At 38.2% G+C, this 110,505-nt stretch overlaps 6 protein-coding genes and 2 pseudogenes across 7 annotated transcripts; 1 reads left to right on the top strand and 7 right to left on the bottom strand.

The window, feature by feature from the left end:
* Nucleotides 1-5,721: 5,721 nt before the first annotated feature.
* On the bottom strand, nt 5,722-15,700 carry LOC100399474 (olfactory receptor 8B3-like; annotated as a pseudogene).
* A 602-nt stretch (nt 15,701-16,302) lies between these two features.
* LOC100399839 (olfactory receptor 8B3-like) lies at nt 16,303-17,468 on the bottom strand. The gene has a single exon (XM_009007139.5). It carries the CDS (start codon nt 17,380-17,382, stop codon nt 16,549-16,551), a length of 834 nt encoding a protein of 277 aa, XP_009005387.2. The 5' UTR covers nt 17,383-17,468; the 3' UTR covers nt 16,303-16,548.
* A 4,994-nt stretch (nt 17,469-22,462) lies between these two features.
* LOC100395716 (olfactory receptor 8B3-like) lies at nt 22,463-23,554 on the bottom strand. The gene has a single exon (XM_002754539.5). It carries the CDS (start codon nt 23,539-23,541, stop codon nt 22,609-22,611), a length of 933 nt encoding a protein of 310 aa, XP_002754585.1. The 5' UTR covers nt 23,542-23,554; the 3' UTR covers nt 22,463-22,608.
* An 8,123-nt stretch (nt 23,555-31,677) lies between these two features.
* Nucleotides 31,678-32,730, bottom strand: LOC100400204 (olfactory receptor 8C8-like). Its single transcript, XM_009007026.4, is given in 2 exon segments — nt 31,678-32,469; nt 32,472-32,730. Coding segments are annotated over 2 exon segments (930 nt in total). The 5' UTR covers nt 32,707-32,730; the 3' UTR covers nt 31,678-31,774.
* A 5,102-nt stretch (nt 32,731-37,832) lies between these two features.
* On the bottom strand, nt 37,833-39,636 carry LOC100396075 (olfactory receptor 8B3). Its single transcript, XM_009007027.6, has one exon. The coding sequence runs from the start codon at nt 39,613-39,615 to the stop codon at nt 38,674-38,676; it is 942 nt and encodes a 313-aa protein (XP_009005275.3). The 5' UTR covers nt 39,616-39,636; the 3' UTR covers nt 37,833-38,673.
* Nucleotides 39,637-54,554: 14,918 nt separating this feature from the next.
* Nucleotides 54,555-60,891, bottom strand: LOC100400561 (olfactory receptor 8B4). 2 transcript variants are annotated; one of them, XM_054241685.2, is made up of 2 exons: nt 59,988-60,888; nt 54,555-56,833 (listed from the first exon to the last, which is right to left on the bottom strand). In XM_054241685.2, the coding sequence occupies exons 1-2, from the start codon at nt 60,886-60,888 to the stop codon at nt 56,790-56,792; spliced, it is 945 nt and encodes a 314-aa protein (XP_054097660.1). In that variant the 3' UTR covers nt 54,555-56,789. The 2 variants fall into 2 exon arrangements, with proteins under 2 accessions (XP_054097660.1, XP_002754658.2); XM_002754612.5 differs by lacking the exon at nt 54,555-56,833 and having other exon boundaries at nt 59,936-60,891.
* Nucleotides 60,892-76,502: 15,611 nt separating this feature from the next.
* Nucleotides 76,503-83,740, bottom strand: OR8B8 (olfactory receptor, family 8, subfamily B, member 8). Its single transcript, XM_035264949.3, has 3 exons — nt 83,499-83,740; nt 79,353-79,563; nt 76,503-79,048 (listed from the first exon to the last, which is right to left on the bottom strand). Exon 3 carries the CDS (start codon nt 79,036-79,038, stop codon nt 78,100-78,102), a length of 939 nt encoding a protein of 312 aa, XP_035120840.2. The 5' UTR covers nt 79,039-79,048; nt 79,353-79,563; nt 83,499-83,740; the 3' UTR covers nt 76,503-78,099.
* A 16,260-nt stretch (nt 83,741-100,000) lies between these two features.
* On the top strand, nt 100,001-101,411 carry LOC100391827 (olfactory receptor 8A1-like; annotated as a pseudogene).
* Nucleotides 101,412-110,505: the final 9,094 nt, after the last annotated feature.

Raw genomic sequence — 110,505 nt, forward strand, 5'->3', positions numbered from 1 at the left:
CGGAAGTTCTGCTAGGGGTAAAATTTTATCAAATAACATTACATGCTACAGAGAATTCTTTCATGAAAGAAATAGTCAATTCATGAGGCAAACCTTATTGTTATCTTATTTTAAAAATTGTCACAGCACTATATGCTGTCTACAAGAAACTCACTTCACCTGCAAAGACAAACATAGATGGAGAGGAAGACACAGAAAAAGATATTTCACACAAATGGAAAAAATAAGCATGCAGGGGTAACTATACTTATATCAACAAAATATTCTTTAAGTCAAAAAACAAAAAGAAGCAAAGAAGGCATTATAAAGCAATCAATTCAGCCAGAGGATGTAACAATGATAAATATATATGCGTTCAACACAGAGCATACAGATATATAAAGCAAATTTAGACCTAAAGAGATAGACCCCAATGACATACTAGGTGGGGACTTCACTACCCCTCTTTCAGCATTGGACACATTGTCTAGAGAAATAATCATCAAAAAACTATTAGACTCAGACTGAACTATAGATCAAATAGACCTAACAGACATTTATAGAACGTTTTGTCTAACAGCTGAAGAATATACACCCAATGATAAGACAATTAAATAGCCTTATTGCTGATATGGAGAAAATTTCTGTCATTTGGGTAGAAGATAAAACCAGCCACAACACTCTCTTAAGCAAAAACTTCATCAAGAGCAAGGCCCTAACTGTCTTCAATTTTATAAAGGCCAAGAGAGGTGAGGAAGCTGCAGAAGAGAAATTGAAAACTAGCAGAGCCTGCTGCATGACGTTTTAGGAAAGAAACCATCTTCATAATGTAAAATGCAGGTGAAGCAGCACGTGTGGACATAGCAGCTGAAGCAAGTCATCCAGAAGATCTAGCTAAGATTATGGATGAACAACAGACTTTCAGATTCTCCTCAGCACACACAAAAACATTCTCCAGAATAGACCATGTGTTGGACCACACAAAACAAATCCCAACAAATACTTATAAACCAAAACCATATTAATTATATTTTCAGGAAAAAGTGGAATAAAACTTGAAATTAGTATCAAAAGGAACTTTGGAAACTGTACAAATGCATGATAATTAAATACCATGTCCCAAAACAACCATTGATCAATGAAAAAATGGATTTCTTAAAACAAATAAAAATTGAATCAAGTTATACCAAAACCTCTGAGATACCATCAAAATAGCACTAAGAGGGAGGATTATTGCAATAAGTCCCTAGAGCAACAAAGGAGAGTAAATTTTTAAAATGATCTAAGTATGCATCTCAAGGAACTAGAAAACCAAGGGAAAAAAGAACCTAAAATTATCAGGAGAAAAGAAATAATATAAACCAGAGCAAAACTAAGCAAAATAGAGACTAAAAAACAATACAAAAGATCAAATAAGTGAAAAGTTGATTTTTAAAAAGAGAAACAAAATTGACACACCATTATCTAGCCTAAGAAAAAAAGAGAAGACCCAAATAAATAAAATCAGAAATGACAAAAAGGTATTACAACTGATACCACATAAATACAAAGGATGATTAGAGTCTATTATAAAAAAATGATATGCAAAAAAACTAGGAAGCCTAAAAGAAATAGATAAATTTTTGAATCCATATAAGCTATTGAGATTGAACCAAGAAGAAATAGAAAACATGAACAGACCAATAACAAGTAATGAGATTGAATCAGTAATAAAGTCTGTCAACAAGGAAAAGCTCGGAACCAGATAACTTTACTGCTGAATTTTACCAAACACATAAATAAGTGCTAATACCAGTTCTCAATTTTTTTCAAAAAATTCAATACAAAAAAATTTTTCCTGACTCCTTCTACAAATCCAGCATTACCTTGATACCAAAATTAGACAAGCCCGTGCGCACGCACACACACACACACACACACACAAATATAGGCCAACATTGGTGATGAACACAGATTCAAAAATCCTCAACAAAATACTAGAAAGGTGAATCCATCCAAAAGTTAATACATTATGATCAAGTGGGGTTTATCCCAGGAATGCACATTTTCTTCAATATAATCAAATCATAAATGTAATACATCAACAGAATGAAGGACAAAAATCATAATTTTTTTCAAGATGCAGAAAAAGCATTTGATAAAAATCAACATTTCTTCATGAAAAACACTCTCAACAAATTAGATATAAAAGGAACATACCTCATCATAATAAAGGACATATATTTAAACAGTTAACATCATACTAAATGGGAAATAACTTGAAGTGTTTCCTCTAAGAAATAGAACAAGACAAGGATGCCTACTTTCAGCACTGCTATTCAACATAGTACAGGAAGAGCTAGCCAGAGCAATTAGCTAAGAGAAAAAAAAAAAGGCATCCAAATTGGAAAAGAGAAAATCTAATTGTCCCTCTATAATCTTACATATAGAAAAACCTAGACCCCACCAAAAAACTCTCCGAATTGATCAATGAATTCAGTAACGTTTCAGGATATGAAATCAACATACAGAACTCAGTGATGTTTCTACACACCAATAATAAACCGATGAAAAAAAACTCGAGAAAGTAATGACATTTATAATAGCTACAAATAAATAAGAAAATACTTAGAAATTAATTTAATCAAGGAGGTAAAATTTCTTTGTAATGAAAACTATAAAATGGTAATGGAAGATACTGAAGAGACCACAGAACAATGGACAGATATCTCATGTTCCTGGATTATAAGAATTAATATTGTTAAGATAGTCATATTACTCAAAGCAATATACAAATTCAATGCAACCCCTGTCAAAATACCAAACACTTTCTTCACAGAAATGGAAAAAATAATTCTAAAATTCACTTGGAATCACAAAAGATCCTAAATAGCCAAAGACATACTGATAATAACCAGCTGAAGGCATTATACTACCTGACTTCAAGATATACTAAAAAGTGATAGGAACCAAAAAAGCATGATAGTGACATAAAAACACATGTTCAGTGGAACAGACTAGATCTCCTAGGAATAAATCCATATATTTACAACCAACTGGTTTTGGTAAAGATGCCATGAATGTACACATTGGGGAAAGGACACCCTCTTCAATAAATAGTCCTGAGAAAACTAAATATCCATAAGCAAAAGAATGAATCTAGATCCCTATCTCACATATATATAAAACTCAACTCAAAATGGATTAAAGTCTTATATATGAAAACCACAAATTATAACATTACTGGAAGAAAACATATGGGAAACCCTGCAAGGCATTGGTCAAGGCAAAAATTTTGCAGGTAAGACTTCAAAAGCACGGGTAATAAAACAAAAACAAGTAGAACTCTCTGACATAAAAACCTTAGGTAAAACAAAGAAAACAACAGAGTGAAGAAGAGACAACCGATAGAAAGGTAGAAAATATCTTCAAACTATTCATCCAACAGGGAATTCAAACAACTTGACAGCCAAAAAATATATATATATATATATTTTAAAATGAGCGAAGGATCTGAATAAACATTTCTCAAAAGAAGACATGTAAATGGCCAAGAAGTAAACAAAAAAGGCTCAAAATCAGTAATCCTCAGGGAAATGCAAATAAAAACCACCATAAGCTATCATCTCACCCCAGTTAAATTGGCTATCATCAAAAAAAAAAAAAAAAAAAAAATATATATATATATATATATATATATATATATAACAAATGCCACAAGGAGCTCTTACACACTGTTGGTAAGAATGTACATTTGTAGGGCCATTGGAAAAACAATATTGAGGTTTTTTTAAAACACTAAAAGTAGAACTACCATAGAATCCAAGTCATATAGAGGCAGTAAGAGTGCCATCTCGGGAGGCTTAATATTCTATTCAGAACTTTACATCACAAATAGCACATTCCTCCAGACATAAAAGATTGGGATCTTTCTTCTCCCCTTTTTTTCTAACAGTGATTGTTTGACTTTTAGATACAGTTATTATCACACAGTTAGTGACCCCTGAAATGCCTGTCAAAAAATATGTTACATTCACACACACAGTCTGCATAGTTATATAATTTTAACACTATGACATACATGGTCATATAACACATAATAACTCTCAAATTTTTTAGGAGAAATCACTTTTTTTTTTTTACTCAGCACTACCTTCCTCTTAGCTCACTCCAATTCATTGCCCTTATTTATTTCATGTTAATAACCTAGTACATACCCTTTCATACGTTATTATGGGTTTATATAATCTCACAACTGCAATATGAGGTTCTAATACCTTAAAATCCATATGAAAATAACTAATCAAAGCCACAAAACTATGAGTGATTTAGTTGTCTGAGGAGGGTTCCTCCAAGACTCAGGTTTAACCTTTCTTTAATATCACATAGCTTATGTCTTCATCCTACTCAGAAAAATTCTGTGATCACCATATTTGTAAGGCCTTCCCATTTAGAGAAAAAGGAGTTATAGGTAGAAGTTTCAATGGTTCTACTTTCTAGGTTTCTCCTTCCTAACTTGAGATCCTGTTACCACTCATTATTTTTCTGGTTGAAGTTTCCTTTCTTTCTCTTCCTGGTTCTCCACAAATGTGACCACAGACTTTTCACATTCACTCCTTGAAACATTATTTAGTGTATAGTCATTGTGGATTACGAATTTTATTAAAACTTTATGTTAGTAAAAGATAGTTGCAGTAATTTACAGAACAGATACAAATTAAGATTGAGAATTTAAATTGATTGAGAATTTCAGATGGTTTCTAAATCCTCATTGATAATTCCCACACAGAGACCTCTAGTATATTGGCTATGTGTCTCTTTGGATTCTTGTTTAAATGACACATTGCTAGGTCCTGTCTCTCCTATACCTCTATTCTCTGAATTATAAATGCCAGAAAATGTTTCAATATGCTTTTTGATTTTGTAAAATACATCAGCTCCCTCCTTGAACTAATCAATTTGCAACTATCTCAGCTTAATAGATCTCCACTTTCACAGAGTCCCAAAAACACAGATTGTTTCCCAGAACCAAAAACTAAAGCAACAACCATCCCGAGATTAACTTATATATCATCTAGAAGCAAAGTGCACTTAACTGTCCAAAAGAAATGCTTTCTCATATAGTATTTCATGTTTAATGAAGTAAAATAATAAAGTCTTTACCAGAAAGAGTAGTAGACTTGAAACCAAGAGTCTATTAACTTATTCTGGGCTTTTTAAATAAAGAAATTGTGTGGCTTTAAGTGAATCATTAGCGTCTGTTTCAGCATCTCATAGATGCAATCAATGTGCATTAATGATCTATATAAGCTATTTGGGATATACAAAGGTTAAATGTAAAATTAACACCAAAAGAAATCTCATGTGTAGTATTTTAAACTGCAAAGGTGTTGTTGAACTTTGTCTGGAAAACACTGGCATTTAAAGGATGCGTGATGCTGCCCAGCGGAGGATGGAAAGACAAGAGTAGAGACAGGTTGTCAGATTCTCATATGCAGTGGAACATTGTCATCCTGTTTCACTTTACATGGTCATTTGAGAAACCAATCATCTTTTCAAAAAGAAAAAAGGAAGTCCATAATGACAATGAAAAAAAAGAAAAACTTTTTTAACTTTATTATTAAGCAGTAAAAATGAGGAAAAAAAGGAGAGATGTGCCAAGGGTAAGGGAAAAAAATCTACTATAAAAAATTGGAGACAGATTAACAGGATGATATTCAACTAATCATCATCACTGTAACAAATAGGAAAAACTGTTTCCTCCTAAATTATTATAATAAAGTACAGATCATCTCCATCCTGTAAGTTACATGCACAGAGAAATGTGTTTATGACAACATTTCTTCTACTCAGAGCTTTTCCCACAGCTAATTTAACATCTTTGCTTCATAAGCTGTAGATTAAGGAGCTCATCATGGGAAGCACATTCATATAAAAAACAGAAAAGAATTTTCCCTCATCCATAGACCAAGCAGAAGATGATTTGAGATACATAAATGCACTAAATACAAAGAACAGAGAAACAGCAATTATGTGGGAACTACAAGTGCCAAAGGCTTTGGATCTTCTCTCGTTGAAACTGATGTGGTGGATGCTGGAAAGGATGCCACCATAAGCGATAAATAAGGTGGCAGGGGGCACATTGATGTTGATGGCTGCCACAATGAAAACCATCAGGTCATTGATGTAGGTGCTGGTGCAGGAGAGCTGGAACACAGGGAGGATGTCACAGAAGTTGTGACTGATGATGTTTGCATCGCAGAAGGTCAGCTTCAGCGTGCATCTGGTGTAGGCCATGGCACCAGAAAAGGACAGGAAGTAGGAACCAAGCATAAGGCTGAAACACACTTGAGGGGACATGGCAATGTTATAAAGAAGTGGGTAACAGATGGTCACACAGCAATCATAGGCCATTGACGTCAGCATGTAACATTCAAAAATATAAAAAAAAACGGAAAAAGAAAAGCTACATCATGCAAACCATGTAGGAGATAACATTCTTCTCTGAAACACAGTTCCTTAGCATTCTGAATATAAACACAGAAGAATAGCAGAGGTCTGTGAAGAACAATTTGGAAAGGAAAAAGTACATTGGGGTGTGAAAATGTGAATTCCACGTAGAGTTACCAAGACAAAGTTTCTTATCACAGTGAAAACATACACTACAAGAAACAGAAAGAACAGGGGGAGTTGGAGATCTGGCTGGTCTGTTAACCCCACCAGAATGAATTCAGTCACCAAAGAGTCATTTCCAGGAGCAATTCTACTCCAGTGGAATCTTTGGACACAGGATAAAAGGGTTGCATAAGAAGACAACCCAGAACTTCCCAGGGTATTTTCTCCCACAACTTGGAATATGGTTGAGATGGTCTGAAACTAGACTAATGAGAACCCACAGAATCTGCCTTTACCGCTACCATGTTACTGAGTGACATTGACTTACCCATGATAGACTCTTACTAAGCCAAATATAGCACAAACTTAGCCTATGGAGTGAAGGCTGGTTCTGACATATGCAAACATAACTCTTAAGAAGAGATAGCATAAGGGAGAAGAAGGATGAACTGGGACAGAATCATCCTTCCCTCATCTCAACATTTCTCCATTCACTTGAATCCTCCCTCACCATTAAAATTGGAAGCAGAGACCTTTGCAATCTGGTGCCCACCTTTAGTGCAGATTGGACTCTGGTGTGGTGGGGACAAAGAATCTTGTTTCTAATACACAAGTAAAGGACCCAAATCTAGAAAAGATTACATTACTACTTCAAGTCACAGGAAAAAAGAAAGCTATAAATCTAGAGGAGGGAGATTTTCCTTCGTGGAGAGGGAAATACTGACTGAAATACCACATCCACTCCTTTTGCTGTTTTCTCTGAACATTCCCAGCTCCCACTTTGAATCGATTCTTAAACCAGTTGTACTTGAATATCAAGGCTGACGAGGTATAAAATAAAGAGCAATATCTTATATCCCTGTAATTCCATTTCAAAGCAAGACAGTAATATAAATAGAATTCAGAAATACACCCTCTTATGCCACAATCTCAGTGTTTTCTATTGTTTACTTATCTTGTGGTACTAAAAGGGCAATTTCAGCATCTGAGGCTTTTGCTTCTAAGAAGATGTAGCCCAAACTCTATTCCAGTATGTTCTGAATTTTTTTCTGAGCTACAGACCATCTAATTTATGATTATTACTTTGAATCCTCTCAAGCATCAGGAAAAATAAAGTCTTTATTGTTACCATATATGCCATTTGATAAGACACCAGAAGATTTAATATGAGTTTAAGGATAATAATACATGTGGTTATAATCAGAATAGAAGCTTGCTCAAGTCTCTTCCCCAGGAAACAGATTTTAGGAGTAACAAGAAAACATGGGAATTGTCTTTACACCCTGGACCATAATCTGCCTTTGGTTCCTTAGAGACTCAATATTTTATTCAAGTTTTCTTTTCACTCAGAGGATTGTACATCAGCCCTGTAGCGCCAGAAATAAACTTTCATTTCTCAGTCAGCAAGATGGTGCAACAGGAAGCCCTAGATCCTCCTTCCCCCATGAACAAAGTAATTCCATAACAATTCATGGACAGATTCTATTTGTGACACTTCTCAACCTAGTTACAATGTTCTTACACCCCAGTCTAGCATAAAACAAGCCACATGGAATCTGGTAGGAACATTTGCCTTATCTTTGTGCCATAATCTCTATTTCTGGCAGAGCATCATGCAATTGGAATAAAAGCTTCTCCTTGGGAAGGACATTGAGGTACACCACACATCCAATGCCCCACCTTTTCCACAGGTTATGCAGAGGACTTGCTTCTATGTAGCCTGTCTCCTAGCACTGACATGGACATAAGTCATGGTATGCTCTGATTACTAAAGGCCAGTGGGAACAGAGTAGGCAGTGTAGACAAAATAGCTTAGTACAGAGATAGAAGAGAGAAAGAAAAAGAAAGAAAGAGAGAGAGGAAGGAAGAGAGAGAGAAAGGAAGAGAGAAAGAAAGGAAGAGAGAAAGAGAAAGGGGGAGAGAAAGAAAGAGAAAGGGAGAGAGAAAGGAAAAGAGAAGAGAGAAAGAGAAAGGAGAGGGAGGGAGGAGAGGAGAGGAGGAACAGAGGGAAGGAGAGATGGAGGGACTGAGGGAGGCAGGGAAAAAGAAAGGAAATAAGGGAGGAAGGGAGGGAGGCAGGGAGGGGCCCTCCTAGCTTCTCCCTGGAGAGGGAAAGAGATATACTTCACTCTTCCAATGCCTTAATGCTTAATGTCTCTGGGGACTATACAGAAGACTGGCTCCTGTCTAGGCAATCTCACAGCGCTGGCAGGACACAGGTTGCAACATACTCCAGCTTCCAGAGTCCAATGAGAACAGGGTCCAAATTTGTTATTTGAATTGGTAATTAGTGCAGCCTCTTCCCAAGGTCCATCACAGACGCTAGCAGTTAATCCGAACTCTAGCTCTCAGCATTTCCCTAAGGAGGGAAAGAGGTGTATCAGAAGTCCAGTGATCCAACAATTTGAGGGGCTACCTGAGCAAATGGCTTCTGCCTCACTTGTTTCAGGGTGCTGACTGGACCTTGCACCCTCTGGACAACTGGCAGCTTCTGAGAACAAAGATGTCTGGCATATTCTACCAAACATTTAAAGAATTAATGCCAATTCTTCTCAAACTCTTCCAATGCATTGAAGACAGGGAACACTTTCAAATTTAATTTATGAGACCGGCGTTAACTTGATACCCAAGCCAGAAAAAAAATCAGAGGAAAAGCCTTCTCTCTATTTTTCTTAGTTAATATAACTAAGGATTTCTCAGTTTTGTTTTTTGTTTTTGTTTTTGTTTTCACAAAACAAACTCTTATTTATGTTGATTTTTTATCGTTTCCATTCTTTAATTTATTTATAGTCAAATTTTTATTACTTTCTTCCTGTTTCTAATTTGCAATTTAATGCACCAACATATTGGGTTTTCTTCCTAGCTCCTTAAGGTATAAAGTTATTTGAGATAGATGTAATTGTTTAACATAGGTGTTTATAGCTTTAAACTTCCTTCTTAGCACTGCTTTTACTGCAACTTGTAAGTTTTGTCACGTTGTATTTTTGTTTGTGTGTTTTGATACATTGTTTAAAATTTCTTTTTTTTTTTTTTTGAGACGGAGTTTCGCTCTTGTTACCCAGGCTGGAGTGCAATGGCGAAATCTCGGCTCACCACAACCTCTGCCTCCTGGGTTCAGGCAATTCTCCTGCCTCAGCCTCCTGAGTAGCTGGGATTACAGGCACGCGCCACCACGCCCGGCTAATTTTTTTGTATTTTTAGTAGAGACGGGGTTTCACCATGTTGACCAGGATGGTCTCAATCTCTTGACCTCGTGATCCACCGGTCTCGGCCTCCCAAAGTGCTGGTATTACAGGTGTGAGACACCGGGCCTGGCCCAATTTTTAATTAACCTTGAATTATTTACCAAGGAACAATAGGGAGAGTTGGTGACTGCACACACCAGACCTTGTTCTGCCAAGAGGTAATCAAGAGGCAGTTATCAAGTATAATAATAGCTTTGAGGTGGGTGCCGTAGGGTACACTCTCTTTGATGCCGTGTGTTTTCCAGAGGCATGAGCTCTAAACTCTGAAAGCACAGATGAGACTACCTGTAAACAAGGCAAGTCCTGGCAGAAAGAACATGTAGGTCCAAGGTTACCTATCCAGTTGGGATTTCTTGTCTGTCCTTTTGAACAGGAATCTTAGATCTGAGAGTGGTTCAGCTTGGTAAATGGGACTTTCTTCCTTGGGTTCTGTGGCTGCTTTTATCTGGGTGTGGTGGTGTCAATCCTTGTAACTTTAAGACAGAGTTAGTTAGGCCCTTTGGACCTATAGAAACTGAGAATTGCCTCCACCTCCAATTGCCTAACCCCCGATTGAGAATTACCTGACCTCCAGTCCTTTCCAATTTACCATTTAAAATATTTTAAGCATACAATTCAGTGGTATTAAATACACTTATAATGTGCTACCATCATCATCCATCTCAAAGATTCTATTTCTCCTGTAAAACTGAAATTGCTTATCCATTGAACAATAACTCCACATTCTCTCCTTCTCCCAGCTCTTGACACTCATAATTCTACTTTCTATGTTATGATTTTGACTACTCCATGTCAAATGAGTGGAATCATACAACATTTGTCTTTTCGTGACTGACATTTCATGTAGCATAGCATAGTATCCCCCAGGTTCAAGCCTGTTGTAACATACATCAGAATTTCCTTTCTTTGTAGGGCTGAACAATACTTTATTGTATGTATATACCGCATTTTGATTTTCTATTTATCAGTCAAAAGACATTTGAGTTCTTCACATGTTTTATGTATTGTAAATAATGCTGCTTTCTGTTTCTCAGACTCAATAATTTTTATTGACCTATCTTCAAGTTCACGAATTCTCTCTTCTGCCTTTTGATGCCGTTAGTAGTTTTTTAATTTCATTTATTGTACTTTTAAACTTCAGATTTTTTGTTTCTTTTTGGTTTTCTCTTTATTTCTGTTTCATTCATACATCACTTTATTGACTTTCTTTAATTTTCCTTACATTCTTCGAACATCTTTAAGACAGTTGTCGGGAAGACTTGTCTAGTAGATCTCCCATGGGATCTTTCTCAATGACGGTTTCTGTTTGTTTATTCCATTTAATGGGCCTTATATTCCTGTTTCTTTGTATACTTTGTATTTTTTTTTTTTGAAAAATGGACATTTTGAAAAATTTAATAATGTGGCAAATCTAGAAGCCAGATTCTTTCACTTACCAGGGTTTGCTATTTTTTTGCTTTTGTTTATTTTTTGTTTTTAGTTTCTTGAATTGTTGTAGGCTTCCTGTATCAAACATCAGTCTGAGGAGTAAACTAAATGTCCTCTCAGTTCTTTTCTAAGCCTGCAATTTTTTCTGGCATGCACAATGACTTTCAGATTTCCCCTTTAAATACAGTTGCTTTTGCATGTCCTCGTTTTTTATATCTGTCTCATAAAAGGTGAAAAGAGAAAAATGAAAAAGGGAAAAGACCACTAATCTTTAAATTCCCTGGAAGTCACCTAAGCCAGTGAGGGAGGGGCTTGCAACAGGGTAAGAGGTGCAACAAAAATGGCCAAAGTCTTGTTTGCACATCTATAGTTAGAGCAGCAATCAGAGCAGAGTGCAGCATCCTTTTCCCCTACCCTGGCTCTCTCAAGCTGTATGCAAGCTGCTCCTGGGACATTAGCATGACTGGCTGCCAGGGGGCTGGATGGTGGAGTATGTGTAGCTGCTACTGTGCTAAGAGCTGAAATTGGCTGCAACTTACTGCACAATCCTTCAATAGACTCCAGAATTTCCCATTTTCAGTGGTACTATTATCTCACTTTTTATTTAATTATAAACCATACTGGAAATTAATCTTATATCTATTACCTATATTTATTTATTTATTTTACCTTTTTTAAATTATACTTTAAATTCTGGGATACATGTGCAGAACATGCAGATTTGTTACATAGGTATACATGTGCCATGGTGGTTTACTGCACCCACCAACTGTCATCTCTTTTAAGTATTTCTCCTGATGTTATCCCTCCCCTAGCCCCCCACCCCTGACAGGCCCCGGTGTGTGATGTTCCCCTCCCTGTGTCCATGTGTTCTCATTGTTCAGCTTCCACTTATGAGTGAGAACATGTGGTGTTTGGTTTTCTGTTCCTGTATCACGTGCATTTAAAATATTTTATAATGATTGTATTATGAGTATATATATGCAAAGGCCAATCTCCACTTTTCTTAAATCAACCTGCTTTCCACCTTCAAATTCATGGATATCCTACTCCAGGAGCAACGCTTCTCTAGGGAGGAGAAATAGAAAACTGCTCTAACTCAATATTCTGGGACTCAACACAAAGTTACTGCTGCATAATCTCCGAACCTGAATTATAATTTGTGATACCCGGTTCTGATTCAGTCACTGTGTTTTGTAACAAGTCCAGCTTTCAAAGCGCAGTATTTGCCATAGGCCTAAATACTTCTATACTTCTATATCCCTTTATTATTTTCATCACAAAGTTGTCAAAAATAGTGCATGCATAAGTCTATTAAGAAAAATCTTTATCAAGAATTCAGAAAAGGTGAAGAAAATGAAATTATATAATAGGGAATAAGAATTCTACTGTTGTTAATATGCCATTAACTTAAACATAATGACATCTAACATACTGCAAATCTATACAAGGGATTGTACTCTGACTTTCTTCTTCCCACAGACACTAGTGGAAATTCTTCATTGGGTTAGTAAAGGGAATAGTCTCTGCCCTGTTTGGGCCTGGATTACTCTGCTGTGTTATGCTACTTCTATTCGTCTTCTTCTATGCAATGTGTTCTGTACTAAGGCTGTTCGTGTATATTGGGCATTAATTTCAGTGTTTGCTTATGGATTAGCTTAATGTCAGTTTAAGTAGAGTGCTAGCAAAGATTTGCAGCCTCAATTTATTGTTAAGTTTAGCATAAATACCTGCATAAGGTGCATAAAATATACATATTTACCAATTACATAAAATGAACAGCTTATAACCACCATGCAGGTATACATATAGAACATTAGCAGTGTCTCAAACCCTTCAATGTACTCCTACTTGACTTCACTACCAACTGTTCTCTCACTCTTTCTCTGTACTTGATTGCAGTCACTTCCTGATTTTCTTTATAGCTTTGTCACCTAACTAGGGCCTTATCCTTTGCATCCGGCCTACAGAAGGACAAAAAGATTATGAAAAGGGCACATTCTTACCTGGAATGGTGTTCATGACTCACATACTATAATGCACTGCAGAAAAAACTGGGAAATGTATGTTCTGAAAGTAGAGTGAATAGCAGCAATTTCTGCCAGATGGGACTAATCATAACGGTGCCTAACAATTATCACTGAGATGAGATTAAATTTAAGATCTTGAACATAGGAACTTGCAGCTGACCCTGGGAGTTTGTAAGCAACTAAAACAACAATCATTACTTTAGGCCACCCTTATGTATTTCTATTTATTGTATAGGCTGATATAAAACAAGTATAGAATAATACATTCTAAATTATCCAATAGAGCTATATAATATAAAATGTAAAACATTTTCCTTATTTGAGTATTTTACTGTTATTTATATTCCAATGCACTTTTTATTTAATGCAGTTATTGTCTATTTTTCACCAATTTTTAAAAGTAGAGAAATTTTGTATAATTGAAAAATAAACCCTGTTGAATTTAGAGTCAAATACTCAAGTGCTAGTCTCAGCTCTACATCTTATAAGTTGTGGTTTGGAACAAGCCATGAACATCTTTGAGCACCAGCCCATCATATGAAATGAGATCTAAGATTTCATCCCTTGTTTACCTTTCAGTTCTTCATTGGGGAGCATAGAGACTGACAATGGGGCAGTACAGAGGAGACTGCACAACTCTCCTCCAGAGCGGCTGTAATACCTGCACATGTCTCTATACTGATGTTTTCAGTGAGTTAATTGAACTCTATGTCAAAGAGTCTTTAAACAGTGTAAGTGATTCCAACAGCATCCCCCTCAGTGAGGAAGATGTAGGCTCTGTCTCAGATGTAAAATCTCCTTATACTGAGCAAGATTTTAATGTTTCAATGTGCATATTTTCTATAACATGGCCTTAACTATAAACTACTTCATCTAGTACAGAGCTGAATTAACAGTGAAATGTCCTAAATTCTAGAGGGAAGACTGTACTAGAGTTATGGGAAAATACCATGCAAGTCTGATTATCATCATGATGCCAAAACAATTCATTTTCAGGAATAATTTCTACTATATAAGACTACTTTAGAATCTACCTACATGTAGGATCTAACTCTATGTTGTTTTATGAAAATCGACCTTTATATCTTCCTCCTTAGAGTGCTTTATTTATGTTGATCACATACAGCACACTGCAACAAGTTTCTAGACATTAGTGAGTACAAAATTCTTACTGTATATGTGTGCCTGTGTGCAGTGTAAATAGTCTCTGTAAAGGGGAATACAGGGTGGGCTTCAACTGATACTGCAACTTGAGGAAGTATAGGGATGTAGAACTCAAAACTCCCATTAATTTTTGTCAGCTCTTAACCACCATAGTGCACCCAATCACACTCATTCTAAACCTAATCCTGAGCATCAATGGCATCTTTCTACTCTCCATATCCATGAGTTCAATTGTTGTGATTTTCAGATCCCACAAGTAGGTGAGAGCACATGAAGTTTGTCTTTTTGGGCCTGGCTTATTTCACATAACATAATAACCTCCAGTCCATCCATGTTGTTGCAAATGACAGGATTTTAAGAGCAGTCATCTCTTGCCTGTTTTTCCAGAGGGAAACTAATGCAACATCCTATTCTAGAAAAGAAAGTGTAATGATTTAGTTTATTCATCAAACATTTCCTCCAAAATGTCATTGTTCTTGCAACTGTAATATAAGGTTTTAGCACCTTAAAATCCATGTGAAAACAGCAAATGAAAACAAAAAAAAAAAAAAAATGAGTGATTTAGTTGTTTTCCATCCTCCAGCCTTTAGGTTTAGCCTTTCTTTAATATCAGATAACTTAAGCCTTCCTGCATCATACTCAGAAAAGTTCTGTGATCACCAAAATATTTTTAGGGCCTTCAAATTTAGAGAACAGCATCATAGGGAGGAGCTTCCATTTTCTTTTCACTTTCTTAATTCCTTCTTCTTGTGTTTCAATCACCACTTGCAATTTTTTCCTGAAGTTTCTGTTCTTTCTTCTCCTGACTCCCTACAAATGTAGCCATGTGTTCACATTCACTCCCAAACCAGTATTAACATATGCTCATTGTGGATTATACCTTTATCACATTGTATGACAGTGAAGGATGATCACAGTAGTCTATACAACAGACACCAGTTCAGATTGAAATGTGGTTTCTAAATCCTCATTTACAGTCCTCTATAGAGGCACCTCCTATTTCGTGGCAGTGTGTCTCTTTGAATCCTGGCTTAATGACATGTTGTAGGGCTTCTGTCTCTTCCATGCCCCTATTCTCTGAATTATATGAATGTCAAAAATATTTCAAGTTATTCTTTCTTTAAATCTTGTAAAAAAAAAATTCAAGTTTCTACGTGAACCAATTATCTCTTACCTAACCTACCTCAACAGGCCTCCTCTTTTAAAGTAAAAAGAAAAATAAAGCTGTTTTCCAGAACAAACAGATAAAACAGCAGCCATCCCGAAAGGAATTTATATAAGTCTAGAAACAAAGCATACTCAACCACGCAAAAGAAATGTTTTCTCATATAATATTCAATGCTTAGTGAATAAATATAATAAAATAAAGTAAGCAAAAATATACCAGAAAAAATAGTAGAATTAAAATCAGGAGGCTACTAGTTTATTCTAGACTTTTTCATGAAGAGTCTGTATAATTTTAAGAAAATCATTAACCTTTCTGAGCTTCAACGTATTTTCCATACAAAAAATTTATGTTGATCGTGTACACCATGAGTTACCCTGGGTGTACAAAAGTGAGTGTAAAATGTATGCCAAAAGAAGTTTAATGCAAGTATTTACAACTGCAAACTGGGTTGCATTTGACAGGCCTTGTAGAACCTGTGTATCTTAGAAAGACTGGCATTTGAAGGATACATGATGCTGCCCAGTGAAGGATGAAGAAACAAGAGTGGGGACAGGTTTGATTCGTATTTGCAATGACACATTACCAGTAGCCATCAGTGGCACACTGTCATCCTAGTTTTACTTCACTTGTTTGTTGGTAAAACTATTCATCTTTTCCGGGAGAAAGCAAGAAAGTCCATATTATTAACGCAAAATAAAATAAAAACTTCCTTAACTTTACTATTAAGCAGGAAAAAATGATGAAAGAGGAGAAAAATGCACACATAATGAGGAGGAAGAAAACCTATTATTAAAAACACTGAAGGCAAATTGAGAGGATACACAACTAACCATCACCGTGATAAGAAGCAAAAGTAAAAAATATCCCTTCTTAAATTATTATAATAAAATACAGAGACTTCCTGCCCTGTAAGTAATACACAGAGAGATATGGCTTCAGATCAACATTTTCTCCTACTTATGGCTTTTCTGAGGGCAAAGTTAACATCTTTGTTCCTCAAGCTATAGATTAAGGGGTTCAGCATGGAAACAACATTGGTATAAAAGACAGAAGAGATTTTTCTCTCATCCATAGACCCAGCGGAAGATGGGTTGAGATACATAAATGCACCTGATCCAAAGAACACAGAAACAGCAATTATGTGGGAACTACAAGTGCTGAAGGCTTTGGACCTGCCCTCCTTGGAGCTGATATGAAGAATGCTGGAGAGGATGAAACCATAAGAGATAAAGATGGTGACAGTGGGCACAATGATGTTGATGCCCACCACAATGAAAACCACCAGCTCATTGATGTAGGTGCTGGTGCAGGAGAGCTGGAGCAGAGGGAGGATGTCACAGAAGTAGTGATTGATGGTGTTTGCCTCACAGAAGGTCAGTCTCAGCATGCATCCAGTGTGGGCCATGGCCCCAGAGAAGGCCATCAGATAGGAACCAAGCATAAGGCTGAAGCACACTGTAGGGGACATGGCAAGGTGATACAGAAGTGGGTTACAGATAGCCACATAGCGATCATAGGCCATTGAGGTCAGCACATAACATTCAGAAATGGCAAAGAAACAGAAAAAGAAAAACTGGATCATGCATCCCTTGTAGGAGATAATATTTTTCTGTGATATGAAGTTCATCAGCATTTTGGGTATAAACACAGAAGAATAACAGAGGTCTATGAAGGACAAGTTAAAGAGAAAAAAGTACATGGGGGTGTGAAGGTGTGAGGTCAGCCCAATTAGCATTACCAAGCCCAAATTTCCTATCAGAGTGATCACATACATTATTAGAAACAGTAGAAACAGGGAAATTTGGAGATCTGGCTGGTCTGTCAACCCCACCAAAATGAATTCAGTCACCAAAGAGCCATTTCCAGGATTGATTCTTCTCCAAGAAAATCTGTGGACACAAGAGAAAAGGGTTGCATTAGAGGACAACACAGTTCCTCTCACAATATTTTCTCCCCCAACATGGGATATTGCTAGGATTATTTGAAACTAGCCCAACCTGAACCCACAGAATCTGACTTTACCACTGCCATGAAATTGAGTGGCACTGACTTCCTCTTGTCAGAGTCTTACTAAGATAAGATCACAAAGAGCCAACCCTACGCAAAGAGGACCAGTGCTGCCGTATGCAAGTAAGACTGCTGGAAATAACAAGGGGGAAGAGAAAAGGGTGGATCCCAACAGAATTGTCCTTCCCTCATTTCATCATTTCTTAATTCACTTGATTTCTTCCCTCACCAATGAAATTAGAGGCAGGCACCTCAGCAACCTGGTACCAGTGTCTAATATGACTCCAGTCAGAGGGTGAACCAAGAACATTGTTTCTACTCCAAGAGAAAAGCAACGGAACCTAGAAATAGCTACGTTACTGCCCCCAAGTCACAGAAAAAGTCATGAATCGAAAAAAGGGAGAATCCGATTTATAGAAACTATTGACCAAAACTTGTCATTCTCTGAGTCCCTTATGTCCCTGAACATTCTCAGCTCCTACCTTGAACAGATTCTTCCACCAGTTGCATTTGAGTGTCAGGGTGGAAAATAAAGTAGAATGTCTTAGATCCCTGAAATTCCACAGCAAAGCAATTAAGACATTAATATAAAGGGAATTGAGAAACTCACCCTTCTTATGCCTGAAAAATTTTGCATTATCTTATTGTTTCCTTACCCTTGTGTTTCTGGAAGGGCAATTTCAAGCTCTAAGGTCTCGTTTTCTCTAAGATACAATCCAGACATTATTTCCAACAGGTCTTGAAAATACTCCTGATATAGACATCATAATTTATGATTTTAATTTTGGTTTCTCTCAAGCAGCAGGTAAAAAAATCTTTAATAAAGATGTGTGATAATAATGTTATCACAGTTGTCACACCAGAAGATTTATTGTCAGTTTAATGAAACAATGCACTTTGTTATAAGCAGGATAGAAGCTTGCTCAGTCTGCTCCCCAAGGAACAGATTCTAAGAGTAATAGGGAAATAAAGGGATTGTATTTACACTCTGGACCATAATCTATTTTTAGTTCTTTAGGGACTCAGCGTTTTGCTCAAATTTTTCCTTTACTCTAGGGATTTTACATCCACCAAGGCAGAGCCAGAAATAAACTCTCATTTCTCAGTCAGCAAGATGGTGTAATAGGAAGCTCTCAATTCTCCTTCCCCCATGAACAAAGTAATTCTGCACAATTCATGGGCAGATTTCATTTGTGAGACTTCTAAACCTAGTTATAATATTCCTACACCCCACTGTAGCATAAAACCAGTCATACTGATTTTGATGGAACATTTGCATTATCTTTCTGCCATAATCCCCATTCCTGGCAGAGAACCATGCAACCAGGCAAAAGCTTTTCCATGGGAAGGGCATTGAGACACACCATGCATCCAGTGCCCAAACTTTTCTGCAGGTTATCCAGAGGACTGGCTCTTGTTTTGCCTGTGTCACAGCACTGACAGGACACAGGACAGGGCCTGCTCTGACAGCAGAGATCAGTGAGAACAGAAGGCAATATAGACTAGCATACAGCATAGGCACCCCCTCAGCTCAGACCAGAAATAAGACTTAAAAAAGAAAACCCTCCCAACTTCTTCCTAGTGAGGAAAAGAGATGGACTGCTTTTCCAAAAGTCCCACCTTTTCTGGGGCTATCCAGACAACACGCTACTTTCCAGGAAATCTACCCAGATTTGGTGGTTTTGTCTAATAATCTCCACGGCCCCTCCCCAAGGATCATCACAAACACTAGCAGCTTAAAAACTTCAGCTCTCAGCATTTCCCTAAGAAAGAAGTGAATCTGAAGTCCAATAATCCAGCGTATCTGGGGGCTACCTGATCAACTGGCTTCTCCCTTGCTTCTTTCACAGCACTGGCCAGATCTGTCGCACTCTGGACATCTGACAGCTACTGTGAACAAAGATAACTGGTTAATTCTACCAAACATTCAAAGAATTCACGCCAATCCTTCCCAAATTCTTCCAAGAAAAATGGAAGAGGAAGAAGCACTCCCAAATTTAATTTATGAGGGCAGCATTACCCTCATACCAAAGGCAGACAAAAACATCACAAGAAGTCATCTCCCTTTTTTTCTGTTCTGCTATTTTCTCACTTAATTTCTGTCAGGATTATCCATTCGTTATGGAGCGTGAGGAATTGAAATTCTCTAATAGCATATTGCTGTCTGTTCCTCCCTTCAGATATGGTTATGTTTGCTTTCCAAGTTCAGGTGCTTTAATGTTGGGTCCATATATATTTATAGATGTTACATCTTCTTGTTGAATAGAGTTTTTTATTATATATAATGACTTCTTTGACTTTTGTGACACTTTTTGACTAAAGTCTAATTTGTCAGATACAAGTACAGGCACCCCTGCTCTCTAGTTACTATTTAAGCAAAGTATCTTTCTCTACCCCTAAACTTTCGGCCTTTGTGTCTTTAAATTTAAAGTGAGTCTCTTGAAGGTAGCAAATAATTAAGACTTGCTTTTTTAAAATCCATCTAGCCACACTGTATCTTTTGATTTGGAAATTTAGTAATATGTGCATTAATTATTGATAAAACTAAAGATAAACTCCTTTTATTCTTCTCTTGTGTTTCTTTGAGATTTGATAATTTTTTTGTAGTGATGTGCTTTGATTTTTTAAATTTTTTATAATCTACTGTATATTTTACAGGGTTCTCATCAAACACTTTATAGTTAATGTAGTCTGTTTTAAGCCAATAACAACTTGAATTGCATGCATACTTGATTCTTTGCTATCCCCCAGACACAAACACTATGTTATTGACATGCGATTTTATTTCTTTCAATATTGTGTTTGCATGAAGAAATGTATGATTCTATGGCTATTCTTACTAGTTGTGTTTTCTATTTTATATAGTAGTGTTAAAAGTGATTTACATGCCATCATTAACATTTTACAATACTTTTTTTATATTTGTATTTAGCAATAAGATTTTCACTTTATCATTTTCTTTCAACTTGAAGAACATTTTGCACTGTTTTTGGCAGGTGTAGTGGTGACAAGCTCCCTCAGTTTTTGTTTGTCTGGAAGGTATCTCCCATTCATCATTAAAGGATAACTTCCCTGAGCAAGTCATTTTTGGTTAATATTTTCTTTGAATATATCATCCAGCTCTCTCTTAGCCTGAAAGGTTTCTATGAAGAAAATTGCCAATCGTTTTGTGGAGTTCTCCTTAGATGTGACAAGTGACTTTCTCTTGCTTTTTTGCAAAATTCTTTGCCTTTGATTTTTTAAATTTTAATTTCCAGGATACATATGCAAGATGCACAAGTTTGTTACATAGGTAAACGTGTGCCACAGTGATTTGCTGCACCTATCACCCATCACCTAGCTATTAAGCATTGCATCCATTAGCTATTTATCTAGATGTTCTCCTTTCCCTCCACCCCCTGACAGACCCAGTGTGTTTTTATCCACTCCCTGTGTTCACATGTTCGTCTTGTTCAGATCCCACTTACAGATGTAAACATGTGATGTTTGGTTTTCTGTTCCTGTGTTAGCTTGCTGAGAATAATGGCTTCCAGCTCCATCCATGTCTCTGCAGAAAACATGATGTCATTCCTTTTTATGACTGCATAGTATTCCATGGTTTATACTGGTGATGGAAATGTAAATTAGTTCAACCATTGTGGATGGTTAATTTTATCAAAGATTTAATGAACAGTGTACAACAATTACAGTGCTATACAGGACAGATACAAATTCAGATTGCAATGTGGTATCTAAAGCATCATTGATAATTACTTCCAAAGGGAAATCTTCTTTAATTGTCATTTGTTTCTTTGGGTCTTGGCCTAAATGTCATTTTGCTGGGCTCCTTTCTCTTTCTGATCCTGTTCTTGGAATTACAAGACATTGAAAACATCTCAATTTTTTTTAATGTTGTAGAAAAATTCAGCTCCCTAGTTGAAGCAATCATCTTCCAACTATCCGAGCCTCAAAGGCCAGATCTGTCCCAACAACAAGAATCATCCAGTTGTTTTTCTCAACAAAAACAAACAGCAGCCACTTGAAGAAAGATTGATGTATCATACAGAGAGAAAGCACATTCAGATTTTAAAATAGAAATATTATTTATACTTATATTTACTGAAATAAAAAATAATAAAATGAAGTAAACCAAAACTATAATAGAGAGAGTAGACTTGAAATTAGGAATAAATAATGTATTCTAGGCTTTTTTTATTTTAAAACTCTGTAAATTTAAGTAAATTATTAACCTCTCTGAGCATCAGTATCTCTCCATACAATAAATACATATTAACAATTGACTTTGTGCCATTTGGGTATACTAAGGTAAATAAGAAATATCTGCCAGAAGAGAGTATATGCATAGTGTGCAGCTGCAAATCAGATTATATTTGGTGGTCATTATGAAGCCTTTTATATCTGTGCCACTGGCTTTTAAAGGGAACATATTCCTGCCCAGTAGACAGTGTACAAGCAGAAGTAGAATGAAATGATCTGATTCAAGCTTCCAATGGGATATTATGAGTAGAAAATAAGAAACCCCACACCAGTGAAGTAAATTCTCATTTGTACCCTGAAAATACATGTATCTATTATGTACCAATACAATAATAACATTTTTAAAAAGAAACCCTATACCCAATGAGTGGCACAATGTCACCCTACTTCTACTTTACCTGATTTTTTGCATAACAATTCATCTTTCACCAGAAAACAAAAAGAAGTCCATAATGAAAAATGAAAACACAGAAATAAATTTCTTCCCTACTGTTATCCCTAAACCAAAAACATGGTGAAAGATGGTAAAAAAGATTTAAGAAAAATAGTGAAAATCATAAATAAAATAAGAAATTGACTCCAAAAAAATTATGAACAATTTAAGTTGAAAGAAGACTCAAATTTTTTTACCATGGTAAAAAAGAATAGGACAAGAAGACTGCTAGTATAGTATTATAATTAAATAACAGAATATCCGTGTCTTGGAACTATATACACAGAGACATACTGGTACTTATCAAAGTTTCCTAGTATTCAGGGCTTTTCTCAGGGCAAATTTAACATCTTTGTTCCTCAGGCTATAGATTAAGGGGTTCAACATGGGAACCACATTGGTATAAAAAACGGAAGATAATTTTCTCTTATCCATGGACCCAGCAGAAGATGGGTTGAGATACATAAATGCACCTGATCCAAAGAACACAGAAACAGAAATTATGTGGGAACTACAAGTGCTGAAGGCTTTGGACCTGCCCTCCTTGGAGCTGATATGAAGAATGCTGGAAAGGATGAAACCATAAGAGATAAAGATGGTGACAGTGGGCACAATGATGTTGATGCCCACCACAATGAAAACCACCAGCTCATTGATGTAGGTGCTGGTGCAGGAGAGCTGGAGCAGAGGGAGGATGTCACAGAAGTAGTGATTGATGGTGTTTGCCTCACAGAAGGTCAGTCTCAGCATGCATCCAGTGTGAGCCATGGCCCCAGAGAAGGCCATCAGATAGGAACCAAACATAAGGCTGAAGCACACTGTAGGGGACATGGCAAGGTGATACAGAAGTGGGTTACAGATAGCCACATAGCGATCATAGGCCATTGACATCAGCATATAACATTCAGAAATGACAAAAAAGCAATAAAAGAAAAGTTGGGTCATGCATCCCTTGTAGGAGATAATATTCTTCTCCAAAATAAAGTTCATCAGCATTTTGGGTGTAAACACAAAAGAATAACAGAGGTCTATGAAGGACAAGTTAAAGAGGAAAAGGTACATGGGGGTGTGAAGATGTGAGTTCAACCCAATTAGAGTTACCAAACCCAAATTTCCCAACAGAGTGACCACATAGATTACCAGAAACAGGAAGAACAGAGGGAATTGGAGATCTAGCTGATGTGTTAGTCCTGCCAGAATGAATTCAGTCACGAAAGAGCCATTTCCAGATGCCATTCTTCTTTAAGGGAATCTCTGGAAACAGAAAAAAAAAAAAGCTGCATTAACCCAGCTCCTTGCCCAATGGGTCTGCCTGACACTAGCCTAACCTGTACCCACAGAATCTGCCTTTACAGAACACCAGCAATTAACCCTAGAGAGTGAAGGCCAGTGCTGCCATATACAGAAACATGACTGCTGGAAATAACAAGGGATAAGGGAGCTGGGTGGATCAGGACAGAATCATTTTTTTCCCATCTCATCATTTCTTCATTCACCTGAGCCCTCCCCTCCCAAGTCAATTGGAGGCAGAGGCCTTAGCAACCAACATCGGCCTCTAATGAAATTGGTCTGGTGCAATGAAAAGCAGAACATTGTTTCCAATTCACTAATAAGGGACCGGAGTCTAGGAGAGGTTACATTACTCTCCCAGGTCACAGTGAAAAGGTTACAAATCTAGGACAGAGAGGGCTCTGTTCATGGAAAGGGAACTAACTCAGTAAATACTGCAATCCTTGAGCCTACTAGTGTCGCTGAACATTCTCTGCTCCCCCCTCAAACACATTCTCCAGTTTCACCTGAGTTTAAGGACTGCTCAAAATGAGGGGAAATGGTGTTTCTTAGATCCCTGGACTTCCATCTCAATAAAAAAGACAATGTAAATAGAATTCAGAAACTCACCATTCTTAGTCTGAAATACTTTGGTGCTTCCCTCACTTGCTTATTTCCCTGTGATCCTGGAAAAGTTATTTCAGGTGTCCAGGTTTTTGTTCCTTTGATTCTAAGGACATGCATTCCAGACTTAATTTCTTGTATGTCTTTTTTGTGATTATGATTTTGATTCCTCTCAAGCAGCAGAGAAAAATGAAGTCTTTATTATTAACTGTTTAGTCAGTTGGTAAGATACAGAAGATTTAATATGAGTTGAATGATATAATGTGCTTGGTTATAAACAGGGCAGAAGCTTACTCAGCCTCCTCCCCAGGGAACAGACTCTGGGTGTAATAGGAAATAAGGGAACCGTATTTACACCCTGCACCATGATCTGTCTTTACTTCCTTAGGGATTCAGTATTTTTACTCAAGTTTTCCCTTCAGTCTAGGGCTCGTACATACTTCAAAGCAAGACCAAAATGAACTCCACATCCCCACCTTGACCTCTGAAGGGAAATCATTGTTTTAGTTTTTTCTCTCTTTCTTCCCTCATATTAAACAGAAATTTCCCACAAGGTCTACTTCAAGCCCTCATGTTTTTTGTGTAAAATTTTTGAAGAACTGCAGTAACTCACTTCAGGTATTGTCTCTCCTAGGACATTACTGAAATAACATTTAATGGCTTACTTCACTTCTAAAGAAGGTTTTTACTTTTTCAGGTTTATAATTTCTGAAATAGGGATACTAATAATAATATCTCTCATTCATAATGTACAATTAAATGAAATAAGTACAATGGTAAAACAGCCTCTAGCACATGATAGTCAGTAAATGTCAACTATCATTATTTGTGTTCTCATAACTTCTGGCAGAGTCTCCATCAGGACTTTTCCCCTTTAATTTTTGTTTTCCCCTAAAAACCGCAAGTTTTGTAAAGACAAAGATCACTTCAGATTTGTTTACTGCTTTGCTCCCAGTACTAAGTACAGAGAAGAGTACATAGCAGCACCTCCTTTAAAAATTATTAAAATTGTGTTATCTGGCTGAAAGTCTTCAGAACCAAATTTGCACAGTTCTCATATGCCTAGAATCTACAAACACAGTGACCTCCATACCTTTCTCTCAGCCACCTCACCAGTTTAGACACTCCTTAGGTTTTAACTGAACTGTACTACTGAGTTGTAGTAGCTTCTAACTGTTATTCTAGCATTTTCCCACATAATTCCTCCTATTTAGCCACCTACTCTGTTGCTAAAATAAGCTCTGGAAGTGCAGCTCTGCCCTCCCTAGTTTTAGAACTTCCAAAGGCTCTCCATTACCCACTGGACAATGAAGATATATAATAAAAATTTAGGTTTCAAAACCGTTATTCAGTCACAGTTAAAATCAGCAAATAAATTGAGTCAGACAGACTATAGCTGATGAGAAGCCACAAAAAAGCTATCCTGATTGATTGAAGTGTTTTGAGCACACTGGGTATCGTATAATTTCTCTTCTTTCTCAATAAATATGGGAAAAAGAATATTGGACGATGTTTATGTTTTAGAGTCTGTAAGAATGTACAATAAAAAACAAAAAACACTAGTCAGGTGAGATTATATTTAAAATTTAAGTTTAAATATAGGCTCTCCTTCTCATCATAATAAATTATAGTTTTTTCTTCCATGTTTACCTAAAACAATTAAGAATATAACCCCAGATCTTCATCTGTAAAAAGGGTATGTTTTATTTACTAAGAAATGTAACTTTCAACTCATGTTACCCATTAGAAAAAAATTAGCTTCAAATTACAAAATCTGTTTAAAATAGGAGCTTATTTTGTTCACACAACAATAAACCTAGAGGTAGAATGTCCCAGTCTTGATTCAGCAACTAAACCCTCTCATCAAAGACCCAGCCTTATCCATTCCTCTGTCCTCAGTCCACTGACATTCCTCAGGGTTTTCATTTTATGTTCACAAAACAGCTGTTATTGCTCCAAGAATCACCTGTATCCAAGAAGAAAGTAGGAAAACAATGCAAAATAACTCTCCTCACATTAAGTCTTCTCCAGAAGCCTAAAGATGACTTCCCTCTATGCCTTATCAGTCAGAAATATGCCACACAGCCAACCTCCTTGCAAGGAGAACTGCCAAATGATTATCTCTTATTTTCAGCCACTCTCATGAGAGAAATTTTCTGGCATTAGAGAGAAGGGAAGGAACAATGTCTACTATAGGGCAGGACACCAACACCTTCTACTTCAGTCAAAAAGCTTGTGAAAGATGTTTGTAATAGGAAATAGTGTTTATTCAATTTAACTATAGAGTTTACTTGTTATCCGTTAAGTGATTACTCTTTGAAGCTTTAAATCAAATCAGCTGCCCTAGCATATTCAAACAATTATAAAAACATATATATGTGAAACATATATATGCATTAAGTCCATATTTATACACACAGTCCTTATGTAATGTAATTAAAAAGAAAATGATGATATATTTATAGAGGGTTCTTTTATTAGCGAAAAGTCACAGACTTTCAATGCATATGATAAATTTGTTGATAAAATAAGGAAATACAGTGTTTTCAGTATTTACCATATTAATGTAAATTATTTAAAACCCAAAATACACTTATGATTAAATCAGAATTGTGATTATTTTATTTTTATTAGATAACATTTTCAAATAAAATATCTTCATAATTATCAATAAAAATTTGTGCATGCTTCTGGAAAGTAATGTTTTCTATCAGGTTTTGTGAATAAAACAGCCACTTGTAATTACTGTATGAGAATTCTTAATAATTATAACCAACAAATATTTACAATCACCACGAACAACAAATTTGAATGTAAAAGTAAGTGACAGAATTTAAAATTGTTTTGAAAAAAAAAATCAGCCAAATATTTAAAATTGAAATCCCGTTCAAATAATGCAAATGGTCTTTTCTTTCATTGACAAATTTTATTTTGAATCAGTTTGGAACAAACTTCACTTTTTTGCTTAATATATTTCCAAATAACAAAGATGCCCTAATTTGTAGAAAACTTGTGCATTTTTAGACTAGTCATGCTAGCTTAGATGGTACTAACAGAATAATCGGCTGGAAATGAGCAGAATTATCTGATCTGGGAACATAGAGATTAGACCATATACAGCAGCACTTAAGGTTGGGCACTACATTCCTTGGGCACCTGAAAACCCCCTCGGCAACCCCTGGGCCTCTTGTTCACAATGGGCTCTGTCCTCCTCTGCACGTGACAGCTGTAGCTGGTGTCCAGGGGGTGAAGCATCTCTTTGGTTGGGCTTTTAAAATGGAGCAATGGGTGCTATCTTGTCTCACTCTTCTTGCTTCTGCCAAAGTTGTGGTGTGAGGTCACATCAGACCTCTTTACTCTTGACCACCCAGGGGCCCTTCCCAGGATAAATCTGCCAGAGAAACCAGACTCAAACTCCCAAACTGAGTATCCTAGGCTCAGTACCTTAACCTCTAACCCCTTTGCCATTCTACCTGCTATGCAGTAGTTAGAAAGCTCTGTCCCAATCTATATTCACAAAGGAGAAAGAATGAGACCTTTGGAGAGAAGTACCTCAAAATCTTTTCATTAATAAGTCAGCCTTGGTGCTATGTCAAATCCAGGACCTGAAAACATTTCACTTCTTTTGGGTGATGAAGTGAATGTGGTTAGTAAATAGGCACCATTTCATGAGCCTCAAAATATAAAGTTTCTAACATTTCTAACTTAACGTTTTTCCTGTAGGTTAAACCTTGGGATATTGCCCTTTTAAGTTAATGAAACATAATCTGTGTTTAAAATATATATAATTAATATAATTAACCTTTTATATAAAATGAAAGATTGTATATGCCTTTAACATATGTTAGCATGTTTTTCCAGTTTGAATTACATGTATGGAGAAACTATGGTACAACAAATAAGAAAGAAGTATTTGACAATATCTGCATCTTTACCAATTCACACATACAAAACTTGTAAGCATTCAATAATTTTAAAATAAACTTATGCATTCTTAAGTTATTTTATATCTAATTTTCTTATTACATTAATTTTTAAAGATAATAGGCTTTAATTTAAACTCTAGTTTTACATATTATTAGATGTGGTTTTAATTAAAAAGTGAAATCACTTACATTTTGCCAAGTCAACACAAGAAATTCAAATATAAAATAAGCCTGTTGACTTCACAGAACTAACTCAAGCTATTTGCTGATTCATTTTCCAGAGAGAGTGCCGGTGACTGCAATAAGCACAGTACTCAAATCACAGTACTCATATCTATTCTGTGCCTTCAATTTGCATTTTACTTTTTTGTTAAGTAGTGGGTGATTGTAGACATGAATTTTATACACCTATTTCTATGTTATTATTAAAACGTGAACTTCTAAAATATGTGCTTTAGAGCAAAACAAAACAGTTTTAAGGTTTCTCTTTAACCAGGCACTGTAATTAATCTAGGCAAAAGAAAGATAGAAGCAAATACAAACATTCAGATTCTGCTTCATGAATAAAAGTTTTAAACAAAATTAAGAAAGTGAGATAAATATCATAATGAACATAAAAACTTGACCCTTCACTCTAACACCAATAATTTTAAGCATATTAAAGTAAAGTACTTAGCCAGCAATATCATATTCTAAGGCTATTCTCACAAAATGTTTTAGAATGTTTCAGAAATTATGGTATCTTTGTATAAACTTAAAAATTACAGTGATAATTAATCAAGTTTCTGCTTATGATATATCCGTTGAGGGGCATCTTCCCTTGAGTTCATTCAAAGTAGTAATGATACAGGATTTTTCTCAGCCACTTTGCCAACTGGGAACCTCCATGGCCTGCAACACTTGCAACCCCCCTCAAGGGCCTCCTCACTCAGCCCAAGGCCTGCTGCTGGAGGCACCCCACCCACTTGGCCTGCCTGTCTTATAGATTGTACTTGCATTAAGTATTTCCTGAGCTCTTGTCCCATGTCCAAGAAGAATAAGGTTACACTGACAATTCAAAGGGTAAAGATGAGCAGAGAAGAATTTTATTAAGTGACAGAACAGCTCTCAGCGGAGAGGGGATGGGAGGTGGTCCCTCATCCCTGCATTCTGGTGATTTCTCTTCCAGTGTGACTGGATCCAGGGCTTCTCATGGACACAGAATGGGGATTGCATGCTGATTGGTTTGTGAGTATGCAAAAATGATTAAAGCAAAGACATCACTCATAGGTGGGCAGAAGACAATGTAGAAAATCAATTGGGAAAGGGTAGGTAAATGTGAAATGGGTGAAGTGTGGGAATCAATCAGAGGAAAGTGCACCAAATAGAAAGACAGGTTCTCAATACAGTTTACGGATTTCACTTGTAGCTTGAGTTTCAAGCTTTAAACTGTCTTTGGCTTGAAGGTAGGGTTTCACCAGGGACCTGCCCCATCTGGCTAGGCACTTCTGCCTCCTGCTGCTATCAGTAATAGGCAATAGACAGTTTAACTTCTGTGTAGAGCCTGATTTTTTATTCTTTTTGTTATGAGTAACTATTTTTGTTTCTAAATGTAGGCATAATATCTAAGAGGCCTGTACAGTACATATACTGCTATGGAAATTGTGACATGCCTTATCAGAAAGGTTTGACCCAAACTCCTCAGCCTCACTATTCAGAAAATTATCACTATTAAAAGATATGAATGAAACGTATCTTTGGAGTTCACCCTGTTTACCCTACCTTAAAATAAAAGCAGAGGCAAGTACATTTTTCTAGTTGGGGATCAAAGCCTTGAAAAAAGTCTCTGAGCTACAGGCATTTTGGCCGAGAGCACCATCATTCCCATACAACCCCCACCTTCCAAGTCATACTGAAATAACTCCCCAGAAGTCCTCTTTCTTCCCAGAATTCTTCTTTCTTTCAATTTATTCCTGGGATGAATAACGGTTTTGAAAATCAGGCTCTGCATCATTAACTGTGTGACCTCCAGCCAGTCACGTATCATTTCCTCATCTAGAAAACAGGATAAGGAGACCTAAATGTAAAGGGATTTGTTAAAATGCAGCACACAGCATGGGCCTCAGATTTCATTTTTAATTCTTAGAGAAAAAAAGAAGTCAAATTTACATATTGAAAGAATAAATCTCAATCTCAATCAGGCAAATTCGTGCCATATAATTTTGTTTGATTTTTAAAAAGAAGTATTGAATCTCTTTTTCCAAATAAGAACCCCTGTTACACAGCCAGGTAGATAGAGAATCTTGACACTCATTATGCATGGCACTTTCTTCTTCTGGCAAGAATATCATTGTGAAACTTTTAATCACAATCCACAGACATTATGGACATGGACAAGGTGGTAACAATGTCAATCCTATTACAACAAAATATAAGTAGACCAATGTATTGTCATTATTGGTAGGACTTGAAAATTGTGGATAGAGTGGTAAGCCTAATCCATCTGTCAACATCTGTAAGAACAGAACCTTGGTCCAATAAGATATGCAGGTCCATTACAGATGTGAGGCTAGAAATCCAGAGTAAGAAGCACTCTTAAAAGAACCCTGAAAAATTCTGGAGATTTTTACAACTTTACCTTGTCCACAATTTTTATCACCCTTTCTCTCTTTTAATGTAGTTATAAATAATAAAACTAATGAAACAGGAAAGAGCTCTATGTAATCGTTTCAGAAAAGCAAGAAAGAAATGAACTTGTCAGACAGTATCCAACTCTCTGGCATACCTCCGATGAGGAAGACACATAAAAAACAGTAGGTAGTGTTATCCTTAGGAAGATATATCAGCTCAGCATCTCCACCTGGTATTGTTACTGACTAATGTTGTGAAGCCCCAGGTTCTTGGTGCCATGAACAAATTGGATATGACACACATGCAGATAGCAAAGCAGCAAAATGTTTATTAAGCATGGCCTGATTCACAATGGATCAGGCTGACCCACGAGTGGTATCAGCCCTGGTTCATTACATTTCATGGCCTTTTACATGTTTTCTTTCTCACTTCCTTAACCTCACTTCTCCTGTAAGTGAATTGCTCGTCCTTGCTTTCCCCTCATTGTGCCTCAACCTCATTTTATTTCTTGTAAGCTAATTGCTCTTCTTTGCTTAACCTTACTTTATCTCTTCTGACCAAATTGCTCATCTTTACTTTTACTTCTCATGACCAAATTGCTACTACAAGTCCTTCCAACTTATTTCTCTTACATTGCATGTTCCAATTCACTGCTTACTCCTTTATCTGCTTGATGCTTACACCCTTATTTCATATGTTCTACTTATGCTGTCTTGCATGTTTTGCTTCTCCTGCTGCTTAAGCTAACCTATGTCCAGTTAACCCCTGACTTCCTCTGCTATTTTCCTGCCTCAGTCTGTGAAATAAAGCTCAGGCTTGGGCCACCTTGGGACTGAGGACAACTCTTCTGTCCAAGGATAGACCCACACAGTTACATTGCATAGTGAGAGAAGAAAGGGAAAAATCTTGCCTACAAGATTTTACAAAAAAGATGGAGAGAAGGAAAAGAAGAACAAGATGAAGCAGATAAGGACGAGCAGGAGGAGGAGAGGAAGACTCAACAATTGGAGAAGGAGCTAAGGCAGCACCATTGGCTCTACTCAGTTTGTAATTCTGCTTAGGGTTTTCTTTAGAGCAAGTTTGACATCCTTGTTCCTGAGGCTATAAATGAGGGGGTTCAGCATGGGTACCACATTTGTGTAAAACACTGAGAGAAACTTCCCCTGACCCATAGCCCCATCAAATGATGACTTAACATGAGTAAGCAGCCCAAATCCATAGAATAGACCAACAGTTATTATGTGGGAGCCACAGGTACTGATGGCTTTGGACCAACCCTTAGCTGAGTACATGTGAAGGATATTGAAAAGAATCAAAGCATAAGAGAGTAAGATAATGATGCTTGATACGATAGCAACTGTGCCCACAGTAATAGACATCGCCAGCTCACTGGCATAGGTGCTACTGCAGGAGAGCTGAAGCAGTGGGAAGATGTCACACATGTAATGGTTGATGACATTGGAGTCGCAAAAGATGAGCCTCATCGTACACCCTGTGTGGATCATGGCCCCAGCAAACCCCATTACATATGAACCAAACATCATCAGAGAACAGATTTGAGGGGACATGGTGACCGTGTACAGAAGGGGTTTGCAGATGGCCATATAGCGATCATAGGCCATGGCTGTCAGCACGAAGCACTCGCAGTTGACAAAAAAGCAGAAGAAAAAGAGCTGAGTCATGCATCCTGGAAAGGAGATGATGTTTCTCTCTGAAATAAAGCTCAGCAGCATTTGGGGGTAAAGACAAATGAATAGCAGAGATCAATGAAGGACAGATTGAGAAGGAAAAAATACATGGGGGTGTGAAGGTGTGAATTCAGGCAAATTAGATTAATTAAACTCAAGTTGCCCACCATGGTGATCACATAGTTCACCAAAAACAGGAAAAAGAGGGGCAGTTGGAGCTCAGGTTGGTCTGTTAGTCCCATAAAAATAAACTCTGCCACTGAAGAGTCATTTTCCACAGCCATTCACTCGCTAGGTGTGATCTGCAGGAACAGGGGTAGAAAATATTAATAATGGACCCTCACTGTCTCCAGAAGGAGAGCTGAATCTACTGAATTACAACCCCAGGTATGTCTGAAGACACATAGCAAGGCATCCAAGGCTTAATACTTTCTTTTTTCTTTTTTTTTTTTTTTTTTTGAGACTGAGTTTTGCTCTTGTAACCCAGGCTGGAGTGCAATGGCCGATCTCGGCTCACCGCAATCTCCGCCTCCTGGGTTCAGGCAATTCTCCTGCCTCAGCCTCCTGAGTAGCTGGGATTACAGGCACGCGCCACCATGCCCAGCAAATTTTTTGTATTTTTAGTAGAGACAGGGTTTCACCATGTTGACCAGTTTTGTCTCGATCTCTTGACCTCATGATCCACCCGCCTCGGCCTCCCAAAGTTCTGGGATTACAGGCTTGAGCCACCGCGCCCAGCCAGCTTAATACTTTCTATGGCGATTCCTTAAAATTTCCTTTTCCTGCCTTTCTCCCCTGTCATGTTGTGTGTCTGACAGTGAGAATTCTGGTAGACCTCCCAATGTGTTTGTACGTAATTTCCTCCATTCTCCTCAAGCTTCTCTAAGAATTAGAGCTGGGAAAAGCAATGCATGGATATGTTCCCCTAGAACCTTTGATTTACATAGTTTTGAGTTTGAAAGGAAATTACCAGGGCAAAAGTGATTCAATGTTTACCTTTCTATCCTTGGAGGACTCACTGCTTCAGACCTTCAGGACCCTTCATCCTCACAGTCCTGAAAGGGTCAAAGTTTCTGTTGATGAAGGAGGTAATTGCCAACAGCACAGACCTCTGGCTTCGACATGCTAAAAGAGGTATTCTAGGGATTATGGCATAATTTCTGTTTGAGAATTTTCCCAGAAGCTTCTCTTCACTTGCATGCAGGAAAAGAACCACTTTATAGAAGCCTCCTAAAGTCAGATGACTGGAATGAAAATCTATTTCATGTCCCATTGTTCTGGGAAAGCTGATTCGAAGCACAAAAACTTATTCTCTGCTTTATGATTTCCTACCAACTTTAATGAGCCTCTTGAGGGTAAATATTACCAACCCTGTGTTTACAACCAATGTCACAAATCCAACATTGGCTCCTTTGGGACTCAGTGTTCCACTCAGTTTATAATTTGACATCGGGAAGTCCTAATCCCCAATGCAGAAGGGTGAGCGCCTCATTTTGTCATCTTCCCCTGGAGTCTGTGCAAAATTCTACAGGGGAAATATCCGGGGCAGAGTCAGTTGCCTTTTCTGCTACCTTCCCACAAGACCCTGAGAGTGCATTAGTAAAATATTAGATCATAGCTTTAACGCTATACATGCTTGTGGATTCCACCTCAATAGAGATGTAGCAAAATGGTTGAGGGAATGGTAGCAGGCCCTCAAGTCAGGCTGAGTTTAAATCCAGACTTGTTAACTTCCTCTGAGACCTCAGGCAAGTGATAGAACTTCTTTGCCCTTTGTATAGGTATTTGTATCTATATAACCTATGCATATCTATAAGCTAAGGCTATAAAAACCATCTCATAGCATTATTGTGGGAATTACATAAGTTAATTTACATAAAGTGTTAGAAATGTTCCTCACACATCAAAAGAACCTGATAGGTGTTGGCACCCCCGCCCCTGTTATTCATCCATATGTATATAAATCAGGATTTTTTGATCTTGGTACTTTTTACATTTGAGTAAATTTTGGTTGTGGGGCTGTGTGTAGCACAGAACAAACAGCATCCCTGATCGTACCCATTAGATGCCAATGATACTCCACCTCACCCCACAGACACACTAATCATTAAATCAGAATTTTTTGATTGTCAGACATCCCCTGGGGAGCAACACTGCCCATATTTGAGAATCACTGCTCTGTCCATATATCCTGGACTTCTGCCATAACTGTTTTTTTGGAAAGTTATACTTTATGTCTATTTATGTGTCTCAAGTTCAAAGTGCCCCAAATTGAATTCAGTGTTTTCTTGGAATTCCCAGGGCTGCTCCTTCGCAGGTCATCATTTTATAAATTATTTTTGCCACTATCTGAGCACAAAATCAACAAAACTAAATGTAAGCTCTTCCTTCTCCCTTACTATCTCTTCCAGTCTCCACGTCCCAGAGAATCCATTCCTTTGAATGATCTGGACATTCTCTCAATTCTACAGCTTTCACAGTCTCTCTCCATCTCAAATTTGGATTACTCTAACGGTTTTCAAACTTAGACTCATTAAAGGTGAGAATTTGGACCTTTTTGGGTCTATCACCAGCACTGCAAACACACACACACCTCCTCTTCCTGCTCCCCAATATCAATTCCTACCAATAGGGTATTAATCATAAATTTAGTTATAACAATATTCCTGTATTACATTGTTAAGCCTGTTTTTAAACACTATTTACAAAAATATTGTCAAATATAATTGTTTTTCTTTTTTCTTATAATTCCATATATCTTTCGTTATTCCTTTATAGCTTCATGTATATATATGTAAATCTTTTCTCAGTACATGCAGTCATGGAGACTCAATTTCATATTTGTTTCTTTTTGTTTGTTTGTTTTTTTGAGACAGAGTCTCACTCTGTCACCCAGGCTGGAGTGCAGTGGTGTGATCTCAGCTCACTGCAACCTCCACTTCCCAGCTTCAAGTGATCCTTCTGCCTCAGCTTTCCAAGTAGCTGGGATTACAGGTGTGGGCCACCACACCCAGCTAATTTTTGTATTTTTAGTAGAGATAGGGTTTCACCATGTTGGCCAGGCTGCTCTAGAACTCCTGACCTGAAGTGATCCACCCATTTCGGCCTCCCAAAGTGCTGGGATTACAGGTGTGAGCCACCACATGCAACCCAAAATTTCAGCTTTAATACGGATAAAGTTAACTGGAGGATATAGCTTACATCAGCAATACTGGGACAGAACAGCAGGTAAGGGAGTGCTATCCAGTTATTCACTGCACTTCAAAGAGGTCTCAGCAAATTAAGCACATCGGCAGGTGTTTATTGATTTGCATATCTTCCTTAAGGACAGGGCTTTCCAATCTTTTGGCTTCCACGGGTCACATGGAAGAATAATTATCGTAGGCCACACATAAAGGACACTAATACTAACACTTTTAAAAAGTCATAAAAATAATCTCATAATATTTTAAGAAAGTTTACAAATTTCTGTTGGGTCATATTCAAACCCACCTTGGACTGCATGGGGTCCATGGGCTGTGGGCTGGACAAGCTTCTTTAGGTTATGTCAGTCAAATCATTTGCTTGTTTATTAAATGTTCTTTTTAAATATATCTTTTAATCAATGAGTTGAGATATTTATCTTTAATTAATCAGTTGAGATATATATTATGTATGTGAACACAATATTTTTATCTAATATTTAGTTTAAAATATTTTTCCAGCCTGTACTCATAGAAAGTACTTGCCTATGAGTACTTTCCTGATAAATAGATAATCTCATTTTAATTAGGTTTCTTTGTTTTTTTTCCTTTGGGGTTTAGTACTATACAGAATATCTCTAAGAAATCTATGACTGTACCAACACAATTTCATATGTTTTCTTCTGGATGACCCATAATTTAAGCTTTTTTGTATATGGTTTTGGTTCATTTTTAGAATAGGTTTTGTGTAGTGTGAGGTAGAGGTCAAGGTTAAACGTTTTCCTTATGGATAGGCAGTACTTCCAGCAACAATTGCTTCAAAGCCTTTTCTTTCCCTAGGAGATTACTCTGTTGCTTGGTCTGCAATCAATTGACCATGTGAGTGAGGCTCTGTTTCTGAATCCTCTATTCTATCCCATGGACTTGTTCACCAGACTTTATAACAAAACCAATCTATGTTGATTATCACAGCCTTATACTAATTTGTAAAATCAGGTAATGTAAGTCTTCTTTGTCATTTAGGGTCCCCTATGAAGGAGATGTCAAGAAATGATTAGACTTGCAACACTTTTTTTTTTATAAATGTCTACTAAGGATGAAATTCGAGGAAGCAAGAGTGAGTGATGAAGGCCTCAGACCAGGATGAAAGTCACCTATGAAAGGGGAAAGAAATGGAAAGATCGAGTAGGAAAATCTCAGACTCTAGAGCAGTTCTTAAAAGTCTTGGTCAGGAGGTAGTGAGTCTCTAAGCAAAGAAGATTACCTATTGGAAAAGACCCGTGTTAGATGGAAATTGGCCAGCTCTCTATATGTTCCACCCACCCTGCTGAGTCACTGGCTGAGGGCATCTCAGAGTAAGGATGGACTCTGCCTAAACACCATGCTGGATCCAAAGAAGTGCAGCTATGAATTTTGAGGCAGCCGTGCACCCCACCTCTGGGTCTCTTGATGGGAAGCTGAGTGATCCTTCTCTAAGGCTACTACAGTCCACCTCCAAAAATATAAATTAAACTCTAAAGTTGTTCAGGTTTACAACTGTCATGTTTATGTATTATTAATTATTACTTAAAATAATACATTTATTATTGGTATTAACAAGCAAGATACTCCAATTCAGCCAGGCACAGTGACTCACACCTGTAATCCCAGCACTTTGGGAGGACAAAACAGGAAGATTGAGGCCAGGAATTAAATTTTTTCTCTAAATATTTAAAAATTAGGCAGGTGTGATGTGTGTGCAAGTAGTCCCAGGTATACAGGCAGCTGAAGAAGGCCTCTACCTCCTGCTATACACAAAAGTTAATCTAAAACCATACACACAAAAAAGCTTAAACTATAGGCTGAAGTAGAAGAATCACTTGAGCCCAGGAGTTGGAGGCGGCAGTAAGCAATGATTGAGCCACTGCACTCCCACCTGGATGATGGAGTGAGATCCTGACTCTAAATAATGAATAAATAAATAAAAATCATTCAATTCAACAAGTATTTCTTGATGTTACAACATATTTGACATTCTAAATATATAAACAGGAAAAGCATTAGAAAAAATCAAGGAATTATGAGAAATAACCTTTATATAAAATGTGTTTTATGTCTTATTGGCAAGATAGAGTTTAAGCAGGCTCACAAAATATTTGTAGAAATACAGTTTATTAACTTTAATATACATTTTTCCATAATAAACCATATCAAATAAGTAAATCATTGTGTAAATATTTTTACAAGCTTAATATGCAGTATTTATCTAAAAGGAGTAAAAAATGACATTTACAGTAGAAACTACATTTTTTTTTTCAAAAATTTCAATTCTGTTTTAGGTAGTAACGAATGAAAGTTTTATAATGTAAACTATGTTCCTCCTTACTGGAATCCTGAGGTGCACATGCATTATTTCTCTAATCATCCTCTGTTAACGCTGCCTTTGGTGATATAGGTGGAGTCACACATCTTCTCTGCTATTTCAAATGGGCTGGAATGATAGAGGTTCTCAGAAACAACGAGCATATGGTGCAAATTTTGCCATTCTCAAATGGGATAAGAAAAGTCAGAATAAGAAAAAGAAAAACGGTGAGAAAATAGAACAAAAGGATAAGATCAAGAAGATCTGATTCTGCTTTAAGCCCCCTATCATTTGTAATGCAGACATTTCATCAAATCCTGCTGCCTATGTCTGTAACAAAGTTGATAAAATAAGAATGCTTCTATTATACCTGGCACTTCCATGTTTAGGTGAAAAAGCTGTGACTTTAACATGTTTACAATTCATGAAATTTACCATATTTGTCCAATTAAAGATAGCCCAGGCGAGAGGAAGGGGATAAGATGATAATAAAAAATATCAGTGCATATACTCCTTTTATAAATATGCCATGACCTGTTTAGTAAAATTGTGAGAAGTGCCAGAGATACAAAAACAAACTAATAAGAGACAAGGTGACCTCATAAGAGAAATGAAGAGACAAGTTTCCTAAATCACACGTAACACCATCTGTAGAAGCAACAAAACTCTTCATGAAAAACTTAAAAATGTGGAGAACTTCAATTGTTTTACGTTATTACTGCTTCTGGTTAGAATATGTTTCTTTTCTGAATTTTAATTAGGGCTTTTCTGAATGCAACTTTGACGTCCTTGTTCCTCAAACTGTAAATGAGGGGATTCAGCATGGGCACCACATTAGTGTAGAAAACAGAAGAAACTTTTCCCTGCTCCGTAGATCCAGAAGAATATTTAAGATACATGAATGCTGCTGACCCAAAAAAGAGAGAAAGTGCAATGACATGAGAGCTACAAGTACTGAAGGCTTTTGATCTTCCTTGAGAGGATTTGATATGAAGAATGCTAGTGACAATAAAAACGTAAGAAATGAGGATGGTAAAACTGGGTACTGTGATATTAATACCCACAACAATGAGAACAACCATCTCGTTGACATAGGTGCTGGTGCAAGAAAGCTGAAGGAGGGGGAGTATGTCACACAAGTAATGGTTGATGATATTAGCACTGCAGAAGGTGAGTCTAAGCATGCACCCGGTGTGGGCCGTGGCTCCAGCTAATCCCATTATGTAAGCAGCAAAAGTTAGCATAGAACAGGCCTGATGGGACATGGTGACCTTATAGAGCAATGGACTACAGATGGCCACATAGCGATCATAGGCCATTAAGGTCAACATGTAGCATTCAGAGATGACAAAAAAGAGAAAGAAAAACAACTGAGTCATGCACCCAACATAGGAGATAATATTCTTTTTTGAAACAAAGTTCATTAGCATTTTGGGGGTGAAAACAGAGGAGTAACAGAGATTAATGAAGGAGAGATTGAAAAGGAAATAGTACATGGGGGTGTGGAGGTGAGAACTGAGACCAATAAGAGTGATCAAGCCAAGGTTGCCTACCATGGTGACCATGTAGACCACTAGAAACAGGAAAAAGAAGGGTTGTTGGAACTCCGGACGATCTGTTAATCCAGCAAGAATAAATTCAGTCACTAACGAGTTGTTTCTAGCCAGCATTTTCTGTCTTCAAAAATCTGGGAGGACAAAAGAAAACTCCATTAATAGAGAACACAGCTTTCTTCTTAAAAACCCTCATTCATGAGGATAGCACTCAGGCTGTAGTAATTAGGTTAAGTTCTTTGTTTCTTGGAGTCTGAATGTACTACCACACCCTGTCCTCAACATTTCAAGACTGTCTTTTCTCTGCACAGGCTGAATGTGACAAACAATTGCTCCTGTCCTTACTAGAAGACAGAGGGGTGGAGTAGCTAAGGCACAAGCTCAAACCTGCTGTTGAGCTTGGTTTGTGGGGATGTGTCTCATCTCCCTCACCTCCATCTGGCCCTGCACTTCCTGGTTTTTACTTATGTTTCCATTATTCTACTAGACACTTCAGTTTCCCTGTGATGACCACCACGTAAGGGAGGATTTCTTTACAGCAGATACCATACCGATGTTCTGTTTCCTAGACAGGGGTCTCCTACAGGGTTTCCAGATACCTTACTATAACAATCCGTGAAGTCACCAGCTGATAACAGGAGACCTTTGATAGTTGAAGCTTCATGATTCACCACATACAACTCACATGAGTGTTTCTACACATTCTCCTCTATCCCATCCTAGCCAGACAGAGGATGGAGAAAAAAATGTGAATGTGTTTTCACACGTCTTTGTAGGAGGGCATGAGAGAAACATAATTAATTTGGGTGCTAGTTATAGTAGTGGTTTAGTTTGCAAAATTTTACTGCACTGGTATTTTTATGACATTTAAACTCTTCTATATGAATAGCACATGTCAATATATTTTTAATAAAGAGACAAATCTCTCCTTTGCTGATATTGCTCTGTTCTGGATGTGTCACCTGGAACTGCTATCTCTATCTCATTAACAGGCTAAGAATAAGCCAACAGAAAGAACAACGTGAGAAATGCAGACCACAGAGTCAGAGTGCCATACCACTGCGTTTCTTGCTATTGAATAGAATACTTTTCCTCATTTTTTCAGCAACATCCAGGAAAGAAAAATTGAAACTTGAGTAACTCACCTCCCTTCCACTCAGAGAGCTTAGTGCTGACCCTTGATGTGTGTTTCACCTCCACTGCCCTGGAGGAAGAACTGGCAGTGAAGGTGTCTAAGTTGACCAGATATAGTCAGAGTCTTCTTCTCCCTTGACTGGCAAAAGCATTGAGTATAGCTCTCAGACTCTGAATGTTCTAGGAGTCATTCTGAGGTGTAGATCATACTATTATTTCTAAATTTGACAAGAGGGTTTGAAGGAAACCAGACTTCACATCAGAGCCACCATGTCATAAAGACATGGCATTTGCTCAAAGCTTATATTTCTTTTGTATCTGATTAGAAATCCAGTAGTAAGTTTCTCTCAGGGCCTCCCCTACCATGACAAACTCTTCAGGGAAGAAATTATATGCCTGTGTTTACAGTCCAACTTGTTGTAGTAGATGTAAACTTCTCATTAGGGACTGTACAGTCCACAGGGTGTAGGAGAGACAGCCTCTGCTGTCATGTGTAAAGATGTAAATATAATGATCGACAGAAGTTTTGCTAATTACAATTCTAGGTAGTATAGTAGCATTAACAAGAATGTTTGTATAACTTAGTAAAGTTTATCGTGATGTTCATTTTTAATATTGTGGGTTCTTTTAAATGATCCATTTTTACTTTTGTATACTTTATACACATAAAAAAGGATATTTTAATCGAATTCAAATTTGGTAAATAACAATTTTGTTTAACATCGAATTATCTTTTATTTCACAAAATTTATTTACTTTGGGTTGCTCTAACTCGACATGTCTTTGCTTTTAACAGGTTAAAATCAAATCCGTAGAAAATCAGTATGCATGAATCATTTCAAGACAGTATGATTTCAGAACTTTCCTGTACGTCGGAATTTGTGCTCATGAGAAGGTATCTATTTTTTCCCTTTTTATTTTAAAATTATTAGAATTACAAGAAGTGGCAAAAGTCATACGTAGAATCCCTTGAATTCTTCACCCTGTTTCCTCCCATAGAGACATCTTCCACGATTATAGGACAATAGGAAAATCAGGAAATTGACATAGGTTCAATAATGTTAACGAAACTATAGATCTTATTCAGCAGTTTAACGTGTGTGTGTGTGTGTGTGTGTGTGTGTGTAAATCTATGCAATTCAATCCCATGTACATTTTCTTTCTTTCTTTCTTTCTTTCTTTCTTTCTTTCTTTCTTTCTTTCTTCTTTCTTTCTCTTTCTTTCTTTCTTTCTTTCTTTCTTTCTTTCTTTCTTTCTTTTTCTTTCTTTCTTTCTTTGACAGGGTTTTACTCTGTTTTCCAGGCTGGAGTGCAGTGGTGCAATCACAGCTTACTGCAGCCTCAACCTCCCAGACTCAATAAATCTTCCCACCTCAGCCTACAGGCACAAGCTACGACCCTGGATAATTTTTGTATTTTTTGTAGAGACAGAATTTCATCTTGTTGCCTAAGCTGGTCTTGAACTCCTGGGATCAAGCAATCCATCTGCCTTGGCCGCCCAAAGTGCTGGGACTACAGGAGTGAGTCACCACACCCAGCCAAAAATATCCCTCTTAAAAGAATGTATAAATTTTTATTTATTTTTATTTTTTATTGATAATTATTTTATATATTTATGGGATACAATGTGTTTGACATATTTATACACTGTGGAACTATTAAATTAAGATCATTAATATACTATAAACTCAAATACTGATTTTTTGTAGTGCAAACACTTGAAATCTACTCCCGCTGCAATTTTGAAATATATATTGCATTATTATTAACTACAGTCTCCAGTCAGTGCAGTAGATTTCAAAAACTTACAGCTCCTTTCTAATTAAAACTTTGCACCCTTTGTCCAACATCTCCTCATTCCCCCCACCCCAGCCTCTGGTAACAACCATTTTATTTTATTTATTTTTATTATACTTATTTATTTAAAATATTTTGAGACCAGGTCTCACTCTTTCACCCTTGTTAGAGTACAGTGGCACAAGCTTGGCTTACTGAAGCCTTGACCTCCTGGAGCAATCCTCTCATCTCAGCCTCCTGACTAGCTGAGACTACAGGTGCATGCCACCATACCCAGCTAATCTTTTTAATTTTTATAGAGACAGGGTCTCATTGTTTTACAGGCTGGTCTAGAACTCCTGGGCTCAAAAAATACTCCCATCTTGACCTCCCAAAATGCTGAGATTACAGGTGTGAGCCGTCACACCAGCCTATTTTTTAAATTTTTATAATTTTTACGAGCTAATATTCCAAAAATATATGTTCATAATTATTAATGAAAATTTGTACTTTCATTTGGAATATAAATTCCTTATATCAGGCTTTGTGCTAGAAATATCTATTTCCAATGCTTTATCAAGAATTTTTAATGAGTGTATCTCTAATTTCTAAAGACTGGGTAATTTAAACAGAATTTTATTGGCTAATGATTCTGGAGGTTGGGAAGTCCAAGAATGAGGTGCCAGCATCTTGCAAGAGCCTTCTTGCTGTGTTACTACATAGAGGAAAGGCAGAGAGAGAGGGACTAAAGCTGAACTCATCCTTTTACAAGGAACCCCCTCTTGCTATATAGGCATTAATCCATTAATCCATGAGGGGAGAATCCTCATGGCCTAATTGCCTCTTACAGGTCTCATTTCTTAAAACTGCTACAGTGCCAATTAAATTTCAAGACACATTTGGGAAGGGACAAACAATCAAAACACAGCAATTATCATCAACAAGAAATTGTATATGAAAAGTGATAAGAATTTTCAATAATTTGTACCACCATTTAACACTTTGCAATTAAAATCAGATTTTAAAAATATAAGAGCTTTTTTTCGTTCATTGGCATATTTCATGTTGAATAAGTTTGGAATCAATTTCACTTTTTAAATTTCAAATACTACAAAATAACAAAGAAGCTCTAATTTGCAGAAAGTACGCATTGTTAGAGTAACCACATTGCAACCAGCTTAGATGCCACCAAAAGGCTGCATCAGCTGCTGTAAGAGAATATATGGACAGAAGTATCTGATCTAGGATACTTGTACAGACATATCTGGTCTAGGGCTTCACTGCCTCGAGCAGTGGCCATAAGATTTCTGGCCTGCTCTCCTATCACCACAGAAGGCAGCACCTAAGGCTGAGCTCTGTGCTTCTTGGACACCCAAAACATAAGCTCCACCAGCAGCTCCACAGGCCTCTTGTTCACAATGGTCTCTGTCCTTTCATCCATGTGACAGCTGTAACTGGTTTCCACATGGCGAAGTGCCTCTGTGGTTGCGCTGTGAAACAGAACAGTGAGTACCTGCCTTGGCCAACTGTTCTTGCAGCTGGGAAAACATACCATCAGATACTCTCCTCTCTTGCCTTCCTGAGAGCATCCTTTTAGGCTCTGTAGACTCTGTGCCTTTCACGTGTGTTCTTATAGGGCTTCTATATGAATAAAACTTTTTTACAATTAAAATTGTATTTATAAAGCCAGTACAATGGAAGGATAACAAAGATGTACGACACTTCCCATATCTTCAAGACATTCACCAATTTGCAGATACAATAGTTCCAAATATCCACAAGTTGGTTCTTAAAATGCTTCATTTCTGAAATAGTTTTTATTTCAAATATCCAATTATATTAGTTTTCAAATCTACATTTGAATGTTTAATCATTTTGGTTTTATGTAAATTATAGCTTTAATTTTAAAAATTGAACTTTTTTGCCAGGATGAACAAAAGAGTAGAGAGAGGACCTGTAAAATAAGTCTGTTGATTCACAGCAGAACCAGGCATTTGCTGACTTATCCTCCACCAGGGGGTGCTGGTGACTCGGATATCATATTTAGACTGCAAGGTGCATGCCACACCTTCGACTCATATTTTGCGTTTCTTAAGTACCAAGGATGTAGTAATGGATGCTGTGCATCTTTGTCTTGTGTAAAATCTGAAGTTTTTAAAAGATGTGCTCTTGAGCAAAACTTAGATCAAACAATTTTAAGCAATTTTCATTGTGCATCTTAATGGATGTAGGAGAGAAAATGGTAGGGGCAGACATGAGGCCTTCAGATTTCTGCATGGTAGAGTAAGGGTTTTAAACAATCCATTACACTAAGCTAAGTTTACCTAATAAATTTATATAGATGATGCTTCGTTCTTACAGTAATTTTTTTAGTCGGATGTAAGTAAAGATCTTAACTGGTATAAATACGTTCTAAAGTTATTCTTTTTTTTTTTTAATTATACTTTAGATTCTGGGGTGCCTGTGCAGATCATGCAAGATTGTTGCATAGGTACATTCATGGCAAGGTGGTTTTCTGCCTCCATCCCCCATCACCTATACCTGACCTTTCTCCCCACATTATCCCTCCACACCCTCCCTCCCACTGTCCCTCCCCTAGTCCCCAACAGACCCCAGTGCGTGATGCTTCCCTCTCTGTGTCCACGTGTTCTAATTGTTCAACACCCGCCTATGAGTGAGAACATGCAGTGTTTTATCTTCTGTTCTTGTGTCAGTTTGCTGAGAATGATGGTTTCCAGGTTCATCCATGTCCCTACAAGGACATGAACTCATTATTTTTTATGGCTGTATAGTATTCCATGGTGTATATGTGCCACATTTTCTTTGTCCAGTCTATCATCAATGGGCATTTGGGTTGGTTCCAGGTCTTTGCTATTGTAAACAGTGCCACTATGAACATACGTGCGCATGTGTCTTTATAATAGAATGATTTATAATCCTTTGGATATATACCCAGTAATGGGATTGCTGGGTCCAATGGAATTTCTATTTCTAGATCCTTGAGGAATCACCACACTATCTTCCATAATGGTTGAACTAATTTACAAAGCTATTCTTACAAAGCAGTGCTCTCAACTTTTTCAAAAGATAGTAGCATCTTTCGACAAATATAAAAATTGCACAGATAGGCAAGCTCATTCTCCAGAATCAGATATATCCTTCAAGGGGCATTTTTCCTTGAACCAATTGAGAAGTAGAAATGGACAGAGAAAGTTCTCTTGTGAATAATAACTCGCAAAACATGAAGATTTTGTAAAGATCCATTTTTTTATGAATTTAGGTTATAAATAACTTATTTTTTCTGTTTCTAAATATAAAAAGATATTACAACATGTGACAGACTTTTTAAAGTGCATGTGCAATTCTAGAGATTGTGTCTTGCTTCACTAAGGAGCTTTGTCCCAAATCTCCATAGCCTCACTATCTATGGAAGTAAATGTTCCTCTGTAGCAGACCCAGTTTATCCCATTATAACATCTAACCTTTCTAAGGGTATGTACATTTTTCTAGTTTAACATCAAAGACTAGTCCATTATTTTTCTACTACAAGCATCTTGGCTGAGAAGATTATTCCTACAATGAGCCCATTTTTAGGTTCTTTGACAAATATGCAAAAGAAATATAGCTGAGTTGGCCATCCCACAAAGGAGATGATGTTCCTCTCTGAGATAAAGCCCATCCGAATTTTTGTGGTACAGACAAATAAATAGCAGACATCAATGAAGGAGAGTGAAGAGGAAAAAATGTGTCGAGGTCTGAAAGAATTTAGAGACATAAGATGATGTTCAAATTCTTTCCACAGTGACCACATTAAGAATACAACACTGGGGCATCTGGAGTTTGTTAATCTCACAAGGATAAACTCAGTCACTGAAGTGCCATTCACTTCATGATATGATCTATAAGAACAGGGCAGGCAGCCTCTTCATCCCAGAGGGAAAGCTGGATGTCTGCTGATTCGTCAGCTCAGGGTTGTTTAAAGACTTATAGCAATGCATCCGAGGAGCAAGACTTCCTTAGGGGGTCACCAAGGCCTGATTGTTCTTCCCTCTTCTCTTTCTCTCCTCTGTCAGTTTGTAGGTCCCTAATCAGAAAAAAACTGATTTCTACAGTTTCAGCACTTTCTCCCTCCAACCAGAGCTGTCTCCCAAATATTCCCCTAGAATCCTTGATTTATGGGTTTGGAAGGAAATTGGCAAGACAGAGATGATTTAGACATTCGTCATCGTTTTTTTCCTAGAGACCCAACCAATGCTGGACCTCGAGGTCCCTTCTTTCCCATTGTCTTGAAGGGGGCAAATCTGATGATGCAGCAGACAATAGCCATCAGCACAGTCTTCAGTCTCTGACAAACTAAAAGAGTTATTTGGAGAATTTTCCATGACTTATTTTATTTGAAAACTTGCCCAGAAGGTCCTCTTCACAAGCAAGCAGTAGAACAACTTCTGAAGGCTAAATGGTTTGAATGGGAATTTGTTTCATGCCCTACAGCTCTGGAGGAAGTAATTCAAAGCCCAGAGAATGATTTTCTCCATTGCAATTTCCTCTAAAGTTGGAGGAGCCTCTTAAACGTGTATATTACTGAGCCTGTGTGTACATCCTGTGTCATAGACCTACCCTTGGATCTTTCCATACTCAACATTCTTACTATGTAATTTTATGTCAAGAAATCCAATCTCCAATACAGAAGAGCGAATGCTCCCTTTGTCACTTCCTTCATTTTCCACAGCTCTACGAAAGGAAAGTCCAGGAATACAGTCACTTGCCATTTCTACTACTTTCCTACCTCTGCTGCTGCCATACATTGCCACACAATAAAAGGTGCTGTCATTACCACTGGCTCATCTTGGAATTCTTTTCTGAGCGAAGGCACGAATTCTCCCAGGTTAAGCCCCAATGTGGGGGCTGGCCTGCTCTGCTTAACTTGGACTTTCCAATTAAATTAACTTTTTTGTTTAAACTGATATGGCTCGGGTTTTCTTAAATCTGAATTACTGTAAAGCAATCGCTTAGAATGAAAAGGCTCCTAATATATTGCACTATTGTAGCTTGGAAAAATTTCTGTGGCCGCACTTACTTCCATTTTTATATATAGCACTGTAAGAGAAATAAACTTTACATTAAGAAAGATCTGTGTTTGAATCCTGGCTCTGCCGTTAGTTTTTGTGACTTTGGCAAAAGCATTTAAGCTCAGCCTTGGTTTATTCCTGTGTAAAACAGAGATACTTTGGTAGAGATTTTAAAAGGTAAGTTAATACAAGAGCTTAGCACTGTGACTAAGGCCAGTTACCGATGAGTTGTGCAATTCTGCTTCTTTTGTGTCTTCTTCAATTAGACCAAAGGGCAGATCTGTGTCTTATCTCTTTTTGTGTTCAGAGAATCTTGACACTTAAATCCTCTACAGATGTTTATTAGATGAAATGAATGAGTAAAAGTTCAAAAATAATCAGATAACTTACTTGTGGAGTGTAGATTTCAAGGTTCCTTTGTCTAAGCAAAGGCATATCAGCTCAGGAGAGGGGTGTTTTTGCCAAGATATGTTTTTAATAGGACCACAAAAAAATGATAAATCATATGGAATTCTCGTCCCCAGTTTCATTTCTTATGCCCTGATCCTCTTCAGTATCTTCCGCATCTCATCAGCTGAAAGTTCTCAGCACCTGTAGTTTCCACATAATAATTTCTGCTGTCGTCTGTGATTCTACATTGTTCATACATCTCAAAACCTTTTCTGCTGGTTCTATGAGTCAGGGGAAATTTTTTACTCTAGTTTTTTAAATCTCTCGCTATCGTGAACATGTTTTCATATCAGGAGATATTTTTCATGAGGAAAGCACTGTTTAGGATGCCACACGTTCTCTCTTCCCTCTTTGACTTTTCACTGCTGTTTCTTCCTTGGATGCTGTTTCCTCTGAAGAGCTTTATTCCACATTCTCTTATCACCACTGCCTCTGCCTAAATTTAGCTCCATATATGTATATATGTATACACATATATGTATATACATATATACCATGTATGTATATACATACATATATACCATGTATGTATATACATACATATATACCATGTATGTATATACATACATATATGGAGCTAAAATATATATAAATATATATATTTAATATCATATTCCATAAGAAAAATACAGCTTCTGGCTGGGTGCGGTGGCTCAAGCCTGTAATCCCAGCACTTTGGGAGGCCTAGGCGGGTGGATCATGAGGTCAAGAAATCGAGACCATCCTGGTCAACTTGGTGAAACCCCGTCTCTACTAAAAATACAAAAAATTAGCTGGACATGGTGGCGTGTGACTGTAATCCCAGCTACTCAGGAGGCTGAGGCAGGAGGATTGCCTGAACCCAGGAGGTGGAGGTTGCGATGAGCCGAGATCGCGCCATTGCACTCCAGCCTGGGTAACAAGAGCGAAACTCCGTCTCAAAAAAAAAGAAAAATACAGCTTCTTAGAAATTGTGGGTGTGTTTTTTTTTTTTTAATGATTTAGCCCTTACCACAATGCAATGACATGGTTCAAAATTCAGAAGATTCAGAAAGGATATGCAGTGGGAAGTCTCCTTAATACCCCTGTCTCAGCCATCTAGTTGTCCTCCCTGGAGGCAGCCACTGCTACCAGTCACTATCGATGCTATCAGTGATGTTTTATTCACTACGTATTTTAATCACTGCAAATATGGGATTAAAGCGTTGTGCTATGTCTTTACCTTTTGATGACTATGACATTGCTAGGGGTTAGGGATTTTTTCAGCTCTATTTTAATTTTATGGGACTACCATCCTATGTGTGATCTGTCATCAACCAAAACATCATTGTGCAGTGCATAACTGTATAAGGAAATCCACATGCATTATCCCACAAATTGTACACAAATTGTAGTATACTGTACACAGTTTTACAACTTGTTTTTTATTTCCTATGTCTTCTTGAGAAGCAACTGAAGAATGAGTAAGACTTAGGACACAGGAAGAGTATATTCAGAAGAATAGTAAAGAGGAGTCCCAAATATCTGTGCAGCCACTGTACAGACTGACCAGGCTAGACTGGAACAGCAGTATAGGAGAGATTATCCCACTTACCAATACCTTTTGGAATTTATTTTATACATAAAGGTAGTCTTCATTTTGTATACACCTGCATAGCACTTTTTATACAGATATCTGAAAATCTATTTGATCTGTCTCTTTTTGATGAATAAGTGAGTTAATCTCAGTCCTTTGTTATTATTTTTTAATGTAATGAGTAAACCCATACATAAATTGTTAGGTATGTGTAGACAGTTTCCTATCTGTCCAAATCTATACAGCTATTGTTTTTCCTTTTCTTTATGGTTTGACTCTGAAAACATACTTTTCTTTATGATGCCGGACCTGCATCTCTGGAGATTAGATTTCTACTTTGCCAGCCAGCTGAGTATTCGTTCCACCAATACTCAATGCTTCTACCAGAAATAAAAAGCACCTTAGAAATATGAAAACAAATGAAATATCAGTTAGGTAGAAATGAACTGGATTCTTGATATGATTTAATCACATGCAATGAAAAACAGCAAGAGAAACACTCTGGAATGTTACAGTTGATATTATGTAAATAAACCATAAGTTATAACCAGAGTTAACAATGTCAGTCAAATGTATGAGCTTGTGTGCTTTGGGGGAAATCCTCCTTTCAGTGTCATGTTGGAGGAATTCAACGCCCATCTTCCCACTGCAGAAACCATGGAGAAGAGAAGGTCCCTCCCCATACCACCTGGCAGCCAGAAAACAGGCACCTTGACCTAGGTCAGCCAGTTGCATGCTCCCACCAGAGAAATTAATCTACAATGATAAAAACAAATGCAGTCATGGGGAACCTTTTGTATGGCTTCAGCAGGATCCAAGGATAATGTCAGATGTACAGAGCAGGGGTGTGGCATTTTGGCCAGACTGTTCTTCCTGAAATATGTCCTGGTCTTGGCCTCTCGGGTTGTCTTGGTTCTTACAATTCTGCAACTATGGTTTTACAACTTAACTCCAAATTACTTTGCATCCCCAGTATTCTTTCTGTCAACTCCTAGAGTTGCTTTCTGATACATGTCAGAATAAACATGGATGCTCTGTCAGAACTGGGAAGATATCTTCACTGTTCCGTGCTATATCTCCAGTGCCAAATGCAAGGCCTAGGACATTGTTGGGGCTCACTTCAACAATGCTTCTTACATGGATAAATGAAAGGAAAAAAAGGAATAAAATTGCCCGCCATCCAGGAAGCTGCAGATAAGCATGAGAGGTGGGAAATGAGGGGACAAGAAGGTGGAATTCTGTGTCAGAAGCTTGTAACAGAGGCTTGGAGAATATGTCTATATTCCTATGTACTGTTCTCTAAGCCCAGGAGAGAGAGGGCAGCAGGCTGAGCTGACAGAAATGCCAGTGAGCCAGTGAGCACTGAGCTCCTTTCTTCCCTCTCCACTCCAGAGCAGTCTGCATCCTCTGACTCTGAGGGAAGGAGGAGGCTGCCTGAAGTCAGTGGATGCCTGGAAGACTAGAGCACTGCCAGTGCGGTTCCGGAGCACAATCAGATGTATTTGGAGACTCTCAGAAAGTCTTAAAGGGACATCAGAGGAGTTGGATTCCTGTGTTAGTTAGCAGGAGCACAGGTAGATGAAAATTATCTATTTTAATGAATCATCTGTGGTTTTAATATCTTGGGATTAGAGTTTAAACACTCCTGCAGGCAATAGAGCAAACACTCCTGTTCCTGGTGAAATATATTTTAAAACATCTCTGTCAGATGATCATTTAGCTTTTGCCTGGATATTTCTAGTCATGATCACTTGAAGGAAGGGTCATTTCCAATCCTTAGATTATAAATATCATAGGTCGGACAAAGATTCCTTCCCTAGACTTTATTAACTGGGTATCAATCACTTGTAAAAACCCACTAAATCCTTCAAAATGTTGCAAATCAGTAAAACAATAATTGCTTTTAACTTACAAAATTATTATATTCCTACAGGAGGTAAGGATAATAATTTAAAAGAGCATGATAATCTTCTCGCCACCAAGAAATTAATTATTGTGGTGAGACAAATTTTCTAATCACATTGTTATTAGAAGAGCAGTGCATACAGTATGTTGAAAACACCTATATCTGATTTACAAAAAGTTGTATATTTTCATTATAATGCTTATAAAATTGTAATGTGTTTTAAAAATTTTTTATTTAATGCCTGATCAGTACAAAAATGAAAACACAACTAGGGGGAAAAAAATGGACACTGAACCAGGCAATTCACTTAAGTGGCCACTAGGTTGTGCTGGTGACTCAGTAACATTGTTTAAACAAAAAAAAAAAAAAAAAAAAAAAAAAAAAAAAGGATAATTTTGTTTGAGATTTCATTTTTCACATCTTTCTCAGGCCCCTAACATGTATAGCCATGGGTTTTACATAACTCCTTCCATGAAAATTTAAACTCCTTGTTTAAACATAAACTTTTTAAAAAAAGCTGTCCTTTGGAGCAAAATTTAAACAGGTTGAATTTATTTAATTTGCAAAATCCATTAAGCCCTTTCTGTATTGCACGAAGGAGAAGAATAGCTAAGATATGACAATTACAATACAAGTCATATGCACAAATACAGGCAAGTAATTCCAATATGATAGATCACTGTGACACTAGCTCTACGTATTTTTGTTGTTCTTTTGCTTACTGCTCTATTCCAACACCTAGAACATATTAGGAGCCCAATAAATATTTACTGTATGGTGAACAATTAGATGAATTCATTATTATACAATAGTTACAGTCTATGGTATAAATGTATTCCTATAAAACAGTGTGTATAACCATAATAAAATCATTTGATAAAAATACAAACTTTACAAATATCCAAGAATATATATTCCAAAGAAATAATAGCCTTACTTTCAATTCATTGGAATAAATGTTAAGAAGATAGTATCTATCGTTTCTGCATTCTTACCAGAACAATTTGTATTACTAAGTTGTATTACAAAATTGTTTGTACTTATTTCAATATATAAAATAACATGATAATGTCTTTTATTTTAACTGCACACAATGTCTCTAAAAAGTGACAGATTCCCAGAATTAGATCGGCTTCGTTGTGAGAGCTACTGTTGAAAACAAACCATGATTAACTGTTTCTTTGTAGCAAACCTTATTTATCCAACCCTGGGGACAAACCTTTTAAGAATACCTGCATGTGTCCACTTTTGCTTACAAATCGATACAGACTATATCTCACATATAGGGATTTTGAAGACCATTTTTGTGATCACTCTTTCATGTTGATTGCCAGTCATTTCTCCAAATAGTCATTCTCTACTTTTCGATTTCTCTGTTTCATACTATTGCTTTCTACTCCTTTCTGGAATGTCATGTGTCTTGGTGCAATAAAAAAAGCACAGCGGTTGAAGCCAGATAAAGAAATGTTTAAAAATGGAATCTGCCACCTTCTGGGGACCTTCAGCTGATTCCTTAATTCTGAATAGCAATTTACTCATAAGATGTCATAAGATGACAGCCAGCAGAATGCACGTTATTTCTGCCTTCTAAGAAGCACGACAGGTGGGAGCTACAGGGAAAGGTATTTAATCCACTCCATGCAGTTTCAGGATTAAAAGATCATTAGTGCTAAGAAACTATGTTTACAGTTAAGAAAACAACGGAACTTCATTCTGTAGATAGACCTCTGGTCCTTAGCTAAAGAGAGTATGCTGTCTTTTTTACTCTATCAACTATGGAGCACAGAATATTTATCCAAACTTTGGAAATAGCTAGAAGATAAAAGAAGCTATAAATTTACATGAACAAGGCGGTAATAATGCTATAATACAGCATGATTATATTAGCAATATAATAAAAAAAGAAAAGCCGTGAATTTTGCAGAGTACTTTGATGAACACCATAGATCCTTTGAAATAAAAGGAAAAAGAGCCAACAAAGTTTTTAGTTCTAGCTTAGAAAGGAAAAAAAAAAAAAAGACGTACAAACTTCAAATTAGTTCTATCAAGTACTATTTTATAAAGCAAATTTAATCAGTAATGGGTGATAAATTTGAATAAGCATCTTTTTAGCATGCATGAAATGCTCGCTAGATTTTTATCCTCAGTTGTATTTTTAAAATGTTATATTAGTAGATTTCCTAATGTTGAATCATCCATGAATCTATGGAATAAATCTCACTTGGATATGATTGATGAGTTACTCTTTTTTGCTGCTGCTGAATGTTTGCTAATATTTTATTTAGTACTTCGTATTGATATTCTAAGTAATGTTTGTCTGTAGTTTTCTTTTGCATATACAGTCTTTTCAAATTTTGGATCAACGTTGTGCTCACTTTGTAAAATGACTTGGGAGGGAGTTTTCTCCTGTTTTAAGTTCTGAATTAGCTATTCTGTAATTATCCATTCTGTGGTAGACTTCTCCTGTGAAACCATCTGGGACAAGTAATGTTTGTGATATAACTGGCAACTTTTTTCATTGTTCCTATGGAACTTACTCTTTAAATTTTCTATCTTATTCAGAATTCATTTTCTTTAATTATATTTTTCCAGAAAATAGTCCATTTCATTCAGGCCTTTTATTTCACTTGACTAATATTCAAAAATGTAGTTGTTTTAATGTCCTCTATTTCTGTGGTTTCCAGTCTTTTTAATTTTTTATTTGTTCTTTCTTTTTCTCTGAATTAGGATAGCCACTGATATATATTATTAATGTTGAAAGAACAAGCTGATGAATGTATTTTTATCTCTACTGTTATTGTTTTCTATTCAATATTTTCTGATTTTAACTTTATTAATTCCTACTCTGTTTTCTTTTAATTTTACTATGTCTTTTTCTGACCCATTGAGTTGTTTAATTTATTTATCTCTACTGCTTGTTTAATATAATATTTAAAATATTTGTCTGTTTTAGGTGTATACTATCTCATAAATTATAAAAGATTATATTTTCATAGCTTTGTTCTAGACATTCCGTAATTTTATATTTTTTTGACCTATGAGTAGTTTAAAAGAGAATGTTAAATATCAAAGTAATAAAGTGTTTTTGTTTTCTAATTTTATAACTAAGCTTTAGTTTTATTGCATAATGATCAAAGAACATTGATGGGACTATTTTTAATATATTAAATTTATTGAAGTTTGCTTTTGTGACCTAATATTTATTCTTTATGCAACTGTTTCTTTGACCTTTTGATTAAAAGGTATGTTTTTAGCATCTAGGACACCGAACTACACACAAAAAAAGAAATAAAAAAATTGAATGTTTATATAGAAAAACTAATTTATATACATACATAAATTAGATTTATCTCTCTATTATCTTCTTTATGTTTTCTATATCTTTTATCTTTCTATAAACCTGTTTTATCTGAGACTAAAAGTGGTAATTTAAAGTTCCCTTCCAATAATGTTTATTTCTCTTATAAGTCCTGATGTTTTACTATTTGGTGCATATAGAGTCATAACCATTACATATTTATTGTAAATTGATCCTATAACATTATAAAGTTTTGCGTTTAACATTTTTTGGCTGAATTTTCATCCTGACTGAAACTCAGCCTGTTTGTTTGCTTGTTTGTTTATATTTACCTGGTATATCTTTAACCACCATTTTATTTTCAATCTTTCTGAACCTCCTGGGTATAGATGGGTTTCTTGTATGCCACCTGGAATTGTATTCTGCTCTTTGATCCGATCTGACTCTTGTTCTTTTGACAGAGAAGTCAGAACATTCACCTTTTTTAAATTTACAGACAAAATTGTGTATATTTATCATGTACAGCATGATATTTTGAAGTATATTTACAATGTAGAATGGTTAAATCTAGCTAGTTAACACATACATTGCCTCACATGGGTGTCATTTAATATACAGTCTCCCTGATTCTCAGGAGACATATTCTAAGACTCCAGCAGATACCTGAAATCACAGATAGTACCAAACCCTATTTGCCATCAACTGCAACACCATTCTTTCTGCTCATGTCTTCCACGTTTTTCTGTGAAATTGTTAGTCCCCTAACATAAATTTTTTATGTTAGTTCACCATGAGCCTCTGTCCATGACCCTTGTATTTTAGTCACAGTTCTCCAGACTGAAAGAATCAATTGGATATAGATTCGATATAGATACAGATAAATAGATGAGAGGGGATTTATTAGGGAAAATGGCTCAAATGATTATGAAGACAGAATTTCTATGAGAGGCTGTCTGCAAGCTGGAGATTCTGAAATGCCAGCAGTGTAGACCAGTCTAAGTCTGAAAACCTCAGAACCAGGAAAGCCAATGGGGTCACTCTCAGTCCAAGCCCAAAGACCTGAGAATCCAGGAAGCACTCGTGTTAGTCCTGGAGTCCCAAAAAAGAACCTGGAGTTCTGATGTCCAAGGACTGGAGAACAGTTTCCTAGCTCCAAGAGAGAGGAAATTCTTTCCTCTGCGCTTTCTGTTCTACCTGGCCCCTAGCTGATTTGATGATGCCCGCTCACATTGAGGGCAGGCTTTCCCCACTCGGTCCACTGACTCACATGCTAACCTCCTCTAGAAACACCCTCACACTCACACACCTAGAATTTCTCTAAGTGTTCCTTAATTCAGTCATGCTGACACCTAAAATTAACAAGGATAGCCCTGTTTGAGGTGTACTTTGTGTCCTCTCAGACGCTCTGTTCTTCACATGGTTTCCAGTAACCCATTACCAGAGCAAGAGGGGTCATTTCAAATCAGAAGAAAATGAGAACATTACTTATTAGAAGTCCTTGTGCTAAAAGTGCAGAAACAGCTCTAATGTGGGAGATTTGGCAATATTAATCACTCACTCCCCCTTTCTGGTGGGGTCTAATTAGTGAGAATGAGTGGAGCCAAAAGAGGATGAAAATATCACTGCATCTTTATTCATAGCCATGCTGAAGAGGCAAATATGTCAGGACTCACACCTCCCTCTCAGAACCTGGACACTAATTTAACCCAGTAGAAGACAGGAGTAGAGGTCTGGAATGAAATAGCACAGATCTGGCTTATCCTCACACTAGCTTGCCTTACGTTAGTACAAATAGTTTCTTGATGAAGACACTGGGCACATTTCCATCAATGACCAACTTGTCAGTCTCTTCCAATCTTATCTGTGGACCAAATAAGAAAGCAAAACTATGGATAGAGAGTATTCACTTCTGAATTGCTCCCTACTGGCAGGTAGTATTCTACCCTTTGGTGGATACTGCTAGGTGTCTACACAGTAGCCATGTTAGCACCTTCTTCCTTAGCAACAAATTCTACTTTTTAAGGATGGTAATGTAATCAAGTGATATGCTAAGTTTCTCAGCCTCCTTTGCAGGTAGGGATGGCTAATAACTTGTCAGTAGCAGTCATACATTAAATAAGTAAAGTACCCATTTGCTTATGCTCACCCCTGTGTCTTGAAATATGGACAAAATCTTAAGTGCTCTGGTGGCCATCTGGAAATCATGATGCATTATTGAGAATGAAGTCACTAGCTAGACAGAAGAGAAAAGAGAGAGAGAGAGAGAGAGAGAGAGGAGAGAGAGAGAGAGACTGAGGGCTTGATGAGTCAGCACTGTCAAATCAGTCCTGGACTGTCCACCTCTGGATGTCTTTTATGTTGGAAAACAATAAGCACTTATATGTTTCAGTCACTGAAGTCAGACTTTTGTAACCAGCAGCTGAAGCAGTTTGTAAATGATACATTTCTGTTATGGAAGTGTGAGAGGAGAGAGGATACTATGCATCTAAGCTGAATGTTAACACTGAGACAGCCACGAACATCCTCTCATCTGCCTCATGAGCACAAGAAACCACCTTTTTTCCTTCCAAAGATTCGCCGGAAGTTGTCCTTGTACTCTAAGCCTTCTTATTTGGAGGGTCGCTTACCTGTCTTCTCCCACCTGGTTAGAAAAGTGAATGACAACAGTTTACTCTTTCTGATACTCCAAAACTATGCCATTGCTTAATCGTTACATAATCCTATTTGAACATCAACGATAATAATTCTTTCATGTTTCCAATTTACAACTGATTACAGATTCAGATTGTAGCTCAGGGTCAGAGTAATAGGTTTGAAAGTCACCGTAAAATGCATGGTTGTTGAAGGCACCTGAGTCAGAGAGATGCCTCAGGAAGAACCCAGAAGAGAAGGAGACCGAGAACTGAACCTAGAAAAGTCCCAACCTTAAGGATGCTTCCTAGAGAAAAAAAAAAAAAAAGTAGTCTTGCTAGAAATCAAAATATCATGATGTCATGAGATGACAGAATTGTGGTCTTGTGACAGACAGACTCACTTCAGGACACATCTGACGCTCAGTTTCAAATTACGTCTCTGTTACTGTAATGCAACAGCCCTCAACCCTGCTTCTATTTGTTTAACACTGAGAACAAACAACTCCTTAACATCAACCCACACAGTGTGCCAGATGACCTACCCTTGGTTGGAGACAGAAGTGCAGGCCTTCTGAATTTACTCAATGTATTTTCTGTGAGAACAATAAATGCTCTTATTTGGCTGTTATAAGAGCCATGAAAAGTCTCTCTGAGTTTTTGTCATGTCAGAGCCTCAGTAACAATGGAACTTCTTTCCAAAAGATTCAAGCCAGTGTCTCATTAAGTCAAACATACTTTCACGGCTACTCACCCCAGTGCCAATATGCAGTGAATGCAGGGAAATTTATTCTTGGACTTCAATGCATTTATTATGTAATTGTTCCTTTCCATTCATATCCTATGCCCTGACTTATTTCTTGTTCCTACTCATTTATACCAATGGAAATTGTTTTTTTTTCCTTTATCCATATCAAAGTAGATTGACTTTTGTCCTTCCTTATTCTTGATTCTTTTCTAATATCCCAAGACCCCCATGGACCTAGACACAGACAGTCCACTGGATGGTGGGTTTCAGCAAGGCCCAGAGGACTGACCAGCAGTGGTTGAGTAAGGATTAAATCAATTCCAATAAATGAAGTAATATATTTAAGGTACCTCAAACAGTGCACAAACACATAGTGCAAGTCACTAACTGAGTAACTGTTATGTGTCATTATTATCGTAATCAAGGAATAATCCAGGTATCAGAGTTTTTCTCCTTCTCCAAGGATCTTCTTTCTCTAGCAGATTTGGAGAAGATAGAGTTTGTCTCACTCGCCTGTCAGTCAGTCATGTGCTGTGGGTGCTTCTCTGCCTTGCTTTCAGCTCTCCCTCAGAATGTCTCCTGGCCACAAGCTGGAGCACTGAGCTTTTCAATTGAGAACAGCAGAATCCTTAGCAGAGTAATACAAAGTGGTCTTTGGCACTCTAAATCCCCATCCCTTCCAGACTCCCTGAGAGTGGGAAGTGTAATATGACTCCTCTTTCTGATTCTGTATTGATTAACTATAATACATACACACACACATTGCCAGAACTGTAAAACTGAAATCCACTTTAAAGAATAAGAAACCTTCCTAAAATTCAATAGTGTGTTCAGTATCTCCAGAGCAAGATAGAGGGCACATTTTACAGATCATGCAAATCTGCGCAAGTTCTTTGTTTTTTTCTTCCAGCCTGAGTCCCCAGAGCCTAAGAAGTTGGCCCAGTTACAGAGGATCACTTACCCCTGATTACCATTCCAAGGCCCAGATGTTTTAAAACTTTGAAATAAAAGATTTGGGTTTTGATTTATCCTTACACAACAGATCATAGAAAGTTCTTGGGTGAGGGTTTCTGTTGTGTACCTACATGTGTATAAAAGGGAGGGTTTATGACCTTCCTGACCAAGCAACTCCCTGAAGAGCTGGAAGATTGTTAGCATTGGCACTAAGGTATCTACCTTTGATCTTTGATAAGTCTGCTCATGTAACTAAAGAGAAAACACTCCTCAACCTTTATACCACCACCTACCCCTTGTTCTAACTAGAAGTGTTCTTGCTCAGAAAAACAGTTTTAGCCTATCAAGAAAAGAATGGAAGACATGGAGCCTTATCTTACTCATCTCTTGGTCCTAATGCAGAATTGAGTAAACAAAAGCACTTCATAGACACTAAGTTGCATGCAACGAGCCAGTTTAAGTGTTGCAAAATGATATAATCCTCAAAGAGAGTATAGGAAAGAGATTTCCAATTTTTTTTTTTTTTTTTTTTTTGAGACAGAGTCAGCTCTGCCAGGCTGGAGTGCAGTGGCACAATCTCAGCTCACTGCAACCTCTGCCTCCTGGGTTCAAGCAGTCTCCTTCCTCAGCCTCCCATGTAGCTGGGACTACACATGTGAGTCAGCACGCCCAGCTAATTTTTGTATTTTAGTAGAGATGAGGTTTCACTATGTTGGCCAGGATGGTCTTGATCTCTTGACCTTGTGATCTACCCGCCTCGGCCTCCCAAAGTGCTGGAATTACAGGTATGAGCCACTGCACCCAACTGAAATTTCCAATTTTTAAAAGTGGAGAGGAGACCCTCTTTGAGGAAAAGGATTAAAATTCCTCCATCTATAGATAGAAAGACACTTGAGTACCATGCTTAGCGAGGTCAGTTTCCAGTGATACAAAGAGACCCATTAGAAGAGCACTATCTTCAAGGTTTTGCCCAGGGCAAGTTTAACATCCTTATTCCTCAAACTGTAGATCAAAGGGTTAAGCATGGGAACCACATTGGTGTAAAAGACTGAGGCAAATCTTCCATGGTTCATAGAGCCTGGAAAAGATGTTGTTAAGTAGGTGAATGCCCCTGACCCAAAAAACAGAGCAACAGCAATTATGTGGGAGCCACATGTGCCAAAGGCTTTGGATCTGCCCTCTGCAGAAGGAATATGGAGGATGTTGGACAGTATCAAAGCGTAAGAGATGATGATGCTTAAGCTGGACAGCATGATGGTTATTCCAACAACAATGAAAAACACCAGCTCGTTGACATGGGTGCTGGTGCAGGAGAGCTGCAAGAGGGGGAGAACTTCACACAGATAATGGTAAATGACATTGGAATCACAGAAGGTCAGTCTCAGCATGCTTACAGTGTGGGCCATGGCCCCAGCAAACCCTACCACATATGAACCAAACATCAGCAGAAAGCAGACTCTCGGGGACATGGTGACCATGTACAGCAGGGGGTTGCAGATGGCCACATAGCGATCATAGGCCATCGATACCAACACAAAGCACTCAGAATTGACAAAGAAACAGAAGAAAAATAGCTGAGTCATGCATCCCACATAAGAGATAATACTTTTTGACACAAAGTTGTTCAGCATTTTGGGGACAAACACACAGGAATAACAGAGATCTATAAAGGACAAGTTGAAGAGGAAAAAGTACATTGGGGTGTGAAGGCTAGAATTTATCCCAATTAAGGAGATCAAGCCCAAGTTGCCTGCCACAGTGAACACATAGATCCCTAAGAACAGGAAAAAAAGAGGGAGCTGGAGCTCTGGCTGTTCTGATAATCCCACAAGGATAAACTCAGTCACTGAGGAGCTGTTTCTCAGAGTCATTCTCTTCTGGTGAGTTGTCTGAGGAAAGAGGGCAAAACACAGAGTCATGACAAGCACAAGCATGGCTACAGAAAGAAGGCTCTAGCAGACAAGCCAGTGTGTAGATGCCCTCTCTTCTTTCCTCCCTCATCTACACAGCTCCCCACCCTGAGGTATGGACCACGTGTCTTTGAGAGGATCTCAGCTCTGCTAGGCTGATCATGAATTTAAGCAGTGTTTGTTAGCATGGGCAGCAAGAATTCTGTCTCTGCTTGAGAGGTGAGGGAGGAGGGAGACAGCATACCTGAACTGACTGCTCATGGACTCTCAGAAAGATACCCTGAGAACCAAGAGTACAGCCTGAGCCCACTGCCTCAGGTTCTGAGAGACAAGAGCTCTCAAGGTCCCCAGGGTACTCTCCTATTCTCTGCCTCTGTCTCCCACCTAGATAATGGATTTTCATCTGGAGAGAAAGCCAAGAGTGTTCCCTACTGCCTCTGCACATCCTGCTCGCCTCCTCAAAGACCCTCCATTCCATCTCATCTCAGGGTCAGTGTTGAGAGTAGAGACAGGGTCAATACTTCCCAGAGCCCTTGGTTGTGGGTTTCAAAGAGACCATCAGGAAAGACAGGATTCAAACCTTCACCTTCCTTTTCCAGGGCCCCACTCAGTGCTGGACCTCACGCTGTCTTTTTCCATTAGCCAGAATGAGAAAATAGTGATGCTTGTGGAGAAAGCACACAGCCTTGCATATTACCTCTTTGACTCCCTTGCGGTGCTAAGAATAAGCGCTTTTACAGAACCCCGACTCCAAGATGCTCAAGGAATATGCCACGGGTTCTGTTTGTGGATTTTCTCATATGGTCTCAGCAGCTTTAGGAAAGAAAACTAGGAACTCTCATTCTGACCAAAATCCCAGCTGTCATATTGCAGAGGAATTTAAGCTGCTTGACAATCAAGCAGCTTAAACAAGGGACCTGATTAGACACAGTTTCCCCAGGGAATTTCTCCAAGCTCTGTCTCTGTAGGGAAGGAATTGCGCTGTCTTTGTTTACAGCTTGGATTATGGTGCTTACATAGCATCTTGGGAGTGGGTGTTCCACTCAAACTTCCCTTCACTTCAGGGATTTCATGTTATTCAGTACTGAGTTTGGGGACTCATTTTTTCCTTTGTCGTTAGCTCTCAGAACCTAAGCTTGAATTTAAGGGTGAATAGCCCCAACGTTAACCACCATCTCCAAATCTCTCAGGGAGCTATGAAAGTGGGACCTCTCACAAAAAGTCAGATCAGATCTATATAGAGCACCTCAGATAAAAGGCTTCTAGGACCATGCGCTGCTCAAAACAGAAACCACACCACCTCCACCACAAACACCACCTACTTGCAACTCTAATAAGGGCCACAGACAGGCCTTTACTATATATGAAGAGATCAAAATATCACAATGCAAGAAAGCACACACACACACACACACACACACACACACACACACACCCTACACAGAGTTACTCTCTAGGCGTTCAGGCTTAAGGTATAATGGGAGATGAATGTGAGGGTTTAATCCTGCTGTTATTCAGATGACAAAGCTTCTCTCCATATGATCTGCTAGATGAATATTTTAAGAAAAATTCAAAGACATGCGAGCATCTGCATTTGTAAGTTTCACTAAGGCTGCCTAAAATAATCCCAGTTCGCCTGGGACAGTCCTGACTTACACTCATTATCCCTGTATAATTATTAGTAGGAAATTTTCACCCTTTCATTCTCAGAGGTGTCTGGACTTGGACAACAAATTTCATGATCACTGGCTAAAAAGAGCAGAAGTAGCTTTTCAGATCCTTGGCCCCCAACATCTCCTAAATCCACTGACTTTCACCCCCTTTTGGACAGTCTCTGCCTCTCACCTTCCTTGCCCTCAAAGTCTTCCTTAACTGAGCCCACCCTTCTAGACAACCAATGCTATCTCTTAAAAAGAACTAGTCTTCAAAAGCGAGAAAGGCATGAACTGCAGGCTGCTTCTGATTTATATCTAGCCAAAAATCTTAGAGCAAAGAAGCACAATCCCTAGTTACCTGCCTAAAATCAGTGTAAAGGGAAAAAAAATAAAAATAAAGGGATAGGAATTACCTAGGTATAAGGAACCAGTATCAGTACATTGTTGTACATCACTGTATGTGGGTATAATAAATTGATTGGGAGTACTTAAAATTGGACATATACCTACATTTTGACCCAGTGTTCCACCACTGGGAGTATACTGAATAAAAATAAGTATGCGTGTTTACCTAAAGACCTGCCAAGAATGTGCATAGCAGCATTGTCCTTAATAGCTGCAAATTGAAAACACTCCATGTGTCAGCCAACTGTAGACTGGATAATAAATAATAGGATGTCAATAAAATGAAATTCCATCTAGTCATAAAAGATAATGACACAGATATATGTCACAAACCATTAGGGAGTGAAAGGAGCCAAGCACAGAAGAGGGCATACTTTATGATTTCATCTATGTACAGTTTAAAAACAGCGAAGCTAATCTATGGTGTTAGAAGTCACACAGCACTTCCTCTTGTCTGGGCAGGCAGGGGCTAGCAACTGGAAAGGGATTTGAAAGGTGCTTTAGGGTTGCTGGCAATGTCTGCTTCTGACAGGGTGCTGGTGACACAGATGTATGCAGTTAGCAAAAATTCATCGAGTTCTATCCTTATGTTACACTTAAACAAAAAGTTTATTTAAAATGTAAGTGGAGAACAAAAAATAAATCACCCTACCAAATTAGTTTAAGTCAAAAATTACTAAACAGCTTTGAGCTATAATTCCCCCATTTGTAAAATGGATATTTACTGCCCTGACAACTCAATATAGTAGAATGTGTAAGGGAAATAACACCATTTATATTTCTTTTCCATCTTAAGTCACTTAAAAAAAATTTTTTTAATATAAAAGGAGGAAATCAAAAGAAAAGACAAATAATGCATATGGAGTGACTGCAGAGTGCCTGGCCTTATGCTGGATGTTTTCTCATGGAATATGTTATTTATAACAACTATACAACATGCATGTGTGTGACAGATTGTATTTCCCAAGCATGGCTGTACCAATGCACACACAGATACACAGTCATACACATATACCTTGCATCCCACATACTCTTGGGACTGACACTCCTCCAATCAGAAGTTGAGGCCTATATGCCCTAACTTTGCCTCTAGGCAGAGACTTGGGATTTCTCCAATCAATAAAGTATGATGGAAGTGATGCTATGTGACTTTCAAGGTTAAGTCATAAAAGGGCAGAGCTTCCAACAGGTATGCCATGCCATATATGCATATATATATTTAGATAGATAGATACAGATATATGTGTGTGTGTGTGTACACATATATACACACGCATAAAATCTCCTCCCCCATCTCACATTTATCTCTCTTTTGGCATCCCTTAACCTTCAGGAAAGTCATGTTAAAACCCTCTAGCCTTGTCTCAAGATAAAATTGCATAATTATATGCCATAGGAACTTAATTCTTATTTATGTCACTTACCCTATAGGAAAATTGGTCTCATTACACAGTACATTATTTCACTTAAAGCTGTGGTTCCCAAGCACCTATCAAAAATGTTGAGTGCAGATTTACTGTGCACTATAAGGTAGCAAGTGTGTAGTCATTTGTCCAGCATTGAAGAGCAGGAGCCTTTTAGGGCCTACATGCCAATGAATGGAAACTGGGAAAAACACTCAAGGGAAACAGCTGGGGGCTCACCAGGACAGGTCTGGATCACTTGGTCCAATTCTCCCACATTACCCAGGAAGTCTCCTTTTGATTCCATATTTGAATGCTATTTATGAGGTTTGCTTTTATGAAGAAAACAAGCATTGCGTTTTAGTACACGTAATTCCTTACCCGCTGCATTTTCCCTTCCTGAAAGGCTTATTATGTATGCAGCAATGGTCTAACAATGGAAGAGAGAATCTTCTGTTCATTAAAGTAGACATCAATGTATTAATCATCCAACAAATATTTATTAAAGCTAGTTATTTCTAGCAGTATTGCAAATGCTCTTGTATTAGTGTTCTCCAGAGGGACAGAACTAATGGGATAGATACATGTATAAAAAGGAGCTTATTACATATTAATTCACATAATCACAAGGTCCCACAGTGTCTGCAGGTTGAGAAGCAAGGAAAGTCAGTCCGACCCAAAACTGAAGAACTTGGAATCCAGTAATCAAGGGCAGGAAGCATCCACCATGGGAGAAAGATGTAGGCTAGGAGGCTAAGCCAAGCTCTCTTCTACATTTTTCTGCCTGTGTATATTCTAGCCCTGAGGACAGCTGATTAAATTGTGCCCACCCAGATTAAGGGTGGGTCTGCCTTTTCTAGCTCACTAACTCAAAGGTTAATCTCCTTTGGCAACACCCTTACAGCCACACCAGGATCAATACTTTGTATCCTTCAATCTAATCAGATTGACACACATCATTAACCATCACAGTTATATTCAGAAAGAGTTCTCCTGATAAAAACAAAACCAAGAATTCTGGACAAAATGCTAAAAGCATCTATTTGTTCACATTTGAGGTGCCAAAAACTAAGTAAAAATCTGTGAGAGCAAAAAAGAAGAAGAAGGTAAAATTTCAGAGGGATACACAAACCTCAGAGCTAGAGTTTGCCTTTGGGGAAGTAGCAGATTCCTGGGGAGGGGGGGCAGATTTGGGGTTTAATGAGTTAGCTATGCAGGAGATAAAAAAATAAAGCCTGGAACTTTAAGCAGGTCAGAAGTTTAGGACCATTATTGACTCATAATACCGACTCCCCAGGGGGAAAAGAAACATTCTCAGTGGCTAACTTTTAGGTAGAAAAAAAGCCTACAGAGGGAGCAGACCAAGAAATGTGTCTGACTTGGTCTTGGCTCTAGAAGGGCAGAAAAAATAGTCTCTGACAATTTTTAATCACCTCTGTGTTTCAGGTAAAAAATTCATATTGTAAATATAACAATAACAAAAATTTCTTTCTGGAGAATACAAATTAAAACCCAGATATGAAATAAGTTCCCCAGATAAATATCCAAGGATCATGAGCTTATGATGAAAATTACTAAACAAACACAAAATAATCCACCATCAATGAGACTCATCAGGAATGATAAAACACAAGTTACATACCTAGCCAAACCTGAAAAATTACTCGCTGGTCAGGGACAGAAAACAAAATAAATATAATTAATATGTTTTTAAAAATTAAAAACACAAACTGAAAGTGTGATGAAGCAACCATCAAAATGGAAAGAACCCTCCAAATTTCAAAAATTAAACAGAATTGTTAGAAATGAAAATATGATGATTAAAATTAGGACCTCTATGAATATGTTAGACAGCTTATTAGACACAAGTGAAGAGAAAATAAGTAAACTGGAGGGTAGCTCTGAAGAAATTGTCCAGAAAGTCAACATCCATGTGGGAGAGACTATGAATTAGAAATACAATCTATTATGAAGACACATGCACATGTATGTTCATTGCAGCCCTGTGTAGAATAGCAAAGACTTGGAACCAACCCAAATGCCCATTGATGATAGACTGGACAAAGAAAATGTGGCACATATACACCATGGAATACTACACAGCCATAAAAAATAATGAGTTTGTGTCCTTTGTAGGGACTTGGATGAATCTGGAAACCATCATTCTCAGCAAACTAACACAAGAACAGAAAACCAGACACCACATGTTCTCACTCATAGGTGAGTGTTGAACAATGAAAACACATGGACTCAGGGAGAGGAGCATCACATACTGGGGGCAGTTGGGGGAGTAGAGGAGGAACAGCAGGGGATGGGGAGGGTGAAGAGGGATAACATGGGGAGAAATGCTGGATATAGATGAAGGGGAAATAGAGACAGCAAATCACCTGGTTATGCATGCACCTATGCAACAACCCTGCATGACCTGCATATGTACCCCAGAACCTAAAGTAAAAAAAAAGACAGAAAGAAAGAAATACAATTTAAGATATGTAGAAATAAGAAGTTCCAACACGTGTGTGTGCATGTGTGCACACACAAGCATTTAAAACAATTTAGGCCCTGTGTTTTGCTCCAAAAACCAGGCAGCAATCCAAATAGATACAACCTCTAAACTTTCAACCATATAATCTAAATGGAAAAAGCTAGAAGAAATGGATACTGACACATAATTAGAAATACAGTAAGTGTGCCAGGAAGAGGTTATAGAGTTCTACGTAACCATTTAAAGGGGGCCCTACCATGTCTTCAAGGTCAGAGAAGGCCTCTCCAAAGAAGTGAAATTCAGTTTTAAAGCTAAATCTAAGTAAAGATTTAAAAATATATAGCTGTTTGTTTATGACTGTCCAGCATTGAAATTCCTTCCAATTTGAGGACTCTGCCCCTGTGTGAGCCTTGGCTGAAGCAAGGACTCAGCCTCTTTCTGTGAAAGCATCCCAGAGAACATCAGACTTGAGCTCAGTGAATCAGATGTTCCTTGGCAGGACTCTGAGTTTTGGACGAGTGACAGAAAAAAACAGGAACAATTTATATTTCATTTTTGAAAAATCAAAAACAAACAAAAATCTACCCATCAATAATAAACGTCAAGTACTAGTTCCAGCAGGAACAATCAGTGCAGGCTAACCAGATAGTTGCATGATTATAATTTGGCTGAGATTCCACCTGTCTGGCTCCAAAAACTAGTTCCCTAGCTGGTTCTAAGATTCTGTGAACTACCCCATGTATTGCTAATTAGCTCCCTTTTTGCTAAAGTTAACCATAATCAACTGCTGCTTGCAGCTGAGATCTCTTGCTACCAGAATAGAGACTGGTAGTTAAGGGGTCTGTGGGTTGGGAGTGCAGACAAGGAAAGCATAGAGGCTGTGGGGCAACTTTGTCATCTCTCTATGATCAGGACAGGCACAGTCCCCACAGTCATCTGCACAGAGGCATGTAACAGACCCTCCTCAAAGTTTTGGTCTATTTTTAATGATTTTCTGCTTCCAGGGATATGTTTGGATGTGGTATGGAAAATAAAATAAACAAGCATCCCAGTTTCCAAAGACTGCTATTCTTCATATTCTTACAACAAAGTTCTTAAAACCTTTGATTATTCAATGATTCCTCTTTTTCTAAATCAGCTAAATTATGCTTCTCTGTGGAACAAATATAAGCTTCTTTGCTGGCTAAACAGAAACACATTTCTTGAATTATCCGGCCAGGTTTTTTTAATGGAATGTGAGCCATATATAAATAAAATAATATAAAATAAAAAGATTATGCTTAACATCTAAGGAAGATAATGGCTCAATGACTACTTTTTATTAATGAATAACAGCTAGTGTATGTTTACATTAGCCAATGTTATGATAGTGCTCTGCTTTTTCACATGCTCTATATTCACTTTATCAGTTTTGAGATCCCCTATAAAGTCAATACATGGAATAACTTTTTGCACATCTTGCAGAATTTGGAAAATACCTTTGCTCTTAAAAATTATTATAGGCTATTAAAGAAAGTATATCTCTGATTTTATAACAGGTTATTTTATACCTGTTATAAATAAATCTTTATTCAGAGCATCCTCAGTTATTACATTGTTACTATGGAAATTCACAATCTGCTTTATGACATAGTTTTAGAAATATATTGCTATTAGTCTTGAATAACAAGTAGAAGGTTACCAGCAGAGAAAGTCAAGAAAGCATTCTGTGCAAAATGAACTACAAAAGGAAATGGAAAAGGTTATAAAGGGAAAAAACACTGCAAATTTTAGGGGTGCCAAGCGATACAGAGAATTAAACAGCTGTATATATGGTAAGGACGGGTAGGCAATTGTGGACTGGGTTAATGATGGTAAATGTAAAAAGAAAATAAAATGTCATAATAAAATAAAATAGAATGTTCCAAATTCATTATGCTAAAGGAAAAAGTGAAGCCCCAAAAGCTGACTCATGTTACCATGACTGTTTTTCTTCCAGTTCCATGACTGTTGCTTTCTGACCTTTGTGTTGAGATATACAGTAACTAAACTCCCTGTTCTTTATTCAAACTAGACTAAATGACACTGAAGATAGAGACCCTTGTGACTGTTACCTCTTTACAACAACATGTAGAACAACTCCCTTACAGTAGAATCAGTAGTATTCAATCAAATCTTATATCTCTATGTTAGCCTTTGCATGGAAAGTGTAATCCTGTTCAGCACCTCCGTTTTTTCTGTATAAATGATCCTTATTTTGCGCCACACCATAAGCACAGATCACCATTCTCTGGTGTAGCTCTGCTCCCTGGACCATGCCCTCACACTTTCCATTTTAATGAACTCCACTTAAATTAGATTCTGATTCTTTTGATTATCTTAGGTTGACATAATTAATCATACTCTTTTTCCTCTGAGTCCAGAATCAATTGAAAAAAATAGAGACAGCAGTCACAAAAAAAAAAAATGCCAGCTTTATTGCTGATAAAGTTAATGGTAAAACCCAGCTTGGATGTGCAATAGGACCTTGTAATTCTCTCAATGCACACCGCAGATTAAACTTGTGAATTTAGGTCTACGCTAAACTAGACAACGGTTGTCTTCACTACAAAGGAGAAGGGTAGCAAACGTAAGAGATTAGTGGGGGCCCTGAGAACATACCTATCCAACTAGAATAAAAAAGGGAAAAGGTCTGTAGGAAGAAGGCTGGGCCACCCTAACCACAAGTTCATTCTCCCAATTTCTTATTAGTCCTATAAACCACTCCTCTCCCTCAGCAGCATCCTTATTTACCTGCTGGGACAGAAAGCCCCTCATGCTCTAGGGAATGCGAGGGACAAAGCATAAAGGAGACCAGAATCACAGTTTGAGCCCAGATCAGTTGTTACCATGATTTGGACTTGACTGTGGTCAATGGTGAGCAAGATGGGAAAGTGCTGACATCACCAGGCTGGGCTTCTGACTTGCAGAAATAAGACAGATGGGACTGGAGACAAGAAACCTGAACTAGAATGGTGCAAGGGATATGCAGAACTTGACACCTAAGTATAAGAAGGGAAAGCTACTTTTAGAATTTAGAAAAGGAATTTAGGATCATTGGATGAAATGTCACCGTTACAAGGTTCTTTGCAAAGAAGGAAACTATGCTTTCTATCAGTCAAACAGAAGCATTTTGTCTTTCTACTGACCTGATAGCTATAAACACAACAATATAAAAAGCATAATTTTGGTATATACATTTAATCATACGTAAAGCTGTTTACAACATTTTACCCGATGAAAATAAAACTGCAGGTTGGGTGCAGTGGCTAATGCCTGTAATCCCAACACTTTCAGAGACAAGGCAAAAGGATCACTTGAGGCCCAGAGTTCAAGACCAGCCTTGGCAACATAGTGAGACCCCCATCTCTACACATAATTTAAAAGTCAATTTAAAAAAAAAAGAAAATTGCAAAAGGGAACTGAGCATGATAACTTCTGTGTGTGTGTGTGTGTGTGTGTGTGTGTGTGTGTGTGTGTGCGTGTGTGTCTATAGATATACATATCTATACACACATACATATATATAGTTTTTGCAAACTGGTCTCTGCCATCACAACTACACAGACATACACAGAAAAATATTCACCAAAATGCTAAAAGTGGTAATATTTAGGTGCCAGGATTGTGGAATTTTTTAAAAACTTTTGCTTATTGCTACATATTCCTCATCTCACATAGTCCTGCCATAGTAAAACATGGCTTTTGCAAATATAAAAAAAAATTTTTAATTAAAAAATACTGCATAATTTCAGTATTTTAAGGCCCAAGATTTTCTTCGAAGTGTATTTGCATCTTCTGTATCTAGCAGGCATTATCACCTGGCTGAGGTTGGAAATACAACCTCAATAAACATTTTCTAATACATTACTGTACAATTCATATAACAGTAGATCAGTAGGTGTCACATGTTTATATTACTGATCTCTAATAATAATGACTGGGCTAATGCTCAGTGCATTTAATAAGGAAAAAAACTTTAACATCTTTATCTTAGCATATTTTTTGGCAAATTGTTTCAACTGAGAGTGAATGTAGGGACTTGTTCAGCTCAAAGGCAGCAAGAATTTGGACTTTGTACAAGGTGAAAATATATATGCATCACACATTCTACTTCTTGCACACCCAGACTGAGCATTCTGGAAGGCAGCTAGTGTTGAAAGTGTGGGCGACTCTAGAGTCCTGCAGTCTAAATTCAATTCTTTACTCCACCACTGACTAAGAATGCAATCTTAGGCAAGTACATTAACTTTTTACAGCCTTGGTTTGGCCATTTATAAAACAGGGACAATTATCTCATGCATTTGTACAGGCGATTAAATGAGAACTTGTATCTAAATTTCCCAAGACAAAATAAAATCTCAAAAATCTTATTATTAGGGTTTGAAGAACCATGTCCTTTGAGAATTAAATTCTTATCTATATGTCCCCATTCATTCTCAGATCATGGGAGTATGGAAAATTTTTAAAAAGGGAAGTAGCAGGAAAGGAAGATATTGCAAAATACTACAAGAACAAAAGAAGCAAATGGGACAAGCGGTCATGTCTTTAAGGGGGCCAGACGGAATGGCATTTGCAACCAAATTATGTGGGTAAAAGTCTCAGGGCTTTTTCTTTCACCTCAGGCTGGTTTCTTCTCACCTAGTCCCATCAGTTACTAACAGGAACTGGAAGAAGTTGTCATGTGAGCAGATAAAAAGTGGCAAGAAAAGGGCCACAAATGGCACTTAGGGATCATTGGCTTTGGTCACAGAGTATTGGCCCATTCACAGAGAGCAAGTCCATCATTTGCCCATAGACAGGTGTATTCAGAGAAACAAACACATAAATGGTATTTTACAAACATGAATGTTCTTCCATTAAATATCTCACAGATATTTCATTATATACAGCTCATCTCACCTACCACTCATCTCTTAGTTGTAAACACCATTAATCTCTAAACAGAACCAATGCTGGGTGGGGAACAGGCAGCATGAACCTGAAAAGTACTGTTTTGCCAGATACTGATAAACTGCTCAAAATCTGATGGTGCTGTATTAAAAGGACACAGAAATCAGTGTGAAGAGGCTCCCATTGGCCAAATCAGGAACAAACTGAGCATCAGCGTTAACAATGACAATAATGAATCATAACCAATTAGATAAAATTAGACTGCATGAATCCATAATGACATAAATGAATGAATGAACTGATGAGAACAGCTCTTAACAGAATGTCAACTAACAAATTAAGAAGGGCTGATGGAATTTGAAAATCTCCATTTTTCAGTCATTAGAGTAATAACAGATTCAGGCAATAACTGGTCCTCAATGGATGCTAAAACTAATGTGTGAATGTTTGAAAAGGAAGAAAGTATTTGCATAGTCTCAAAATATGTCCCTATAATGCACCATCAACTGCAAAAGGAAGAGTGGCAATCTTTGCCATTAAAATTACTGAGGAACTTAGTTACAAAAAAAACTCTGTATTATCAAATGTCCCCAGAAGCAATTTTGGGAAGACATAAAACATACTCATTTATGAGATTTTTTTTTTAAAGGAAGATTTGTTCTGAGAAAACAGTATTGTGTCCTGCAAAGACAGCAAAGATAAATCAGGCTATGGTCTTGGTGGTTTTTTCCTAAGTGTATTCATCTTTTCAAGGCGAGTGTTCAGGCAAGTACTCTGGGGAAAATGAGAGCTCCATGCGTGAATGATTCATTTTCTCATCATGCAAGTTTTTCTTCAATGTGTTATCTCCGGGTATCAGTTTAAAAGGAGAGTACAAAATGAGTGCTCAATTGTTGGTATTTTATAAAACCCTTCAAAGCCCTATGTTCAATTGAATAAAGATTTACAGTTTAAGTTACCTATTTTATATTATGCCATACATTTTACCATATAAAAGGGTGGAAATTTGAGGTTCATAAAACTAAGGGAGGATCTAGTTTCTACTACAGCCACCAGGTGATATGAGCCTAAAATTGGGGATCCTTAGTGAACAGGAAGAATATAATCAGGGACCAGGGTGATGGACATATGTTCATCTATGTGGTAGAAAAAGGAATGTGTTGCCAAAAGGAGGAGAACAGGAAAGCCCCTCTAGTAAGGCAGCCTCTAAAACTGCTGGACACTTCATTCTTGCGTCCAAGAAATATTTGCCAAATTCCTACACTATATGTGCCAGGCAGTGTGCTGGATGTGAGGGTTATAGCAAAACAGACACTGGGCACCTGCCTGTACAACATTCACAGTCTAATTTGCGGTGGGAGTGGATGTGGAAAAGTAAACAAGTAACAGTCCCACACTGGGTCTAGCACTTACTAGGTTATGTGCTGCGTGGTGTGAAAGTACAGAGAAGTGGCACTGAAACCCAAGAGGAAGAAAGGAGGAAGATATTCCAGAAAGAGACCCCATATTTATACATTACTACAAAGGCCAAGGCCCCAGGGCATCTGCCCTTCCTCTGATTAAACAGATCAGCAGAAATATGGTCAAGTCAAGCAAAGGCCAGTTAAGAAATAAGGGGAGTTTATATGAAAGGAAAAGTAGAAGGAAAAAAACATTTTCAATGTTGCTCCTTGTTTTCTTTATCAACCCAGATACCACAAGTAGTTGATGAAATAAAGCTGGGGGGCAGGTATAAAAAGGAGGAGACTAATATAAACACCACCACCACCAAAACTGAAAGTAACAAGTTCCTATGAGCAATGCCCTGACTAGGACAGAATCTGACCAAGGATAGATTTTCCAGATACGTTTATTCTGGTAACAAGAGTGCCCATCGAGATAAACTTTCAAGAAGGATTTTTGCAATCAAATTCAAGAATCTTGTGCAATTCAGTCTCTGTCTAGGAATGTATCCAAAATATGGGGAAAACTCAAAGAGTTGCTGCATAAGTGTGTTAAGCATTATTTGTAATTTGGAAAAATTGAAATAATTTAATATACAGTGGTAGAAAATTGTTAATTAAATATAATTTCATGATGGAATTTTGTGCCATCATGAAACTGAGTTGGAGGCAATAGATCAGAACAAATTCTTTCTGTGGGCTGTGTCTTAACTGGGGTGTACAATTTTGCAGCCAGAACTAAAGCTCCCTTGTTTTCACCTCATTACTTTCTCTCACCCTCTTTATTCCAAACCACAACCCTTCATATATATTTTTATGCTTTTCTCTTCATTTATTTTTCTTAGTAACAAACCCTAATTCCTTCCTTTTCTATTTAATTTTCATAGTAGATATATTTCAAAGCAGGTTTTCATGACTTTGAAAACAAAAAAAAATTGTGTGTATGTATGTGCAGGCACACACAACTTGTACAATCAGTGACTATGTAAAATATATAGCTAACAGGCAACTGTGATAAACCCTAGAAAAGAAGAGGACTGGAGGACAAGAAAACTGAAGTAAAAGGAGGCTTCCTTTCACCCATTATTCTTTGGTACTAATTTTAAATACTATAAACCTTGTCTTAGTCTGTTCAGCCCACTATAACAAAACCACAGACCAGGTAGCTTAAAAACAACAAGAATTTATTTCTCAAGGTTCCAGAGGCTGGGAAGTCCAAGACCAAGGGAACAGAAGATTCCATGTCTGTTGAGAGCCCACTTTCTGCCTCATAGACAGAACCTTCTTGTTTTGTTCTTTCATGGTAGAAGAGATGGGGGAGTCTCTCTCGGGCCTCTTGTATAAGGACACTAACCTCATTCATGAGAGCTCCACCCTCATGACCTAATCACCTCCCAAGGCCCCACCTCCTTTCAATATCCATCATTTCAAAATCTGAATTTGAGGGGACACATGTATTCAGCCTATAGCAAATATATTATCTAGTCAATATACAAATAAACATATCTTGTAAATAGAACGTAGAAATAATCTGATAGCACATGATTGTTTTCATATAAGCAAGCATAGGCCTAGAAAACTGAAGCAGTTTTCCCAAGGTCACTTAATAAATTAGTACAAGTGCTGATATTAGAAGGAAAAGGATCTGGCAGAGATAGAAAAAATATTACCGAGAATCTGGCATTTAATTCTCTTAATACTTCTGAGAAAAATGTTTTTGAAGATGAAGAAATTGATGCTCAGAGACATCAGGGCATGCTTAAAGGTCACACAGTTGTTGGGGAGAAGCTCAGGTTCGAATTTGATTCTACCCTTCAACTCTCTGAGCTCGCCTTTTTGAGTCTTTCTGATGCTCTGCCCCTCTCAATCCAGAATTCAGTCAGCTAAATTCTGTGTTGTTTATCTAGTCCTTGCTGTCCAAGATACAATCCTCTCATTCTGTTAAATTCCCCCTTGTTAATCTGCATTATCCCAAAGGGCAACACTATACATCCATCCAAACTTTACTTTTTCTAAATAGAAGAGAAGAGAATCTTCCTAAACAGAGACTCATAAGTCAACACACTTTTGCAGCACTTAATATAATGTTATTTCACAAGGAAATCTACTATTTATAATTTTTTAATTGTACTTTATGTTCGGGTACAAGTGCAGATCATGCAGGATTGTTGTACATATACAGCAAGGTGGTTTGCTGCCTTCATCCCCCCATCACCTATATCTGGTATTTCTCCCCTCATTATCCCTCCCTACTCTCCCCATCCCCACTGCCCCTCCCCTAGCCCCCCCACCACTGACCGCAGTGTGTGATGCTCCCCTCCCTGTGTCCATATGTTCTAATTGTTCAACACCCACCTATGAGTGACAACATACAGTGTTTTGTTTTCTGTTCTTGTGTCAGTTAGCTGAGAATGATGGCTTCCAGATTCACCCATGTCCCTATGAAGGACAGGAACTCATAGTTTTTTATGGCTGCATAGTATTCCATCGTGTATATATGCCACATTTTCTTTATCTAGTCTATCAATGATGGACATTTGGGTTGGTTCCAGGTCTATGCTATTGTAATCAGTGCCGCAATGAACATGTGTCTTTATAATAGAATACATGTGCATGTGTCTTTATAATAGAATAATAATCTTTTTAAACTGAAAAGCAACTCTACCCTCCTTTACACAGTACCGTTAGGCTGTGGACTTACAAACCTGAGCCACATCATTTCTTCCGTTTACTGGAAGATGCAGCATTCAGTGTTTCTGCAAAAATCATGATCCACATGAATACAGAAATGGAAAACACAATTGGGAAACTATTTGCATTGGTTTAAGCAAAAGTGATTGGGAGAAACCACAAAAGGATGGACAGGCTCTCTTGTTTAGCAGCAGCAGGGAGACATTATCACTCCTTGGCATGAAGAGATGAGGGAGGGAGTAGTTATTATAATCCAGTAAGAAATGGGGCATTCAGTTACTGCCACTGTAGTGCAGCTTGGGAGGAAGTCAGGGAAATACATATCATAATATCACACTCTTCCTACCCTCTGATTTCCTCAGCTGTGTTCCTGTTAGCCTAATCCAGCTGAAACCAGAGGGCAAGAGGATGATTAGGGAATACCTCCCAGGATTCAGAGTGAGGCTCCAAGGGGCAGAAAGTTGATCTGTAAAAGCATTATACCCCACTGTCCCGACCCGCGGGACGAGCAACGCAGACCCTAGGGAGGGAGTGGGGATTAAGAGAGAGACAGGAGACGCGAAGAATGGAGACAAGTCAAAGATCTGATCAAGTCTCGTTTATTAGGCACAAAGCAGCTGCTTATAAGCAAGCAAAGAGTTCTGAGTTCTGAGGTCAGAAAGTAATCATGGAGACGAGGCTGCCGGCTGGCCTCGTGACTAAGAAGAACGTGAAACTTAGATAAGAGAAGCAGAAGCTTGAGCAACAAGATCACAAGACGGCTATCATGACGCTCAAAATGGCCACTGCTCCCTACACCCCACATGGTTTCTGTCCCATGCAGCATTATACCATTCAGTGGTCATTCCCTCCACTGACTGATGGTTGTATGGGTCTAACCTGACTACTGACTTGTAACACATGGTTCTCTGTGGTTCTGAAATGTTCTCCAGATCCTAACTGACCACCCCAGGCTGTGGACTTCTCCATCTTGATTTTTTTTTTTTTTTTTTTTTTGAGATGGAGTCTCACTCCGTTGCCCAGGCTGGAGTGCAGTGGCATAATCTTGGCTGGCTGCAACCTCCACCTCCTGGGTTCAAGTGATTCTTCTCCCTCAGTCTCCTGAGTAGATGGGATTAAAGGCATGAGCCACTGTACCTGGTCCCCACCTTGAATTTTGAAAACAGGGCAGTGATTGCATGTGATTGCATGTGAAATAATTCCCAAATTCTGTTCTTCATAACTCTGACATTTTCTGTAAGTTCTTCCACCCAGCATCAGCAAAACCCTTCAAGTCCAGGTCCCGGAAGCTCCACCCCACTGTCTTAAGAGGTACCATGCATGCTGCTCCCTGGGTCCTAACACACTTCCCCTGCACTTTCTGCAAAATGCTTCAAGAATTTCCCTGGCTGTTTGGCAAGGCCATATCAACAAAAAATTCTACAAACTTCCTACTTACTTGCAAAAATGCGACATTTAAAATTCGCCTTTGAAAAATTGCATGTAATTTCTGAGGACAGAATCTGATTTTAACATCCTAGTCCAGCTCACATTTGAAGTGAAATCTTCCAGAGCCTGAGGGAGGAAGAAAGTGAGCCATAATGAAAGGCAGCCAGTACAGAAAACAAAGAGCCTGAATTTTAGTCTCAGTTCCACTGCTGAGGAGCTGAGCGACCTCGGGGAAGGTATATATGCCAGAGTCTATCCTCAGAAATAGGGAGGAACTGAGTGAAATGAGTTTCAAGACTTACTATGTGAGTATTCGAAGCTCTTAAGAATATTTGTAAATTAAAGAATCCTCAGGGCCGGGCGTGGTAGCTCACGCCTATAATCCCAGTACTTTGGGAGACCGAGGCGGGTGGATCATGAGGTCAAGAGATCGAGACCATCCTGGTCAACATGGTGAAACCCTGCCTCTACTAAAAATACAAAAATTAGCTGGGCATGGTGGCACGCACCTGTAATCCCAGCTACTCGGGAGGCTGAGGCAGGAGAATTGCTTGAACCCAGAAGGCGGAGGTTGTGGTGAGCTGAGATTGTGCCATTGCACTACAGCCTGGGTAACAAGAGTGAAACTCCATCTCAAAAAAAAAACCCTCAAAATGGGGATGATGAATTTGTTTGAGGAAATATTATATTTCTTCCAGGTAACTAATCACTATGAGAGAAACAATGTTTTTTTCCTGAGCATTGCTTTTTTCTCAGGAGAATGAATATGTGTTCAAGGTTTTCTTTAGAGCAACTTTGACATCCTTATTCCTCAGGCTATAAATTAATGGATTGAGCATGGGCACCACAGTGGTATAGAACAGGGAAGACACTTTGCCCTGATTCATAGGTAAAATAGATGAGGGCTTGAGATACATGAATGCCCCTGACCCAAAGAACAGAGAAACTGCAATTATGTGGGAGCTGCAGGTGCTGAAGGCTTTGGACTTGCCCTCCATGGAATGAATATGGAGGATGCTGGAGAGAATGAGAGAATAGGAAATGAAGATGGTGACTGTGGGCATGCCAATATCAATGCCCACAACAACAAACACTACCAGCTGGTTCACATAGGTGCTGCTGCAAGCGTGCTCAAGAAGGGGAAGGATGTCACACATGTAGTGGTTGACAACATTATTGGCACAGAAGGTCACACCCATCATGCATGCTGTGTGGGCTGTAGCCCCAGCAAACCCCATCCCATAGACACCCAACAAAAGGAGTAAACATGCCTGGGGAGACATGGTGACCCTGTACAGCAGTGGGTTACAAATGGCCACGTAGCGGTCATACGCCATCACTGTCAGGATGAAGGACTCAGAGACAACAAAGAAAAGAAAGAAGAAGAGCTGAGTCATACACCCAGCGTAGGAGATGCTGTTCTTCTTTGAGACAAAACTCATCAGCATTTTGGGAGTGATAACACTGGAATAGCAGAAGTCTATGAAGGACAAGTTATAGAGGAAGAAGTACATAGGGGTGTGCAGGTGAGAGTTGAGCCCAATCAGGGTTATCAAGCCCAGGTTCCCCACCACAGTGACCACGTAGAAACCTAGAAACAGGAAGAAGAGGGGGATCTGGAATCCCGGCTGGTTGGTTAAGCCTGTGAGGATAAACTCTGTCACGGAGGAGTTCTCAGCAGCCATTCTCATCTAAGGCATTCTGTGGGGACAAGGGAAAAAGTTGTTTAGAAAGAGAGAGGAGAGACCACTGCTGCCCTCCCAGTCGCCCTCCCTTCCTTCTTGAGAATAGGAGGCACACAGAGAGGTTTTGAACTTCAGCAGAGAGGGCTTTGCTGCACTCCCTCTGGAACATGCCCCACCTCCATGCCCAGGGCTGCTGGGAAGGACTCCGTCTTTACTGTGATCCCTTTGTTGGATCTTTCCAACTCCAGTTTCTACTCAAGTTTAGAGAAACTGAAGCCCATCTCAAGGAAGTGTCCTTACAGAGGTTGGACCCAGCCCACCTGTGCCTGGATAATCCACTTCATGGTCATCCTAGACAGAGCAGAAGGGCGGGGTCTTTTCCAGAGCTTTGCTATCTGAGACTGGGGACTCAGGAAAAGTTCGGACTGCTCATCCAGATTCAGCCACTCATCCTCTTCAGCCCAGAGCTTCAGTGATGTACCTTTTGGTCCAGCTCTTATCTTCACTTGTTCAGACAGATTGGCTGCAGAGCTATCACAGATGAAAGACTAAGCATCATCCCGCTACGCCCTATCCTGATGGCAGCACTGGAGCCTCAGCTGCCTCAGAACCCTTTCTGAGCTACAGAACATGGCATCAAATGGAGGCTGAGCCCTCAGGCCTTTCTCTGTCTTGCAGAAGGGAGACAGTATCCTTACCATTACCAGTGACAGCTGATGACAGGAGACTGAGCAGTTTTATTCTGAGTCTGGATATCTGGGGACCTGATTAGAAGTAGAACACCAGTTCCCCTGGGATCACAGCCCTAGATATTAACTTTAAAAAATAACAAAGTTGTGCCTATAGCCTTAATAATGTTTGAATGGGCTTTTAGAAACATGAAAATATTTGTTCAATTAACATCTACTTGGAAATATACAAAGCATTGTGCAAAAACAGTAATTTACCATTTATTGAGCACTTAATGTATATATAGCCAACGCTTTTTCTGTCTTCGCATTATACACTGACCTCAGCATGCCAAGATCCAATGCCATTATTCATGTAATGCTTCATTTTAATTCTACCCCAAATTCTATGAGCTGGGTTTTATCACCCTCATTTTAAAGATGAAATAACTCCCTAAATGTTAAATTACAAAGGCCATATTAAAACTAGGTCCATCTTACCCTAGATTTTGTGTTCTTAACAACTAGTTGAATACCTCCCTGTGGAAGATAATGATGTATGTAAAGCACAGTTCTTGCCTTCAAGGCTCTGACCATGTCTTGAAAAAGATGCTGGAACACACATAACTAAGCAAAAGAATGTCATAAGATCCAGAAAAGGCCAAAACAAAATGCTATGCCAGTTTGATGGAGAGCATTCAACCTACCACTTATATTTCAGTTCGTTGCTGAGCTGCACAGTAGCCAGTCCAGAAGAGAAAGCAATCTGTTTTTTCTTGGAATTCGAGGTTGACAGTAAAAATCAATCTCCATGGGTTAAGAAGAGTTTTTTTCCAAAACTGCTAACTTCTTGAGATTCCCCTGGATGGCCCCTGTCCTCCATCCTTGCTCTTTCCAGTCTTATTTTCCGCTTTCTTAAAGTTCCCATCCCCTCATTGTGAGCTGAAGGCCTTGTAGTTTGATTCTCCTTCTTCCCATGGGATATTTGCTTCTTGGTTTTGTTTGCTTTACTCTTTCCGTAACTCCCCTCTCTCATGACAAAAGTCATCCCTCTTGTGTCCCAGCCTCTCAGAGCCTTGCATGAGCTCAGTGACAGCTAATCATCATTCTTGCAGCCCCATAAAGGTGAATCAATATTTAAAAATCATCTAACCCTGTGGTTCACACATCTACCTGTACAACTGAATAACTATATGCTTATTAAAAGTACAAATCCTGCTGCCCCAAGCCTGACAGCATAAATTAGAATCTCCAGGGGTGGTGTTTTATAACTTGCATTTCTCACCCTATTGATCTGGATATTTACACAGATTTGGAATTCACTGACCTAATCCTCTACCCTGTGTTTTCTAGACAGAAAAATTGAAGTCCACCAGTCAGAATTTGTTGGTGGTGGAGTCCAGAATAAAACTTGGGTCTCCAATCTCTCCAATTACACTGTCCGGAAGAAGTTCACCCATTCATTTGGCTAGAATGCAGAGTACAGGAAGGGACATAGCTGGGTATCAGCCCTGGAATAGCCTCCCAGGTTCCTTCTGTAGAGAGACTTGAATGTCATGACGGGAATTATGTATGCAATGTGATTCCATGGAATATATTGAATAAGGAAGCAACATGGGCAGAGTTGTGCAGAAGGAGACCAATTAGTCTATTGGGCTATTGGGTGTTGATGACTTGATGCCAGGATTCCACCAAGCACCACGTTTAAGTTGTAGTTAAGACACAATGCCTTAGCTCAAAGCACCAACAATGAGATACAGAATGAATTTTCAGAACAAGTAACATGTAAATGGAGCAAAAGTTCTTTCTAAGCTTTTTAGCACATTACAAATCACATAAGGCTGGCCCTGCCTTCCAGCTGTGTTGTCCTTTGCCTGCTATCCTGAATATTTTCACCAGGTCTGAGTTCAGGTCCCATCACAAAGCACTCTATGTTGCACGTTTTATGCCTCATTTTTTATTACTCAGCCTATCCTTTGGGCTTCTGCTGTTGCTATGGCAGTGAACTGCATCCAGCTATAGCACAATAACAATATTTCCTGACTACACTATGTGTCCATCCCCTCCTTTTCTGTCCTAGGACATTTCTGTCCTAGGATTCTCAGACAAAGTGGAATGTCTGAGAATCCATTCAGCCATTCTGGTGCATGTGCAGACCTGTAAGTGTGAAGGAGTTAATACCCCTGGGAGCCAGTGGGTAAATGTCTCCCTTTTCTGTATCTCCAGTGGTTCATTCTTCTTAGTACATCAAAAGATCTCAGAGGAACTAATTCTAAATTTCCCATTAAGGTAACATATAACAGAAGCTTTTATTGGTTTTCTATACTTCCCTGTTTTTCTCTTTCTCTTCCCTAGGATTACATCTAAAAATAAGCTATCTGCACGCATGGCCTTGTCCCCAGCACAGCTTTTTGTGGAAATCCCAGCTAAGGTACTCCTAAAACAGTATTTGGAGCAGGTTTAAACAAAATGTTCCTTGCTCCACCCAGGAGGAAGCATCTTCACCCAATCTCTTTGATTCCAGGATAAGAAACTAAATATGAACCGCTAAATTCACCAAGGACCTGAAATTACTCTGTGCCATGTTACAGACAATTTTTATGTCTTGAGCATGACCTATCAAAATGCCAGAAAGAGTAATTTCAAATAATTATTAGCTCACACCCTAATACGGATTAGCCACAACAAAGCCTATGGCACTTTGTTCTTAGATCTCCTGCAGCTCTACTCACATGTGCTACTGTCCTATCCCCCAGTGAACTATAATAACGCTAGCAACATTGTCATTGTATTCACTTTTATATCTTTAAATCATATAGCTCACAAGATGTTCGTTAATCTCTAATTCTCAGTGTTCTCATCTATAAATCGTGGATGATGGTGATAATTCAGTGTTGGTGTGAGGGTTAAATTAAATCATGAAAGCGGAAGAGCCAACCAGAGAGGTTGACAAATGAAAGAGCCCTGAAAATGCTGTAGAAAATAAATGTAAAACAAATATAAAATGTATATATTTTAGGCATGGCACGAGGGAGGGAAAAATCTTGTTTAAAGCTAGACAAGCCTGAAAGAGACAATAGAGAGTCTACCAAAGGGCAGAGGAAGAGAGCTGACAAGAGTGAGAGGAACTTTGCAACGACACACTTTTCAAACTTTAAGGTCCATCTCTCCAACATAACCCAATCCACAGACAACATCAGGTCCTTGAGTATTTTGCCCTGTCCCTATTTCCTGTCCTACCTATTTTTCAATATCCACATTCTACCACAAAAGCCAAACTCCAGAATCAGGTAAGGGTTTCTTTACGGCCTCCCATTCTCTCTTCCTATACCCATCTCAAGTCTCCTAGTCTTAGCAAAAGTTCCTTTTCCCCAACATTCACAATTTTAATGCTGACTTTCCTTTAATTCTATGTCAAAACTAAGTTTTCAGGAGGAATCTCACAAATTCATCACCACACAGTCTACCAAAACTTGTTGGGGACAATCCACATTCTTCACCCTCTTCCAGGAATTTTTTAAAATGAAGTCTGTAGCCAAAAAAATAGATCTAGCTATGAAATTTCAAACAGCACTCAGTTAATGAGAGGTGCCTTTTAGTCAGAATAAGGCAGCTGAAGTCCTCATGTGGTGGCTTCAGAATTAGAGCCCCCTTGGCAGCTGCCTGACATCCACATGGCAAGCTAATTACTACTCTTCTCTCAGTCCTGTGTGTGTAGGGTGTGTGTGTGTGTGTGTGTGTGTGTGTGTGTCTGCATGTGTGTTTTGTGTATAAGTCTTTGGTGACATTTGAACATACCTCTTCTGCCGCATGTGGAATATATTTTAGTCACTGCTCAGAAACGAGAGGGCTCGAGTGTAACTTTTATACGTAGAAATTTGCCACGCCCTCAGTGATTATGAGGACCTGCAATCCTTGCTGTCATTCCCACTGTAGTCAACTCACAATTAAGAAAACAAGTCATCATTACAAGCGTGAAATGAGCCCCACAGGAAAGGTACTCCTTAGGGCACAGAAAGCAAAGACACCGGCTTCATTAAAAGTTGACTTTTCTCCGGGAGCCTTAGAGGATTCTTGTTTGGATGATAGAACAACCAAGAAAAGTTCTTCGGAATTTATGACATTTTAAAGCCTGTTGCCATGGAAACTACGCTTCAAAATCCTCTCAACTGGGGCTTTACTAAAGTCTTGTTCCCTGAGGAGCAGATGAAGCCCAAGCAGGAAGCAGTGTAGGAAGAACTATTCTTAACTCTGTTCCTTTTGTTGCAGAACTGCCCTCTTTCCAAAACTTGAATTTCTGTATAGTGCTTCTTTGTTTTTATTTCTATCTTTTCCTATCTTTTTAAAATTACATTATAATTTGTGTGATTTCGTATGTGATACATGAATATGAGTCAATACAATGTCTCTCACACACATGCATTAACCCTCAGACTTCTGGTGGCACAAGGTTGGACCCAACTACAGCAACCATCACAACATGCCAAGAAGCCCAAGTACAAGTTTCATAAGAAGTTATGGAACATGACCAGGGAAAAAAGGTGGCAACCGAAAGGTCTTCATTTGAAATGACCTTCATTCACCCCTGAGAAAGCACTATCAGCAATAATCTGTTCCTGCGTTATACTTGATCTCACTTTACTTTTATTATCTTCAACTCATCGACATACAAACCTATGCATAAATTATATATGTATTTAATATAGAATTCTAGAGTTAGATGGGACCTTGGAGGTCTATGTTGGGGAATAACTGCCATGTATAAACATATATGTCCCAACCATTTTGCAGGAAGTTTTATGTACATTACGTCATTTGTAGAAAATGAATAATATGCACAAAGTGAAAAGCTGACATTTTTTAAACATCATCCAATGATATTTTAGTATCATTAGTATTAAGAATACTAATATTACTACTAATATGTTATAGGTTGTGAGTGCTAACCATGTGCTAGGAACTAGGCTAAATGTTTTACACATATTAATTCAAGTAGTTTTCACAAAAGTTACATTAAATGAGTACTTTTATTATCTATCCTACTCTGCACAAGAACGTTTCCTTGAATCAAAGAAATCAAACCTGTTTATTTGTTAGTTGTGACAGTCTTGTTTTTTTAGGCCTCAAGTAATTGTAGTGATAGAGGATTGTTAGGATTTCCTAGATTGATGGTTATAAAGGAAAAACTGAGAGGGAAGGCCAAGTGTCAAAGGTTACCAAAGTCTCAACCCCAGAACCCTGAAGTAAGGAAGTAAAGAGAGAAATAAAGAGAGAGAATTTAGACCTGACTTTCATGTCCTGAAAGTACATGTAAGAGCAAATGGTCAGTAATAAGTCATCAGTGTGAGATCAGAGCTAAGAAAAATATATCAAGACGCATATTGAGAAATCATGTAAATAAAAGTGATTGCAGAAACTACAAATCAAGGGTAAAGAATGGAACCATATAATTATCAATGATAAGTAAAAGGGAAGGAGAAAACTTTTAGTAAATTTGTCAAAGAAGGCAAATATGGTACCCTGAGCAGGCTTTGTAGCAAAATGACCTGGAAATCTCATTACATCTCCCACTAGCCAAGTAAGCTTATACTATTTGAACTTCAGTAACTCCATCTGAAATCAGATATATTAGCACCTAGCATATAAGATTGTGTGATGATCAACTATCAGTGTTTAATAAGTAGCTTAGAATTAATGAAGTGTTTTAGATTTACTGAAGTTTTATTCCTACTCATCTTTTTTATCTGCTTAGTCTAATTTATCCTACTTTAGGAGTTATTTACCCCAGCCACAACTAAGGTATAAGCTACTAAAGTCAAGATTCTATGTTCAGAGCTGGGAATGGTGGCTTATTCCTGTGACTTCAGCAACTCAGGAGGCTGAGGCAGGAAGATCACTTGAGGCTAGGAGTTTGAGACCAGCCTGGGGAAAATTGAGAGACTTAGTGTCTTAAATGTAAATAAATAAATAAATAAATAGCCAGATGTGATGCCACACACCTGTAGTTCCAACTACTTTGAAGGCTAAGGCAGGAGGATCTCTTGAGCCCAGGTGTTGAAGGCTGCCATGAGCTACGATTAAACCATTGCACTCCAACCAGGGTGACAAAGCAAGACCCTGTCTTTAGAGGAAAAAAAATCATATGTAGCTTAAAACTCTAGTTGGAGCAAGATAGCTGATTAGAGACACCTGACTGTCGTCTCTCCCACAAGGAAAGACCAAGACAATGAATAGATATCTAAGACTAGACTGGAATGTCAATGTGAGAGCACCAGGGTGTAGCCAGGAAATGAAGATGTATCTGTGATGATGGAAAATCCAGGAAGGCAGACTCTGCTTCCATATCTCCCCAATCCAATTCAGATTGGCCCAGAAACAGGAGGGACTTCTCATTACAGGGAAAATATATGCCCCCAGGCCATCAAAGTAGCTGTGTACCCATGTACTGTAACTGAGAAACAGCCCCGTGAATCAACGATATGCCAGCCAAGCAGCCTTGTGCCCACACCACAGGCCTGAGAAGCTGTCTCATGAGCTGCCCCTGGTAGTCACACACCCAGGCTGAAGGAGCAGCTGCACACCCATGTCCTAAGCTGGAGGTAGAGCCCTGTGGGCCACCCCCAGCAAACACACACACACACCACAGCTGAGAAGCCATGTGACTGTGTCTGGTGCCTGAGAAGCACCCCTGTGGACTGCCTGTGGCGGACATATCACCAAGCTGGCCAAGCAACCACATTCCCACACACCCATCAAGAGTAACAGCCCCATGGCCTCAACTGCAGCAAGGTAGACCCTAAGTTAGTTGTCCCATCAAATGCATGCACATGTCCCCAACCTAAGAAACAGCCCAGCAAGCCCACCCCTGGCAAAGTTGAACCATCATTGCCATAAACTCTCTCAGCCTAGGCTACCAAGAAACTCACAAATGCCGCTAGTGTGGATTACAGCTGAAGAAACTACACAGAGACTATACTATTGGGTTTACCTAGAACTAAGGCCAACACATTCCACCAAGCCAACACCCCAAGACTCATTTATAAGAAACTATACAGAGACTACACTATTGGGTTTACCTAGAACCAAGGCCAACACATTCCACTGAGCCAACACCCCAAGACTCACTTACACAAATAAGACTTTTCCTAAGAAACCTACTACATAAAATTGGAAAAGGTGACTTTTCCACCAGGTGTGTAGAAATCAACATAGGGACATATTAACAAAGAAAAAGCAAGAAAACACATCATCACCAAAAGAAGATAAGAATTCTCTAGTTATAGACCCTAATCATAATCTATAAAATGCCAGAAAAAGGATTTAAAATAATTTTCCTAAGGAAACTCAGTGAGATATAAGAGAATGCATCTAGACAATCCAACAATTCTGGGAAAACAATTCATGATTTAAATCAGAAATTCAACAGAGAGACAGATATAAAAAAAATAGAAAACCTAGAGATCAAAAATTCATGAAAAAAATAAAAAATACAATTAAGACATTTGACCACAGACTAGGCCAAGCAGGAAAAAGAATTTCTGAACTTAAAGACAAGTATTTTGAAGTATCACCAGCAGACAAAAAAAAAAAAAAAAAGAATTAATTGTTTCTTGGCCTCTTGGCTAAGATCAAGTGAAAAAAAAAAAAAGAATCAACGAATTTATGTAACATCATTAACCTAATCAATGTCCATACTATGGGTATTCCAGAAGGAGAAGAGAAGGAAAAAGATGAGGAAATCAGATTTGATAAAATAATATCAGAAAGCCTCCCCAGTCTTTCTGATAAATGGACAGATAAATGGACAGATAAATGGATGTCCACAGATAAATGGACATCCAGGTCCAGAAATCTCAAAGAACCCCAGATACCTTCAATCCAAACAGGTCTTCTCTCAATCACATTATAGTCAAATTGTCAGAAGTCAAAGACAAAGAAATAATTTTAAAAGCAACAAGATAAAAGTATCAAGTTACATATAAGAAAATCACCATAGGACTAACTGTGAATTTCTCACCAGAAACTTTATGAGCCAACAGAGAATGGGATAGAATATACAAAGTACTGAAGGAAATAAAACTTGGCACCCAAGAATATTATACCCAGAAATAAATATTTCACAGACAAGCAAAAACTAAAAGAATTCATCATTACTAGACCAGACTTGTAAGAAATGCTCTAGGGAATCTTACATCTGAAAGCAAAAAGATGATAACCACCATCATAAAAACAGCCTAAAACTATAGAGCTGATACAGCAAGGAATGATCAAATGTTAGCAATACAGAAAGCCACCCAACTGCAAAAATAAATAAGAGAAGAAGTAAAGAACAAACAATACATTAAAAAATGGAAAATAATCAATACAATGACAAGAATAAGTCTTCATCTATCAACAATAACCTTGAAAATAAGTGGATTAAATTGCCCCATTTAAAAGATATAGACTGAACAATAATTATTTTCCATTGGAATTCCACATTTTCAGTAATTTATTACAAACTGACCATGCTAAAAGATTTGTAAATCCTTCTACATAGGCAATCAATGCATGCACATTCTTTTCTTTATAAAGATAAAAGCCATTTAATCCACCTTATAATTTAGTTTAATTTTGTTTTAAATGTTTGAACTTGATGGCCTACCTATATCTATTTTACATATTTTATATATTGTTATAATTGACAATTAATATAAAGTCTCTTTCACTTAGGAATAAGATCTCCTTGGTTTTTTTTTATTATTGTACTTTAAGTTCCGGGGTACATGTGCAGATCTTGCAGGATTGTTGCATAGGTACACACATGTCATGGTGGTTTGCTGTCTCCATCCCCCGTCACCCACATCAGGCATTTCTCCCAATGTTATCCCTCCCCAACCTCCCTACCCCCCGCTGTCCCTCTCCTAGCTCCCCACCCCCAGACATACCCCAGTGTGTAATGTTCTTCTCCCTGTGCCCATGTGTTTTCATTGTTCAATACCTGCCTATGAGTGAGAACATGCCATGTTTGTCTTCCTGTTCTTGTGTCAGTTTGCTAAGAATGATGATTTCCAGATTCTCCAAGTCCCTACAAAAGACATAAGCTCATCCTTTTTTATGGCTGCATAGTATTCCATGGTGTATACGTGCCACATTTTTTTGTCCAGTCTATCATTGATGAGCATTTGGGTTGGTTCCAGGTCTTTGCTATTGTAAACAGTGTCACAGTAAACATACATGTGCATGTGTCCTTATAATAGGACAATTTATAATCCTTTGGGTACATACTCAGTAATGGGATTGCTGGGTCAAATGGAATTTCTATTTCTAGATCGTTGAGGTATCACCACACTGTCTTCCACAATGGTTGAACTAATTTACACTCCCACCAACAGTGTAAAAGTGTTCCTATTTCTCCACTTCCTCTCCAATATCTGTTGTCTCCAGATTTTTTAGTGATTGCTATTCTAAATGGCATGAGATGGTATCTCAATGTGGTTTTCATTTGCATTTCTCTAATGATTAGTGATAATAAGCATTTTTTCATATGTTTGTTGGTCTCATAAATGTCCTCTTTTGAAAAGTGTCTGTTCAGATCTTTTGCTCACTTTTGAATGGGTTTTTTTTTTCTTGCAAATCTGCTTTAGTTCTTTATAGATTCTGGATATTAGCCTTTTGTCAGATGGGTAGATTGCAATAATTTATTCCCATTCTGCTTGTTGTCAATTCACTCTAATGACTGTTTCTTTTGCTGTGCAGAAACTCTTAAGTTTTAATTAAATCCCATTTGTCTATTTTGGCTTTTGTTGCCACTGCTTTTGGTATTTTAGTCATGAAGTCTTTGCCTATGCCTATGTCCTGAATGGTGTTGCCTAAGTTTTCTTCTAGTGTTTTTATGGTTTTAGGTCTTATGTTTAAATCTTTAATCCATCTGGAGTTAATTTTAGTGTAAAGTGTCAGGAAGGGGTCCAGTTTCAGCTTTCTGCACATGGCTAGTCAGTTCTCCCAACACTACCTATTAAACAGAGAATCCTTTCCCCATTGCTTGTTTTTGTCAGGTTTGTCAAAGATCAGATGGTTGTAGACGTGTGACATTAATTCCGAGGACTCTGTTCTATTCCATTGGTCTATATCTCTGTTTTGGTACCAGTAACATGCTGTTTTGATTGCTGCAGCCTTGTAGTATAGTTTGAGATCAGGTAGGGTGAATGCCTCCAGCTTTGTTCTTTTGCTTAGAATTTTCTTGACTATGTGGGCTCTCTTTTGGTTCCATTGAACAATATTTTTTAAAAAAGATCCAACTATATGATGCCTACAAGAAACTCATCTTGCTCATAAAGACATACATAGATGGAAAGTAAAGGGATTTAAATAGATAGTCCATGCAAACAAAAAACAAAAGCAAACAGGAGTGGCTATACTTAGATAAAACAGACTTCAAGTTAAGAGACAAAAAAGAGACAATGCAAGCCATTCAATAATAATAAAGAGATCAATTCAACAAGAGAATATAACAATTGTAAAAATATATGCACCCAACACCTGAGCACTCAGATATATCCAGCAATTATTGGATCTCAAGAGAGAAAAACACTCCAATTAAATAATAGTTGAACACCTCAATACCCTGCCCTCAGAGTTGGACAGATCGTCTAGACAGAAAAGAGGAGATGTCACAACAAATACCACAGAAATATAAAGACTCATTAGAGACTATGGTGCAAAGTATACACCAATAAATTCGAAGATCTAGAGGAAATGCCAAAATTCCTGGACACATATAACCTACAAACATTGAACTAAAAGGAAATAGAAAACCTAAACAGACCAATGACAAGTTTCCCCAGGAATGCCAGAATGGTTTAATAGATATAAATCAATAAACATCATACATCATATCAATAGAATTGAGGGCAAAAACCACATAATCATCTCAATAGATGTAAAAAAATTGTTGATAAAAATTCAACATTCCCGCATGATAAAAAAAAACTCTTAATAAATTGGGTATAGAAGGAAAGTACCTCATCATAATAGAGGCCATATATCCAAAACCCACAGCTAACATCTTTCTGAACAGGAAAAATTTTAAAGCTTTTTCTCAAAAACTAGACTTGAAGCTTTTTCTCAAGGACTAGACAATGATGCCCAATTCTCACCACTCTCATTGAACATTGTACTGGAAGTCCTAGCCAGAGAGATAATGCAAAAATAAATAAATAAATAAAGGACATCCATATTGCAAAGAAATAAGTGAGTTGTCCCTTTCTGAGGATGACATATCTTACATAGAGAAAAACCTAAAAACTCTACTAAACAAACAAAAAAAAAACTCTTAGGACCAATGAACAAATTCAGTAATGTTACAGGATAGAAAATAAATAAACAAAAATCATAGTGCTTTTATACATAAACAATGAATTGGCTGAATATTTCAAGAAAGCAATTCTACTTGCAATACTGACAAAAAAATTTAAAATACCCAAAGATAAATTTAACCAAGGAAATGAAAGACCTCTATAAGAAAAACTACAACCCTGATGAAAGAAATCAAGAGGATACAAACAAAAAGAAAAACATCCTATGCTCATGGATTAATATAACTAATTTTACTAAAATGACAATATTACTCAAAGCAATCTACAGATTCAATGCAATCCCTATCAAAATACCAATGATGGCTGTGCCTGGTGGCTCATGCCTATAATCCCAGCACTTCGGGAGTCTGAGGCAGGCAGATTACCTGAGGTCAGGAGTTCAAAACCAGCCTGGCAACATGGCAAAACCCTGTCTCTCCTAAAAATACAAAAATTAGCTGGTGGGCACCTGTAATCCTAGCTACTTGGGAGGCTGAGGAAGGAGAATAACTTGAACCCAGGAGGTAGAGATTGCAGTGAGCTGAGATCATGCCATCACACTCCAGCCTGGGTGACAGCAAGACTCTTAAAAAAAAAGAAAAACAGAAACAAAAACAAACAAATGAAAAACAACAATGACATTTCTCACAAAAACAGAAAAAAATTTTAAATTTTTATGAAATCACAAAAGACCCTGAATAGCTAAAGCAATCCTGAGCAAAAAGAACAAAGCTGGATATGACACTGCCAGACATCAAAGTATACTACTCTGCTAGAGTAACTGGAACAGCATAGGACTGGCATAAAAATAGACACATCAACCACTGGAGCAGAATAGATAGTTCAGAAATTAATCCACATATCAACAGCCAACTAATTTTTAACAAAGATGCCAAGAGCACTCATTGAGGAAACGACAGTCTGTTTAGTAAATGCTACTAGGAAAACTGGATATTCTTATTCAGAAAAATGAAACTAGACCCTCACCTCTCACTTTATACAAAAAATCAACTCAAAATGAATCACAAACCTAAATGTAAGACCCAAACCATTAAACTACTATAGGAATCTATAGGGGAAATGCTTCAGGACATTGACAGGAGAAAAGATTATATGACTAGGTCCTCACAGGCACAGGTAACAAAAACACAAATAAACAAATGAGATTATTTCAAGTTACAAAGCTTCTGCACAACGAAGGAAACAATCCACAGAGTGAAAAAATAACTTACAGAATGGAAGAAAATATTTGCAAACTACTTATACGATAGACAATTTATGTTCAGAATATACAAGGAACTGAAACATCTCAATGGTAGAAAACAAGCAATCCAATTTAAAAATGGGCAAATGATCTGAACAAATGATTTGTATGCCTCAAAAGAAAGCAGACAAATGGCCAATAAATATAAGAAAAAATGCTCAACATTACAAATCATCAGAAAATGCAAGTCCAAACCACAATGAGACATCATCTCACCCCAGTTAGGATGGCTATTAACAAAAAGACAAAAAATAGCAAGTGCTGCCAGGGGTGCAGAGAAAAGAGAACTCTTACATACTGTTAGTGGGAATGTAAACTAGTAAAACCACCAAGGAGAACAGTATGGAAGTTCCTGGAAAAACTAAAAATAGAATCACCAGATGATCTAGCAATTCTTCTACTGGGAATCTATCCAAAGGAAAGGACATCATTATATGGAAGAGACATCTACACCCTCATGTTTACTGCAGCACTATTCACAATAGCCAAGATACGGAGTCAACCTAGGTGTCCAACAACAGATGAATTGATAAAGAAAATGTGGTATATATACACAGTGGAATACCATTCAGCCATAAAAAAGAATGAAATTGTGTCATTCACAGCAACATGGATGGAACTGGATGACATTATGCTAAGTGAAATAAACCAGGCACAGAAAGTTAAACACCACATGTTCTCACTCATATGTGGAAGCTGAAAATAGTTGATCTCAAAGAAATAAAAAGTAGAACAGAGGATACTGAAGACTGGGAAGGGTAGGAGGAAGGGAGTGATAGGCAAGAATTTGTTAAATGATACAAAATTACAGCTAGCTAGAAAGAGTAAGTTCTAGTATTCTATACCACTGTAAAATGACTATTGTTAACAATAATTATAATTTCAAATAGCTAAAAAGAGGATAGTAAATGTTCCCAACACAAAGAAATGATAAATGTTTGAGATGATGGATATGCTAATTACCATCATCTGTGTATTAAAACATCACTATGTGCCCCACGAATATGAAAATTGTTATATGTCCATTTTAAAATTTTAAATTAAAAAAGAAAAATATTGTATATTTAAATACTACTTAACTTACACTCCCATTATTGAACACAATGATAAATGCATATATTATTCATTAATATTTACTAATTTCAGTAGAAAGAAATATAAATATGGTTCAATAAAAGCCTAGATTTTTTAAATGATAAATTAAGGGACATATTTATTTTTTCAAATGCTGAAGGAACTTGTTAGAGATTTTTTATAAATAGCTGTGGCTAAACTTATTTTCATATGATTCATAAATAAGGTAGATTATAAATAACTAGTTTTACCATAAGTAAATGATGTGTCCCCATTGGGTGTGACTTTGAGAATCAAGATATTTACAGATTAAAAGGAACTTCCTGATATTTCGAGGACTAAGAAAGGAAAGTTACTCAGTGACAGAAAGAGTTGCAAGGGCTTCCGAAGTTAGGAGCTGCCCAGAGCTCAGTTTCATCGTAGCCCACAGTTTGGAGCTCTTAAAATAGGAATCCATTTTTAAGTGACATTCATCTCAGGAATATATGTGCTATAAAAAGCAAATTATACTAGGATTCGCAATGTAAAATATATGACTTCAAGGTGTATTAAAGGCACATCATGTTCCAAAATTGTGCTAGAGAAGGAAAATGTAAGGAGATACGGTCTTATTTAAAGGCTATTTGATGGAGTGGGGATTATTCTAGGCATTCGTGGGAATGTCAATTGATTTTAAAAAGAGTAAGCCTTAAACATAAAGATTCACTAATCTTGTAGAAAGCAACAGAGTTTCCTTGTTGGATAGAGATGTTTCAGAAATCCTAATTACAGCATGGTGGAGGCTGACTGCTATTTCTGACATCTCTACAGGTCAGGAAAGCCACAAAACCTCTCTGTAAAATATTGACATACTTTTTCAAAGCTTTCTCTAGGGAACCTTTTTCTAAACACTACTTGTAATCAAGAGGCAATGTGATATACTTAAAGAAGCCAGGCTTATATGTCTAAAGATCTAGTTGTGTAGCCTTGGAAAAGTCAAAATGTTTTTTAATCTGAGATTTCCTCTTCTGTAAACAGAAGTATCAAAAGCTGACTTATCTACTTTATGATATTGTATGCATCACACTTAATGGCTTCATTTCTGCCCATTAGGAAATATTGAACTTCCTCAAATTTGCAAACTCATCTTCCTTTTTTTTTTTTCTTTTTTTCTTTTTTAAGATGGAGTCTCGCTTTGTCGCCCAGGCTGGAGTGCCTTGGTGCTATCTCGCTCACTGCAATCTCCACCTCCCTGGTTCAAGCAATTCTCCTGCCTCAGCCTCCCACACGTGCAACCATGCTCAGCTAATTTTTTGTATTTTTAGTAGAGATGGGGTTTTTTTTCATCATGTTAGCAGGATGGTCTCAAGCTCCTGATCTCATGATCCACCTACCTCGGCCTGCCAAAGCGCTGGGATTACAGGCGTTAGCCACTGTGCCCAGCCTTCCAACCTCATCTTTCTTATCGCTTCATCTCATATAATTTCCTGGAGTAATTCTATTTATTCCTGTGGCTCAAATATCGCTCACTGATATGTTAACTGCAAGTTAATTGCCTGAGGACTAATTTATCAAAATTATTTCTTTTGATTATTTACCATTAGTTGCCTTCTTATTTCTTATTAGGACACTTTCCAAACATATACAAAAATTGTAGTATAACAGGCCATCATATATTCATCACTAAATGTCAATGGTTATATTCATTTTAACAACCTTGTGTCATATATTTCTATTAATACATATTTTTTGGCTAAAGCATTTTAAAGAAAGTCCTATATACAATATTATTTCAAACAAAATAATTCAGCATATATTTCTAATACATATGCCTATTTTTCCTTTAACATAATCACAATGCCATTAAGTATGCTGGTTTTTAATGAACTGGAGAAGAATGTGGGGCAGAGAGAGGAATAAGATGATTATCATGTGGTAAGCACTCAATGTTATTATTAATTTTTCAAATTTAGAATGTATCTCACTCAAACATATTCCCCTAGAACATATCTTCAAACTTATTTTTGTTAAGGTTAAATTCAGTAAACATTTCTTTCATAAAGTGTTATTATTCAAATAATAAACTCACTTTTCTACTTTTCTATTTTTTCAGTCTGTTTTTCTTTATCAAAGATTTTCTCAACTTTATCTTCCAACCTATTTGAGCTAAATTTTTATTTTCATTATACTATTTTTAGTTTTCAGTCACTTTTTTTAACTTTTTCTGATTTTTTTCTGTTTGTTCTTGTTTTGAAGATGCAATAACAGATTACACTGAAAACATGCAACGTAAAGGCAGACTTCAAAATATGCAAACAACTCAGAACAGCCAGTTTACTGTCATCCATTCATTCACCATATCACATATAATCCTCCAGTTTAGAAGATGTCTTTTCCACCCACACCCTTCCTTGCCAGTCATCTGTTAAAATCATAATATCTAATAAATAAAAATGATATCATTGGTAAACCAATCCAATTGCCGATTTGCCCAGAAATCTGTCACTCTTAGTTTCTTGTTTTCTACTCGACAAGAGCACTCAGTTCATTTCTATCAAGAAATTTTTTAGAAGAAAGTTTCAGTTTGTATTTTTGTATGTCTTCTACTCATTCAAAGCAAAGGAGCGATGAAGATAAAGTTATCAGGAGAAGTCACAAAGACAGTGATAACAATTATATCTAAAGACCAAACTTGACCTTGCTTTTTTTGTTTTGGTCCAGTTCTTTCCAGGTAACCTTGCCATCTACCTATAATGTCTGTTGGTTGCATGTTTTCTGTGTGGAATGCATAAATTGAATCTAAAAGTTGAAAACTAAAAAAGAAAAAGTATACACTTAGAAATCAACTGGCTGAGGCTGAGGCGGGTGGATCACGAGGTCAAAAGATCGAGACCATCCTGATCAACATGGTGAAACCCCGTCTCTACTAAAAATGCAAAAAAATTAGCTGGGCATGGTGGCACGTGCCTGTAATCCCAGCTACTCAGGAGGCTGAGGCAGGAGAATTGCCTGAACCCAGGAGGTGGAGGTTGCGGTGAACCGAGATCGTGCCATTTCACTCCAGCCTGGGTAACAAGAGCGAAACTCCGTCTCAGAAAAAAAAAGAAAGAAAGAAATAGAAATCAATGGGCTGGGCGCAGTGGCTCACGCCTGTAATCCCAGCAATTTGGGAGGCCGAGGCGGGTGGATCGCGAGGTCAAGAGATCGAGACCATCCTGGTCAACATGGTGAAACCCCGTCTCTACTAAAAATACAAAAAATTAGCTGGGCATGGTGGCGCGTGCCTGTAATCCCAACTACTCAGGAGGCTGAGGCAGGAGAATTGCCTGAACCCAGGAGGCGCAGGTTGCAGTGAGCCGAGATCGCGCCATTGCACTCCAGCCTGGGTAACAAGAGTGAAACTCCGTCTCAAAAAAAAAAAAAAAGAAGAAGAAGAAAAAGAAAAAAGAAATAGAAATCAACAGTATAAAAATAGAGGGAAGAAAAAGCAATGAAAGCGATTGAGATTATTCAGGAAAACCAAGTAGAATGAGAAGACCAAGGATAGACAGAAGCCTGGAGATTCCAGCATCAAAGAGCACACAAGGAAGGGGGAGCCAGTGAGTAAGCGTGTTCCCCACCGAAAATCCCAATCTACAAAAGCTCCATATTTTGTTTCTAGGTCCACTAGTCCTAGTCCTCATCTGACATCAACATTATCTGGACTGCTCTGGTCACCAAAAAAAGAAAAGAACATTTTTCTCATTTCCTGTGTTGTATGAAAAATAAACTGTATCTCTAGCATAGTTATGCCAACACTTCAAGATACAAAATTAACAACCAAATTTAACATAATCTTCTTGTTCTTGATATGACCTCCCTATCTAATCAGAATTATAGATATTGATTATCAACTCAAAACTTGACTTACCAGCTATGGTTTTTTTTAAAACCTGTCATTCATTAGTTTGTTACTATATGTAAAGCAAAACTAGTTATTTGGCATCAATAATGAGAGCTACAGCTCTTTCTTTTCGATTTTTAAATTTAATTCTTAATATATATACCCACATATAGATGCATAACTTTGCATAAATAGGAATACATATGTGACTTTTTGTGAATATGTGCATGTGGTATGTGGTATAAGGCCTAAAATTAAGGCCAACATTATGTGATGCATTGGCATATGGGGGAAATTAAAAGAGCCTCAAATGGCCTCACTGCAAGTTCCCTCCCGACTCTGGTCCCACTGATAAAATGTACTAGCCGAGCAACCCTCCTTATCATGGGAAACAGGCAGATACCTTGCTTATCCCTACCTGTTCTAGAGTTTCAGTTCCCTGCTAGCTTACAGAATTATTCAAAGAAACCAATTCTAGTAAAAACTAGTGCCACCCCACCCTCTTGACACTACAAAGCCTTTTCCCACAGCCCCTGGCTCCTTACTCTGTTTCTTAGTGCAGCCCCTGTGCAGCCCTGAATGGTGTAATATTCTCCTCCCCTGAGATATGAATATAAATGACTAATAAAGTTCTGTCCATTGTTGAGTGTTGTGTGTTCAGCCATCCTGATAACTACAGGGCAGGAATCTTTGTCTCTCAGATGGAGTGAGTAGAAGATGATAAAAATACTACAGCCTTGTCTGGGCGTGGTGGCTCACGCCTGTAATCCCAGCCCATTGGGAGGCCAAGGTGGGCGGATCACCTGAGGTTGGGAGGTTGAAACCAGCCTGACCAATATGGAGAAAACCCCTCTCTACTAAAAATACAAAATTAGCTTGGCATGGTGGCACATGCCTGTAATCCCAGCTACTTGGGAGGCTGAGACAGGAGAATCGCTTGAACTTGGTAGGCAGAGGTTGTGGTGAGCTGAGATCATGCCATATGCACTCTAACCTAGGCAACAAGAGCGAAACTCTGTTTAAAAAAAAAAGAAAAGGAAAGGAAAGGAAAAGAAGGAATACTAGAGCCTTTACAAAAAATCTTTTTAAGGACATCTTGCCCACAGCACAGATACTACAGATGGGTCTAAAGCAAGCATGTTTTTGTATGATTTTCTTAATATCTGACTACTTTTAGCCAAGCTCCAGTGATGCTGATATCCTCATATTTTTCCTAAAGTGAGGCACAAGTATCAATAAAAAATGCTTTTATCCCAGTTTATGCTCCCAACTCTAGCTGTTAGCTGACATCCCCCCACATTTTTCTGGGCCCTCTACTATACTGGACCAGAAACTACAAATCCAAAAATAAAACCCAAGCCTGAATGACAACCCACATTTGAAAAGCATACTAAAATTTGAAAAATATTTCCATATTTATTATCTTAGACAATCCTTAAAACTACCTTAAATTTATGATTTCTCTTTATTTTACAAAAAAGGAAGTTGACTTGTTACTCTGTAAAAGTTAAAACTGAGATTCAAGGGCTAATCATTTAAACATAAACACCAGTTTCTATCAACCATGCCACACTACCACTACCTGAATTTGGGATTATGGAGCCATATACTTCTTTTTTTTTTTTTTTTTTTTTTTTTTGAGACGGAGTTTCGCTCTTGTTACCCAGGCTGGAGTACAATGGCACGATCTCAGCTCACCACAACCTCCACCCCCTGGGTTCAGGCAATTCTCCTGCCTCAGCCTCCTGAGTAACTGAGACTACAAGCACACACCACTAAGTCCAGCTAATTTTTGTATTTTTAGTAGAAACAGGGTTTCACCATGTTGGCCAGGATGGTCTCAGTCTCTTGACCTCATGATCTGCCACCCTCAACCTCCCAAAGTGCTGGGATTACTGGTGTGAGCCACTGCACCTGGCCTGGAGCCAGATATAGATATAAATATTTTTTGAGACAGAGTCTTGCTCTGTTTCCAGGCACCAGGCTGGAGTGCAGTGGCACGACCTCAGCTCACTGCAACCTCCGCCTCCTGGTTTCAAGCAATTCTCCTGCCTCAACCTCCCAAGTAGCTGGGACCACAGGGGTGCACCACCACGCCCAGCTAATTTTTGTATTTTTTAGTAAAGACGGGGTTTCACCATGGTCTCGACCTCTTGACCTCGTGAACCACCCGCCTTGGCCTCCCAAAGTGCTGGCATTACAGGTGTGAGCCACCGTGCCAGCCAGAACCATATTTTTTTATATCCTGGCATGCATTTGGAGATTGCCCAGATGAAACGAGAGAATAAGTTTCTGAAGTAAGTTACATCAGCAAACTCAACTAATGAAATAGGCTGGTTTTCACCTCTTATACTATTTGATAAAATTGTAGCCCAAAAGTTATCAATAGAGGCTGCACAGTAGAATCACCTGAATGGCACTCTTTATAAATCTTGATTCCCAGGCCATACTACAAACCTATTAAATCAGAAATTTTGAGATGCACCTTGGCAGCAGTAATGTTTAAAGTTCCTCAAGTGGTTCCAAAGGGCAACTAAGGTCAGAGTCGTTGGTGGTGGTTAAAGCGTCAGGTCTTGGCCTTTTTCCTCTCACATTCTTAGTTTCTGAAATCAAGAAGACTCTGGTTGGTTCCAATGAAAGGAGAAGAAACAGGAATGAGCCCAGGACTGCTCAAGGAAGGGCAGATGCCCCTGCCTGGCTTCAACAGGCAAATGCAGGTATGGACTTTCACAGAGTTCTTTTCCAATCCACCAAACATCCTACCTAGAGGAGAATGACTGCCAAAAGTCATTCTACAGTGACAGAGTTCATTCTCGGGATCAATGAAGCAACCAGACCTCCAGCTCTTTCACTCCCTCCTCTTCCTCAATAGCCACGTGGTCACCATGGTAGGGAACCTGGCCATGGTCACTCTGACTTGTCTGAACTCTCAGCTTCACATCCCATGTGCTACCTCCTCAGCAATCTGTCACTCTTAGATCTCTGCTATTCCTTCATTACTAACCCTAAGATGCTGGTGAACTTTGTGTCAAAGGGGAACATTATCTTCTATGCAGGGTACATGTCACAGTTCTACTTTTTCCTGGTTTTTGTCATTGCTGAGTGTTACATGCTGGCGGCGAAAGCCTGTGACCACTATGCTGCCATCTGCTGCCCTTTGCTTTGCAACGTCATCATTTCTCATGCCACCTGCTCCCTGCTCATGGCTGTGGTCTATACCATGGGACTCATTGGCTCCACAATAGAGACTGGCCTTATGTGAAAACTGCCCTATTGTGAGCTCCTCACCAGTCACTACTTCTGTGACATCTTCCCTCTCATGAAGCTGTCCTGTTCTAGCACCTATGATGTTGAGATGGCAGTCTTCTTTTTGGCTAGATTAAACCTCAGAATCATGAGCTTCATAGTTCTTGTGTTTCACACCTTTATTCTCTCCAGCATCCTCCACATCAACACCACTGAGGGCCAGTCCAAAGTCTTCAGCACCTGCAGCTTCCACCTTGCAGCTATGGTGGTGTTCCACGGATAGACTGCATTCATGTACTTAAAACGCTCCACAACCAGTTTTCCTGGCCTAGGAGAATATGGCCTCTGTGTTCCATACCACAGTGATCTTCATGCTGAATCCTCTAACCTACAGCCTGAGAAACAAGGAGGTAAATGTTGCCATGAAGAAAACACTAAGGAGTAAGTTTTGTTGCAGATGTAATTATTTATCTTGAGTTGCTCATCAACCCAATACGATGTCAATATAGGAAAGAAGCTCTCTGGAGATTTACAAAACCATGGGTGGCTTTCCTTTCAATTTTCTAGCAGTCATTCTTCTAGCAATCTTCTGAGATGCATTCCAGCTGATCCTAAGAATGCCCTCCAACATTCTTCTGCCTGTGTCTCCATGTGAGAATCGTTCTCGTCTTAGAAACCATGTGAGCATACTGCTGTGATACAGCACTTATCTCCCACTGCTTCCTCTAACTTGCGGTAGAAGGAGACTTTCACAAGAAGTGCAGAAGTCTTCTTCCCTTTCTATATTCAGAAAGCATATTCCTGGGAGTCCAGAAGAAAATTACTTTTTCTGAGTCCTCTCTCCACCCTGTTTCTGTCCAGATGTTCCTTAGATATACTGACCCCAGCCACCCACTCCAGCCCTTCACCAATTGGTCCTTCCTCTTCTTTCTTAGTTTCCATTCCCTATTTCCTGATCTCCTATCATCAATTATCTCATTCCCGTTCGGTATCTTCTAGGTTGTCCCTTCAAAAAATTCCTTTAGTGATGTTAAATGAAATTTTATCCCCATATGGAAAAATGTAAATAAGATCATTGATTCTTGAACATCAAGCTAGATCACTTTCTAAAATATCTGTTTGACTTCAATCTGAAACTCTTTAGTCAAATGACCTCTGATAGTTCATCTGAAATATCACAGGACATTTGACTAACAATTTACAATTGATAAAGAGCAAGACATTTTATAACTAAAGTAAGTTTTGCATAAATTAATAAGTCATTATAATTTGTATAGCTCAAAAGAAAAGTTAATTCCAAAAGGAGTGTGATTGTATTGCTCTTTAGGACGTTAACCACTCACATATCTAACAAGCAATCTTTCAGCATGAGTTTTCTAACTATGTGCATGTATGAGTTTGACTTTGTAGATGCATATACAAAATCTTGTAGGTATGTCTCCATACCTTAAATGTTCTTAGAACTAGCTTCTTTGTCTTCCTGGTGGCTGCCCCATAATAAATAAAAATAATTTTGACATGTGCTAATAATAAAAAAAATTTAAGATTTGAGCTTTTTAAAACTGAAAGTAGTAATATGAACAGTTAACATGTATTGGATGCTTAATTCAAGCGAGATCCTATATTGTTCATATGCTCTATCTCATTTAATGCTTAACAAAATAGATCTGTCATTAACTAATCTGTCATTAACTAATTTTACAAATGAGGAAGCTAAAATGTATGGAGATTGCTAATTTTTTAGCATTTACAGAAGTGATAGCCCCAGGAAGCAAATCTAAACTGTCTTACTCTAGTAACTAAATTCTTAGCCAATTGGTAATCCTTTTCCTCTGAGCTTGTTGGTTTTGCCATAAACATGTACTTCAAATTTCAACAGCTCCTTAAAAGTAACTTCTTCAAATCTCTTCCTTCCACTGTCTGCCCACGACTTCCTCCTTTTAGAAATAGTTTCTTCCATATGATCAGGGCAGGAATACATTTCACTACAAAATCTTGTGTCCTCCATAAATAACTCTTTTCCTGCCCCTGAGGCTGTATTTCTACATACTTCACCTAATCTATCATCCTGACCCACTAACCCTAAAATCTACAGGTTGACACTGGTATGGCCCACATTTAAAGCAAGAGTTGATGCTTGTACTATACTGTATATTTCTAAAACAATTCATGCCATATTTTAATCAGTCTTCACAATCCTGGAAGAGTGTATTATTTTTCTATTTTATAGAAAAGGAAGCTGGGTCATATGTAACTTCTTTAACTCCAGAGATCTTTTGCCTTTAAATTTCAAAGTTCATCGTTTTTTCAATATTCTACCTGGCCACGCCTCTCCTAACTTTTCCAGAAGACTTATGGGTATAAAAGAAAATGCTAACAATGATATTGAAACACTTTGGAAAAAGACTGGCATTGTGGAAATAAAGTTTGTTCCAAATGCAAGGCAGTTTGGAGGAGTTAATCAGGGCCCAGAACGAAACATCCCTGGGACAAAGAGTTCTATGATGGGAAGCAATCCTAGCTGAGTCTTGTATCTCCAATTTCACCTCCAAAAAGCAAAATGAAGGCCTTCAATTTTTTGAAGGCATTTTTAAAAATTCAAACCAAATTCCACACCCCTTTCAATTAAATGGGTGGCCCGGCCCCAAAGCACTCCCCTTCCCTACCACCTCCCACACCTCAGTAATGAGAGGGCAGCATAAAACCACAGGGCTCCACCTACTCAGGGCCAGCCCAAGGAGGGCACCCTGGCACCAGTGCCCAGTGAAGTCCAGTGTCTGCATCCTCCTCCAGCAACCTACTCAAGAGCAAACCTCCCTACCATTATCAGTGATCTGGCCCACAGTCTGGCAAGTTACAGTAGTCCCTTCCCACCCATGGCTTTGCTTTCAATGAATTACCCATGGTCAACCACGGTCAGAAAATAGCTGAATCCAGCACAAGATAATTTGAGACAAAGCAACATTCACATCGTTTTTATTACAGCTATTGTTATAACTGTTCTACTTTATTATTGGTTGTTATTATTGTTAGTTTCTTACTGTGCCTAATTTAAAAATTAAACTTTATTATAGGTATGTATGCACAGAAAAAAACTGTTCATGGTTTCAGGCATGAAGTGTGGGAAGGTATCCTCTGCTGATAAGGGAGGACTGCTGTATTTGGAGAATTGTCTCGTGCTCTTAGCACTGATCCTCCCAAGACTGGAATTGCAAACATTCTCTCCCCAGAGTCAGCTGCCTAAAGCTGTTGCATCCTCACTCTGCCTTTCCTGGGTTCCCAAACTATTGGCTCTGCACACCCCACACTCAGCAATATCATGTTCCTTACACATGCAATTGCAGAGCACACACTCCCAGGTGCCCTGGTGCCTCACCACACAGGCACCACCTCCAGGGACTGAGCCAGGAGTGGCCCCTGGATCTGACAGTCATGTTCATAGTGGCCGGCTTCCTCTTGTTGCTGATGCCCCAATGTCCCTAGTGAGTCGCTGCCATGGTCCACTTTTGAATTGTAACCCACGGTTTGAAAAATCTTTGTCTGAAACATGTATTTTGGATACCAGAAAAAAGAAGAGACCAAAAAAAAAAACTGTAGGAAAGATAACTTGAATTATGATAGTCTCCATAACATTCAATGAAAGATTTAGAAATAAGCTATTTTGTCTTCAGTTTTGTCTTTTGTTACCTTGAAAAATAACTTTTTAAATCATATAGGTCTCAGCATTTGAAGCACAATGATCTTTTCAGGGCCCAGAGCTTCAAACGTTCTTAAGTGAGGCACTGTTCTCTGTGAGAGACTTTCTGTTCCTCACCTCCGAAGCGCTAATTACATGATTGGAGCTCAGCACTGCCTGGCACATAGTATGTGCTGGATAAATGTTGCTTGTTTCTTCTCTACTTTCTTTTTCATCTCTTTATAAACCCCATCCAAACCACTAATACATGTATAATGTGGAGCTCTCAACTTGTTCATCCACTACAAAATCCTTACTACAGAGAATATGGTGGAGCACAGATAATTCTCAGAGCAGTGAAACTACTCTCTATGATACTATAATGGTGGATACAAGTCATCATACGTTTGTCCAAACCCACAAAATGTACTACAGACAGTAAGTCCTGCTGCAAATTACAGATTCTGGGTGATCACGTGGCTGGTGCAGCTTCATCAATTGTGACAAACGTACCACTCTGCTGGGGAATGATGATAGTGGGGGAGGCTGTGCATGTGTTGGGGTAGGGGGTATGTGGGAACTCTCTGTACTTCCCTCTCAATTTAGCTGTGACCTAAAACTGCTCTGAAAAAACAAACTCTTAAAAAAGAGAGAGAAAAAAAAACGTGGAACAGCAGTGAGCTGGGAGACCTGGCCCTCCTTTTTCTTGTGATGTGATTTGAGTGCTAAATTATCCATGGAGGGAGTCCCAACCTCATGTCACCTGTTTTTTCACCACAAAATGAAAATGCATCAGCTCCTGTAATTTTTCCTTGTGGGAAATGATGATGGGAAACCAATGCCAAAGGCTTTCTTCCTGCTCCTGCTCCTTTCCTTCAAGACCACCCCCAGCCTGCATCTATGCTCAAAATCCAGGCCATAAATTCTCTAAAAGATGTTATCTATCTCAGGGTAGACATCAGCATCAAAACCACAAGAGCCTGATGCCAAAATGCAGGTTAGCTGATGCCACCCATGGCTGCCCTGTCTGGTACAGTAGCTATGTGGAAGGGGAAAAACTACCAGAGCAGAATCCAGAGTCAGTGCATTTGGCTGGCCTGGGGCAGATGGCAGAATGCTGTTCCCATTCCTTCCATGGTTCAGCATGGCCCCTCCAGAAAACCTGGGCACAGGAGGTGGCCGACAGTGTCTGCCAGATGCAAAAGTTTCAAAAGAGATGAAGAGTGATCCCCAGAAAATTCCATATTGGTTGTGTCCCAGCTTTCACTCTCCTTCTTGCAAAGCGCTGACCGAAAAGAGTGTTCCTGTTCCAGAACTTCCTATCAGGAGTTCTTTCCCAGTAACTTCAGTAACAGGCAGGCTGCCTTCATGGTCATCCCATGTAGGAACTTCCCAGGGAACACAAACATGATGAAGCTGCCCAAGACAAGATAAGTTCCAGTCTGCCACGTTAGATCAGTAGTCTTCTGTCTCAAGATTCTCCTGCCGTTGGATACACAGCAACTGCACATAGCATCCTCTGCTTCATTTGTGTTTCTTTTATTTGTGTTGGAATCTTTCTTCAGATGCTCAAAGATCCCTAAATGTTTTCTCCAAACTAAAAATATTCTTAGTTTTCTCTAATTTCTCCTTCTGCGAAATGACTATAGGCATTGGTAGCCACTCAGTGGGCTTGGGCCATGCATGGAAACTAGAGGATGACACTCATCCTGGTTCACGTGGGCTATTTTTTGGAGGAACATCAATTTCAATATCTCTAGGCTGGTAAGTCTCCCCAGAAAGGGGACCATAGTCTTTTAGTCTATGGGGTGGAGAGAGAGAGAGTCCTTAGTAATGATGCAATGTTAAGAGAACTCAGTGATTAACTCCAAGAATTTCACATGATCCCTATCTTTTCAGCTCAGTCCCCTTACCCTCCTTCGCTGTGCCTTGTGTCCAGAGTCCAGGGCTCCTCTAGTTCAAACTCCCGCCAGAGTAAACTTTAAGACTTCTGCCAGGCTGGGGAAGGGCAGAAAAAATGCAAAACTGTTTCTATGAGAAGGGAGGAAAAATAAGAAAAACATGTGATAATATTTCCACACCTTTTCTGGAATGTTAGCTATAGTAGCAAGTTACTGAAACTCTCTAAGTGTCAGCTACCACGTCTGTTAAATGGGAAAATAAAACTTACCTGTCACTGGTGTGTAACTCAAGAAGTGGCTCCCTTTTTTGTTGTTACCTATCACACAGTATTTTAAAAATAAATTTTACTAAATTTAACGTAGAATATAAAACTTCATATTTCCTTTAGAAAGGAAGGACATCAGCTGAAAAGAAGTATCTGACACTAAGGAAAGTGCATTCCACAAATTACATACAATAACATAACAGCCATATGAGGCTGGTATTATTCCTATTTTACAACTAACTAAACTGAGTTTAATATAGTAAAATAATTAACTTCAATATATTTGGTTAGAAAAAGAGCAGAGCTACAACTCATGCCTACTATACCTCAGAAGAGTGTGCAGTTATCAGTATACCAGTCTGCAACATAACCAGACTTATAACAGATTAAAAACTATAACTGATTAGTAAGTTGTGATTATAACAAGGGGAGATCCAGGCAATAATTAGTCCTCTTGTTCTCAGAGAAATTAAAAAGATACAGCAATATCATTCAGTGCAAAAATATAGGCTTTAAGGCCAGTCCAGGCTGCTTCAAGCTCTAACTCCCTCATTTACTGTGATGAACAATGATGAACTGTTCCTCACAGTAGTAGAATTTCTTTCTTTTTTTTTTTGAGACGGAGTCTTGTTCTGTCACTAGGCGGGAGTACAATGGCACCATTTCAGCTCACTGTAACCTCTGCCTCCCAGGTTCAAGCAATTCTCTTGTCTCAGCCTTCCTAGTAGCTGGGATTATAGGCAGCCTCTACCACACCTAGCTAATTTGTTGTATTTTTAGTAGAGATAGGGTTTCACTATGTTGGCCAGGCTGGTCTCGAACTCCTGACCTCAGGTGATCCACCTGCCTCAGCCTCCCAAAGTGCTGTGATTACAGGTGTGAGCCACCGTGCCCAGCGTGGTAGTGGGGATTTCTTAAGCAAAGCCAAGGCATTGGCAGTGTCAGTCTCCCAAGGGAGACATAGACTCAGAAACAAAAGCCAACACTGAGAAAAACAGCCCTACATAGATGGAGGAAGGAAAAGTCAGCCTCTCTCTGTACCTGGACTTTGAGGCAGACATATTCAAGTGAGACTTTAAATATTGATTCCATGTGATGGAAGCAGCCACCACAGAACACATGACCCAGCCTCAGCCACTCGGGTGCTTCCACTCAGAACCATGTCTCTGAAGAAATGCAGAGTTCATAATGGAGAAGGCAGAGGCAACATATTCCAGCTCTGGAGTGTGCTGAGATTTGGGGGTGGGGCTGCTGCCAGCAGTGCTCAGCTGCCTGTGGAGGTGGTGTTGGTTGTGCCCGTCAGCATCCTGACAGTTTCTGCGGTGTGACTTGGCTGTGTTTCCGGCTGTCTGCCTTCTGAATCCTGCCTGTTCTCAAGCCTGGTTCTTTCCAATAGCCCATTTCCTTCCAATAAACTCCTCTCTTGCGCAAGTTAACAAGCGTCAGATACAGTTGTTTCCACCTCAGAACGCTGACTGGTTATAGTGGAAGCTAGCCTGGCACAAGGCTGAGGAAGGGGTGGGAGGAGGTCAGTGTCTAGGCTGTGCAGCAGCTCTCTCAACATACCTTACGTAAACCCCAATACATCATCACCTTAGTGACAGGGTGACAGATCCTATTCTTGCTTCCCACACAAAAAAACAACTGTGCTCTATTTGGATGTATTTGAACCTTCCAGGTTGCTTTTGATAGTGATAGGGGAAAAAAAATAGATAAAAAGATCAGATTCTGAAGACCACCATTCTTTATCTGCTTACACCTAAAATTATTTGTGGGATTCTTAAGCCCTTTATCATTGCAAGATATACATACATACATTCCTGCACTCTAAATTGTATGTAATGCAGGAATAAAATGTAGGAACCAAATAGGTAAAATGCAGGAATTTCAAGTGTCCCAATCAATGTGTATCCAGATAAAGATACAGAATGTTTCCAACGCATCAGAAGATTCCTTCATCCCCTTCCCAGTCAATACTATTTTTTATCTTCTATCACATATGTTTACTTTCCTCTGTCCTTGAACTTTATATAAATGAAGCCATTTAATACATATCTTTTCATGCCTGGTTCATTATGTCTGTGAGCGCCATCCATGTTGGGTGCTGTAGTAGATGATTCTTCCTTATTGCTGCACCGACACTAAGTATTATGTAATTTATTTATCCATCTTCTATTCATAACAATGGGTATTTCTTAAAAGAGCAAATATTTTCCCTTTTATAAGGGAAAAGAGCTAATGCATGCTTGGTTTAATACCCAGGTGATGGATTAATAGGTGCAGCAAACCACCATGGCACACATTTACCATGTAACAAACATGCACATCTAGCACATGTACCCCAGAACTTCAAAAGAAAATAAAAAGAGTAAGTCAGATTTTGATGCTTTCGTGATGGTAGAATAAATGTAAACAGAGTTCATTTGCTACACAGATGTAATATATTGGATATATGTATCAACTGAACGTTTTCTGGGCAGTTTTGTAAAATAATGGTCATCAGTTAATCCATCAAATTTGTTAATGCTTATTAAATCTAATGGCATAATTATTAATTTAGTGTTTAACTAACAAGAATATAGCTGGCATTTAGATCTTAAATGACCTATGTTATAACAAAGATCTATTTTACATGGGCTATGTTTCACAGGTTAATGGCTATCGAGGTGCCTTATGTAATCAATACAGGAAGGAGTTTATTGTCCATTTTATAAAATTGGAGATGTGATTTTAATTCTAAAATAATTATTGCTTATTGTATATGATGTATCTTACAGATCATTGATCATATTTTTATTTGACACTAAATTTTCCCCCAAACACCATGTCTCATTATGGCATTATTACTATAGAAATACACAGTAAGGTTTATGTTATGCTGGGAACATACTGCTCTGAGTCCTGAATGACAAGGAGAAGCCAACAAGTAAAGGAGAGGACAGGCCATTCAGGCAGAGAAATGACCAGAGTCCCAAACACTACACAGTTGAGGAAAAGCAAATGATATTAGGAGATGAATCACTGAGTATATAAAAAGGTGGATAGAATATTTTGGGGCGAGGAATGATAACAGGGACAATCATTCCCCATTTAGCACTCTGAGGGGAGAACTAACGGAGAAATAAGATACAGCAGTCATAAGAAGATCAAAAGATGAGCTTTTAATGTGGATAAAGTTGATTGGAAGGCAGAGCTTTGATCTGCAACCACAGTAGAATTCTCTAATGCTGTCTAACGCCACAGAGTAATTTTACAAACCCAGCTACAATCACTTTCCTACAAATTGGGTGACAGCACATCACATGCTCAGTTTGGTCTCTCAGTCCTAGCAGTCAGAAGCATAACAACCCCTTTAGAAAGAGTAAGGAAGGAAATGTGAGCAAGAAAGAATTATTTTCATTTTATGCTCCCCTAGAGCATGGAAAAATAGGTTTTCAGTCAAAGAGAAATGGAATCATTAAAAACCATTTAAACCAAAGCAGCCCCTTCACAGGATTTATTTGCATAAAGTCATATTTCCTCTTATGGACCAACATAGAAACATGTATCTCACATATGTGCATAGCCACATGTAAAAACTTATTCCCAGCATTCCATAAATATAACTCAAATCTCCTTGTATTTGAGTACAAAATATTTAATTTTTTACAGCCCCAAAGAAGTAAATAGAAAGTTTAAAAACATAGCTTCCCCTCAAAGTATTTTCCTGTACTAGTCAGCGATATGCACAGCGATCTGGGAGCTCAGGATATTTGGGTATAATTATTTTAGATAACTAAACAAAATGCTTCTCAAATCCAAAGCACTTTGGAGACATCCTGCCCTATTTGGGATGTCTCTGCAAGCTATATTAGGAAACTGCTTGCACTGTAGACAACTTTGAGAAAGAGAAACACTACTCAGAAGCAATTCATCAGCACTTCCAATTTATGATGAAATTCCTGAATTCAGAGCATGGACGAGAAACTCTACTCCACTATTCTCTGTATGAGCAAGCAGAGAAGAGAGATGTGTAACTGTCAATCATAATCTTCATCTTTCCTTTGTGCCTCTGTCCTACAGCCTGGTAAAGTAAGCGAGTATACCCACACTGGCCAGACAAGAGCTTGGAAAATTCATCTTTCAGTTCACCAGCTCAGTTCTCTGGTGCAGAATCTAAAGAACAGAATAAACCCATATG

Source organism: Callithrix jacchus, chromosome 10 (genome assembly GCF_049354715.1).
Source record: "Callithrix jacchus isolate 240 chromosome 10, calJac240_pri, whole genome shotgun sequence".
Lineage (NCBI taxonomy): Eukaryota > Metazoa > Chordata > Mammalia > Primates > Cebidae > Callithrix > Callithrix jacchus.

Excerpts from the sequence above, each read along its gene's own strand:
- LOC100399839 (XM_009007139.5), bottom strand. The coding sequence starts at position 17,382 with ATGTATGTGATCACTCTGATAGGAAATTTGGGCTTGGTAATGCTAATT.
- LOC100395716 (XM_002754539.5), bottom strand. The coding sequence starts at position 23,541 with ATGGCATCTGGAAATGGCTCTTTCGTGACTGAATTCATTCTGGCAGGA.
- LOC100396075 (XM_009007027.6), bottom strand. The coding sequence starts at position 39,615 with ATGCTGGCTAGAAACAACTCGTTAGTGACTGAATTTATTCTTGCTGGA.
- LOC100400561 (XM_054241685.2), bottom strand. The coding sequence starts at position 60,888 with ATGACTCTGAGAAACAGCTCCTCAGTGACTGAGTTTATCCTTGTGGGA. Across the intron at positions 56,834-59,987 it reads GGATGTTAAACTTGCCCTGG|GGGTGAGCATAAGCAAATGG; the intron begins GCAAAACCTTGA and ends TTCAAGACACAG.
- OR8B8 (XM_035264949.3), bottom strand. The coding sequence starts at position 79,038 with ATGAGAATGGCTGCTGAGAACTCCTCCGTGACAGAGTTTATCCTCACA.